The following is a 129167-nucleotide window of genomic DNA, read 5'->3' as shown; positions in this document are numbered from 1 at the left end:
GGGAGTGGAGGTACCCCTCTCAAAGCCAGATAGCTAAAGGGGATTGGGGGTACCCCTCTCAAAGCCAGATAGCTAAAGGGGAGTGGAGGTACCCCTCTCTCAAACGGCATTGGAAGGTACCCCTTTCAAACGGCATTGGAAGGTGCCCCTCTCAAACGGCATTTTGGTCATGTCAGATAGACACATTTTGGGATAGTTTTATTATAATATAGACGTTTGATGAAAACAAAAAGTTTACTTTTATATTAATTTTTATTTTTCTTTCAAAATGATTAATTTTCATTTCAATTTCATTTCTTGAAAATATTACATACAGTATTAAAAAACTTTGATCCACAAACTAAAATATGAGATGACAACAAATCAAAAGCTCGTTCTAATGTTATAATTAATAATAATTACAGTATCCGGTATGAAATTCATTTTTTTAAATCATTTTGATCATGCTCCAATTGCGTCAGAAGCTTATGCAAATTGCCGTTTTATCAGCGACATCACACTACCTCATAAATATTCATAAGTCATATTAACGATATTATTTATTGCTTTATGAATATTTATGATGCAATGCAATCACATTGTTAAATTTTATCTCGCAGGTTTTGCATGAAATCCTTAATATTGAACGTTAAAGAACAGATTTTCAAATCAAATATTCGTATTGTATTATCATGTGTTGATATATGTATATATATCATACGCTATGGGAAAGCTAGAAAAAGGGTTAGAATAATGGCAAAAGATTGACACATTGTTTGATGTTGGTGATCCAAAAGGTCCCTAGCATAGGTCTAGAGTATATATGTATATATCTATGGTATATCTTATATTTTATAAATGAACAGGTATAATGAAACTTGAAATCGGTCACTGATATATTGGAAATTATTTGACGAGGAAATCTGGGAGAATGAGAAAAACCCAATCGAGATTCGAACCCGGAATCTACTGTATGATATGCTTCTACCATTATCATGTCTGTTTAATATTTCTGTTGTATATTAAAACGTTGAAATATGTTATGTAATATATATCTTATTATTAAATACCCGTTTAAAGCCCCATGTATGTTTGGTTCAGCATTGTACCATAGATTTATTTGATAATGATATGATAAACTATTAATTAATTCATTCATTCAGGTCGTATGTGTATATTTGTACATTATAGAACCATTATTAAGGGGACACATTCGGGACCCAAAAAAGTGTCCCTTTAATAGGAGTGTCCCCTAAATAGAGTTATCCTTGGTGTGAAAACATAGTATTGTCAAGAGAAATGTCTCAAATGATAATTGTATGTGTGGTGTTTTTTCGTCCTCTTTTGATCCCCAATACTATCGATATGCATCTTTTCCGATATTCCGTCCGTCATCCATCGTCTTCATGTCGTCTCACCACCCCCTCCCCCCCCCCCTCCCCCCTCCCCCCCCTCCCCCTTGTATCTTTTTATAGTTAGGCCTAAACCATTATCAAAAAATATTAACCAATGTGAATAATGGTTTAAGAACGATTGGTCGTTATGTACAACAATTATGCAATTATTTAGCAAAGCTTTTGTGGGTAATCATGATACTGTACACATTGTTTATTGCTGCCTACTAAACGTGTACATTGAAAATAACTAAAATGCAGATACTGCAGTAACTGCAGTAAAATAACGTTGACATGATCCATAATGTCCACTAAAAGTGGTTTTATATTATTCCTGGATGACCTGATAATATAGAAGGCCTATATTATTGATTTACTATTATGTACAATGAAAGCTAATGTCATTTTTTTTATTATGTCGATATGTACCAAAACGTAAACCAAATTAAATATTATAAATACATTCAACTTTAAGTATGGATTTTTTTTCCTGCACTATTAACATTCTGGACAGCAACTTGACCTACCGTCATGCTTCATTGCTTGTCAGATCCGAAAGTTCGTTGTTTATCTTCACAACATTGGCCTAGGAAGACCTAAGCTAAGTTTACGGCGTTCGCTCTCTGCGGGTGAAATCAATTATTGCAGGCGACGATTGTACACTGCATAGTCCGTGGAAGGTATTTTGTTATCCAATGACATACTTTTCTTTGGGGTACATTGTTTAAGCAAATTCATAAGAATGCAAAAATTTTTTTCGTACCAATTGCCCTTTTCGTACGTACACCAGGGTTATGGTTGCCTAAACATACTCAGTTGTTCGACAGCGATCCGTATACAGACACAAGTTAATCCTGTTTCCCATTAGAGACGCAACACAAGGACGTAAGTTTGGTTTCCACTAGGACGTAACGCAAGGACGTGTTAACCAATGACAAGCGACAGTTCGAATAATTCATCGCTTGTGATTGGTCAACTACCTTACGTTGCGTCACGTCTTTGTGTTGCGTCGCTAGTGGGAACCACGCTTTAGATACAACGCGACGCAAGCGAGTTGACCAGTCACAAGCGACAGTTCGGATGATTACGTCCTTGCGTTGCGTCTAGTGGGAACCAAGCATTAGTATAGAAACAGAGAAGGGATTAGTGCCGTGGCTGAACATTATATATCCCTAAATATGCAACTTCAACATGATGCCAAAAGAGACAGTAGGCCTATGTTATATTACTGCCATTCAGACGGATCGAAATACATAAATACATAAATAGTTATTATTTGATTACATTGGAAAGGTACTTAAAGCTTGGTTCCCACTAGAACGCAACGCAAGGACGTAGCCGCAACGCAAGCGAATTGATCAATCCAAGCGATGGATTATTCGAACCGTTCCTTGTGATTGGTCAATTCGCTTGCGTTACGGCTTACGTCCTTGCGTTGCGTTCTAGTGGGAACTAAGCTTAAGTTGCGTGGAGAAGACTGCAGTGTGGAATTGTTCTAATTGTCGAATGTTATAAGACCCATTTTGAACTGTCGGTCATTTCATCAGACCCATACGTTCGGAAGATTAATACGTTTTCGTTAGATTCCCCCTTGAGAATAATAATATTGGATATTGTAATTTATAATGGCAATTCATTATGTTGAACATGTCCGTTCATAGCTATGTAATTTGAATTTGGTGAACCGGAAATGTATGGTTAAGCCCCAGAACACCTAACCGTAATCAAACACGCGTGAATACGAACTGTGTTTTTTTTTCTTATATACTTGATTCGAATCCCCCTGCCCCCACCACTAATACTGAATCGGCTTCCGGTCACCTACTTTCTCTCGTGTCGTCCAGGTGATGTAATGTTCACAGCGACAATAACAATAGAACCACCGTATTCTTATTGTGATTACCTTGCAAATCGGTCAAAGGTTATTATTGTAATTTGAATAATATGTACAACAGGTGATGAGTTGATACAACAGTACCTGTAGCTTATTAAGAGTGTTTATGTCTTTGAATGGATTTTTACTTCAGGTAAGTGACTTTCTGTTGTTTGTAGGGCATATTTACATTGACTAGTGCCAATAAACTAGTTAGATATGATTAGGGCCTAATACTAAACCGGTGGAATGTTATGTAAGCCTAAGAACGCACATGTTGGCTATATCCACTGGCTTAGCCAGTGGCGTAAAGCATGGGTCAAATGCCTCTGGGTTAGCACCACTAAGGGGCCCTCCAACGCTGGGTAGTTGCATTGGGGCTGATTATCTCGCTTGGCCTGCTCGCGTTATTACATAATGGTAAAACAACTGGTATTCCTTTAACATGTTTCATAAATAGCTGTTGTTCTCAATATTAAAAATATATTTTCACACCCTTGATTGTTTCACATCAGTGTCTCCTTTGATTAGAAATAATTAAGCTCCCTGGTAAAGTTATCTTCTCATAATCTGGAATGTTAATCATTCAATATGTTTTGTGAATAGGCTCTAATAATTGTTGCAAATTAATTCATATCGTACGAATGTTGATGAAGTAATTAAATTATACAGAAACGGAATATGGCAACCCGAACACCTTTTTTGTGTAAAATTATCACTTAGGTTGTACGATGACGTAGGCTATTTAGAAGGAGATTCATCAGTTATCATTCATCCAGTGTGCTATTTATTTGGGTTTTTTTCAGAATAAATTATATAGGCCTACCCACCAACTTTTTTGAACATTTTCATTTCTGGGGAGTCACCAGTTATGGTAACATTAAATTGAACTATCTAGTTTTGCCAAATTTTAAAAGACTTATTGGGGTTTTTTTACACAATTTAAATTTTTGTAGATTATATTCAACCAAATGTTCTATCTGAAATTCCTGTAGCTGTCCTGTAAAGTTAAACAAGCCCGTGACAACAACTTGGAAGGTATCCTTCCACGTTTTCAGTCGCGTGCAAACGCGACTCTATAGCTCACTATGTCGGTCGGTTGCTTGGTTGGTCGGTCGGTCGGTCGGTAGTCGGTCGGTCAACACTAACTAAAATGTGCGCATGCGACTGCGTTTTGTTAAAATGTAGTAACTTTTCCAATATCCGTGCGCAACTCAGCCTAGTTATACAGGATTAGGCCTACTTTTCTACTTTAACTACCATAGGGCCAACTATGTTTTGGCAATGTCTGTAACATAGACAATACTATTGTTATAACTATCCAATATGATAATATCCAGATATCTTTTTGTACCGTTTACTTTTACACTGTAGGCCTATTATTAGCATGTTGCATTCACAACATGCTGGTAGCAACTACAGTAACCCTTTACGAATGCATTTTATTTTACAATGTCAACAGGTAAACAAATATGCATTGTTTTTGTAAATACATAGCTATAGCTTTAGAAAGAAATCCTCTAAAATATTTTGATATCATATCAACGATTTTGTCCAATCAGATTTTCTTATTTATATTGTTGATATATAGTGTGCAAACTTGGGACTTACTTATTAGGCATGTGGACATATTAACAGTACATACAACAAAAACTTATTAACAGTACAGTTACACAACAAAAACTTTTGTAATATCATTAACAAAACGACTTGTCCAAACCAAACTGTGTGTCTAATGAAGAATGTTGTTGAACAAGCAAGAGAACAGTTGATTTAAAGTAGATTTAATTGTAATAAAAGGCTAGAAGGCGACAGTAAAATGGACTACGTAAGGTTGATCAACTCACAGCATGTACAATTCAAATGTCATTGGTAATCACATTTTTAAATTGGTTAAAAATTGACACCCAGTGTAATTTTGTTAACATTTCGTCTCATCGAGTATTCGATTCGTTCAAGGGCAATCAATGTATAGCTATTAATTTGGGATGAAAGTATGTATATATTAGAAATGTTTTAAAATTTCTAAACAAGCAACTAATTAATATTATGAATCGCCTTGACACGTTGAAACATCGGCTTCGGCTACCGTCTGATCACCGAAGTTAAGCACTATTGAATTTTACGGCAGCACCCCCTGCATCTAGTATCTGCCTCAGACCTATTTATTTCTACCCGCTTATTCATTACGTCATTCATTAATTACTCACGCATAACGGAGTGTAACTAGCGCCATCACATAAGTAATTTGAAAAGTTACGGTGAACAGAAATGTTGCCTGTGCCAATAAAACTGGCTTCAATACCTTTTTTTCAAATAATGTTATAATTACAGACAGACTATGGTTCATGTCTATTAGTATCGTCTGCTAAATTCGTTGATTATTATGCAGTACTGCTCTCAACGTTTGAAAGCGTTAAGTAGCCAATGCCCTACTATAATTGACATTAGCAACGGGTCATGTGTTCTGAAATCGATTAAAGTGACGTAATACGAGAGTTAACGATCTGTAAATTGCCCGATAATTCGTGTTGTGTTTTGATAATGACAGCGTGTGATGACAAGTTCTGTAAAAATAAGTATACTCTAGATCAATGATCACTAACGTATTATGAGCCTCAAACGAATAATTTAACGTTGGTCAAACACAAGTGCTGCATGGTCAGAATAATGATTAAATTCAACATTTAAAAATGAATAATCCTAGAAATAATAAAGTAATTTCTATCATCCAACTTTCCATTTCTGATGCTGTTCGTGTCTGTATTGATATCGAATCTTAGTATTTCATCACCGGGTCACCTAAAACTTATTTCCTTTCCTTTAATTTTTTTAATTTTTATTTTCACCTTTCTTCTTCTTCTTATTTTGCTTCTTTTTTTTTTTTTTACTTTTCTTCTTTACCTTTTCTTTTTTTACATTTTCTTATGTTGATATAAAGTTTTCGGTACCTCATGTACATTACTTTTTATATTCATTTCGCCCGTATAATAATTTTATTTTTTTCTTATTTCCTTTCCTTTCTTATTTTTTTATTATATTTCTTAGTTTTCTTTTCTTTTGTTTATTTTTCTTCTTTTTCTCACCTTTGTTTATTTGTTTCTTCATGTGGAATTCTTTTTATTAGCCCTAGTCTCTTTTCCCATTATTTTCTTTTTTTCCCCTTATGATCATTATTTTTTTTCTTTTTTTTTCTTTTTTATCCTGTTTTTCCTTCATATTCAATTCTTTTTCTAATAAGTAGTTTCTTTTTTCTTTATTTTTCGGGTTTTTTGTTTATTATTATTTCACTATCAACGTTGTTTCTTTCATTAAATATCTATTGTATTCAGTCCTATTTTTCCAATTCGGTATTTTACTAAAGTTACCTTTTTTTACTATAGTAATAAAGTTTGTCGAAAGATTCTGGTTACACATTATCCATTTTATAAACACAATTGTATCCTTGTAATAAAGTAATATTAAAGTACACAAAGTATAGAAAAGATTATGAAACAGTCGTAAATTCACGATAACATTTTTTTAAATACAAATGGTCAATACAAACAAAACATAGCATAACAGTAAACTGAGCATTAAAGCTATTAGAAATAATAGCAATAAATGTAAAATACACGTGTGAAGGTAAAAACCATTACTGTGATAAACTTTTCCGGATATACCAATCGGATATTTAATAAGTTGTATTGCTTCCCGAGGAAGTAATAGATAAACATTCCATTTAATATGGTTACAATTAATATTAGATGTCGTATTCAATTAACTTTGACAGTATTGAAAGTAATCAAGATGAAATCTTCTTCCAGTAAAAAAACATTTTGGACAATATAGGAATAAACAAAACGTTCGTTCCTTTTCTGCTTTATTGTCCGATCTTTGAATTGTTTCTTTCTTCATAAAACTGCTGTAGTAGAAGGATAGATAGAAATGGAGCTATATATGCGAACGGATTTTTGTAAAAAGTAAACTTACTTTTTGGTATTGTGCTAACTTCTGGAAATCGGCATTGTTCACTTCTGGAATTCGGAAATTACTCCATCATTTAAGGTACAATCCTGTTGACACATTATCTAGGTGGGCCAATAAAAATAACTAAACGATTTTTAAATGTTAAAAATTACTAGAAAATGAAACAACTAAAAACAGATGAAAGTTTGTTTTTCTTTTCTTCCTTGTTTCTTTTGTTCTTTTAGCTCTTTCATTTACATTTTCATTTCTTGTTATTTTTCTTTTCCTTTTTTTTTAAATTCATTTTGATTTGATTTTCCTTTTACTTTTTTCACTAATTTCTTATATTACATTTTCTATTCTTCATACTTTTTCTTTATTCTCTATGTTCTTTTTTGTTCTAATAATTATATTTATAGTCATACTTTGTGCTTTCTTTTCTTTTCTTCAATTTAAAGATTCTGAAAATGGTTCATTGTTTTTGTATAAATTGCAATCGCTTCAGTCTTTTTTGCCTTTAACAGATGCAAATGCCAACGGGCGTGACCCATGAATCGGTTAAAGGATAAACATAATCCCAATCCCTATCAATCATCACCTTGTTATGTAACATTGATCAACCTATCTATTATATATTTCGTTTATTATACAATATTCTGACCCATTACCATTGCGTGACTGTGCTTCTGCTCGATTACTTATCATCACTATTATCTATATTAATGATGAACAGTAATTTACACATTTTTCTTCAGGGAATAGGCAAAATAAAATGCCACTATTTTAACGGCGACTGATAAATTCCATATTTCATTTATCGTCTAACTTTGGTGATGTTGGTTTTTCAACTTTTGTTCCTAATTTTTAATTCATAAACCAGTGAAGATCCAAGGTTTTATTTTCTTTTTTTTATATTTATATTTTATTTATTCCAGTATTTCATAAAACAATAACTAGATTCATAAACCAGTAAAGATCCCAAGTTTCAAATTCATAAACCAGTAAAGGTCGCATGTTTTAGATTCATAAACCAGTAAAGGTCCCATGTTTTAGATTCATAAACCAGTAAAGGTCCCAAGTTTCAGATGTTTTATTATTATTCATAAACCAGTAATGGTCGCATGTTTTAGATTCATAAACCAGTAAAGGTCCCATGTTTTAGATTCATAAACCAGTAAAGATCCCTCTTTTACTGGTTCTTATCTATACCACAACATCTACTCTCAACTATATATATATATATTTCTCTAGTATCATAGGAATGTTTGGTAATACAAGATCACACACGTGTTTCACATGTGATACAAATGAGATGCTGTATTACCAAATATGTCGATGATACTGAGCAGAAATGTTAGTAACAAGAATCGAGTATTCTTTACAGCCCCTTAATATGAAGAAAACAAATATCAAACGTTAAATCCTTTCCCGCTTCGGATTTTTTGTGTGATTCTTTTGTTTATTTCAAAATAAATGCGTAATAATTTCCCTGCTCTTAATTGAAGATAAACTGTTTTTCTATGTTTGTCTATTGAATTTTATACAAATATGTTATCGGAGTTACCGTGCAAATTATAGCAACAACCAACCAGAAATCAGACAGTTTTTGTTAGAAAACATGTTTTTGGTGGCTACCGTACCGAGGCCTGTATTCTGAATGGTGTACAGAGGTGTTCATGTTACAATTTTTTTAATGTGAAATAATTCAAAATATTTAATTTATAATATTCATTTTTTGTTATTATTATATTAAAAATTGCGTTATTTTATAATTAAAATGTGTTATTAAAAAAAATCATTACTAATTATTAGCGCAAACTACAAAAACAATATCCAAGACAAAGTGATTTTGTGCGCTGTAAAATTATGTTTTGTGGAAATACGAGCATTTGATAGAATAGCGACGATATAGACATATTATTCAAACATAGTATACTATATAACACGTTTCCGATATGTATAATTAACTATAGGCCTATAAAATAGTTAATAACGTTGATATGCATATGCTTGTCACGTGTAGACTAGAGAACGTTAAGTATTATGGTTCATAGAGAAATATAAAAAAAATTGATCGATCGGTAGAATATAAAAGATTGATGATATATGCATTTACTGTATTATTGAAGACCTATGGCACACATTATTCCGATGGGTATTTAATAATATTACTCTTGTGAAATCATTTTGTTTTACAGCTCTGCCTGGAGCACTGTAATCCATTATTATTGTAAGAGAATTTTATTTTCTTGGATGTCGTTAACTTGTAAGTCTTCAGACAGTGATCAAGTCAGCGATATGCTGGTCCGGAGGGGTTAAAGTAAATTATTATGTAAGTAGTTAGTGTAATGACATACATATTGATTTCACTTGATGGCCATCCTGTATATGTGATGTGAAGATGTAAACAATATACATTAAATAAGAGAAGAATTATTATTAACTGGATACAGTTCCGGATGCTATCAATTTGCTATTAAAAAGTAGAGTAGGGTCGTCGCTATAGATGTGCTTCATAAAAGCAATAAAAAGTACATTGTTAATGTAGTTAACGGTTTAAAAAGTGTGTGTTAAATTATAATATATCATTTCCTCGAGTGTGACGACAAGCGTGTTGTTATATTCGCGCGGTCCAGATGCGATTCTTCTTTTGGTTGGTGCATTGTGCTCATGACGTACATGGAGATGAAGGAGTGGATTGGAGTGGAGTACACGAGATCCCGCGGTTGCCCAATGCAGCTTTATATGGCCTACTTTTTGAAATTTGATTTAGGCTAACCATTTACTGTAGTGGAGAGTACGGGAGGAAGCCGTATTTTCATGATAGCCACCACACGTTCTGATCATGTGATATACTACCTTAATCTACTATTCTAAAGTAACCAATAAAGACATTATTTATGCATGCTAAATGGCAAGAGATCAAATGCTGAATTTCAGCGGTGCATGCGCTCTGGGATTACAAAAATACAGCAAATATTAGGTTCGTGCATATAAATTATTATGATGACACAGTTCACAGACAAATTAGGGATTCGCCGTTCTTTGATGTATTGCGGATTACGTATAAAGATGTAAATACCTTGATAAATTGAACGTAAACTCGTTATGTTTACAAATCATCATCAACTAAATTATTCATTAATATTCAAAATTTGAAAACTCAGCATATGTGCGTTTGTTGTTGTTTATATTATTTTGATATATCACTAGAAAGTGCAAGTGCAAACAGTGTATAGCATAACGTAGTTTTGATTACGATGGCCCTACAATGTCTATATTAGAACGCTTCTCATTTTGATGACAATGTCCCAGACTAGATGCAGGGTACAATCGTCGCCTGCTGCAATAAATAATTTCCCCTGCAGAGACAGCGAAAAATTGCCTAGGTCGTCTTAGGCCAATGTTTTGTAGTCAAACAATGAACTAAACTTGCTGGCCGAGTGTGAAAAGCTGCTACGCAGCAATATGTACTACTTTTGTAGTATTGTAGTGTATTTTCATAATATTGTTATTATTTAAGTTACTATCTAACTAATTTTAAAGGGATTTTTTAAGCGGTGCTTTATTCTTCAAGTAGGCCACACATTAAAATAATAGATATATTCCTTCAAAAGACTGCTGGGTACAAAAATAATGTAATTTTTCAAAGAGGGACTCGACATTTTCAATTTTTTCTCTTACGTTGTAGGTCTATATGTGTTTTTAGCTTGTCATATTTTGACAACATTGGTTTTTGGTCGGGATCCTATAATATATATAATCCTATTGAATATTAGTATTAATACAAATTAAACAAAGGGGGATTGAAGATATAACATAAGTAAAGTTTGTAATCAAACATTGTTGAGGACAAATTTATTTATTTTTTTACGAGAAATATATTCCAATATTACTCACGCTTACTATTGATGTTAAGTTGCAGGTAGTACAGGGGATTTGTCAAAGAATTTTCCGAACGTAGGCCTACCTATCACAAAATGCCGAAACAGAATGATTAAGACTAATGACATAAGCTATGTTTAATAATGTCATTTCTTGAAAATTTCGGAAAATACAAAGAGATAATTATCATAGGTTAATCGACAGTTATGTTTTGTATTAGGGCCAAATGTCAATGTACTTATTATTGAATAACTAGGCTATTTCTCCAAACAATTTTTAGATAGATTTTAAGCGAAATAGGCCTATCAGTATTTTTAAAACATCAACACAGAAAACAGGAATTTAAATTCGCAAAGCAATATAAGAATAAGCTTATATCAAAAGATCAAAAGATGGTTTTACTTTTAAAAATTGCATGTGGATTCTGTTCTATTTTTAATACCTTTATACCAAAATTATCACACCTAACAACTTACGAATGAAGTACTGACGTCACAATGATATTTAAACTTCATGGTCAATTTCCGAATAAAATGAAAAAATAGAGTCAGTCTTGTGAAATGAGCCATTACACTATAATATACTTCAACTGATTATGTTAACTTTTTAAAATAGATGTAATTACCTTTGGCTATACAAACATATTAAATATGCTTTTAAAATAAAACAATCTTACTATAAAATTCATTCATTCATTCAAGGTAAAAAAATTCACTAAAACTTTATCTCCACCTTCCAACAAACTCTAATTAATCTAAAACTGGTACTAAAAATATGCCAATTATTAAAATTAGATTTTTGATTTGATTTAATTGAGTATTCTTTATTTTTTACACAAAATTCATAAAAATATATATTTTAAAAAAAAGAAAATAAAGTAGGCACTACAATAAAGTGTGAAAAACAGGATAACCACAAGCAATCTGTGGAACCCTTAACTTAAAATATAAATTTACAAAAACATTACAAAAATGTTTTTATGTAGTAAATTATAACTTAAGGATAATACAGCGTACTATAATATATGTATACATCAGAGGCACAGCGGAAATGTAATTAATTAATTTGAAACGATTAAGATACAAGATGATGAATATGTGATATATGTCTAAGTTAGACATATTTTACAAATGTTGTTTTCAAATTTGGAACCAAAAAATTGTTCCGAGTAAAAAATGAAACCTAATACAGTAATACAGAAAAACAAGCCCATTGCAACTTTGTTTTTCCACCACTCCGCGGCCCTCCACCCAACTGTGATAATGGTAGAGTCTATTATGGTGGCTTTTATCCGATACTCCACGCACCCACGGTTAAAGGCACCCAACAATGGGCCATTGTCCTTGCCATACAATGTTCATTATTGGGTGGCTTTTCAACCATCATGTTTTGTTTTGTGTACAGTTTATGAATCATAAATGCTGAGGAGTGGCAATTTTGATTATCGATTTGATTATAAAAGGCCACGTTTTTTTAAACACGAATCATTTTTCGAAATGGAGTTTATTAAGAGTAACAAGGGAGGTCGCAAATTAAGCTATAACGGTTATCTTTACACCAAACGCAAGTCGAACAAAACTTCAATGATTTGGGAGTGTTCTTCTCGTAGGAAGTTTGCTTGTGGTGGTGTGCTACGTACGGACATTGGCATGACCGAAGTGAAATATGTATCCGAACATAACCACGCGGTTGACACCATGAAGGTAAAGATAGAGAAAATAAGGCATGATATCATGGAGAGAGCAAAGACTTCCAGAGCAACTCCAGCCCAGATAGTTAAGGACGAGATGTTAAGGCAACCAGCTAGTGTTCGAGTCATGCTATCAAATGTAGAGAGTCTGAAAAGAAATATCAGAAAGACAAGAAGCAGGAATCGCACTGAGCCTTCTCTGGTAGTTTCTGTCGTCAAAGACGATTGAATAATGGAGGTATAAATACCTCCATGATTGAATGAACTATGGCTGCTGATGAGGATGACCCGTTGGTAGGGCCTAACATATGACGTGGATAACCAGTAGCAATGAAGCTACATTCACCACCACACGGACATATCGAGTTCCAAGATTTGACAATGAGAGAAAAAGTGGTGTTTCTACTATGTAGACAACAAGGAAATTACAATTGTGATGTAGAGTTCTTACTTATTCTGGGTGTCTCTGTGATCTCAATTTCACAACATCTTCATTTTGTACTGGATTGTATCAAAGTTAATATTATAGATATAATATTATTACTTGCACTTACAGTGTTCATTTTATGATTTAGATTTTGTTTAATTCACAAAAAAATGATACCAAACAGATATATGTATACGAAATAATATAATGGAAGAAACAATAATAAGAGAAACAAATTGATAAGCAATTTTCTGGCTGTTTTACTTTATCGTTTTGATTTAACTTTTCCCTTTTTTTTTGTATCTCCATTTAGATCCAGCCACTGATACCCACAACATTGTCATTTTTCAGTAATTTGCCTTTGGATGAATTTAAAAAAAAGTGTGTGTTATCTGATATGATGAATATTATAATGATTTTAATAATAAACAGAAAGTGGCAATGCTAGGAACAATTTTGATTCAAACATCAAAGAAAGATATATAGGCTTACGTATGGAAAATAAACAGTATGTGTATAAATGAATGTTGTATAATTATGTAGCCTAATCATTAATTATACTGTAATACTAAAGAGAGTTGTAATGTCGAAAACACTTTTGATTAAAACATGATGATAAAGATATTGCATATCTGAAGGAAATTAAAATTAAAGGGAAATCAGACAACCCACTCTACAAACAATGGACCCTACCAAGTTGGTAGGGTGGGGATGGTTAACCACGATGACGTCACGAATTTATTCGGGTTGGGTATATTGGTTTTTGTATGTGATCGCAAACATGTGTAAATTAAAAACCATGTTTAAAATAAAATAACAGCAAGCACAGGTTGAAAAACCTAATGTAGTATAGGTAAATCAGAACACATTTACCTTTTTATTACCTGAAAATTTAAATAGTGTTTTTTTTTTCAATTGGGTTTTGGTAAAATCTGTCTACACCCAAATTGTCACCGTTTTGGGATCCAGTCAAATACAAAGATTACTCAAAATACTATATGGCAGATTAGAATAGGTTGCTAGTCAGGTCACCCCATCGCAAAGTCGCCCCATACAAAGTCGCCCCTCACAAAGTCGCCCAACGCAAAGTCACCCCATTGTCGGAGACTTTGCGATGAGTCGACGTTGTGAGGGGCGACTTTGTATGGGGCGACTTTGCGATGGGGTGACCTGACTAGCAACCTATTCTAATCTGCCATATAGTATTTTGAGTAATCTTTTTGGTTTAAAATGTAACTTGCTCGTTTGAAATTATGAATATGTTATTAAATTATCGATTTTACCCTTGGGTAAATAGCGCCCCAAACGGTTTGTTATGATTCGACACCCATTTCAGTTTTAGATCTTCTAACTATTTTCGATTGTTTTTGTATACCTTTCCAATTATGATACATCTAATGCAATTTAATTATGTTGAAAATCCACTTTCCCTTATTCATTATATACCTTTTGAAAGAGATTTAGTAGTGATATAAACATAGGAAATGTACATTATTAAACGAAGATTTATGTAGTTTAACTATGTTATTTGTAAAAACAAAGTGCAGTATTTTGAATTTAACACAGTATAATTGGAAGATAATGCAAGTATTTTTAGTTTCCCTAAATGATTTTACTTATGGTATTATCTGGGAAAATTCGTATTATTAATTTGCTTTCAATGATTAAACTGAAATGTTAGAAGATGAGCTAAAAAGACAAAATACAAGATGTTTAAAATAGAGGCTACACAATTTCTATTGCTCAACTAGAAAAAAGAACCCCGAAATTAATGGAATAGTCCTAATGTTAAAAAGGTAATGCACAAAAAAATATTCTAGTTCATTATACACCAAGATACAACAATATTATATTAATCAAATCGTCACACATAACATCTTATTTATAATAATTATAGTGTTGTTTCTAATATAATTTTTTTGAATTACACGGAAGTTATTTTACGAAGTTACGAAGTCTTGAATGCAGTATAAAAATGCTGTATATGGAAGCTGTAAGAAAATTATTACAGTAACTGTATTTAGTTTACTGTTTAAGCTTCAACCTGTTTACGCTATAACCTGTATATGCTTCGACTTGTTTACTCTTTATCCTGTTTACTCTTTAACCTGTTTACTATTTTACCTGTTTAAATACTCTTTGACATGTTTGCACTTTAACCTGTTTACTCTTTAACCTGTTAACTCTTTAACCTGTTTACTCTTTAACCTGTTTAATCATTAACCTGTTTACACTTTAGCTTGTTTACTCTTTAACCTGTTTACTCTTTAACCTGATTACTCTTTAACCTGACTAATCTTTAACCTGATTACTCTTTAACCTGATTACTCTTTAACCTGTTTACTCTTTAACCTGTTTACACTTTAGCTTGTTTACTCTTTAACCTGTTTACTCTTTAACCTGTTTAATCATTAACCTGTTTACACTTTAGCTTGTTTACTCTTTAACCTGTTTACTCTTTAACCTGTTTACTCTTTAACCTGATTACTCTTTAACCTGTTTACTCTTTAACCTGTTTACACTTTAACCTGTTTACACTTTAGCTTGTTTACTCTTTAACATGTTTACTCTTTAACCTGTTTAATCATTAACCTGATTACTCTTTAACCTGTTTACTCTTTAACCTGTTTACACTTTAACCTGTTTACACTTTAGCTTGTTTACTCTTTAACCCGTTTACTCTTTAATCTGTTTAATCATTAACCTGTTTACACTTTAGCTTGTTTACTCTTTAACCTGTTTACTCTTTAACCTGATTACTCTTTAACCTGTTTACTCTTTAACCGGTTTACTCTTTATTCTGTTTACGCTTTAACCTGTTTACACTTTAGCTTGTTTACTCTTTAACCGGTTTACTCTTGAACCTGTTTAATCATTAACCTTAATTAATCATTACTCTTTAACTTGTTTACTCTTTATCCTGTTTACACTTTAACCTGTTTACACTTTATCCTGTGTACTCTTTATCCTGTTTACTCTTTAACCTGCTTACCTTTTAACCTGTTTACTCTTAATTAGCTTGTTTTGAGTAATCATACACACTGAATTTTAATGAATGCCTCATAAATTTCTACAAAAATAAAAGATTATATTATTGCGGTGAAAAACTGAAGTTACTTCAAACTCCAGTATAATCTGATATGATCCCTAAATGTGTTGAATTTTAACATGTTTTACTAATGCCGTGTTTTGACATTCATGATTATATGTGTATGGTATTAATTTATTTGAATTATATTGCAGTAATGTTATGCGGAAAATAAACTGGGTTGCCAGTAGTCGTAAGCGATATAGTTTATCTAATAAAATATATTCATGTTTTATGAGAGAGAAATGATATCTTGAAATCTGACGAAGTTAATGTTGATTCATACTTGTTTTTTTTGCAAGAATTTAGTGCGCATTACAAATAATTTAGGTCGAAGCTAGGTTAAATCACAGAGGATGCGCATTATATCATCTTATATTATAATTAATTTTTATATTTATATGTGATAATTATTTTATAACGCACAATCATATTACATTTATTTCACTTCAATAAATACTTAATTAGGTCTATTTCACTTAAGTGGTAGGCTTATTAAAGGCATATTCATTTAGAAAGGATACCATTATAATTAATTGTTTCCCTTTTCCTATAATGTGATTAGAGTGAATACGGCCACAGCAAATCCAGAAAGTTTTTGTCACTGTGGTTTGGAACAAAAGTCGTATGAAGATCCGGATGTAGTCAGGGCTCCAGACGGAGTATTAGTAGGCCTAAAAGATAAATATTTTTGCACACATGGCGTTTCATACGTGTATTCCTTGAGTTTGGATTCAGACAAAAATCAAAAATCAAAACGAAAACATGTGTTTAATAACATAAAAAAGACAATAAATACAGACTTGGAGCAAGTCTAACCCGGATGGTAATCGAGCCTTTGACGTTTTTCACCTTCTATCAAAGTTTTCAAATCCCAATTTAAAACCCCATCTTTTTAGTTCATTGTAATTCATTCAATTTTATTTTAAACGCTTTGAACAATATGCTGATTCTTAAACGGGTTATATAAATTCGACAATATAAAAATAATAAATAACAACTAACAAAAATGTTATAGTGACTATACTGCTGAAATTCCACTGCTTGTTATTAAATACAAAAAAAGATGAAATAGATTTAATGATTTTAAAAGAAATAATAATTATGATTTTATGACTATACTTATACTAAAATAATTAGGCCTATACCAATAATAAATTCAGTATAGTAATGTGAAATTGTATACTGGAGCAATATTGGTATGTCTACAGTTGCATTTTCATGATTAGAAATGTGTTTGCTACCGCCAACGGTGAAAACAATAAGGAACTTCATCCACCAGTACAGTAACTGTAGGCCGTATCATTCAATCAATATTCCGGTCCAAGCTTCCACAATTTTCATTAATCCTTTTTAGAGTGTAGCATAAAAGATAACTAAATCAATAAATCAACTCTCCAAAAAAAAAATTAATAAAATAAAATAAAAACATTTTTCAACCGACTGAAAAGAGACGACCTGAAAACCGTAGTTTTTCCCAAAGTTTGTTAGAAGTGTAAACCAGTTGACACACTTTGGCAAACTCTCTACATTAACACACTTTAATGGACTACAAACTCGATAAGGTTTGCTAATGTAGACATCTGTAGACATAAGGTTTTTGGTGGTCCAAACTAAGTGTTTTCAAAAAAGGAAAAAAAGTTGAAAATGTCTCTACGTTGTGCTACAACCGTCTTCAATATGTTGGTTGTGCTGCAACCGTCTTAGATGTTGTTGTGCTACAAACGTCTTCAATATGTTGGTTGTGCTGCAAACGTCTTAGATGTTGTTGTGCTGCAACCGTCTTAGATGTTGTTGTGCTGCAACCGTCTTAGATGTTGTTGTGCTGCAGCCGTCTTAGATGTTGTTGTGCTGCAACCATCTTGATGTTGTGCAGCAACCTTCTTAGATGTTGTTGCCTCAACCGCCTTAGATGTTGTGTAGCGGCCGTCTTAGATGTTGTTTAGCTGCAACCGTCTTGATGTTGTGCAGCAACCTCCTTGATGTTGTGTAGCAAACTTATTAGATGTTGTGCAGCAACTTCTTAGATGTTGTGCAGCAACTTCTTAGATGTTGTTGCCTGAACCGCCTTAGATGTTGTGTAGCATTCGTCTTAGATGTTGTTTAGCTGCAACCGTCTTGATGTTGCTGAGCTGCAAACGTCTTAGGTGTTGTTTTGCTGCAACCGTCTTCAGGAATAAGCCAAATGACTACTTTACTAGTTAGAAAAAACGTATTATAAAGAAACCTAAGAATAGCTTTATAAAATTTCTAAATTGACTTTTCAAAATCATTTATTGCAATTTATTGTAAAGCTCTGTCTGCAGTATCAAACTAGCTTGACAATAAAACAAGTTCGATGTTACCAAATATGGTAGTGATATGCTTAATTATGGTAGTGATATAACGTCACCCGTGTCCATATATGGGAAAATCACATTTTTTGTTCACATAACGTTTGATAGTGTAGACAGAGCTTTAGACATCACCAGTTATTGTGAGGACAAGATTATTTATCATGTGAATGCCTCTTTAACGCACAACAATGTCGTGGAAATCATGGATTAAGTTTATGACACTTCTTTGTAATGTAATCCCATTCAATGTCAGACCGTCAACATTAATCTTGTATGGTTGAAAGTTAATAATAGTGTTGCTATTTACATGCTTAAAGATTATCCTTTCTTCCCCTTTAATAAAGATCTGTCTACACTATCAAACTAGTTTTACAAAAAAAAAGTGTGTGACAAATATGAAAGTGACATGACATCATCGTGTCCATACGTGGGTACATTTTTTGTCACATAAAGTTTGAGTGTGTGAGTTTTGAATACTTTTTCCACGAGCGAAATCTCTAGGCATAGGCCTAATTCAAAAGTACACACACGTGGAACAGTTGGCATGGGGTTTAATTCAGTGAATATTCTCAAGAAACCTTAAGCTAACCTAAAACAATTGTTTAAAGAGTAATGCTATAATAACTTGACTATGTCTATTTAAATAATAGTTCCATTTCTATACGTTCTAAGCCTGATATTTAATGACATTTTAAGCATGAATGTAATCAGAATAGGCCGAGTTCCTCACATTATTATCTCACAAGATAACACATGGACTCGGACTAGGCCTACTTGTTATAATTGTTTGGCCACTCTTCGTTTAACAGAACTAAACGTAGACCATCAACAAAACTTTTCTCTTCTGAAATATTACTAAGTGTGTGTTCCCTTCAACTTTGCTAGGCCAAAGTGTATGCCGCATATTATATATTTTTTCTCTCTCTGAACAAAATCTATCTCTACTCACAATGCTCAATATTCAATTGACTCAAACTTTATAAAAATGTTTATTCCAGTTTTTTAAAGCAAAAAAAGACTACTGTGTGTATGTGTTTGGATTAAATGCATTAGCATAATGCCCTGTTTGCAAGTTATGTGATGGTAGCTGGCATCTTGCCATGGTTAAACTAAATGCTTATTAGGCCTATAGGTGACTGAGACCTGTTAGGCCTATGTGACGGAGAAATAACGTCATGTTTTATAGCTTGTATTTACTGTATATCAGGGAGTACAAGCTTCATGGATAAATAGAAATCAAGGATGTGGGAAAAGTCTTGTAAGACCTGCGCCAACAAATAAAATATTTTTAGAATGCACAAATACAGCATTATAATATATTAAAGCATGTGGAGCAACATTTATCAATTCCATCATTAAAACACAGCATTTAGAATGTTTTATAAATCTAATTTTAAGCATGTGTTTTGTCATTTTAATTTTCAGTTGTGTTCCAAAAAAGATACACATTTATGAAGTGAGCTTCAATATTTAATATTTGTATGAAAAAAAAACATATATTTATAATATATAAGTACATATTATATATATAAACATCATATATTTGCATAATAGAAAAATATATATTTGTATAATATAGAAATACCCGCACTCTCGATCGATATTGAATATTCCATACTTAATTAAAGTTCGACCAATAACAAGGCTTAAAGCTATGTTGTATGACCTCCAATTTTTTAGACGTGTAAATTATCATTTTGGCTTATTATTGCAGTGTTTTTAAAGAATGGTATACTATGGACATAGCTTTGGAGTTAATTTTTATTAAAGAAACCAATATTGGATATAAATAGAGAGATAGGGAATATTTCAGCTGCGGCATATTATAATTGCTGATCGTCGTACAATTCTCTGTACATAATTAAGACCGATCTCAGCACACACAGATCATAAACTGAAAACCAAGCGATCATGGCGTCAAAACGACCAACATTTCGCAGTATTAGCGAGGTCGTATATTTAGTTTGCAGAGGAAAATAAGGTTGGAATTTTTACCGTAAGACTGCAACAGACATCCTCTTTATTATGGATGTCTGAAACTGTGAATTTATTTTTGTTTAAGCCCGTTTGTTTATAATAAAGGTTGTCGATTGTGGAAACAAGTATCTGAGCTTGGCACCGCGATAGCGATCAAACAGCTGGAGGAAGATAAGCACCGTACCCTCGATCGAACCGCTACATTTCAGGCCTGGATTTTACTTTCGTTTTTAGCAAATAAGGAATATAGATAATCATGGCGGCGGCATGGCTGCCGTTTGCGAGGGCTGCGGCAATAGGGTGGGTGCCGATTGCAAACACCCCAATGCCAGATATCCCCAGAAGAACCTCAGAAGGAAATATGAACTCTCGTGTCATTATAAACATTAGTGGACGAATGTTTGAGACATGGAGATACAGTCTTGAAAAGTATCCGGACACATTACTCGGGAGTAACGAAAAAGAATTCTTTTACGACGAAGAAAAGGATGAATATTTCTTTGATCGTGACCCAGAGTTTTTTCGTCACATACTAACATTTTACCGTACTGGACACATGCATTTTCCCCGTTCTGAATGTATTAGCGCGTTTGATGAAGAGCTATCATTTTTTGGAATACTCCCTGAAATTATTGGTGATTGTTGTTACGAAGATTATCGGGATAGAAAAAGAGATAATAGCGATCGAGTAGCGGACGAGAAATCATCGGAAGTTGAAGATACAGTTTTGCCATCTACATTCAGGGGGAAAGTTTTCAGAGCATTTGAAAATCCTCAATCTAGTACGATGGCGCTTGTCATTTATTACGTGACTGGATTTTTCATTGCCGTCTCTGTGATAGCAAACGTTACTGAAACGGTTCATTGCGATCCATTTCCAGGAAAAACATCTGCTGTGCCTTGTGGAGAAAGATACGAAAAAGGATTTTTTATTCTTGATACAGCATGTGTAATGATATTTACAATGGAATATTTAGCCCGATTATGGGCCGCAGATGATCGGTGCAAATTTATGCGGAGTGTTATGTCCGTTATAGACGTAGTCGCAATTCTTCCTTACTACGTTGGACTTTTCGTTACCGGTGATGAACTGACTGGTATGTTCGTTACACTTAGAGTTTTCCGAGTATTTAGAATTTTCAAATTTTCCCGGCATTCACAAGGCCTACGAATCTTGGGATACACGCTGAAAAGTTGTGCGAGTGAACTGGGATTTTTACTCTTCTCGTTGACTATGGCGATTATCATCTTTGCGACAATAATGTACTACGCGGAAAAAAGTGATACCAATACCGTGTTTATAAGTATCCCAGCAGCATTTTGGTATACTATAGTGACCATGACAACCCTTGGGTAAGTTAACATGTTAAACGTTGAAAATCAAAATGTTACATGTCGTTTTTATTTATTACAATCATTTATATGTTCTCGTATACTTCATTGTTGGTTTTCCTCTCTTTGTGTTCCATAGCAGTTTAGTATAAAATATAGATTTTCCCTTCGTAAAGCTCATTAAAAATTAATGTGCATTATTGTGAACAGAGCGTTCATAAGTCGGTATAGTCCATTTCTTTATATAGGTATATGCTTGTACAAATTGTACAGGTATGTGCAGTATATGCACTAAAAATTAATTTGTTTGGTTGTGCTCTGTGCATACTTTGGCGAAGTTTGCTGTCCCGAATGACCATTAAATGTTGCAGGCAAAATAGACATGACATTACCGGTATTACTGTCTCAGGTCAGTTAGAGGATGTTTGCAACATTGATCACTGTACAGTAAAATAAGGAACAAGCCATTTGGTTTTCTGAAAATGGGTTTCTGTTAAAGCAATTGTACTATTGTGTTAAATTAAGTGTACCTTGAGACCATGTTGTCAGATAGAGTACAGGGGGAAATAGTGAATTCACAATGACTTGCATATACGTGTATTGTTAACGCCTGAGTAAAGCATAATTTTGTGGGTAAAAAATAAGTAAAGAAACAAACATTTCAATTGACATACAGTAAGTGAGTTGTACACTGCATGTTGGTTTTATGTTGGTTCAACAGGGTTTGTCTGTATATTTTTTGAGAGTTTTGCAGAGTTTATCAGTTATTTTAAACCAAAAAAAGGATGTTTTACCCCACCAATAAGTAGAATAACTACACACACTTCAATTTTTTAAATTGACATACAAGTGAGTCGTATACTACAGTACATGATTCAATAACTTTTATGTTGGGTTTATGGAGGTTTGTTATATTTTATTGGGAGGGTCACATGGTATATTGATTATTTTTAACCAAAAAATGATGTTTTAACCCAAAATAAATAGAAACTATTTCTAATATAATAATATTTGTTGACATACAGTAAGAAGACTATAGTTACAGTACATCAGTGGCAATACTATATTTACATTTTGATAACAAACAAAATAATTTGACATTTCTCAAGAGTTGCTATCTGATAACTCAAGTACAATTATTTATTGGCAGTAAGTTTATCTAATTGATTTAAACGAGGTTTAAATATGTACATTGATGCTATTCAAATCTTCTCTGATATATAAAATCCCCTTTAAAAATGTTGAACCTCCCTTTTGTTTTCTTTCATTGTTCACGTTTTATAAGCTATTTCAGGTATACAGTATGTATGGCTCAATCCTTTGTTAAACTTTATTATTTATGTATTTAAACCACACAATACATGTACTTTACTTGTCTATTTCACTGGTAATTGTTAATGTTTTCAGAAAAGAGCTGGTTTTTAGTGAAAAGAAATAATATTGTATTTGTTTTGTTTAAAATGGTTTTTAATTCTTAATGACCTTTGACATGTACTATAGAGGTGCCTGGAAATTCCTTCATGAAATCTGTCCTGGTTACTGACATTTACCTGATGGTAGCACATACAGTAATATACCTTCTACCCAACAGAACTATGCAACAGTGTAGAGTAGCCTACCATACATGCTGAAAATATCTCTCAATTGAAGTTTTTTGTATTGTGTAGTCATTTTTGACTAGTTTTAATCTCCCCTAAGGGCCTCTTCATGTTGAGTACAGCCAACAAATGGCACTAATTCTGAGATGGCCCAATACACTGGGGTAACCTCATACTTAAATGAACAAATGACTGAGTTTAACTGAATTTATAAGACACATAAGCCAGTTTCATTTGTACACCGTACCTTCAGTAGTTGTAAGGCCTTCCAAGAAGACCTTTTGTACTATACCACCAGAAATATTTTCAAAGAGGGCTTTGAACCTGGCTATACTGTATGCTGATTTGTTAGCTATGGCTTCGTCACTCCAGCCTTGGTGCTCAGTCACTCAACTTAACTATTTCTCAAATTATACTGTTATGTTTGGAAACATACAGTGCTGATTGTTAAATGCTTTTAAAAATTATCCTTGGTAATTTCTAAATTATAATCTTAAAATCTTGTGAACTAATGTTCTAAGATATTTTTAATGAGTTTCTGGCGTCATTATAAGACCAAATTAACAGCATGCTTTGGCAAGTGTGTACAGTATATGGTTAATGTCAAGACGTATTCCATCCTTGATTTTAATTACTTTGGAGAACATCTACAGCTTGCTAAAATGCTAATGTTGTTATGCGTTTAATGTTTATGTCATGACAACACATACTGTAGGGAAACAAGAACATTCTGAATTTTATTATTCATAAATTGTGGTTTTCTAATAAAAAAAAGTACACAGTGTTTTATAATTCGATACATTGATTCTGAATATTATGCTTTTTTTAAATACATACAGTATATAATTTGATACACAGTATGAATTACATGAGGTGTACAGTATCTCAGTAATTTTCTGTAGTACTGTCACAGTCCCCATTTATGTTTACAGTACATAGATTTTCCTGTACTGTAATTATTTACTAGGGTAAGTTGGTTCCCATCAAATTTAGTGATAACTGTATCCATTAAAACCCAACTTTAGATATTTGGTGATAACTAATAATGGATGTACCGTAATTGTGCCCAATGGAGGTGGTTGGAGGCAACCTACCTTCAAAGTTTTTCACTAATTCTCAAGCTTTTTTACCCATCCAAATTTCATCCAAGCTGAAGCGATACACAATACCTTTATTTCCCTCACCATTCCTTAATTTGTTGACACTATTGTGTACTATACACTTGATTGTCTTAGAACATAGCTATTCCTTATTAGTACAGTTGCTAATAGGCAAAAACCTCATTATTCCAAAGGAAATGTTTACTGTGATAATTGAATTACTCTACAGTATGTACATTACTGTAGGAATACACCACATTGAGAATATCTTTAATGGACAGTATTAAGGCAGCATAGTTCAATATGAAATTTAGTAAATGATACTTTAGAATCTCTCTTTAAAGCCCTTTTTGTAAAAGATCTATCTATTTCGTGCCTAGCTTACCTGGATAAACCAACAATAGCCCTTTCTCCCGAAGAGCGAGATAAACTTGAAAAGTACAAATTGACGTACAGTAATATGGAAATGGAATGTCTATTGGATAATGTTTTTATTGTACTTTCAATGAGCCATTTCAGTGGTGAAAGTTGGAATAATTCTTTGCATCTGCCAAAAAGTGGTCAGGTTGAAACCAACCATACTGAAGATTAAAACCGATTAATGGTATTTTAGGGTCAGCTTATAGTTTAAATGTAGGCCCCCTATCATATTTATCATGGGTTTTTAGACTTATCATAACCTGGAATAGACTACAGTAACCTATACTGCTCCAGGCTCACAGACAGTAGGCCATAGATAATGATTTGGCCAATGTAGTCTCTCTGAACAATTTTGTTATTGTAGTGAACCACATAAGCAATACAGTGTAATATACAGTATGACATTTATATTAACAAGCTTCAGGATATACACTGCTTTATACACACAGTAAGCTATGCACACTTGAATATAATGATACTTTAATATGTTAATTGCATTGATGACGTATGTCTGTGCTGTCAGATAGCTCTTCACAAGTGTCTGTAATCAGTGGCTTTACAACCCACATCATTAGAATGTTTTAGAGACTCCTTGAAAGCATTTAAAGAATTGACTCAAGAACTGGTTGCATGTTCAATCTCTTGCAGTACTTTATTGTTAATAGGTTTATGGTCAAATTAGAGAAGAGTACTGTCAAACGTGAAATTATGATATTAATAATCTTTATTTTGAAAAGTGTTGAGTCTAAAGTACTGGTTCGCATGTTCAATCTCTTGCAGTACTTTATTGTTAATAGGTTTATGGTCAAATTAGAGAGAAGTACTGTCAAATGTGAAATGATGATATTGATAATCTTTGTTTTGGAAACTTGTTAGTGTTGAGTCTAAAGTACTGGTTCGCATGTTCAATCTCTTGCAGTTACTTTATTGTTAATAGGTTTATGGTCAAATTAGAGAAGAGTACTGTCAAACGTGAAATTATGATATTAATAATCTTTATTTTGAAAACTTGTTAGTGTTGAGTCTAAAGTACTGGTTTGCATGTTCAATCTCTTGCAGTAATAGGTTTATTATAGAGAAGTACAGTACAGTCAAATGTGAAATGATGATGATTATCAATTCGTTAATTTGAAATGGAAGTTTGTTCTCAAACAGCATGTTCTTCCACGAGGCCGTATGAAAGAAATAAGATCCTTATTATTTAAATATTAGAAATTTCCTAAAAAAAGGTGTTCTACCCATATTTATCTAAGACTGGGAGGGCAGAGCGCAAATGGTTTGCACTGCATCAACCTTTCTAAAAAAATAAGCTTTAATATAATACAAATAACCAAAATTTGTACTATTTGTACAATTCATGTATTTGAAAAGACATGGTTGTGTTATTCAAACAATATTAAAGCTATTCAATGATTATTGTATACCAACAAATGTATGATGTCAAGGTTGGAAATACAAGGTCACTAAATTATATTTCTCAATTCAAGGTAAAACAAGCTAATTATGTTTTGAGTTTCTGATAATTATGTTTATTAAGTACTGTCAAATTATATGTTCATTTATTACTGGTAAGAAGTTCACTGCCAATTATTGAGAATTCAACCTTGGTAGTTTACAATTGTGCTGATGTAATAAACGCATGGTTGTGAGTTGAAAGTTCAAAGACATGGGCTTTGAATATTTACTTTATTCTGAAGGTGAGTGAGGTACAGTTAGTCCTTGGACTTATGGAGACTAATTTGTGCCTCGCTTACCCGGATAAACCGATAACAGTCTATTCTCCTCTAAAAACAACCCTTTCCATAAATGGTACAGTCTCGAATTGCCTTACTATAATTTACCAATTTTAATACTAGCAAACGATTTTATAATGTATTATAGTTTAGCATTCCAAATTCATTCATACATGCTGAAAAACAGCCTCTCCACAATTTAAAAAGTGGATTTTGTAAGAGTTGATATGTACAGGTACGGTTGGATGAATTTAAGAGCTATTGTCACTGGCACTTTTATGTGGAAACTCTAGGCTTTCAGTAGTAACTACTGTGTAAATAGAACTGTTCAGAAGCTGTTTACAGTAGGCCTACAGTACCTGTAGGCTGTGTACAATAGACTTCATTCAATGTTTGTTTTTAAACACACCTTAAATTTCTACCATACCTATAAAGGCATACTGTAAGAGCATCACACCCATGATGTAACTAGAGGAAACATGCTATTGCAGACCTACCTTACCCATTTAAATGTTAGGGCGGTGACATGTTTTGTTTTTAATTAGGCTAATCTCATGTACAGTACCTTTATTGATTTCAGATCTGAATTTAGTAATTATGTAGCGCAACAAAATATGAATTTAATACTATGATTTTCAAAATGAATATGGATGGTTTTTTTTGCTATCTCTTTCTGTAACAGAACAGTAGAATGATAATATTACAGTATATTATATTTGATATTTGTGGACTATACCATTTGTGAAGTAGGGTGTTTTGTTGGTATATCCACACTGTATACAACTATAAGTTTGTGTCACTCTAACCATCCATTTGATCTTCTTAATTTTGTCCTAAATACAACATACAAGTTATTTGACTTGATTCTGAATTCTGAAGCAGTCGTCTGCTTTTACTAGGAATGCTTCAATTATACATTAATAATACACTTGGGAATTAATCCTCAACGATGAACGATTGAAGAAAAATTGATAAATGTCTTGAACAATTCATTAACTGACCAACAGACGTTCTGAAAGTGGTAGTCGTCGCAAATATGTGTCGAAAGTTTAATAATCATCGGAAATTACTTGCTCCCTGTTTTCTCGTAAATATGACTTAATATAGGACGACTAACGTTATGTTAATTGTTATTCAATACCTGTACCATATTGTTTATTATCTTTTGGTAAATATGACAGTGAAAATCTTGATATCCATCCCTTGTTTATGTGTCAGGAAAGTTTAGTAATTCTAAATGTGTTTTAAATGGTAAAAAGGGTAAATTTGTACATCAAGAAAAGTCTGGTTTTGAGAGAGTTCCCGGTTTTTAGAAAAGCCTTTATTGGGAGAATTTACTGTATTTTTAAGTAGAATATGTTGAAATGTCAATTCAATCCATTTTTTTAGTCTATTACGTGCCTAGCTTACCTGGATAAACCGGTTTGTGTATTCAAAGCCATTGTTAATCAAATCTTTTGTGAATAATTGTAATTATGAGACAACTTTCAGTGTTCTGGAACAGTTTTAAGCTGTGACGTTAATCTTTCAGAAGATCTAATCAACATTTGTGTTTTTTATACTGATCTTGGCTAGACTGTTGCTATATTTAAAAAAGTGTGACGTTTTTATCAGATATTATAGGTTAAATAACGCTTAACATAGTTTACATGACTTTTGCTTTCACGCATTAAATTTGTAAAAAAAATGTTATCTACTATTCTGTTGAAATCGATTGTCTGTACTGTATCTCCACATATCTGTCCAGATTGTAGGCAAAAATAGTACAGTATCACATGTGGTATTATGTTAAGGCTATGCTAGACTTGATAAAGGTGTCACATGTTACATATGTGACACTGTATTGCACAATTTGCCTACATGTTACTAGATTAATTATAGATACTGTACCAGTACCAATGTCAGTTATCTCTACAATAGATGACTAGATAAGTTCTCTGAAACATGTCCTTTGTTTTGTTGCTATCTATTAGGTATACATGTAAATACGCTACTGTTACTGCAGTAGAATCTTTTATTACTGTAATAAAGTTTTTTCCATTTATAAACTTTTAAACAATATTTAGTAACTTCCAAGCTAATTATCTGTAGTAAAATTTGCGTCTGGCAATAAATAAAATAAAATGAATTCTCTGAAATCTGTAAAGATAATTATGTTTGGAAAAAAAGTTAAAATAGAATCAAATTACATACTTAATTGAGAAGAGTAACATGTGATTATTCATAGTTACTGTACCTGTCGCTTTATGGTAATTTTTCTACCAGAAAATGAATATTAATCGCTATATAATTTGATGATATTTTCCAAGAAATAATTTTGTTTCAAAAGTAATAATTGATCAGATGTTTGCACTACTCTGATGTATTTGTACTGTATGCTATTAATATATTTGAGAACACAAATTTGTTGTAGGAAAAACTTTACAATAGTACCTACACTGGATTGTAATGGGTTTTCAGGTAAAAACTTAAGAGTGAGTGACTGGAGAAAAAAACGTTAATATCAAGAGGTAATTGTACAGTAGGTGTTGTGTTGAAATTAAGTTTTTTTGGAAGTGAGTGTAGAGCTGTTATGGGTTTATCAGGGTATGAGAAGAAGTGCCACACTTACCTGGATAAATCGACAATAGTCTGAGCTCTCCATAGGGAAGCCTTAGATACGTCGTAGCATCTCATCATCAAAAATAAAAATGATGGCGATTGGGACATTCCCACATGAGCGCGTGGTTGTGGACTATCCATTATGATATAGAGGTGTTGTAGGAACTTTAACTTTTCATATATATCTAGGCTCTCCTTCTTGAGAGCACTGGCAATTGTCGGTTTATCTAGGTAAGCTGCACCCATAGACTACTAACTATTGGTTTGTGTAATTTTTTTTTTGGGATGAAAAACATCATTTTTATATGATGTATGCATTTAGAAATTTACAATTGGAATAAAAAACTTGGTAAAGCATTAATAGGTTTTGTTAAACCTTTAAATGAACAGCATCTTCTAAAGATTTGGTTTGAAATTTCTAAAATTCATTTTAATAGTATTTCAAACCAGATAAATATCAGCAACCAACCATTATTATTATTATTAGTAATGGGTTTAATTAATGCTTGAAATCCAACGTTTACAATGTGTCTGTTAATCGCAATGTATGTTTGTTGTTCATATTGAAAAGGTCATGACTAGCGTTTGTCTGAATATTGACCATTTGAACGCGATCATTAACATGAATTATTGGAGAGGCTAATTAAGCTGATGCGTTGCTTCATTCCCAATGAGGTAAAAATAGCATCAAACATTGTATTTTTGAAAGAAAAATGATTAAGTACTTATAACACTACATAAATAGTATTCTGAAATGAGTCTAATGATATTAGCTATTTGTACAATAGGTAGCACGCACAGGGAGCATATCATTATAATATTTAACATTACAATGTCTGTACACCTGCATGGCTACAGTAAGTACTGTACACACTCTTTGTGAATTTTAACAAGAAATGTAAGATGGAAGAAAAATTTAGAATATAAAATAAGGAATATTATGTTTAAAAAATAAATGAACACAAACCAGATGTAAAACTAAAAGATCAAAATATAATTGGACATCTCCTTTTCAGGAGATATCCACTATTAGAGGAGGGGCAATACAGTTATCTTTCCCAATACAGGACACACTTGGGCTGGGCTAATATGTCTGGTTTTATAGAAAGTCTGGGATTTAGAATGTGTTTTTAACCAGTAAGAAAGAATTTAGGACTTCTGGAAAATCTGGTTTTGGGAGAGTTTTCCATGTATTTCCAGTAAGGATTTTGGATATGTCCCCCTACCACACCTCTTGGGCAATCCAGGTTTAAAGCTAGGCCCAAAACTAGACTATTTAAAATAAATAAATTCTTGAATATTCAATTTTTACTAATTTTTGCTTTTTTACAAAAAGAGAATTTTTATTGGAATACCACAACCTGGCAATGGGACAGTCCGCTATGGCCACCCAATCATGGAACATTCCAACGTATCACCATCATCATTTCTTTTCCTACCTGTATAGGCCTACTATATAATTGTGTAGAAATTAAAATCTATTAAAGATTAAAGATTTTGCTTAGGTCAGTTTTTAAAATTACTTATTGTGTTTATAAACGATGTTACAAAATGTCTCGTCTGTCCAAATTTGAAAAAGATAAATATATTCCTCTATTGTATGGAAGCTTCATTTGACATGATTGTAACCTTTCATAACGCCTATATGCCCAATCCAGCCGTCATCTTCAAACTATCGCAATGTCCAATGGTCAGTTAACCCTCACTGAATGTATTCAATTAATTAACGGCAATTCATGGTTCAGTAGAATTATTAATACTTATTGCAAATTTCTTCACATGTAGATTAGTGTATTGTCCTTTTGCTTCAGTGAATATATTGTTCCAGCGCAGCCTAGTGAGCACTCTATTCATGCTTGAGTGATTTTGCCACGCGACACTGTGTACATGTCGCGTTTAATGCGTTTTGCCTACTGTTGGAATGCTGGAACACAGACAGGTATGCCTAGGAAATATTGCCTATTGCTGGAGTCAATTTTTTTTTTCTGAAGCCTAGATCGCACTGGATTTAATTTGGTGAAAGTGACCAAAAAAAGTCCAATTCCGACCACTGCCTGCCCTGTAGAACTTACCATGGTCTCGGTAAAACTAACCATGCATGAACTTCACCATGCGAGTCAGTCGTAGTTTTTAACATCACTGTTAAACCATGGTTAAACTAACTTTGTGAAAGTGCGAACAGTGGTCAAATAGGTAAAGTTACTGTGGTTAAATTTAGCAGTGTGGACAAGGCTTAATTGAACCAAGGCAATCTAACAACACAAAGGGTTTATCTGTAGCTGCGACACTATCAGTTCCACGCTCCCTGAAATAAGAATATTTTGTAGCTAGATTACTGTACATTTTCCTGTTAAAAAGTGTTTTTTACATTTTATAATTTAGGAAAAAAAACACTTACCCTTATGAACATATTTAAGCATCTTAATACCAAATGTTTTACCAAAGGTTACATTTACTGTATATTTCAATCTTTAGTATGTAGTAATATTGGATTGTTTTGACAGGGTCTAATTTATATTTACTTATCCTTACTTTACCCTGTTGTCTACAACAACACAATAAATTAAGTACTGAGAAATAAAGTGAAATATTTAGCAAAATGCTTCTGAAGCATTTTCCTAAAGTGAAACATAAAAAGCAACATGAACAACAAAATATGAATACAAATAAAACTTTGAATATTAAGCTATTTCTAGTTCTGTTATTCATTTTATTATATTCACTTTTGCCACATAAATATTTACAAAAGGATGGGTTTGCTTATAAAGAAGACATTAGAACAGTTTAAATTTTACCAGCAACCTGACTTCCAGACAATAGATTTCTAGTTGACTATTAAAAAAAAAAATTACAGTTTTATCGGGTAAATACATTTTTTAGATCCAATGTTTGCATGGTCAAACAGAAAGATTATTATGTAAAATTTTAAACATTATTTTTTTTGGAAAGAAATATTTAAGATACACCGAATCCAAAATATTATCTTTAATGTAATCTGCGAACCCCACCTTCAAATAGAAGAATCTCAACAACATACGATTATTTCATGAACACTTGCTGTATGTCTGATTACATGAATTATCAAATTGCTTATTAATTATGAAAAACATGCCTTTCATGCCTGTTGAGATGACATTCATCACATTCAAATGTGACAATCTTCAACTGATAATGAAAGCAGATGAATTTTTTAAAATTGTTGAAATATATTTTAGTGCTTTTGAAACATTTTATGCATACATAATATTTTTCAGTTCAAAGCTCATTTTAAAAATGAACCTTAATAGCTTAAAGTCAAAACCAAACATAAATTCTGCAGAAAAATTTGTTGTTAATTTTGGTGAAAAAATATTTTTGATATAGAAACTAGAGTTTCCAAATTTCCTAACATTTTCAGTTTCCCCATTTGTAGTTAGTTGCTTTTAAAACATTTTATGCATACATAATATTTCTCAGTCCGAAGCTCATTTAAAATAAAATTAATACTCTATAGCTTAAAGTCAAAATCAAAAAAAAAAATTTGATTATAAATGTTGTTGAGTTGGTCAGTTTTGTTGAGAAATTAATTTCGTAGGAAATTTGTCATTTTAGTTCCCCCACCCCCCTCCCCAAAAAATGATGATGATCTACCAATATGTCTATTTAATTTACATAACAATTAGACAATGTTTACTGTTACTCCCATGTACTGTATTGTAAATAAGAAAACAAAAGCATTTTTCAGGTCTTTGTTTTAGGAATTAACAGCTTTCATGTCAACTGTAAATAGAGGAAATCAGAAAAAAGTCACCCCTGTAGTAAAAATAGAACAGTCAATCTTTCAACACAAGAAAATATTCTATACATTCTTATCTTGAACATTCATTATTTGTATATAATAAACTTATCAACATTTTCAGATATTCATTACACACATTATAGATATTCTGAACAGATATACATGCATTTAATTATTTCACTGTACATACATGAACATCATTAAAACTATTAATAATAATGATTTATGTTTTTCAAAAGATATGCAAACTTGTCATGTACATATTGAAGTTTTCTTAAATAAATAGCAAAAAAAATGTCCTATTAATCAACAGTGATGTCAACTGCTGATAATTAGTTTGGGACGATATCAAAATCATTCTACTGCAGTTACTGAAGTAATTGTATTTTAGCAGTTTATCCAGTTAATTGAACAGGCATCTCATAAACTTTTACATAGAAACAAACTAAAATCCCAATTTATATTGCTGTAAAAAATGTATAGTTACTGCAGTAACTACAGTGGAGTAGTTTGGACTAGATGGAATTTAATACTTTTTTTTTTAGGATTATACTTTATATCATGTGATGTTTTAAAATTACTAAACATACTTTTATTAGAACTATGGTATCCCTGCAAGCATGTTTAAATACTTATTTTTCACTAATGGAAACGTTGAAACCATAATTTGTTCTGGATTTTATACATTAATTACATGTGATATTTTCAAACCTGTAGATACTGTACATAGTTATATGTAGAGTTTGATATATTATTATATGGCTAATATATGAATACTTATAACTATATTTACATAATTATACTGAATTCCATACATGAATGTGATGTTTAAAATTTTCCGACTTCTTTACATAAAAGGGGTGTTTTAAATTTGCCTTGTATTTTTATAATTGATTTACTGTACTCTCAATTGTTGTTTGAGATTGTCAGTAAGAAATTTAGGTAGTCCCTTTTCAACTTTCTTGCCATTCAAAGGAAAGAACAGCCTAACCAGCCAATTTTTTTGCACGGATTGCGACCCCCTCCCTACTGTATCTTCAATTACAATATTTGTAAATACATTTGTATGTTCATCTGCTGACAGCACTCACTTGCAGTTTGCAATTTCTAGTATTTCTGAGTTCTTCATTGAAACTTTTGGCATTTGATTGTTGATTCGCACAGAACAAAATTATCTATTGTTTTGTCTATTGTTTTCGCTGGATTTATAATTATATATTGGTGGCATTTTAAATTTATATTTACACAATAATTTCTGAGTTCTTAATTAAAATATGAGAGTTTTCTGAAATTAATATAAATACATACAATGTTTATTGCTTTTGATCAAAATTTGGTGCCTTGTTTTTACATTAATGTAGTTGTTTTCGGGCCATTGTTTTGTTTTTTTGCGATACAGTACTTCACTAAAGGTAAAGTACAGTATAACCTTCATTAAAGAGACACATTCACGACTGTACAAATTGGCCACTTAACAGGAGTGTCCCCAAATAGGAACCGTGACCTTACTTTTAAAACATATATTTCTCCTTGTTTGTTTGACATGAAAGCGTCCCCTTAATAGAATGGCCCCTGAATATATGTGTTCCAAAGGGGTGGGGATTCTACGGTGTTAATTACTATACCACAAAACATATAGTATAAACATAATTTACAACAATACACAAGATAAAACGGTCCAAAATAAAAATTAATAATTATGCAATATTATTTATACATAGTTATGTCAGAATATAAGCATATATTTACAACAATACACAAGATAAAATGGTCCAAAACAAAAATTAGTAATTATGCAATATTATAGTTATGTCAGAATATTTATTAGTATTGATAATGTGGTGTTTTAATATTTATACTTGCATGCATATGTTTTTACTGGCTTCGTTGCGATGATTCTCTATATTCGCTATATGCTGGTATCGTATCACAAATTCTCTATTCTAATTATAACAATTGATTCCACAATGTCATGAAAACCTTGATGAAAATACTCGGCACACATCAATATGAGATTGATTTCTTCAGAAAAATGTAAATGGTTAAAGAAAGGAAGTTCATTAATGTTTGTGTTAATGTATGTATATTGTGCTAATTTGTCGTAATATTACGATACGATCAAATACTATGAAACGACCATCGCAAAGGCAACATAAATGTCATTACGGCATTGTTATAAATCTAACAATGTGTTTGTAAGATATATTTTCGAGGTTATTGCTACCGCATATGTAATTCTCGATGCGATCAATATGATCGCCAAGTCTGCTTCTATTCAGCAACCTCTGACTGCAATGACTGGATTGAGTTGATAGAAATGAATATTCATGAGTTACTCAAGCGTAAACTATGCATGAGTTACTCAAGCATAAATAGATCTATACCTTAATGAATATGTTAACCAAGTATGTGTTGGCGTCTTCTGTTGTGACCTCTTATTTGGGGTCATATCTGATTTTAGTTTACATATTTTGATTAATAATATTATTTAAGAAACACTGTACTATTCATGGTGTCATGGTAATTGTGTGCATATTACTATAATGTTGTATTATCTGATTATAATTTTGTTTACTTATGTATGTAATTTGTTTACAAAATATTCATAATAATATTTGTAAAATTTGTATAATATAGCATTTGTTATATTAATGAATGGCATTAGACAATGAAGTACAAGTATATTTTACATTTTAAAAGTACCTGCCCAGAATCACTTAAATTTTACACTTTTCTGATGGCCTTTTTGGCCATTTAAATATGGCCACATTAATATATTGACTTCCAATTTCTTACTTTCTTTCCCAAAAACCATTATTTTACTCCCAAACAAATCATATACTTTTGTATCACAGAGCAGCTAAATAGTTTGTTTTATCAAATTTTCTCTATACTGTACATTAGAAAACATTAAGTTAGTCATTGGTAATTATCTTCAAAATTATCCAAGTGTCGCTGGAATTGGCTTGTTACCTAAGATGGGGTATGTAGCTGTCGTAGCCAAGGATGTGGCATAGTGAGTGGAGTTGACAATGCCACTACCTACAGTGATGTAGCCACAAGAAATAAAGTGGTGTGGTTGTCGCCAGAAAAGGGAACAATCTCTGGTCAAAAACAGGTTGTCAAAGGCCTAAGTTGTCCCAGGCTTAGTTTAAACGCAAAGGTGCAAGACATAAGCCAGCCATTACCCAAAGATACATGATAATATAGAACATGATGTTTATTGTGTTTATGCAGAGTTAATAACATTCAAACTTGTTTTGGCTCAACTTCTTAACTGGTTATCCTTATGTTATGATAAGCATGTTGAAATCCTAACATTGGTCTTAATTACACATATTATGCAACGTATCAACAATTAAAAAAATTTCGCAAAGTAAGTAATGTCAATGTACTTGGTATAAAGTACAAATTACGTCAGAGTAGGGCAAAACATCTGACCAATTACTACTCCACAGTAGTTACAAACAATTACAAGTAACGAATCTTGTATAAATTAGATATTTTTTATTTTTTCAAATTATTTTATGAGGACGGAAGTCTTAATTAACCAAGCCAAACCGGATTTATATTTTCTTATTATGATTTGTTTTCTAATTGTAAAGAATAAATAATGTGTACTATGAAATTATGTTGCTATTCATTAAAAACATCGTCCACAGAACATATTTTTTTTTGTATTTCTGGTTGTAAATGTAAAACAAATGTTACTGTACTGTTAAAAGAGATGGGGATGAGCGGTTAGGAGGCTGTGGGGGTTCTGAGGTGAGCGTACTGTATACCCGTGCATGATGTGCGGTATATTTGTTAGATAGGACTGGCATAAGTGATTAGTGGGAACACTCAAAACTAAAATATTTTAATCTGTGTACATTTGCGTTCCATACTTATCACTCTTGAGCATAAAAAGTGTTTGCCTTTTTCAAGTGGGCGTCTCAATAAATGAATTTCTTAAAAGTAGGACTTACGAATCTGTCAAATTGACTGTAGAAAGTAGGCCTCTGAATATCAGTAGGGGACATAAGATTTATTATACGTTTTTAGTTTCCTAAGAGGAATCTCTCAGATATTGGGTAGTTTATCAGCATGTTAGTTATAATGTTTATGGATTGGTTCTATTTATAGAATGTATTTCACCAAGTAACCCATTCTGAAATATAACGTAGCAGTTCTATCAACACTTTGTATCTCCATTTTTTTTCTTCTGTATTTTTGTACCGAATATGTTGTCAGACTTGTGTTTTTTGTCAGAATATAAGGTCTTAAATGACAAGAGTTTTGATACCAAACTCACAGTGAATTCTTGAGCTCTGTCTACACTATCAACCTTTATGTCACTAAAAGATGTGATTTGTGATCCATATATGGATATGATGATGTCATATCACTACCCTATCTGGGCATATCACTATCATATTTGGGCACAAACTAGTTTGATAGTGTAGACAGAGCTTTAACAATTTCTTCCAAATCTGTGATAAAATCATTTTTGAAATAATTCAAAATTATTAATTATTCAAAACCAGAATTTTATTTAATTACTTATTATATTCAATTGGAATCTGTGAATTTGTACAATTCGTTAATGCATTGACAAGCATGGACAATTGAAAACACTTCTTCACTGTAAAATTATGTTTTGTGGAGATTTTATTTTTAAAATAGTTCGAAAATTTTGACTCAATTTTTGGTGAGAAAGCGTTGCTTGCTTGATTCAATATTTCGGAATTTTAATATAATTGATAATGATTTAAAATTTAAAAAAATAAATAAAACTAGACATGAAACTCGTCACTTTGACGAGTTAGTTATCCGCACCACGACAAACGCCACGTGCACGTCATACGTTGGAATATTGCACACAGATAAAGATTATGGCATTATGACAAGAACTGAAGAATATGACATGCTGTTAGTGCTGAATTTTGTGTCATATAGTATATACATGCAAACAGTATAAGCTGTATACATATTACATACAGTGTAGAATAGGTGAAATTACGGGACCCGCCATTTATTCCAATTTTTAACATGGCGACGGTATCAAAATGAAACACTTAGATAGCAATTTCAGAAGGAAATTATCTCAGGAACAACATATTAACGTGTAGAAGAAATTTGAATACGTAAAATATAGATGCGCACCCTTTTAAATGTGATGAACTATTACGCAAAATATGAAAATACGACTTTTTTTATCCAACTGGCCATATGATGACGTCACAACATCCGATTGGCAAAATGTTTACATGAATTCGTATCTACAATCCAATAGCTTCCAGAAAACGTTTTAATCGTGATTATCACATTTTATTCTTACGAGCTATTACAGATTAAAATTTACTGTAAAGATGAAATTAATGACCCACGTAATTAAAATTTTTAGGCATGATGACGTCATAAAAATTAAAATATTTTTATCTCATGCTAAAGAAAGTTGATTGACCTACACAATATATAAATGTAGGAGAAAAAGGAATACAGATAAGCGCGATGCGCTCCATTGAATGTGATGAGCAATAACGAAAGAGACAAAAATCCTATATTTTACATTCGTGTGGCCATACGATGACGTCACAATGTTTTTTTAGCCTTATTGATGCATGATCCGATATCTACAACTCATCAACTTCTAGATTTTGTAATAAAAATAAACGGTTAACGGTTTACTTTAGAAACTATGACTGTTTAAAAAAAGACATAATTTTGACGATTTTTTAAGCTTTTTCATAAAAAACGCGCACGAATTGTCTAATTCAACGTGTTCGTATGGCGTTATTTAAACTGGAAAAGGTCTAAATTGTTTTCAAAATCACTGGGAAAGGCTTGAAAAATATAATTCAAGAGAAAAAAATATGTTTTTAACGCTATGTGCGCACCGCGCGCATAAAAAATTGCGCGCCCGTGGGAATTTTTGACATGCTCAAAATGACAAGAAACGCGTAAAAAGTTGATTAGAAATTAATTTTGCGCATTTTGAAATTTTAAATGCGTGTGCGCGCGTAACTTCTTGTCAAACATGCCATTTTTAATCCGTAGAAAGTTTGCCCCTGATATGACTTAAATTTTGTCAAAGTGTCAATACTAAATGACTTTTGGTTTTTAATCTATGATCAATCATTGAAATTCATAAAATTGCGCATAAGTCACGTTGCGCAACTATGACGTCATTCAAAAATAGGAGGTGCACAACTTCACGTAAATGCCCATATGTTGTCAAAGTTATGAAATGTTATGTTTACACATTTTAGAGGAACACGACTCACAAAAAGGAAGGAAGGAAAGAAGAATAATACAGAAAAAAAATATTGATCTCATACAATTACAAGGAGTTATCCGCTTGGTATACCAAGCGGATAACTAAAAATGAAAAAAAAAATGATATAAAGTAAAGAAGAAACAGACATTAATAAACAAAAAAGTTGATTGTTAAAAGTAGGTAAGAATCACAAATATTATAATACAAACGTTCCAACATCTTGTAATGTGTATTTAGTTTTGAGTTGAAAAATGAAAACGCATTATTGTTTTTTTTATTCCAGTACAATTACAGAAAAGAATTGTAAGTAATGTACCATAAAAGAATTTTCTTGGAAGGAGACATACTTTTGTAAACATTTTGGATTGAATCTGAGACTGCAATTATACGGATAATTGCCTAGTCATAACTCATTTCGTGTACTTTCATTTTTTGCTGTATATATATATATATATATTTTTGATATATAGAAAACGGCTGATTTCAAGTCATCAGATTCATGTTTTGTTGATGTTGCAAATTCATTTTCTTTAGACTTTAATTGCGATCTGTTTTTACAGTGATTTATCTGGTGTAAAGTTTTAGCTGTCATACTTCAGTTTCTTCTTCATCAATGTTTTCGAAATTTCAACAACAAAACATTCCTTATTTATTTTTTATAACATACTTGAGTGTATCCTGATCATTTGATTGGTTACTTTCGATTTATTGCCATTCAATATATAATATACAAATAATGAATGTTTATGAGTGCAATGGTACAAATAAATGAAAGATGAACTATTTTCGTGTGGTTAAGTCCATTTATTATTTGTATGCATGCAATATAACTGACTCTGAATGACACATGATACAAAATTAACCAATCAAATGGCTAAGATATACTTATGTATAATTTACCATTAAATATTATACAAATAATGAATGTTTATTAGTGCAATGTTACAAAAAGAAAGAAAAGTATGAAAATTTTTTTTCAGGAGGTGAAACCCATTCATTATTTGTATATCATGCAATATAACTAACTCTCTATGACACATGATGCAAAAGTAACCAATCAAATGGCAAGGATATACTCATGTGTGTTATTATTTGAAATATTGAATCGTTTGAGGATGGCACGTACAGTATTTCATTGCTTGCAATCTGTATACTTTAATACGTAGAAACAAAACATAAGGTTATGAACCTACTATTACAAATATGCATAGAAATGTGGTCTTAAAAAAAATATGTGGTTTAGAATTCCAGAAAATACAGTTTGAGTTTGAATTGATTATGTAAACTATTGTATATAATATTATGCGAAAAAAATTGGCTTTGAGCCAATTTATGATTCTTCGCATTTTATTTGAATATATTTTAAAAATCTGATTTTGTTTTTCTGTTAATCGTATTGTTCTTATCAAATATTATTAGAAATTTAAAATCGGAAAGCTCTCCTCCTATAGTCTTATCTTACGTTCATGAATAATGTATTTTCATACTTCACCTAGTTTATACTTACACTGGTTTCATCATTTTCCATATAAATATTTATAGTTTAACATCTAAAATATTTTATTTCATTAAAATTATGTTGAAATTCACACATTTGCACCCTTAAACTTTTGAAGTAATCTGTTGTGGTTGAGTAAATTTATTATATGAACCCAATAAATATAGACCCATATATAGAACTACAACTTTGTACAAACTGTCTTCTACTCCGTGCCAATTTACCTGGATAAACCAACATAGGCCTTTTCCTTTGTGAGAATGAATGAATGATTGCCTCTCCAATATAGTGGTATCATCTCCACATATGCATACCTCACCATGTTTCGACAAGTAAGATGACATACATGTACATGAAAATGAGAAAGAATTGCATTACTTAGTAAGTTTATTGATATTCCAGGCATCTTAATAAAAATGACATTTTGTTTAAGTGTTCAAAGTGTTAGAGATTGGATTATTCTGAAAACATCATTTAATTTTTATTTCTGTTTTCTACAAATTGGAGGTAAATTTATTCACGTCTTGCATTCAGATATCAATTTGTTCACCTTTATATTCAGCATGTCATTTTGTAACGATGAAAAAAGACAATTATTGATGGCAAGGAAATAATTATATGTACAGTGAGATGTAGAGTAATATATCTACATCTTATCAATCTCTATCTACCCTATTTGGAAAAAAAATGCAGCTTAACGACTTTTGGTACCCCATCTTAAACCACTCATTTCAACTGATTGTATTGTGTTGTTTTCTGTCCCAAGCCAGATCTGTCAAACAGCGCTACTAGTCCATATAGTTTGGCCATTGATTGCCTGTTGTATTTCATTGGTCATAAGAGCATTAATCTCTGCAAGAAGGCCTCTTTGTGGAGTATCTCAAAATGAACAGAAACAAGGCAGCTTAGCGACCTTTTGGTACCCCATCTTAAACCACTCTAAGCCCCTTTTCAACTGATTTTATTGTGTTGTTTTCTGTCCCAAGCCAGATCTGTCAAATAACCCTACTAGTCCATAGAGTTTGGCCATTGATTGCCGATTTATTTCATTGGTCATAAGAGCATTAATCTCTGTAAGAAGGCCTCTTTATGAAGTATCTCAAAATGAACAGAAACAAGGCAGCTTAGCGACCTTTTGGTACCCCATCTTAAACCACTCTAAGCCCCTTTTCTACTGATTATATTGTGTTGTTTTCTGTCCCAAGCCAGCCAAGCTACTCCATAGAGTTTGGTCATTGATTGCCTAAAGACGTACTTCATTGCTTTTTAAAATGATGTTCGATTTCGATCTTTAATGAGTCTGGCTTCGATTTGATTACATTTGTCTCTTCAAATTTTATCTGTGTGTTTACATTAGTTCTTAGTATATTTTGTGCCGATTAAAAAATCCTAAATTTATTGGTTTAATTTAACTTTAATTTACACTGATTTGAAAACAGATATTGATGTATGTGACTTCAGGAATCTCTCTTGCATATAGCCTTGATATTTAAAAATTAACTATATCAAATCTAAAGGTTCGATTTTTCTGAAATGTATTGGTGGTCTAGAGTTAATTTTGTCTTATATACTGTATGCCAAATAATGTTTATATTATATATTAATCGAAAAATAAAATTTATAATATTAAAATAAAATATCTGTATACAATTATTTGTACGTTGAACTAGTAGTTAGATACGTACGTGTTCGACATTATTACTTGTTGTAGACAAGTTTTCATTTGGCAGTGACTGGTTGTTTGTCATTGCTAAGAGTAGCTTTGTTATTGGTAAACCTGGTCTGCGATTTGCCAAAGTTCTTTGACTTTTCAGGTGAAATGAAAATGTTATTCTCAAAAAAGAAAACTATTTAAATAAGAGGGTAGATATCGATGGAAATGTTAATATTACCCAAAATGCAATGCACTCAAACAGTTACATGGTTGTGCTAACTATTGCACAGCAATATTAATTAGTTAAATGGCGTTTCAACACCCAGTTAAATGGCGTTCCAACACCCAGTTAAATGGCGTTCCAACACCCAGTTAAATGGAGTTTCAACACCCAGTTAAATGGCGTTCCAAAACCCAGTTATATGGCGTTCCAACACCCAGTTAAATGGTGTTTCAACAAGCGAGTCGATTAGGTAGTTATGTCGTTCAACCAGTAATTCAAAATTTATCTCCCATTTCTGTGGTTTACACAGGTGTAAAAAAATACTTATAATAGAATAGGCCTATATTGTATTCTATTGTATACTGTGTATTATACAGATATTGCCTGCTTAGAGGTGAAATATAAGATTTGACATCCCAGAGAGAATGATATTATGTTCGAAGGAATATATATATCCTGAAGCGGCTATGTAATATAACTTTTTATACTGTATTTTAAAATAGGCTGTACTGTATATTAAAGATATATTGTCCCCCCTTTTTTCTTTTCTTTTGTATATTCCATTTTGATGTTCCATTATAGTCATTCACTTTTACCAAAAATTGGATCGAAAAAAAAATGATTGACTTAATACCATTATAGAATGTGGTGTTCAATGAATGTTTTACTTTTCAATATCTCGCTCTTTGAGGAGAATAAAGCATATTTGTTGGTCTATCTAGGTAAGCGGCAATCACCATTTCTGGTTTGTGTATTCTCTGTCTTTTGCAATAAGATTAATTTATGTTAATTATTAATTAGTTTGATAATTATACATGTGATATGTCTAGTCCCATTATCAAATTTGCTTAATTTTCTTGTTGCTGATTTGTGCTGGTTGCAGGCATTGTCGGTAGAATTTACAAGTATAAATTATTAATTTGATTAAATTTAACATTTAAATTCTATGTGTGTTTAGATTTTTCAGTCTGCATACATCCATATTATCAATTTACAATTTAAAATTTTAAGTAATTAAAACAAAAATTAATCACAATTGATATTACTGTATATAATAAGAGAAATTTACAATATATAGATATAATTTAATTTATGAATTAATTAAGGATAGCTTTAGGGTGAAATTTCTATTTCGCTTTTGTGTTATAAACCCTTTGCAACACCCTACCTTTTTGGTATATATTTTAGCATTTGGTAATTGTAGGATTATTACTATTATTACAATACAAATTATGTTAATGTTAAAACAAAACAGAAGATAGTTACTGCTCAGTAGACCTTGGGGTAGGCTTATTGTAAGAAATTATTATTCCTACTAATATCATATAATGAGAAAGCTATTTACCATGTCATTTTGAAAATGAGAAGAACATAGCTTGTCAATTATGCGGCGTGTAGTAGTAGCGTTAAGCCCAGGAGACCCGTGCACGCCTTGCGTATTACGTCACAAGCCAGCTGTGTGTTGGTTGTAACACCGGTAGATCCAATCCTTATCGCTCAAATAATTTGTATTAAATTATATAGGTCATTGGATTAGTTGGACCGCTGCAGGGAAAACATTGCCACTGTCTGAGGCTCCCTAGCTTGCAGGCTAAACTAATATTAGTTTAAAGGCATGCTAACAGTTATTGCGAGGGCATCGGCATGTTCAAAGACATGATTTGATTCTTAACAGATAATTTAGTCCATCACTATTTAATTAGTAGTTCAAAGTTATATCGTCCCCCTGAAAAAAAAAAAAAAATTGCATATGCATTTTTAATGTCGCATACTAATTATTCACTTTGACCAAAAATTTGATTGGCTTAGAAATTATTTGCCTGAAAAAACCTACCTGTAATTTAAAGCAAAGAAATATTCAAATTTTCTTTCTTTTTTTCTGGGTAAAATTTAACTATTTTATTTTGTCTTTTTATATAAGTTGAATAATTATTTTTGTTTGTTTTTTCCCTATGGACGTGAATAACTTCATTAAAACTGCAAAATGGCCAAAGTATGGTTTTTAAATCATTATTTTTCATAATTGTTTTATGTTCTATTGCAAATTCCTTTGACTACTCTTCCGTAAGTTACATTTCCATCAACTTTCCCTTCCTTTGTTGCTGTACTTTACAATCAACTTTCCCATTTAAATATGGTTGTACTATCTGAAATAGTAGGAATGAGTGATAAATATTCTCTGAAAAGCAGAAAAACTGCCAAAATAGGGAATTGGACCAAGATGTTTTACTCTCATTACCTCGTTCTTCAGATGGGACATAAAGTAGTTGGCCCCATGTACATATACATGCACTGTCAAAACTTTGGTACACTATTTGAAAAGAACAGGGAATCATCTTCTGGTGTGCTGACCTGGATAGGTGCATAGATAGGGAATAGGTCAATAGAGGTTCAATCCTCAGTTTCTCTTGAGGACGATTATATCTATAAAGTATGTATATACCATAATGCTCTGTTTAAATATAGTAGAAATTATTTAAAATTGTAATTTTTGGGAGTAGTTTTTAGTTAGTGAATGTAATTATGCTGGATTGAGGTGGGCGGAAACACCCACCTTTCCATCTAAAACCAAGCATTCTACCCAACCTACTGTTTACCCACTCAAGACAACCTGAAAAGTGACTTTCACACCTACCCTTAGATTTGTTGTCCCCCAGCTACAAATCTAACATTAATATACATAATCTACAAAACATTATCATATCATAGAAAAGTACTAAGTGTAATATCGTCATATGACACATGTAGTTCTACTATTTTTATCCTCTACAGATTACTTAGAAAATAAAAAATGCAAAACATTGGTAATTAATGTAGAGAAAAACTACTTATTATACAAATTTCAAAGACCAATTATAATATATTTGATCTCTAAGGACGTATAAAACTGATACAATCTCCACTTTACAGCGAAGCATTACTAAAAATAAAAAATAAATTGTAAAAAAAATCATAAATAAATCAACAATAAACCTGCTGTAGATGTGCATATCAAATTTGAATTATATTTAGAAAAATACTATTAAAAATGACTTAACAAGATTTCAGAGAAATATAAAAAAAAACTATTCCACTACAACATCTGCAGCAGCAGTAATATCTTCCTAAACATTATAATATTGAGATTTATTATTTTTTTATGACTAGGAAGTGGTATATGTTGAAGCTGCTATGTAACTTTTGTTGTTTTTCCCAAACTTAGTAGCACTCAATCAGAGGAAAGTCGAATCGTTTAATACCTTCTTGATTCTTTCCAGTTTTATTTTCCACTTCCTTTATATTCCAAGGGCTAAAATATGGAATTATAGATAGGCCTAATTGTTAATGTTAATTGTTTTGTATAGTTAAGTTTAACAGTTTTTGTAAAAACTGAAGAAGTCAGAAAGTGACATCACCATATGAAAGTTATTTAACTGCATTTACTGCAGTAACTACATTTTGTTTACTCTTTAACCAGCAATTTTTGAGCAACCATTTTTGGAGTAATCATACGTCATTGGTTTTTTATGTTAAAGACTGCCTTTAAAACAAAATAATTTAGGTAAACAAATTCAGTATACTGAGTAGTGAGTAGCTGCAGTAGAATAATTTTGACGTGGTCCCTATTAAGAATCAATAACAAAAGAAAAAGACAATAAGGACAATAACTACACAGACCTATTATGGACTCTACCATTGTCTTAATTAAAAATATAATAAGTAATACATTATGAAAACAAGCCAACACATAACATTGTCATACACCCCACAAACTAACAATGGTACAGTCAATAATGGGTAGGTATAATTGTCCTGGTCGTTATTTTCCGATTTCCTTTTAAGAAAACAGTTTTCACAGGAGAGAATTTGGGATTTTGAAGAACATCCTGTTTAACCTCTTTACCAATTATTTAAATTATTTTATATGGATTGTTAGTTAACATAAATATTATATGCAGCAATTATGGTATAATCAATACAAATTATAAACATTCATAATTTCCTTTTATATTGTAATATCCATATTTGAGTATTGTACAAATTTACTGTGTTTCCTTGACCATCTGTGTTTTAGTCGCAGCTGACCGATGTGTTCTATAATTAGAAAGTGGAAAAACCAGCAGTGATTATACTTCATTCTCTGGTCTATGCTGAGTGGACAAAGTGACGCTCAGTTAACCAAGCGCCTGTTGGTGTTCGTAGCGATGTGTCAGAGGGGCAATAATATTGTCCCTGATGGTCAATCTGAAAGGCATATATGGCAACTATTCAACTTTAGGTGTTGGATAGTCATATAGAGAATCAGCATTTGTTTGGTATTAACACTTAGCTTTATTAACAGCTGTTAAGGCCAATGTTGCCTGTGGAGTTTTTTCAAATATCTCGATGGCAAGTTGATAGATCTTGGGTATGGCCTACCTAATTGATGTTTACTATAAAAGATAAAACATTTATTTGTATTTGCCCATTACAGTATTTTTGCTATTGCACACCTCCATACACATGAGGAATCAAAATGACTGGAATTACACAGGGAAGGTTTAAAATGTCGTTTGAAAACCACCGACCCAAAAAAAGAGAAAAGAGAAAGGGATGAGAAGGAGTACAATTCCTAGTGTTCAATAAGTTCACACTTTGTCTACCCAACTTTTCAGAGGTTTAAGGTTAAGAGTATTGTGCTTTTAATGGTTTTATTATACATTAAGATACAAGGTACTTGAATGTACCATGTTTGATAGGGGCGTTTCATTAATTTTTCATTATTCTACTTGTAGAGTTCTTCTTAGATAGAAATAGGCAAATGTTGGTTTATCCAGGTAAGTTAGGCACAGAAATAGTGGCACTCATAGACTAGCAACACTACTTTTTTTTTTATAATTTTAAACTTACTATTCAATTGGTAAGTTTTTCCAAAACATTCAGATTTTTAAAGCTACACCTGCTTTTTTCTGATTGATTAATATGACCTTCCTACTAATTTAAGATGATTAAGATAATAGAAGAATATATATCTTGAATTCCAATTATGACACCTATACATTTCATTAACTGTATTCATTCATATAATGTATACCATGTGGGCTGTGAATGTTGTCAGGTATGTATTATTAACCCAGATATTAATGAAACTTTATATATAGGTGTCTAAAATTTACAGCTAAATTAGCTTCCAAGACATTAGTAGGAGGCATCCAGAATTTACAAACGCAGTGGGAAGGAAAGGCATAATTTAAAAAAACATTTTTCCTAGGCTTCAACAATTCCTTGGCTGCACCCATTGGTGTAGAAATACCAATATGAAGTATTATGTAACTTATTCAGGCACCACATTGCCTGTATTGCAGTGTCTTAACTGTCTTGACGCGAGAACATATTCATTGAATGCAAAAAATTAAGGCTTTTACAGATGTTTCAATGATTCCGATTTCTCCAGAACCCTCTTGAATTTTTATTCAATCTCCCGAATAGAAAATACGTTTGTATCATATGTCGTAATGCTTCTGAAATAAATGGTACGTTGGAACGTTCCCACATGAGGGCGTGGTTGCGGACTAGTCCAATATGAACAGGAGTGTTGTAGAAACCTTTTACTATCGTTTCAAAGTCTTTCCATTTGGAGAGCACAGGCTATTGTCGGTTTATCCAGGTAAGCTAGCATCCATAGAGTACTAACACCACTATTGGTTTGTGTATTAAAGATACACATGTTTTTTAGAAGGTTATTTATTTAATACATAATTTACATCTGACTAGTTGCTAGATTGTGTGACGTACCTCTGGTAAACACTGAAATGCCGTTTGCGTGAGGTATTTTGTGAATTTAAAACACGTAAAATCCAGAAAATATTAACTTCCATCTGCTTTTACCAGAATCATTTTATTGTCATGATATTAAGTAGTCTTTATTAGGTATCATGTTTTGAAATTGTCTCATTGATTGTTTAGGGACTATTTCCTGATCGTATCCATAAAATAATTAATATGAATGAAATTAAAATGAATCATAATTTGGTTTATTAATTTGTTGATTGTTATTACCTACAATCAAATTACATCTATGTAGATTATAATTGTATTCATAAATCCATTTTTGCTAATTAACATCGGTGAGTGACCGACCTTTAGACTCGAGTAGGGAGTCCACTCATGTGCAATTACGCACCATGTTGTATTAACACATAAACCATGTTAGCCTGTTACGCATCAGTGAACATGCAACGCATATAATTAACTTAATTATATTTCTTTTGAAGAGATTGCTCATAGTGATAGGATTTTAAACCTTGGCATCGTAGATGTTTAAACACATTACAATACTATTTCTGTTGTTTATATTACATGGCGTACATTAAAAAAAAGTTGATTTCATTACTCTAAAAAGGCCGCCTTCAACATTTTGTGATGACCAGACCACATGGATAACCTCCTGGATCCTTCAATGGTTCTTATAAAATACATGTATGCATCTCCAGTCATCATAAAGAATAATCTAAAACCATTCCTGTTTTAGGTAGTTGCAGTACTATCAATAATTGCATTATAATCTCTATTAAGGGGACAGCTTTGGGTCCAGCAAAGTGTCCACTTAATAGGTGTCCTTTGAGTAGGTAAGTTGGGGCAGGGTGGGAGTTAGGGTTAGGGAAAGTGTTACAACTTATTGCCTTTTGCTTGTTCACTTCACAGGAAAGTGTCTCTTTAATCAGGGTTTCCCCTGAATAGAAGTGAAACTAAAAGTGTCCTTTAATTTAGTACTATTTTTTGGTAATGTATTTCGATACATTCTGCTAAATTTATTTACAAATTATATTTAAAGACAATAACAGAAACTGAATCTACCAATTGTTAAGGCCTTATGCAAGCATATTGATTAACTTTGTTTGCTCAATTGAAAATAATGCTAGTACTAAGTCTTAGAGGGCGTTGTATCGTAGTATATTGACTGGTTGTGGATATTTATCAAGGCTTGTGAATTGTTGTAGTTCAGTGTTTGCATGACATAGTTTGAACTGAGAACAAAGTCAAGGTCATATTGATTGAATAGTACATTGTACTATATTACAGCATGTACAGTTAACATACAGTGCTGTAGTCATAAGAAATAAAGTGGTAAGGTGGTCGCAAGAAAAGGGAACAATTGTGCTGGCCATAGGGTTGTCTAAGGCCTAGCTGTGAAAAGTGGTGAGCTAGGTTAAAACCTTACAAACCATACTGCTGGCTAAGGCTTTGACAAATCTGCTCGAACTGTACCTTGCTGTACAGTATAGTTTAAATATCTTTAGGCCTTCAGAAAATTATGTGTTTGTGTGATTTTGCCTATGGGAAATTAAACATTAACATATTAGGGATGCATTTGTCATAAAACCTAACGAATATAATATGTCCTTCTGCAAATGATTGTAATTCCAACCTGCACTATCCAATCTAATAGCGCAGGAGTAAAGAGAGAGGGAGTTAGTAAATGGGGAGAGAAGACATGGAAAAATCAATGTGGAAGAGATGTGACAATTTATATTATAAAAAATAAGTTTGGAAGCATTATTCTCTATACCTTCCCTGTTTGAATTCAAAATAAACCTCTAATATATATAGTCAAGACTAAACGAGTTTTCTGAGCTTTTATGTGTGTTGTTTCTGGTCACTATCTTACAAATTGTTTTGTCACTCCATAAACATGCCTTGAACACAATTGTATCTTTCTATGAGTAGTTATTGAGATACAAGACTACCTAAGTCAAAAGTAAAACATTTGCTCCCTTCAAAATCTTCATCCAAAATTACTACTACTTTATTTTCAAAATGATGGAAAAAAATAATATTAAATATATTAAAATTTATGTTTTAGACAAAAGGCCAATACATGTAAGATATATGGCATGTTTCTATAAGAAAAATCAGTGGGTAAACTTTGTTAATAGGTCCACCGTCATCATTAAAACTACTTGTACCAATGGTAAGATTGCAGTCTGTCAAGAAAATGAATATTCATCATTTAATATTAAGTCAATGTCTTAATTTGATATTTTACATTTTTAAAATTTTTTTCTGAGAATTATACACTAAAATTGTATGAAATGTTCATATTAATCGTCTTACATTGGTAGATAGGTAAATATCTTACTTGAGTTTTACTTTCAGACAGCAATATATTTCAAGAAAGCTATTATCTGTCACATTTATCAAACTAATTTTGACACCTATGTTTAAACATATCATTGTGGTTGTATAATTTGATGATAATCTTCTGTCGTGTGGCACTTACAAATGGAAAAGCAATCAAATTTCTCCAGCTTGCTTTTTTTACTTTATCTATGTTTTATGATATTTCAAGTTTTCCTTGAATAATTGAACGATTGTTTAGTATTAAACACATCAATTCACTCGGTCATTTCAGAATTTTAAAGTGTTATGGAACGTCCGCAATTACTACCGATATTCGGTATAAGTTCTTTACCATAGAAATACATACAAATCATGTGTACAATTATGATAAATTGCTGTAAAACAAAACATAAGCATAAACATGAATAAATCAACTACCCCCACACAATGAAAAGCCATGATCTTACATACAGTACATACAGTTTGAAATCGAGTTTGTGTAAAAACATGCCTATTTTAAATCAGTTGGCTCCTTGGAATAAATGGGGACCACCACATTTATTTTTCCAAATATGGGAGTCAATGAATTTTAGAATTCATGTACTATTTGGCCAATAAAATGTTGTGATGTTATCACCGCCTGAATTTAAAAACATGATTTTTATTCCCTTTGCCATAGTTAGTTAGATACAGCGTATCTCGCATCTTTGGTCCATTTTCACCCAAATTCCGATATGTTGTTGAAACAATTTTCTTCCATTTAACCAATCATTATTTTTAGAAATTAAATGTTAAATGAATTATCTTTAATAATGAAGATAATTTTCACATTGACTTTTAATGTTTGTAGTATTCTGTAGTGCGTAGCGTGAGACTGTTATCTGACTGTCATACGTCTTGTTTGTTCTTGTTTCTGCGTAAATTTAAATTCACATTTCGTACAGTAGCAGCTCCAGCTGTCAAACTGATGAAATTACATTCTGGGATGATTTTAATAGAATTGTCAAACATTTCATTTTATTAATGTCAGTATAAATTACCTATATATTAACACTGTTGATTGCCACTTTTGTGGATAAAAAACATACTCTAAGGAATATTGTTATGCCTGCTTTAGGCAGTTTTATTCAAGAGGACTGTAAAAAAAAAAAAAAAACTGTATCATGTGGAAGCTTGTATACTTAGTACGGCTGAAAAAATGGGTATTTGGAAACTCGGACTGGGCATCCTGAAACCCTATAAAAGCACATCTGGGAGAAGAGAGTCTATGAGATGTATTATACAGTAGTCTAGTATACATGCATTTATTTATTTATTTATTTTTTACCATATTTAAAGAGGTATTGCTATGATCCAGCAATTGCTGATCATTAGGGACCCTCAAAGGTTCACAAGACAAACATACACAAGATGCTCTACATAAACAAAGTCTTATTTCAAATCTTTGGGAGTGGAGTTGTAATTTTTGTCCTTAGAAAATTAAATCATGACATGTGACAGGACTTGAACCCAGGACCCTTGGCCAAGCATCATAACCACCAAGCCACAACTCCACTTATCATTTAATAATGGTCAAATCATTCCTCTATGGTAAAGTCAAGCAGCGTTTTTTTTAAAAGAAATATTTCTTGTTATAATATGATATATTCTAAATTTAATGTATTCAAACTGCCAGCATATTTATAAATACTTATATTAAAATCCTTTTCCTTGCATATAGATTTATACTCACTGTAAAATTTCCTACAACTTTTTTTTCAATATAGAAACACACTCTAAAGAATATACTGTTTATTCTAAATATGTATTCATTAGTATATTTAAATTTATATTTCATATTAAAATCCTTTTCGCAGCATATAGGTTTATACTGACTGTTGATGAAAAAAATGTTGATGAATATACGGTCAAAAGGCAATCTCGATAATCTAGATTGTCAATGTGGTCATTTTACAGTCTATAATTAGTGATATCTCTTTTTGCGGTTAAGCTGACACCACGATCAACGCAAATGCTATCGGACTTGGTATACAATATCCTAACACATGACGTAATTCTAGCAACATGATTATGTTTCCCTGAATGTTTGATTTGATCAATAAGAATAACATATGCATATTATGTATATATATATATATGTATAATCACACCTGTGTATTGCCCTGCACTGTAAACGGCTCTTGATCAATTATATGATTATTATTTGAAACAAAAACCATTAAGGTGTTTTTATGCACCTGGCTATTTTAATTATTTTCTATAGATTTGATTAGAGCATCTGTTATTTGATATCTTTTCAAACAATGCTTTTTTTGAAAGCATTTATTTCCAACAAATTGATTTTAAACAATATATTCATACATTGCTGAATTTATTCAACAGTGGAAAAATAATTTGTATTTAAATACTAAGCATGAACATTTGTTTGACACAAATACATAAAATTAAAAAATTTCAATTTTAAAATCTTTTGTCAAAACACAGGAAAGCTTGTGGTAACAATTTTCTGTTGTCGCTTAAAAAAAAAATAATAAGGTTACCAAATATCCAAACTTGTATGGCATATGGTATAAACCATTTATTTATTCAAATTCTCACAGGCACATAGAGAAAAGATAAATATAAAAATGAATAAATGGAATATAAACGGTGATGTGGAAGAGATCAACAAATATTTTTTATATTTTTTTACAAACATGATTTACAGAATTTAGAAAATTCTTATTAAATTGGATGGCATTTGGAACGTTTGCAATAAGTTACCAAAGAAACCAAACTTGAGTTTAGCAATAAAAATTTGTCAAAGTTTGCTAATTGACCAGTTCACAAACTTTGGAAAACTGCAGAAAAATAGTGTACAGAAGTTAGGCCATGCAATGTCTTGACTTGCTGAGATTTGCAAACTCAGCCAATCAGATCAGAGTTTTGTAATGTGATTCTGCAGGTGGCGTTGACAAAATAACAGCCTCCAGTAAACCTAGTATGTTTACTTTTAAAGAACTGCTGCAAACAGTGGAAAACCACAACCAACTGACTAGTAGACTAGGCTTTAAGGAACTTGAAATAATGTGACTTATTAGTGCATATGTCCAGAGAAACCTGAAGCTAAATGGAGCCATTGAGCATATAGTCAATGAATACAATCAATAGATATCAAATAAAGTAATATACATATTTATTACTACTCCATATCTGGCCTTGGGATTGTGTTTCAGTCAATTTGACGAAATTATCGAACAAAATCAATTAGTGAGAGCAAACAAATCTGATTCGACAGCTACCTGTGTGTTGGAAGTAACGTTACGCCACTGTCTGTGTATTTAGCCGATTCTAAGTACTGTGTATATACAAATGGCATTATTCGTCCTGTATCATAGACAAATTATGCGATACAGGGTCCCATGTGTATCACATATACAGCTGTATCATAGGAGCAATATCACAAATGTCACTTAACCTTGATGATACAGAATTCCCATGTTACTCTATTGTTTGTAAGGTAGCCTTGAGAAAAATGTTATATTGGCTTATTCATCAACTAATCTATGTAAATATCTTTTCAAGTTTATGCAAATGTCTTCATGTAAATTTATGCAAAAGTATACAGTATGCAAATGTCTTCAAATTTATAAATGTCTTCAAGTTTATGTAAATGTCTTCAAGTTTATGCAAATAGATTTTAAAGTTTAAAAAATGTTTTTAAGTCTATGAAAATGTCTATTCAGGTTTATGCAAATGTCTCTTCAGATTAATACAAATATCTTTTCAAGTTTATGCAAATATCTTTTCAAGTTTATGCAAATATCTTTTCAAGTTTATGCAAATATCTTTTCAAGCTTATGCAAATGTCTTTAAGCTTATGCAAATCTCTTTTTCAAGTTTATGTAAATGTCTTCAAGCTTATGCAAATGTCTTTTCAAGTTTCTGCAAATGTCTCTTCAGGTTTTATATACAAATGTCTTCAAGTTTATAAAAATGTCTTTTCAAATTTATGCAAATGTTTTTTCAAGTTTATGCAAATGTTTTTTCAAGTTTATAAACATTTATTTTCAAGTTTATGCATATATATTTTCAAGTTTATGCAAATGTATATTTCAAGTTTATGCAAATGTATTGTCAACTTAACAATACTTGATCCAACTTAGTTTTGCATTCAATTCTCTAAAGCTGCTAGAGAAAGATTATATTAAATCAATCAATCAATCAATGTATGGAAAAAAAAAATGTTTGATTTGTATTGATTATAACCCCAAGCTAAACAAGTGTTTAACATTTGTTACTTATTGAATTTTCCATTGTATATGTAATGTATTAATAATTGTATTTATGAAATGCTTATTAGTTATTAGTACAAATGCGGGCTTTGGTTTCATTATAACTACCAAAAAAACAACTATTGTGTTTCTGCTGCGGAGTGCAGTTACCTCGTCGAATCGGTAACTAAATACCTTTGAACTGTTGTGTCAACAGACACAAATCACAGATATTTCATTAATAAATGTAAAAGGCGAAGTTACAAAATCAAATTACGTTTAACTTCTGCAATTTGTATGCTGAACTTCACTCATTTGAAAATATAATTTTGTTTTAAATACGGCGACGCGTTATGGCATGTGGATAGTATGAACATAATAATAAGTTGTATGGATAGCTAAAAACAATAACACTATTACATTTGTTAAGTTACATTTTAAATAAAAAATAATTTCTGTTAGACTTTTTTTTCCATAGATATATGCAATTTCTTTCATATATTGTATAACAATAGTTTATTATAATAGAAAATATTATTTCAATATTAAAATTAAGTTATTGTCAATTTCAAATTTGTTCTTTATATTGATGATTAAATAAATGGTATCTTGGGATATGCGTAGATTCCTCCCAGAAGAATTATATATTTGTTTTATCATAGTTCAATGGTTTGATTAATTTATTCATTTATGCGATCTTTGATTCCGCTATTGTACAGGTACATTTTTCACATAAATAAGTACATGAATTATTCATTTCATGATGTATAGTGTCTCATTGGGCCCTAGGCCCGGATGCTCTTTATATTTTGGAATTTCATGTCCTTTTTTTCAGGAAAAACATTGTTGTTTTCAGTATGTACTTAGCAAATATAAATAATTCAGTTGAATAGAATGGGTGCTGCAGTTGTTTCAAATTTCAAGGTGTAGACCTACTCTTGCAGACAATCAGTTGGTGCCAATCGTAATGGAGCCAGCAGTGGCATAACATAGGAGGAAAAGTCCCCTGGTTTAGCAGTCATAAGGGTTCAATGCTGGGTAGTTGCATCAGGGCTGCTCATGCTCTGGGGACCTTTAAGTTCTGGGACCTGTTGGCTTAGCACTCATAAGGGGCCCTTCAATGCTGGGTAGTTGCATCTGGGCTGCTCATGCTCTGGGGACCTTTAAGTTCTGGGACGTGTTGGCTTAGCACTCATAAGGGATCCTTCAATGCTGGGTAGTTTCTGGGCTGGTCATGCTCTGGGGCCACTTAAGTCCAGGAACCCCTGGTTTAGCACTAACAAAGGACCCTCCAATGCTGGGCAGTTGCATCTGTGCTGATCATGCTCTGGGGCCCTTAAGTCCGGGAACCCCTGGGTTTAGCACTCTTAAGGGGCCTCCATATGCTGGGTAGTTGCATCGGGTCTACTCATGCTATGACCCCTTAAGCCCTGGGGCCCTGGGTTTAGCCAGTGATCAGCGCTTATAGTCGTTACACCACTGTAAAGGTATATTCTTGACATAATGCAGCGATGGACTCAGAATTTAAAAATGGTAAAATGAAGTGCTGAAAGTAATATGTCTTTTGATATGTTTTGCATACACATTTCCAAATTTAGCAGGGCCCCATGCCGACTGGACACCTCCTTGTATTCATGAACCACAGATGTTGTATGGTTATGATTTTCAGCCTAAACCACTTAGTCACTAGACTCACCTTGATTTAAAAATTAATAGCTTGATAGGTGTTGCTGCCACAACCCCTTGACCATTTGTGTCGAATAAATAAATTTTATTTTATTTTCTTATTTTATTTCAACCACATCCAACAGCGAAAAATTACAGGATGCCTTAAAACCCTTAGATATAAATATAGAATAATTTATGAAATATTAATAATAAAATATAACATATTGCTAAATAAAATGTTAGTTAAAAATATTATTTTAAAATAAAATTGATATATCGACCCAATTTCTGGTAGGTTTATGCTGCCAAAAAACACCAGTCCAACAATTAACAGGTTTAATGTTATGTTTGATTGAAAACAAAATTCTGTTAGTAATTAAATGATTAAACACTTACATGATATTCTCATTATACTGTTATTATTGATGATGCATTTATTGTCTTTCTTTGTATTTCATTATTATGAATTATTATCATATTTATGACAAGTATGAACCCGGTTCAATTCATTCCTGATGTATTTATTACCTTGCTGTCAAATTTCTAAGTTAATATGATTAATCAAATAATATATTCATATATAATTTTCGACTTTTGTATATATGGCTTCCATTGTTTCATCTGTATGTATATTCAATCGACTTTCCAGCTCTCTGAAAACCTGCAGACTCTCCCAGACTTTGCTCAAATTATTTTTTAACACATTTAAAATACAGTAAAACCCCTAATTAACGGAACACAGATATTTTTCACATAGTTAAAGAACTTGGTATACTATTAAAAAAAGGAGGGGATCGTCTCCCATTAAGCTGATCTGGGTAGGCGCTGCACTGCTGGCTGCCGTGGGTTCATAGAGGACCTAATCTAAATTTTTTCAGTTTCCGGTTAAGCTTGAGGACATACCTTTTAATTTGTTTAAATAAATCTTAATTTTTATTGTATATTTCGTGCCTAACTTACCTGGATATTCAAAATATAATATTTGTCTTTTTGTTTCTCTTATTAGGTACGGTGATATGGTTCCAACAACGATCTTAGGAAAAATTGTAGGGGGTATGTGTTCACTATGCGGGGTGCTAGTAATAGCTTTACCCGTGCCTGTTATTGTCTCAAACTTCAGCCGAATTTATCACCAAAGCCAGAGAACAGATAAACGAAAAGCACAAAGAGTAAGTAACAATCGTTTTTCAAATCAATCCATAATGTTATCGCTTTTTTTTTAAATGGTACCATTTTTGTGATGCATGTTTTTCTTCAAATTGTTTTTAAAAGGTTTTTTAATTTAAACATTGAAAATGTATGTCTATTTAGCTAAGCATATTTCAGCCCTTTCTCTCCAAATAGACAATTCTTAAACATCATAAACTTTTAATGCAGTTTTGTTGTATTAGGCCCATAGCTAGTATTTTTACGGGGGTTCGTTCTTCCACAAAAGGGCAAAATGTCATCACCACCTAGGCTAGTTAGATCTGTGTACCATTTCTTCCACTGCTGGTCTCTAGTTGAAGAGAACACTTTTTGGCAAAATGGGGGTTCGTTCGTATAATACTGATTATAAAAGCAACATAATTTCTTAATTTAAAATTGCAGATTATTCAGAAAAATTTATGACAATATAATAGTTTTATTCAATTGATATTCAGAATTTTAAGCCTGTGGGATTTGTTTTGATTAACACACTTTAATAAAGAATTTGCATGAAAAAGAAAGTACTGATTGAAATGTAATTCCAATTTTTTGACCCAGTTTTGATGAATAAGTTTGAATAATCTTCCACAAGGAAAATGTATGTAAAGTGTGCAAGTGGCCAAGTGGTTTAAAGACAGTGGAATCGTGATCCAATAGCCATAATATCGGTTTGGATTTGAGGCAATTCGCAACATGGTTCTGGTGGTAGAATTAGTCAGATAAAGACTATATATCAATCTTTAAAGGTCCTGTACGCAAAATGTTTGCATGTAACCTTCATCATTTGAGACTTTTAGGGGTTACCATGGTGTACTAGTTCACACACAGATAGAGCGTCTGAGTTGGGAGCACTGATATGATGTGATCCTTCAGAGGAGTAGAATCATGTAGTTGAAAAGTGTTGTGTGCTACAAATGGATATATATCATAATTATTATTATAAATTCAAACGCATGAAAAATATAGTTACTGCAGTAATTGCAGTAGAATGAGTTTGACATGATCTGTTAAAACTTTTTTGTAGTTTAGTCCTTGTCACAAGGTTAGTTACAGTATGTAGTCCCGAAAATTCTGTTTTACTACCTGCTTCTCTCTCTTTCATATACTCTCTTTAAAGTCACTCCATCCTCCCCACCCACTTTCCACACCTGACCTCTGTGACCTTTTATTTTAACCATCCTCGCCAGGGTTTTCTCCTGTACTTCCACACACTAAATGCATCAGCTTTAATCTCTACAATACTTTTTTCCCAAGTTATATATAAGATTGTATTATCATTGCTTGGTTTTCCAGTTCATTTAAATAATTTAATATAGCCTGTATTGTTTATAGTGAAAAAGTGAATCAAGTGATGCAGAAATTATTGTATATTAATAATTAAATTATAAGCTAACTAATTCACATTATTGCAAAATTAATGTAATCATAATGCGATATTGTTTATATATAGAAATAGAGACGTGTTTGATGAACTTTTATTTGTTTTATTATCACATAGATGAGGACATTAAAATATAAGCCCAAAATGTTTAGCAATAGCCACTGTAGCGTGATTTATCACCGTTTATGGAATGGAGCCTACGTTTTAACAGTTTTCAGTTCAATGGTAGATTTCAGATGTTGTCTCAGATTTTTTATTTTGTCTTTAAAAGTCATAAGAAGAGGATCGCAACACAAAATGTATATTTTTCATACATTTCGGTTATTATAAACTTACTATCCATCTTAATAAAGTTTAACTTTATTTATTTATTTATTTTTTTTGACTGATGAGGGTGAGGGTGATCCGTCCAGCAATTGCTGATCATTAGGGACCTTTCACAAGACAAACATATACACAAGATGTAGATGCATAAACAAAGTCTTATTACAAGTCTTGTGGAGTGGAGTTGTAATTTTGTCCTTTTTCTGTTCCAATCTACCTCAGTTTTAAAAATTCTCCATATTGTTCATTTGGAGGTAGAGTTATAGACATTAGCCTACAACATTGGTCTTTATTTAAGTAAGAAACGTTTTTTTTTTATAGACTATGAATTTTTTTTTATTTGACCAGAATAAAATAAGCAACATTAACAATTCAGAATATTTGTTTTTGAAGTAATTTTATTATTTTTACCTAGATTGTTCAAAACCTGCTAGAATTTTTTTTCAAAATAAATAAATAAAGGTTGAATTTTAATTTAAAAAAAACATAGGTAGTTTTTTAATTAGTTTTGTTATGCATGCTACTGTAGCTATTCAATAAATGATAATTCAATAAATAAATTTAAAATACTATTTTTGAGACGTGATTATTAAATTTAAATTCGATTAAATGAAGTATAAGAAATAATACAATATAATTAACAACTGTAGTTAGCTAATTTTCAAACAAAATAATAAAAGATACTAGTGTAGTTTTATTATGCATGTACTGTAGCTACATTCAATAAATGATATTTCAAATTCTGTTAAAATACCATTTTTGACACATGATTATTAAATTTAAATTTGATTAAATGAAGTATAAGAAATAATACAATATAATTATCAACTGTGGAATAGCTAATTTTCAAACAAAATAATAAAAGATACTAGTGTAGTTTTATTATGCATGTACTGTAGCTACATTCAATAAATGATATTTCAAATTCTGTTAAAATACCATTTTTGACACATGATTATTAAATTTAAATTTGATTAAATGAAGTATAAGAAATAATACAATATAATTATCAACTGTGGAATAGCTAATTTTCAAACAAAATAATAAAAGATACTTCAATTAGTTTCATATGCGCTGCAATGCCATTAAATTAAAATGATGTCATTTCAAATTCTGTTAAATACCATTTAAACCCAATTTTCAGAAGTGGTTGTTAATTTACAACTGTGTATCTGAACGTGAATGTTAATCATTAAAGGTCACAATAGGAACAACTAGATCAATCAATTGACTATGCTAATAAGAAGAGCCAACCAATATATAATATTGATTTAGCATACGTTTACATATTAATATTATGATATGAAGTTTAAATGAAGTATTTAGTAATAAAGTAAAAGAAATCAAATAGATAATACATAATCTGTTGTGGCAGATTCCTTCCTGTTCAGATAAATGTAAATGTCTATAATTTGTTTATGGACAGTATTTTCAACAATATTTTTAACATTAGCCTATTTACACTATTTTAACATTTGGCGTATTAACAATATTTCAACATTGGCCTATAGCGTTTTTTTGTAGTTGTATTGTCTTTATTCCAAGCAAAGGGATTTTTATTAATCTTATCTTTTGATCTTTAAGCAATTTTTATAGTAATTTTAAGTTTAATGATTTATACAGTAATTATTACTGTATCATAGGCCTTAATGTGTTTTTTCTTCGTTTAACTTTGTTTTATGTGAATTATCATTTTCATTTGTAAGCTCTTCATTTCAACTATGAGTTGTATTTTGAGTCTTTTTATACCGATTAAATAAAAAAAAATAAAAATAAAAATAAATTTTTCATTTTCACCAATTTTTGTTTGTATTTGGACCATTAACATTTTGTTTATTTGCGCTATATCTATTATTATTATTATTATTTTGAATGTTGAATTTGTCCGAGAGTTTTTCGGTAAACTCAAGTGTGCCAAGGAAATAGATGGTGCTACAATGAAACATTCATTTCAATATCGAACACAAATAATATTAAAAATTTCAAAGGAAAATAAAACTGACTGGGAGAGGAGCTCAAATATGTTGGACACTTAAAATAAATAAACCAAAAATAAAGATGAAAAAAAGAAAGAAATTTCATCGTAAAAATAAAGTTTAACTATTCCCAAACTAGAGAGTGCTGATTACACTACAGAGTTCAACAGCAAGGCGGAGATATAGAATTTGATAAAATTGGACAAAATTTAGTATAAAATATCATCGTCATCAAAAAACGCTAAATTTTTAAAAGTATTAAACAACATCTTTTTACAAATTATTTATTGTTCGCTTGTCTAAGTTTTAATCTGTTTTTTTGTAAGATAAGATGGTTAGATGTTTTCACTTGAGTGACTGTTTTTTTCATGCTTCCTAAATTATCTTAATTTTTTGGGGTTTTTTAAAAGGATATTTCATGGACATTTGCATTTGGCATTTATATACAACTATTTTTAGTATTTGTCCCTGACAATCATTGTATTTATATGTTTTTATAGTTATTTTTATATTAGAAAATGTTTTTTTTTTCCATTATGGTAAATACAATTAGATGACAGGTGTTTTAAATGTTAAACTAAATTTGTCTTAATTTTTATAGTTTCAATAATTATAGTCATAAAATCATAAATTACTAAAGTAATATTTAAAAAAAAATCAAAAAAATAATTATTGTGGTTTAGTAATCAAGTATATAGCAATAACCTCGTAATGGTACAACTTAGTTGTTAATATTCTTGCAGACTAATCAAATGTCCCGGAAACATATAGATAAAAAGTGGAAGTTCCTTTTATTTTATCTCTAAAAAGCCTCTAGAAAAAGTGAAGATTAATTTTCCTAAATGATTCTGGCTGTATAAATTTAAATGATAAACCAAAGATTTCTAAAATATAAAGGAAAGATATCGTAGAAGATGGAAATTTTGGAAACATCCATGGGAAAAATGGAAATTCCTTTTATCATATCCATAGAAATAATTATGGCTGTATAAATATAAATATTATGATTAGTGTACTAAAATGAAAAGTAAAGATATTTGGAGAAAAAAAATGGAAATTAATCAAATGTCATGGAGATAAAAAAAGTAGACATTTTGTTTATCATATCTTTAAAAAGCTTCTGGAGAAAGCAAAGATTATTGTATAAATTTAAATGATGAACTGATTTTATTGCAAATTTTATTTTACAAATTAATGCACATATTGCATAACCTTAATAGATAGGTTTGCTATCCGCCTGTAAATTATATTATTAAGCTTAAAACAAATTAGTTAATAGTTTGTAGGAGGTATTAAACCCAAATAATGGGTTACAATTGCACAAACAAACCCATTAGGTGTTTTCAGATTACCTTTTTTTTTCTTTTTGTTAAATGAGCGGACATAAATATGTAAAGATGAGATTTGTAATCCACACTCCAACTTGTTGACTTTGCTTATAGTGTTCAATCAGGGACGTACCATGAAATCCGAGGGGTTGAAACGGAAGCACTTGATGATACGAAATAATCATGCATTTGTTATAAATCTTTTTTTTTTCCATTTTTAAAAGGGCACATCCTTTAAAGGGGAAGTGGTACTGCACCTATGGACATGCTCCCTTTGTACACCCTATTCTTTTGTAGTTATAAGATGATGCTTCTACAGAATGTTTCAACATTGGTGTTGATAAACATTATATTTAAGTTAATTCATGCAGGATGTATTTAAAATAAGAAAAATACTACTGAAATATTTATCCATAGTGGAAATATCTTTTTTACATCATTAGTTTCCTTTGGTATTGTACAGTATCTATCCTAGGCAAATTCTGTGACACATTGTATTACATTAGAGGCACATAGTACATATCACACACTATAACCGTAACATAATACAGGCACCACATGTGATACATATGTGACACATTACAGAGAATCCGGTTGTTGGTTCTAGTCCTATGGAATACTGTATGCTACAACATTTCAGACTAATTTTTCAAACGTCAAACTACAATATTTTTAGTTTAGTGCATAGATTGCTCCACTTGCTTTACATAAGATTTTTAATTATAGTTTGGATTTTATGTGTTACATGTGTTCGTTGTGTAAGCCATTGTAAAATTATACATGAAAGTGAAAGTTACAGTTTAGCTTTAATTAGATGTTTATTGTCAACATTTTAATGAATGCGTGGGCTGTACTATATATGTATAGCATTTGTTTAATGTCGAAGGCCTTTCCTTTACTGTTTTTAAATGTAAGGTTTTTTTTTTCTGTGGAATAGAATTCTGTCTCGGATATGTACTCATTATTTGATCAACTGTTCATCCTGAGGTCTAAGCATTTATCAGTCTTTTGTGCCAGTGAATTTATATATAAACTATCTTTGTGTCAACTTTGTTTACACTTTATAGATAAATTTTAATTAAAGATTGTCATCTATGAATTAATTTTGTTTATCACTTCATACATCAATTGTAAAGCTGTACTTTGTAGTGCCCTTGGTCTACTGATTCTACAGATATTGAATATAGAAATACACAATTTAATATCAAGTGTTAAGCACACATAATAATTTAATATCTAAGTACAGTAACTTAATTTCAAGGTTTAGTTTACATAAATATTAGTCGATAGAATAAAAGATATTATGAATAAATTCCTAGTTTTACTGTATACAGTAGAGGAGGTACCTAGTTAGTTTCATCAACAGTTCTATGGTTTCTTGTACCAATTATTTCTTACTTACCTGGGTAGGTTACCTAGGCCAATAAACAAGCCTTGAAAAGGCTTCTTTTTATGAAGCTGTCCTGTTAATAAGAAGTTGACAAGTTTTTAAAGAAGCTGACCAGTTTATTCAAAGATTGCCTTTTGAAGAAGCTGACCAGTTTATAAGAAGCTGACCAGTTTTAAGATGCAGACCAGTTTATAAGAAGCTGAACACCTGTTTATAAGCAGCTGACCAGTTTATAAGAAGCTGACCTGTTATAAGAAGCTGACCTGTTTATAAGCAGCTGACCAGTTTATAAAAAGCTGACCTGTTTTAAAGAATTAATAATGGAGTTTGCATCAGTTCTGTCAACCACACTCTTGGCACACAGTCCAATACGACTTTGTTCTTCTTTCTGATACTAAACCTGGATGGTCTTTTTCTACTGGTTCCTCCATAATTTCAATTATAATCTGATAAAATAAGAGGCATCATTATCATCATCAATTAAACCTCTCTTCTTGTGTCTCTTGTCTCTGTGTCTGGCAGGATGATTTGTATTGTGTCATTTTCAATTTGTTTTTAAAATTGTTTGATTCATGTAGATTTTGGTCTTCCTCTTGGTCTTCCCCTAATTGCATATAGTATTTATTTGTTTTTACCCATTCGTGGGCGGATCCAGGGGTAGCACTTAGGCATGCATGCCATCCTTTTGAAGGTGAAATTATGAACTTCCTATTTTGTATATCAATTTTGACAGACTATTAATATTATATGTTGGCACTCTCCCGTTTGTAAAGCATGGGTTCGATCCATGCCATCTCAGAATTTTGTCAATTCTAAAGTTATATTATTCCTTATTATTTATTAGCTTTTTAAATTCAAGTATATACCTCTTTGAACAGTTTTTCTTATTGTTATTGTATTGACTTTTTCCATTAAGATTTTCTTGTACATTGTGATACAGTGGATGTTATATTCATTTCTATGGAATAAATTAGTTAAGAAGTATATTTAATTTATACAACATACTTTTTGAGACTGATAAGAATTACAGTTATATTTTGTTGAAAGGCTAACAAAATGTATACAATATTTTGTCCACATGTTGTGTAACGACACAACATTTTTATTACGATTTAACTTGATATTTTGACTATAGATTAAATTTTGAAAAAAGGCAATATTGGATTACCTGCAGATATTCATGTTTCATAAATTCTTACATTTTATAGACATCAATTGAATATATACATATACATTTATGTTGTTCATGTACATTATATTTCCTTTCTGAACTTTATATAAATTTATAATCTCTAGGGATCATGTCAAAACTATTATAATGTAGTTACTGCAGTAACTACATTTTGTACTGCAATAAAGTATGATTTTATTTTTTTTTTCAATGTGGACATTTATGAGATAGTCACTGCAATAAACAATGTGTGTGTGAGTGTGAGTAGTAAAAATATTGGTATTTAAATAATTGCATTAAATAGGTAAATATTAAGAGTTAAATAAAATGTAGTAAATCATGAAATCTCTTTAAAATAGTGTTTTAATAATATCTACTCCAATTTTAAATTTCTGTTTCAAATAATAGCAACATCAAATTATAAGTAGGACTGAGATTAATATATTATAATAATAACAATGATTGCATAACATTTAAAAAAAATGATTTCTCTCTTTGTCTTGATATATAACACACTTTCGAAATATTAAATTTAACTTCAAATATATGTCTTTAATTCCTGACATAAAATACAAGTTTTAATACGAAAATGATGTACTAGAAAATTAATGCATCAAGTATTTTATACGTTTTTGTTGCCAGAATATGTTTTCAGTATTAAAATTAAATATTGTTGAAAGCTGATTAGATTATAAAGCTGACATGACCTGTTTATAAGGAGCTGACCAGTTTATAAGAAGCTGGCCAGTTTATAAGAAGTTGACTAGTTTATAAGAATCTGACCTGTTTAAAAGAATTAATAATGGAGTTTGGAATTATGTTCCACTGTATCCTCAAACCATAAAATAATTTGGATCAGTTCTGTCAACCACACTTTTGATACCAGGCACAAGGTCTAATACGACTGTGTTCTTCTTTCCGTTCCTGGATGGTCTTTTTCTACTGTTTTCTCCATAATTTCAATAAAATAGAATATGACCTGTTAATAAGAAGCTGACCTATTAATAAAAAGCTGACCAGTTTATAAAAAGCTATATTTATTTTTAAAATATAGCTTTAGTGAGTGTTATAAGTGTCTGGAAGCACAGTTTTAGCACTAGTTGTTATAATACATATGAAACAATATTATATAGTATAATAAAAAGCATGTTTGAAATATATTACTAAATATGAACTAAAGTGCCTCAGTGCTTATCTAAGAAACATGTTTAACTGCATTTAAAAACACACTATGCTATTCAAAATAACATTCAATAATTAAGTCAGTACTAAACCAAACACTGGAAAAGTTTGAGGAAAGATAAAGCCAGTGAAGCAAATGAAAAGATTCAATGATATTTTTTTTTGTGTGGTATTTGGTTTGAGTGTTGTGTAAGAAGGCGAACAATTCTTCTTAGTACATTTGTAGAAGATTGATCATATCATATTTTAACTTTTATTTTGTTTTTGGTTGGAAGACTAAGTCCTAATTTCTGTTGTATGTTGTGTTATGTGTTACTCATATTTTGAACATATTGCTTGGTGAAATGTCTGTTGTCTGTTTTGGGTTGACCAACTATCATAGGTGTTTAGTCACCTGTTAGATCTTTCCTTATCTTTTATATTTGTTTGTTTTGTGTTTAAATGAAAATTTGTCATGAATAAATATTGTCATGATCATGAACTAACATTTAATTTTCTATATTTCAATTCAAAATTTATTTTCTCTCTACTGGTTTGTGAGCTTAATTGACTCTTTAGAAATCCAAGATGTTTTTTTGAACAAATAAGTGGAATGAAATTTGATCGATTAAAGGAGCTGGAGCTTGGTGGTGTAGTGGAGCTGTAACTTGGTGGTTTATCATGCTTGCCTTCCAATCCAAAGATCCAGGGTTCAATCCTCACCTAGTGCCAGATTGCACGATTCTTTCAACTCCACTCCCTAACCCTCAAATGAGACTTAGTTTGAAAACATGATAAATTATATAATAAAATAGTGTATCCATCCTGTAATTGGCGAGTCACTTGCTGTTGAATGCCTATGGAGTAACAAAATAAAAGTTGTATAAACTTTTTATAGAAAAGATATAATCACAGATACTTATTGTTCATTTATTTTAAATTCTATTTGTTTTCTTTTCTTCAACCCTCCAGCATCTTAAGGTATGTTTACTGTCTTAAATGTTCAATATTCCTTTTTTTTCTGCTTGCTTTTGTCATTGTTGGTTTCCATTACGATAAATTTATAATTGAAAAGTTCAGACATTCAGTAAGATTAAAATTAAACTAAAAAGTGATTGACTAAATGCCCCTCTGAAATTAGTCCATATTTTTAAAGTAGTTCTGAATATAAAGCACCTCTCTTTAAGTTTCTCTTTTAAATATATGATAGTCAAATAAGTGCTTATTTCTATTGAAAAATTAGTACTGATTTTTGAATAAGTGATGCTCTCAAATAAGTGCCACTTTTAGATGCTATTAAATAAGTAATGCTTTTTAGTATGTGTCACACTCAGATTAGTGATGGTATTGACCAAATAATGCTATATCTCAAATAAGTGTTTAGTCTTTAGAAAGAGCTACACTTAGATTAGTGATGCTATTGAATAAGTGATGCTTTTTAATATGTGATGCTCTCAAATAAGTGATGCTTTTTCATATAGTGCTACTCATAGATTAGTTATGCATAGTCAAGAAACAATGCTATATGAATATGTGATCTCTCAAATAAGTTCTTTAAACAAAAATTATGGCCAATCAGATTAGTAATGCTATTGAAGAAATAATGGTTTCAAATAACTCTCAGACTAGTGATTGAATAAGTGATGCTATCAAGTAAGTGATGCTAGTATCAAATAAGTGCTTCTTTTTAATAAACGCAACTGTCAGTGGTACTATTGAATAAGTTATGTTGCTATTTTAGAATGTACCTCTCTATAGATTATGTCTTTATTTTGCGTAAGCACCACTCTTGGCTTAAAGCTTCTTTTAAATAAGTGCTTTTTTGAGTAAGTTTGGAACTTATTGCTTGTTATATTATGTTTCTTCTGAATAAGCACAACTCGCAGCTTAGTGCTTCTGGTCTTTAAATTTCTTTGGAGTAAGTGTCACTCTCTCAGCTTAGTCCTAGTTTAAGTTAGTTTCTTAAATTAAGTGCTTCTTTTGAATAAGTGCCCTCTCAGCTTAGTGTTTCTTTTAAGTATAGCATCTCTAAAGAAAGTACCACTATTAACAGATTTGACCTTCTTGGTAAATATCTCTTTGTATAGGCAGTTAATAAATACTATTTGTAATAAATGAGATCATACCTTAGTATTACAATATTAAATAGTATAAGAGAATTTAAAATAATATTTACTAGTTTAAATGAGATAGATTTATAGACTAGTTTAATAAGATAGTTAATTTATTATTATTTAAATATGATAATTAATTATTGACTAGTTTTAAATAAGACTCTTATATAAGAATATATATTTGTTTATAATAAGTTATTTAATTGTTATATTAGATAGTTTTTATATCAAATATTATATTTCTCCATGGTAATTAGATAATTTAAAATATAATAATTGACTAGTTTAAATAGATAGTTAATTTATTGACTAGTTTTAAATAAGATAGTTAATTTATTGACTAGTTTACAAGATAGTAGTTAATGTATATAAGATAGTTAATTTATTGACTAGTGAGTTTATATTAGTTTATGAAACATGATTAAATAATGATATAAAAAGTTTTTTTTAATGAATATTTAATCACTGTTTTCATATTTTATACATAGCATATATTTTTTTTCTTTTTGCAAGGGATGTGTGTTTTGATTGTTTGTCGTGTGTGTTTTTAACATGTACATGTTTTTTGTGTAATTTTTTCTATTATGTAGTAGATTTATTTTAGCTGTTAATTTAATCAAATTGATACATAAAATCTAATTTTTTTTCCTTAAATTTTTAATTTAATATAATTTGAACTAAACTTTTTCAAATTTACTATTTAGTATTTTAGTTTTTAAACTATTATTTTGTAATTTTTTTGTTGTTTGTTTATTTTTGTTTGTTATTGTACATAACCATACTGCAGGTGATCACATGTGAAACATACAGTATGTTACAATGTATTGTATAATTCTCTTATGATACTGGATGTACAGTACCATACAGTATGTGGAGATAGAGTATTTACGTATATCTCAAAACTGCATAAAATAATTCCAAGTCATTACTCTGTTTATGCATCGCTGCCTCTGAAACATTTGTGAACATATTAATATACAGAATTGATGAAGAAGATATGCTATTCTTAGTAGTACCGCTATAGTTTAATTTAGCATAGCATTGGGAAATTATAGTTACGAGTTTCTTTAATACAGTAGTTTGAGAAACTAGAATGTTTATTATTCTGGTAATGTATGGACATTTCTTTTATTTTCTAAATTGATTGTGTTACCACACTGTATTTATTATCAACTTTAACAACATCTATTTCTTGCCCAGCTTACCTGGATAAACAGACAATAGACCTTGCTCTCCTAAGCAATGATATAAATAGATAAATCTTTGAATATCCCTCTATAGTAATGAACTATTCTATTCAACCATGTCATGCATTTATATTTGTTGCCAGCTTACCTGGATAAACTGACAATAGCTTTTGATCTGCTGAGCAATGATACAAATAGATCAATCTTCTTTGAATATCCCTCTATAATAGTGGCCTAATCCAACAACAGTGTCATGCATTTCGGTTCCTCTAGTTGTCCTCATCATTCACATTTCAGCTAAATAACCTTAGAATTACTCAATGTCAATCTTTAAGTAAATCACACTTTATGGAAAATCTTATTTACAGTATATATTACTGACTTAATTGTTAAATACAATTCTTTAAGGGAAATATCTCACCTGATTTAATCAATTGATCTTGTATCATAATCTTGGTAAAATTAAATAAAAATGGAAAACCTTAATTGATGATGTTTCGATTGTGAAATTGAAGAAATTTCAATGAATATTATTTGTCAAAAACAATTTTTCTACAAAAGCCTGAAGCCATGCAGCTTAGATTTCTACATTGTCCTACATATCATTTTAATTGTGTATTTAATTAATTCCCCCTCTTAACCTGGATATAATAATAATAATAATTTATTTATGCCTTGGGCTTATATTAAATGGATTTTTAATATTTTGAAAATAAATATTAAATCAATAATAACAAAGTATTGTCTATTTATACAATAATCAGACATATCAGTATAGATTTCTTATACATTTCTTTATGGTGCCTATATGCTATGGTGCATATTACAATCAGGCATGCAGCGCCTAGGACTGCCACAATCCTTGTGAGTTTATGCACTTTATAGAAATCATGATCTTATAATAATTATTAATCCATTCCCACCTAAAAGTACAACTCCAGATTTTGCCGATACTGTACCTATAAAGAGAGAGTTTGTGCTAATGTTTGTTATACACATTTTTCTACTGAACACATCCATACGCATATCAAAATGACCGCATTGGACTGGGAATGTGTAAATGTAGTTTAAACTTGATCTGCCTTCTATAGATCAATATCGATCAAAATGGGGTCTAACTGGAGAGATTCCCACTCTTGGGCGGGTAGTTCTTCCAGTGTAAAGTAGTGGAAAATCTGACCTTTATAGTTTTTGTGGAGGTGTAAAAATTGAGGAGTTTTTCCTTGAATTTCAAGGATAAGATGTATTTAAATTTAATGAATATATAGTTAAATTTTACTTTAATTTCTACTGGCAGGAATTAACTGTCAGAATAACCTTCATTTTCTTACTGCAGTATCACTTCTGTTTACTGCAATTACATACACCCCAAAAGAACTTGTTAAACAATTGAATATAATAGTATAATGTAATTACTACAGTAACTGCAGTAACGTATGTACATGTTGGTCCCTATGGAGCTAAAAGTTACAAGAAACAGAAAGATTTTCAGTGAATGGCCATCATCATCATAATAAAAAGTTGCAATAAAGCCATTCTTGTAAAAGAGAAATGAACGTGCTTTTCTCAATTTACTTCTAGGTAAAAAAACTCCACTGCAAACATATGTCTGTAAATTACAACGATTTATCACTAATTGTCATCTGTCTTGTTCGAAAGCAGGATAATTATCAGTATCACAGTGCATATTAATCTACAGGAATTTGTTTAAATGTATTAACATAGAAATCCTGATGACAACAGAAGCCAAAGTAACTTCATTTGAGAGTAAATTTATCATATCCAATTCAATTTTCTCGATTGATTCCCCCGGGTCTTGATTTTATACAGTTTGATTCCAGTTCTCTGTAACACGCTAGTTTGTTTTATGATAACATGAACGAAGTATTGAATTACTTTAATGGAATCGAGTTGTTAATTCACGAGTCTAAATTCCGCAGATTTATTGAGCGTTTGTTTGAAAGTAGCTTCAGTCTACTTTAATGTGTGCAAGAATATTATATAACCAGTTGCTTTTTCCAATTTCGAGTTTTTTTTTTAAGAGATGTGGTCTATAATTTTTAGGTTTTTAGGTCATAATGTTGTCACCTGCTAATAAAATGTGTAATGTGAACCTTTATGTTTCATATTAGCCTATGTAGTCCAGTCCCTTTGTAGAATTTGTTGTTCCTGCTTACCCGGATAAACTGACATTAGCCTATTTCTCTTTGAGGAAAATGCTCAAATATGTAAAAAGAAAATCAGTCTTTGGGAAATCAACAGTGTTTTGTAGATCTATTTAGCTAGAGCTTCCACAAAGAACTTTTCTGATCAGTGCTATGAAAGTAATTTAGTATTTTGAAAAGTAAGTTCCTTTTGTTTGGAGAAGAGTTTGGTTTTTTTGATGCCATGGATCTGACATCTTAACAGATATCAGGATATGTTCAACAAAACTCCCAAAGACTTTGTTTGTGTACACTATCTTGGTTGTTTGTCCTGCGAATTGGATTGCTATCACTCTGGAAGACGAGTTCACTTGGCAATCCTTGATATACATACTAGGACTTTTGCTGGTAGTATACCTTAATATATTATATTATTGTCATATGTATTGTTATGAAAAACAATTGGTACAAGGCACTCGTTAATGCTTTTAATAGATAGATATTTTTTTTGGGCAGGTTATTTAAGTTTAGAATAAGATATTTACCAATAACTTTTAATGATAATATAATTTATTCACAAGTCTAATTTGCATAGACCAGAAGCTTTTAGTGGAGAATCACCAGAATGCACATTCTATCTACCGTAATCCATCATAATCCTTATCAATATATGTTAATTAATACAGATTATTCAGCAGTTGTTTTTAATACCTATATCAGATCAATTGAATTGGCAATCAGAAATTGAATTATACTATGGATTAATGAATTAGTTATCACATAAAAGCAATCCATTTAACATGACCAGATTTTAATATATATGAAAGACCCTGCAAAGATAGTCTTTATAATTGATTGTATACTATATGTGTTTTTTTGTGGATTCAATATTTAATTATTGATTTTTCTAGTTAATGTGATATTTGCCCTGTGTGCCATTTCTTGGTAACAATATTTATTCTGTTTACGATCATACTTTCATTATTCATTAATTTAGATAGGCAATGATAGGAAGCGCCATATGATTGTTAATAAATTTTGACGGCAGTGGTAATGATTTGCATATGGATTTCATTGCTAGAGACTTAGTTATACCTGGATTTCATGCATAGATTACTTGGATAAACTGACATTGGCCTTTTCCCCTAGGAGGGATGAACTTAACTTTAAAATGATACACATCCTGAGAACCCCTCTAAAGAGAGTTGTATCATCCATGAGCCACTGTTTGTGTAGTCTATTACGTGATTAGCTTACCTGGATGAACCGCATAGGCCTTTTCCCCATCAAGGGGAGAACATAACTAAAAAGTAAACATTTCTTCCTGAACTCCCCTCCAAGACAGTGGTATCGCCATGAGCCACGCCCTCATGTGGATGGCAGTACTTTTTATTGGGACCTCCATGTGTGTTTGTGGTGAATTTGAGAATTGTTTTTGTTGTGCATGTTTTTGATAATATAAATCAATATTGACGGGGCATATCCAGTAGAGATACTCATTAAAACATTCATTTGCATGTGGATGACATACACATATCTCCATAGAACAGATTGGATGCTGATTTCTGGCATAGACTATTTCTCCATTTTCCTTGAAATCTTCCACTTGTTTTTCAGAGAGTTTTGCCGCTTTATAAATTCATAATTATTAATACATTGCAGTAAATAATGGATTTTTTTCTGATAGAAATTTATAAATGAAGTATTTATGGCAATATTTCTTGAAATGATGCACTTTGTTTAGATGACTTTTATGATCATTATTGTGAATGATACCAATGGTGAAGAAAATGCATTTGAAATTAAATCCTTAAAAATACTGATGTTGCACATTACCAGTAATTGTTGGATGATTTTTTATATTATGATTTATACAGTTGTCTTTGATATCAGTTTGATTCTAAACAGCTAAATTTTGCAAAGAAGTTAAAAGCTATTCATCAATTTTGTAGAATACAGAATGTAATATAGAAAGTAAATCAGTGTTAAAAAGAAATGCTTTATAAGGCTTTTAAAAACGTAAAAACTTTTACATAATAAGCGAACATGATCATTCATCAACTTTTGTTTGATAGCATTTAGGGTTTAAAGTGATTAATTTAGAACTAAGTTGAGATCAGAGATCGCGGCCTAGCAGCAATTAAGGTCTAAGCAACTTGGCTAAACTTTTATTGAGCTATGATTATAGATGTTTATGAAGGCATGGTGAGATATGGTGTGAGCATGCCACACGTTTTGTAACCTTCTTGCTGTGTCCTTCTTTCTGATGATTGATTTCACATAATGATATTTTCTTGCTTGCTCTCTATTTTGATATAAATTCAAATAATGAAAGGGAAAATAATACTGTATCTATATATAATAATGATAAGTAGTAAATGTGATATGTCGTTTAATATTTTAAAAGAAATACCATAAATTTGATGAAAGATTAAGGGTTGGTAGTCCCGATAAGTTGTATTTATCATCATCTTCATTTTCGTCGTCATCGTCATTTTCATCATCCTTTTCCTTTCACTGTACAGAACCATATTTTAAGTAGTTGCAAATGTGGCCTAGTTGTCACATAAAGCAAGACAATCTAACAGCAGGACACTGAGCTTGCCTTGCCAAGATAGGAACTTGGTAGGAACTCGTAACATTCCTTTGATCTTATGTCTGGCTATGGAAAATACCAACAGTACTTTACTGTACTGTATGCAGCCACAGATAAACCTTTTGATCTCCGGAGCTCAGCATCCTCTTTTTATATTGCCTTGCATAAAGCAACTTTATCTCCTATAAACTAAACTATGTTCATCCATTGTTCAGGACAGGGTCTGAAATTGACCAGTACATCGGAATAACCCACTCTTGCAAAAGATACACTGGTTTCTTAAAAGTCTAGATATGTAATTTGGACCCACAGTTTTAAGTTCATATCCAAGATCTGGTCGAGGAGAGACTTGAAAGTCTAAGTTTATTTTGTGCATGCTTACCTGGATAAACTGACATTATCCTGCCTCCACTTCATGGGAAAGGGCTAATGTTGGTTTATCCAGGTAAGTGGCACTCATGTAGACTATCAACATCATGTCCAGTTTGTGTATTTTATGGCTATTGATCGCAGCGCCCTTGACATAACCTTGAAATCTATCTGAATATATAATTATAAATATTATAAATATTAAACTTTTAAATAAATCATACTTTGTATTTTTCAGACGGCAAGGTTAGCAAGAATAAAACTGGCAAAGAATGCAAGTGGTACCGCATTTGTAGCCCGTAAGAAGGAAGCTGAACGACTTGCCCAGGTAAGACCAACATAATAATTTTATTTGAGACCTTTTAATTACATTTGTTTTATCCTAGTTTTGGTTTATTTCATGTCTATATTGCTTTCCGATAATAGTCTGAATTCTCATAGAGGAGCGAAAATAAACTAAAGAGTAGGGGATCGTCTCCCGGTGTGCTGATTCTGGAAGGCACTGCACTGCTTGCTGCTGTGGATCCATAGAGGCCCTATACCGAACTTCCTTAGTTTCTTGTTAAGCATTAGCATGATAAAATACCTTTACTATACCAACCTAATAATAATATCGACCTTTTAACAACACTACGTAGCTACTGAGTCTAATTGTCATTTCGAGTATGGTCACATGTTTATTGAGCTGCATATTTCCATGGAACATTGTGGAAATACTGTAAAAGGTTGCTAAAAGCATTTGAAAAAAGGAGATAACGTCCAGCCTGTTGCCTGTTGGGATTGGGCTGTAAGAATTCTGTGTTCGTATACATTTCATGATCGGTTGCAGGACATATCTCAAACTCGGTAAAGCCTGTTGAGTTGCGGTGAGTTGCATTGAATTGATCAGATTCAACATCATAACCTAAAAATGTGTAAATATTAGTGGTCCGGCTTGATCATCGTTGCCATTATTTATTTTCAACTTTAATGATTTGAAAATTCAATGCAACTCAACGTAGCTCAAAGTCGACTGGAAACAGGCTTAATAAATTACTCCTATTGTTATTAATGACATTACTGGTTATGTTTCTCTAATGCAATTGTAACTTTTAATGAGAAAATGTTTACATTACTATCAACATTAATGTAATTTATACATAGCATTAAGATGTGATGTAATGTGAAAGGATCTCCCTTGAGGCATATTGCAGACATTCTTTCTTGAACTTCTTTTGTCTCGGGAGAAAGGTAGATATTGTACGATGCATGTTGTGTATTTGATAGAAATAACTTTTGTTGTCTGTGAATTTCAGAGCCTGCCAAATGTTAATACTTTTAAAACTATAATTCCAAGTATGTAATGCTAAGATTCTTTGGTTTTAACACCATTTCTCAAATATTGATACTCTTAATCTTATCACTATGAAATTCTCTGACAAAAGCTCTGCTCTAATTTAGTGTCTATGCTCAAACACAATAGTAACACATTTAATTCTAAAATGCTATAAACAAATGCTTAGGCAAAGAAGTATATAAGTGTTCTTAGACAAAGGCTCCAAATTATTGTCTATGCATAGGCACAATAGTTTTCTGAGACAAATGCTCCAAATTAATGTCTATGCTCAGACACAATAATGAAACATTTAATTCTGAGATGAATGCTCATAAATTAGTGTCTATGATCAGGCACAATATTGTTCTGAGATGAATGCTCCAAATTATTGTCTATGCTTAAGTCCCATAGAGTTCTGAGACGAATTCTCCAAATTAGTGTCTATGTTCAAACACAATAGATAACCATATAATTCTCAGATGAACACTGTAATTTAATCTGTATGCTCGGACACAATAGTGAAACATCTAGTTCTTAATAGGGTTGGACTTGGAGGTTAAAACATATCTTTCCCCTTGATCATTCATAGGACGATTTCCCCTAAATAGGGGTATCCCCTGAATGGGAAATTCCAAAAGTATTTATTCCCAGTAACTTTGTAAATGCGAAATTCAAGTTTGCACCATTTGTTTGACTGTACACTATATTTTTATAGTAAAAATGAGATAAAAATTAATATCTTGTAATAAAATTTTGTGAAGAAAGGTCAAAAGAAATAATTTCCCTGTCTCCTAATAAGATCATTATAAAACTTAATAACTTGAGTCATGTGTTTCAAGACCTAAACAAATCATCCAAACACCCAAATCATATCATATACCATATCCTCTGGTATAATCCCACTTCCCAAAATGACTGGTAAGCATTTGTTGTAATAACTCATCTGAACTGGCTAGAGAGAGGCTTACATCGAGACAAAAAGTCAATACTGGGACTATACCCGGGGATATGCCTATTTGTTAAAGCAGACATAAAGTAGAGGGTGGGATTATTAGATCCGAAGTGGGATTATACCCGAGAATATATGGTAATAGATTATTGGTAATATTGGTATAAATATTTCCAACACCTTTAAAAAGGTGTTGTCTTCACCAATCAAAACACAAATAAAATACTTCCCTTAAAATATTCCACTATAATTAAATATACATTTAAAAGGTTTTTCTTAAGTTGTTAATTTATATAGATATTTGCCTGCTTAGAGGTGAATTATAACATTTGACATCCCTATTATATTTTTCTCAAGTGACTATATTACCTCATCCCGAAGTGGATATCAAATGTTGTATTTCAATGATATTAAAGTTATTAGCGAAATATTACCCTGACTGGGTTGGCTAAGCCTGCCTAGTTAGGATTTTATATAGATAATGACTGGGAAATGAAAATTACACAAAAATGACAAATATTAATAAAGTCCTTAGGATCCATAATGTTTACAATCTTTTAAGCAGTATTCATGTGATGCCATTTTGTTTATATAATTCAGTAGGAGGAGATAGTTACTTAATTAGCCCTCAGTAGCATTTCTTGTCATCAACCTCAGTGCTTAGTGCATGTAAGATTATTATTTGGTTTTTACTTGATCTTGGAAATGGTTCTATGATGGTACGTTGATGCCGAAATGTCTGTTTTTGTCTCTTATCTCATGCATTTTGTATAGAAATAATATAATAATCTCATCTCATCTCATCTCATAGCCTATTTCACCCACTGCTGTGTGAAGGCCTCCTCCAGCTGTTTCCATTTAGTTCTGTTCCTTGCCGATCTTTCCCATGTTGCCGTTTCCATGAACGTTGTTATGTCGTCATGCCATCTTCTTTTTTGCTGTCCTCTTCTTCTTCTCCCTGTCCTCGGCTGCCATTCATTCAATCTCTTCGTCCATCTGTTGTCGTCTCTTCTGGCTATGTGTCCTGCCCATCTCCATTTCAGTTCTTTGATCTTTACCATGATGTCTTTGACTTTTGTTCTTTTCCGTATCTCACTATGCTTTACTCTGTCTCGTATTGATAGATTACCATTTTTCTTTCCATCGCTCTTTGTGTTGTTATCAATTTTTGTTCCATCTCTTTCGTTGTTGCCCATGTCTCTGCCCCATAAACTATAGTTGTTAGAACACATTGATTGTACAATTGTATAATAATACACTTTATTTAATTGTGGTTACACTTGTTCACCTCGATCATGTTGTTCAACAAGACCGTACTATTATAATAAAAAACATATAATAATTAAAAACATACAATAAGAATATAATTACACCAAAAGTGGAAAATAAAATACTTTTCACACATTTTACAATACATCCTATAAATAGTTTTTATTTCAACGAAATAACGAAAGTGTAAAAAAAATCATCAACAATTATCCCAAAAAAGTACAAAGCTCCCAAGATTAAACAACATTTAAAAAAATATTCCTAAATATATATTGGTATTATTCATTAACTAAAACTGTTTATATGTTGAAATCAGTTTATTGCCTTATAGGGATAATATTGAATCATTCTGTCCCCTTTTTTTCCTCTTTAACAACATTGCAATGTTTATGATAATCTTTAGCCATGCACATTAATCACAGCTCACATTATGTTCAACAGTATCTTCTCATCTACTTAAATTTGACGTGCCTTGTTACGACATTACCAACTGTTGTCAATCTTATTCCGTAAATGTATAGTACTCAATGTTGTCAAGTACTCAGGCTTTTCTTCTCAAGCAGAGGCCTAGCAGGGTGGCTAAAGGATGATATTTCTGCTACAGATCTACTTATAGTTTTCTTAAATTTAACAAAAACCAAGCGATCATATTTTAGTTCCCAGTGTTTTTAGCGGACTCTGACTTTTCTTCTCAACCAAGGGCCTAGCAGGGTGGCTAAAGGATGATATTTCTGCTACAGATCTACTTATAGTTTTCTTAAATTTAACAAAAACCAAGCGATCATATTTTAGTTCCCAGTTTTTTTTAGCGGACTCTGACTTTTCTTCTCAACCAAGGGCCTAGCAGGGTGGCTAAAGGATGATATTTCTGCTACAGATCTACTTATAGTTTTCTTAAATTTAACAAAAAACAAGCGATCAACTTTAGTTCTCAATGTTTGTAGTGCACTCTGGCTTTTCTTCTCAACCAGGGGCCTAGATTAGTTAAAGGATGATCTGATGATTCTGGGGATCTACTACCTATAGTCTTCTATAACCAGAATTAACAGAACCATATAATATTATCTTCTATTCCCAATACACTGTAGTATAGTTCTCAATGCTATCAAAGCTTTTCTTCTCAACCAGGGGCCTAGAAGGTTGACTATTAAACAGACAATCTGATGTTTCAGCTATGAACCCACCTATAGTTTTTGTAAATTAAATAACAAATAATCATATATTTTCTTTCCACTTTTTAATCTTAAAAATTTCCATATATGTTATAATATTGTTTTTCACTATTGCATTTGACATGTCTGAATGTTTTAAACAATCACATCAGTTTTATTTCTCTTTATATTAGTATTTTTCTAATAAATTGGATATTTAGAGATTTGTAACAGAAAATTGGGTCTAATGGCTTATGTAAAATATACAATTTTTAACTTTTGAACTTTTAATGATGTAGAACTTGTATGAGGAATATTATTAATTTTGAATTTCTATCTCACTTTTTTTTCATTTGAAATTCAATTTAACAAACCTTAAATGAGAACCAACCCAGAAGAAACTTGTCTAATTTGGCCTTTTAACATGGTTACAGACAATAACACGTACAAGTAAGATATGAAGCATGAACAAATTAAATGTTTAATATTTAAGTAAAGGATATTTCTTTATTAAATTCTTTCTTAAATTGAACAAAATGTTTGATTTCTTTAATATAAGTAGGAAGCTTAAACATTAAAGGTCAAACATTTAAAATGTTTTCGCAGCACACTTATCATCACTATTGGTAAACACTAACTAATTATTACACAAGTAATACATAATAAAGGATCTATTCATTGACAAAAAAATTGCTTTATAATTATACATTTCATGTTCTTTCACTGAAGAAGATTTAGCTGGTAATAAACATATCATAGATTCTCTCCCACAGTGGTGTGATCTTTTCCTTTTGAATTACACATAATTTCATCATCATTGCATTTTTATTGCCTAAAACATTCTCCTGAATTTATTCAAAGGTGTAATATTAGACTGTGAATTTTCAAAGAAATATTATAAAAAAAAAGTATAACTGATATTAAGGAAACATACGGTAATATATATATATATATTTAAAACATTTATATGTAATAGAGGTGTCCTTTTGATTTCACAAAAAACGTGTTCCCTGGATAGAGGTGTAATAATTGAACTCACACTTATTCAGCAATATATAGTTGTGTAATTGTTACATGTAATATTGCAGAGAAAAGTTTATTTTAATTTTCATAAACAAAAAAACAGCATTTAATAGACATTCATTCATCAAGTGTTTCTATATTGATCATAACTATTTCATTTTTTTAACTGTAAATATTTTCACACTTAAACCATCAACAAATTAAGGGACCATTTATACCACTTTGTTGTTTTTTTTTTTGTGCAATTGTTTAGCAATGTTTTATTCTTTTCTATACTGCTTCATTTGTTGAATGAATTCCTCTGAGGAGAAAGACTGCTGAACTTTCTTTAGTTCCTGCATAATTCTCAACTTGTAAAGACCTGTTTGAAAGTTACTTGATGACAGACTCTGGAAAAGACTGTTGGGTTTTCTTTTGTTCCTGTATAATTCTCAATCAGAGACCTGTTTTGAAAGTTACACTTTGCTGTTATGATGCCAATTATAATATGATTCCATGGATCTGAACATACCCCTAGTTTTCAAATAATTCTTATGTGTGCAGCCTAACACGTTCCTGTTGGAATTCCCTTGATTATCTTTCATCTGAGAAGAACCAATTGAAAGCAATGGTAAAACACTTCAATTTCCTGTCAAATTTCTTCAGCTCAACTTATCAAAAGATATCAACCTTATTTTGAATGTCAATTTTGTTTACATTGTACACCTTTTACATGATTTAGGTAGGAGTTTTGAGGACCACATTGTTGATACATGCCTAAATATTTGGATAGATGACTTGTTTTATCTAAGGACTATGTATATTGATTGACATTTGTAAAAGTTGATAGGAGGCTATTAAAACTCCAGTGTATTGAGAGTTATAAATAACTGACACAATGCAATGGACTCAAAAATACAGTATATATGAAAAAGTATAACATGCTTAACTATAATCCCACCCCTTTATTTATGACTAAATTCTAACATAAGACTATGGTAAATCTATTTTTATAATCCAAGTATAATCCCATTACCTATTTTTTTGCCAAATTTTGATTCAAACCTGCAAAGTTCTGCTTGACATGTAGACCATTGGGGAGGCTTTCATAGTATGGTTCAAATTTGATTGGATAATGACCCAATGCGCCGAGAGTATTCCATCTTATGTTATCATTTGCATTCGTTAACAGGTGGTTGTCACAGTTTAATTAACATGAATTTTGTAATATTAATATTGATTATATATTAAGTTAAAGTATGTTGGGTTTATGTAAACATTTTCCAAATGGTGTATGCCCCAGAGTGCACACAAATGAAGATGTTTACAGCAGTAGTCCAGGCTAAGTCATCAATTCTCTTTACTCAATTGTATTCAATATGTTTATGATACATATTAAAAAGTGAACTCTATGCCCCAGGACTATACTGTATTTAATAAGTTTGGTGAATAGGAAATATTAAACCAAAGTTTGTTTTGCTACTACAAGCTGTGTACATACAGTGATTATTTAGCCTTTTGTACTACAGGCTGGCATCAGGTGACATTATGTGCCTGTTGGGCATGAGCCTGTTGCAAACACATATCAAGCCTGTAGCCAGGATTTTTACAGGGGGGTTCTTTTTTCAACAAAAAGGGGAAAGAGCAAGTGTAAGCAACTGAAGAAAAGATAGATTTAGGCCTAGTCTAGTAGATGGAAATAATTCGTCTGTTGACTACTGCTCATATGTATAGGATTCTGTACAAAACAGTATCATAATAGTTAGGCCTTATATTTACTAGCACTTTCGCTGATGTGGGAGTGGGGTTTAACCCTACACAACCCTATGGCCACGGGCTTGATTATTAAGAGGAAAATAAATATATTGTTTATTATAAATTTATTTTAGTTAAGATCATAGAACTGCTGACTCTTGAAGTTTTAGTAATCTAGTTTACTTTTAACAGTCCCTGATCAATTCATATCTGTATATGGTTTGTTGGTCAAATAAATAGATGAAAAATGAAAGATATTTTTTTAACATTGAGGCCAACCTCTATAACAATTAACTAATTGTATTCTTTGGAGTTTTTCCATTTCAGATTTGGAGCCAAGTAGGTTAAAACAAATTATACTCTACTCTAATACTCTATGTTTATTTTTATTTTTTTAGTAATGTGTTTTGTTTGTGGGTCCCTGCGAGTTTTTAACTTCTAGAAGGGATCCATGATAATAATGACTTCCAATTACTGCTTTATCTATGTTCACTTTAATATCTTTTTTCTATTTTATACATGTTCATTCATTATTATCTGCATAAACGTAATCTGCATCTGAATCTAAAATATTAATATAAAAGTTTCAGTCAGTGATTTATTGGTCTGCTAATCAAGCAGAAGGTTCCAGGTTCGAATCTCGATTGGGACATCTTTTTCTCAGTCTCAGATTTCTATTCCTCATCTTTACAGCATTCAGTGTTTACCATTCCTGAGCTTCTACAGGATTATCTAAATATGCAAAGCTCATTATCTTTTATTCCAACTTTGATATGTGACATTTTCTGAAACATTTTTCGTTTTAATTTCTGTGTAGAAATATTTTTATCGAATAACTATGCAAATCAAATTCTCTTTCTTTTTGTTTTGTAGAATTTGTTGATGAGAATGTTCAAAATGTTTAGATCTATAAGATTCTGTTATAATGTTAATTTCTATCTAATCATAATTATTTAATGGTGCTTCTTTCACAAACAGTGTGTTCTAGTATGATGCTATATAACAGAATAAAATGCAAAATTAAATCTAAAAAAACCCACATCAAAATATTTATTTTTTAAAAATTTTAATACAAAACAATAATGAAATCAATACATTTAAAGGAGTTATACAAAAAAACATGACGCCATATAAAAGAATAAAATGATAATTAAACTTTAAAAAAACCCCACAACATCAAAATAATTTTTTTAAACATTTAAATATAAAACAATAATGGAATTAATACATTTACAGGAGTTTACAAATTTATTTCATCAAAAATATATAGCAAATATTGTTTACAATTATTAATATACAAATAATGAATGTTTATAAGTTGGATGGTGAGAATATTTCATGAGTTAAAAGATTGACTGCTCTATAAAATGAGGTGGGACCAGGTTAAATAGAATAGTCAATCTTTCATCAAATAAAATAATCTCCATTCAATGAATACAAAAGACATTCATTAATTGTTGTATAAAATACCTACTGTTCTAAAATAAGTTTAATTCATCGTAAATCATTGACATAGGCTAGGCCGGGAAGCTAGGCCAGGAAGCTAGTCCGGGAAGCTACGCCATTCAAAAAGCAGTGCTCCAACTTTGGACAGGCAGGGGAGACTATTGAAATACTCTAACGTTCTACGTACAGTATATGACTATATAATGTCTGTAAAATTAAGGGTTGCATTCTATAAATTGTTTTTTGACACCTGACTTGAAGGGATCTAGACCATGTGTTGTCATCCTGCCAAATCTATACATTACTTCAATTCTCTAATTTGAATTAAGTAAATGATGTAATTGTTTTTTCTGCCATTAGCTTAATTTCTTTTTCCTTGATTCAATTTATCGGCTTAGTATGTCCTAGCCAAATATTTGCCAACTGCATCTAGAATATCATGCAGAGAGAATCAAGTAACTAATAATGACTTGCGTAGTAGAGGTATTACAATCTCAGCGTGCAAGGAGACAAGGTGAGAGCAGGCAACGAGCTGGTTAAATCAGCTTATTGTCGGCTCTTCAGTGGCCTAGTATTCTACCTATCGTGGCCTAGGCATTTGTAACGTTAGCATCTGTTGTGTTGCTGCATGGCTAAAGGTTAACAGAACTCGTTAGGCAAAGATAGGGGTTGACAGGTGACCAATAAAAATACTTTTGTCAAATATGATAACTATTATGTACTATTACAAAAAAACATTTCTGTCATCGTTTGACAGGTAAAAATGTGAGGTTGTCGTTCAGGTTTTTGTATAGCTTTTAAATAATTTTGGTTTGTGATTGAAATATAATTTCATTTTGTTTTCAATTTAGGTTTTGAGTTACGATGTTTTCCTTGAATGTTAGACTTTAAACCAGTTACGATTTTCTAAAATTTGCTAAGTAATAACTAACTAACTTACTAATCGATAAAAAAGTAAATTTTTTTTTCTGCGGTTTACAATTTACGATCGTTTAGGTGTTTTCACACTGCCATTTTCTCGGCTATTGACAACTTTCTTTTTCTGCTGCCAAGAAATTGGAGGTGATTTATTCACATAGTTTGCAGCGGAACCATGAGAATTTCGGACCTCTGGTTCATTGCGAAATCATCTGATATGGTTCACACTTTAAAAAAAATCTTGCTAGCAGATAATATACAGTCAGGTTTTATATCACCACCAGCCTCGTGGTCAAATTTGTCCCTTTTCTGCTGCCAAACAATTGAGGTTAATTTATTTAGAATTGGCAGCAGAATTTTGGACGCCTAGTTCATTGCATAATCATCTGATATGGTTCACACTTTTTTTTAAAATTTGCTAGCAGATCATCTCACACGGCCAGGTTTTACATCACCACCGGCCTCATGGTCAAATTTGTCCCATTCCTGCTTCCAAACAATTGGGGTTAATTTATTCACACAGTTATTAATCGGCTATTTTGGCAGCAGAATATTTGGACCTCTGTTTCATTGCAAAATCATCTGATATGTTTCACACCTTTTTTTTTTTATCTTGTTAATACATCACATTGCACAGCCAGGTTTTATATCACCACAGGCCTCATGGTCAAATTAACTGTCAGTATCTTCACATGTAATGAAATCATAATTAGACAAGTGTAAGGTTACTATGATTGATAATAGAGCTTTTTAATTGGTTGAAAATGCATGCAACATTTTAAAATTTTCCCAATTAAGGCAGGGGCACTGTTTACTGTACCTAAAGAGCCAACAGTATCTACATGGTTCGAGGCTGACTCGCTCATAGTTCTCTTGAGACGAGTAGGGGTTATCCCGGTGTACTAGTACACACACAGCCACTCCTCATAACTTGGCCCTCTGGGAGAACAGTCGTTGGCTGAAGAGGCAACCCGGTATAAAGAATAAGTAATACTAAAAACAATAAAATGTAAGAATATAAATTTAAAAAATGAATGTATCAAAACTCTCGAAAGTAGGTGCACAAAAATATATTTTCTATGAATTGAGTGTGGCAGGTTTTATTGTTACTATTACCATACTGTGCCCGGCAATTAGAATAGCTTTTGTTTCATGTTTATTTTAACCTTCTCTCAAAGTTGCCTTTGACAGCCTTAAGTACCTTTAACCGATAATACCCCAGACATCTGATAGCACGACGTCAGATGACGACAGTCAGTGAATATTACTGTGTATGTGTATTCATAGCCTGGCAAGGTGAATATTTTTATTATAGTGATTGACTTCCCACTTGATAGTGTACTGCAAGTATTTATGATCTCGTCAAATACACAACTAGCCATTCTTGCATTGACGTCATCTATTCATATACCCTGTCATATCAAACAAGGAATTCTAATTACTGATCTTTCGTGATTATCCTCTCGACACCAAACAACCTAATGTTGGCACTATCTGGTTATAAAAATCGTTTGTTTACATGGCAATGTTTAGGATACAATGGTTTGAATGAAATATCATTCAATAAATATAAATATAATAGACTTGATAAAGAATAATAATAACAATGTATTAATTTATATTGTGCAAATTCTCTCATGTTCAAATGACACTCGCATATTATTACCCCATTTTTTGATCAAACACATATGAAAACATACTTCCATAGTATTGCAGCTAGTAATCAGCATAGTTTGTATATTTATGACCTCTTACCAGGTACCCATTTGTACACGTGGGAGAGAGGCAAATGTAAAAGTGTCTAAGGATACAAGCAATGTGACGAGCATTGGACTTAAACTCCTGATCTTGCGATCAGAGATAAAAAAATCCAACGCACTGCACCACACACTCAATTTCTGTAGTAAATATACAGCGATACGTGCATATTTCTGGGTATACACGGAATGATTCTCCGAATTGTATTTTTTTGTAGTGACTTGGCGGCCTTTGCTCACTGTTACGGTCGTGGAAAACCCAGATGAAGGGCTTTTTATTTTCGTGCGTTGTGTGATTCCATACATCCATAATTGGACCGTATCCATGGATGGTCTGTAGTACTCCTGCTACACAAATCTAGTAACATTACCGCAGCTATTTCTCAACATTTAACATGTAAACAATATATTAAACAAACATTATACATAGAGCATTATATACTTAAATTTAAAAGAATGCTCGTGGGCATAATCACTGTTGGAACCTTTCTATGAGCAGGTGTCAACCAATATAAGCCGTGCCATATGCTTCTAACATTTGTTGTTATGTTCCACCCACATTAGTCTCCTGTCCAGATTTTAAGTTAAAAACCTATGCTTCTAACATTTGTTGTTATGTTCCACCCACATTAGTCTCCTGTCCAGATTTTAAGTTAAAAACCTATGCTTCTAACATTTGTTTTTATGTTCAACACACATTAGTCTCCTGTCCAGATTTTAAGTTAAAAATCTATGCTTCTAAAATTTGTTTTTGGAGGGCAGATCCATCCATGCCAACATATAATAATTATAGTCTGTCAATAATAGATATAAAGAATGTCATTCATAATGTCATTTTAGCTGTCAAATGGAGGGAGGGTGCAACCTAAGATCTATCCCTGGGATCCACCCCCTAGTTTTTAAATTCAAGTTGCATTCTTTTATTTCACCCACATTAGTCTCCTATTCAGATTTTTATAGGTAAAAATATATATTTTAATATGAAACTTATAACGTTACCTTAATTAAAGATTTTTTGTCAGCCTAGTAAAATTAATGAATTATTTATCGCAGTAAAATATTTGCATAATCAAACTTTATTAAGAACATGTTTTGATTATGAGAGGGATTAGCATGGCTTTTTAAAGGGAAAGGGTAGCCTACTTAAACCACAGAGTTATTTTATATTTCTATGATTTTAACCTTTGACTTCCCCAAAACATTACATCTACTTTAATAATTACATCCTACACAAAAATAAAATAGAATCGATGATGTTTAGACAATAATGAGATGCAATATATTTGATTTGTGTGTGGCCGTTTCGGTTCTTGCCGGGACGCATATGGCTTCTTAAAGGCGCCTACGAATCAATACAACGTAGACATCCGGATGAAATACCAATTGTATGATGACTCTAAGGTGAAGTTACAATGCAGTAACTAGATCAGGCGTTCATTGCGTTTAAAACTCTGGAGATTTCTACATATAAAAACAAACTACCTGGCTTCAATTGAAGTTGAAAGAATTGGAGATGTTTTGTTTTTTTTACTTTTTAAATTTTTGTTTACGTTATCAGCAGATTCAGTTAATTAAATGTAACATTAATGCATGCAGTTATAATTTACATATCCAGCTAAAATTTTCTTAGGAAAACTCATTATTTGCATCTATAGATCTTTATTTGTCAATTATTATCATGTTCGTTTAATTTAATATACTAAATCAATATCATTGATATCAAATATCAAATTGGGGATCATGTCAAAAGTATCCTAATGCAGTTTAACTACATATTTTTATAGCAATAAAAGTATGATTTTATTTGTACATTTATGAGACAGTCTAATTGGATTAAACAGATAAGTAGTATAAATAAAATGTAGTTACTTCAGTAATTGCAGTAAAATTCTATTCTAATGCAGTAACTACATATTTTTACAGCAATAAGCATATGATTTTATTTTGTTTCAAAGCGAACATTTATGAGACAGTGACTAATTGGATTAAACAGATAAGGGTAAATAATATGTAGTTACTGCAGTAACTGCAGTAAAATTCTATTCTAATGCAGTAAGTACATACTTTTACTGCAATACAGTAACTACGTATTTTTACTGCAATACAAAGTATGATTTTATTTTGTTTCAATGTGAACATTTAAGAGACAGTCACTAATCGGTTTAAAAAGGTATAAAATGTAGTTAACAGCAGTAAAATAATTTTGATTTTTGCTTTTTTTTTTAGCTAGAGTGACATGTTTTTGACAAATGAGGATTTTTAGAAGTTCTTTATCAAGCAGGAAAGGATTTTAAAATTAAGTGTAGCCTAATTGTGATCTTTGCCATTTATAATCAACGTGTTGTGTTTAAAGTTGAAAAGTATTACACAAATCCTGGTGAACCTACTCTGTAAATGTCTGTTTAATAATCTTGATATGTCCCTCACTGACTTTAAATCATTCTTTCAAACCATTTTTTACGTGACGTTTACCTTGTGTTAACTTCAAGCAGTGTTGTAGCCACAAGAAATAAAGTGGTGCAGAACAATCTCTGCTCAGGCCACAGGGTTGTGCCAAAGGCATTTGTAAAAAAATGGTCAGTTTGGGACCGTACCAACCACCATACTGGTGGCTAAAGCCCTGACAAGTAAATGGATCCTACAATCATGGGTGAGGGAAAGGGACGGGAAGTGGAATTCTCATCCCCAACCTTGCTTGTTTGTTCGTAAAGTATAAACTTAATGTTACTGCCTAAATATGTTGTTATTTCACAAGAGGAAAAAAAACCATGTAATTCCAGATGTCTCTCAAGCCTGCAGCTGATTGTTTGTGTTTTTTTCACAATTGTGTACAAATTTAGTTATCACTTTTACTGCTAGTTAGAAAATGGCAATGAATTTTCGTTGTAATACTCAAAACACCCCTGTTACACAAACTTTTTTTTCAGTTGATGATTTAGCGAAGGTCTACATTCAATAAATGTTGGGAGATGCCATGATTCAAACTGCTTAAAAAATTACAAAAATTCTGTTAAATTTTGCATTTCAGAATGGTTGCTTATATATTGTCTTAGAAGAATAAAAATTGGAAAAGGAATAAAATGTCAATTTTTGTAGAAATATTCACAGAAAAGTGTATATACTCGAAAAAATAAATTGTTCTATTTATTGCAATAAATTACTGCTATTTCAAAACAAAACAACGGTAATATTTAATTTCATAAATAATTAATATTTCTGCAGTAATAATGCTACAGTAATATGCAAAGTTTCCCAAATATTCAGTCAAATTGATATATATTCATATGGAAGTAAGAGGTCTTGAACCGTGTTCATACCATTAATAACAGTGTATGTGACAGTGAGCATTTAACACCTTTAATTGAGGCTCCGGTGAACAAACGAAGCAGAAATCAATCGGTTATAGATTTTTGGCAATGTACGAATAATTTTCCCCCCTTTTTTCAGAAGTGTTGAGTAATACATACATATACTGCATTTTTTCTTCCAATTAGTGACCTGGTTTGGTTACTAACCAGAAGCATTAAAATAATTAGGTACAGTTAGGTTACCCTTTGCACAAATACCTTGGTTTTGTGACGGATAGAGGAAAAATGTATTGGAAACACATCAAACTCATCTCCAAGTAGCCCACTCAGATTCGTTGTTTTCATCGCTTTCCCTTTTAAAAATATATGATATAAATAATGTTTTCTTCCAATTAGCGACCTGGTTTGGTTACTAATTAGAAGCATTAACATAATTAGGTCTATTTAGGTTACCCTCATTTCAGTTCAATAAACATTTATTTTAAAATAGTCATTTTCTCATTACAAACAATATTATAACATAAATAAACAATAATCAACAATTTATATAAGACCATTTTAGGGATCAAAATTAAAACTCTATGATATAAATTGCCTTCAACAATGTATTTGTGTTTACTCTTAGATAAATTCCCTAATCCCCACTCAATTTCAACCCTTGTTCAAATTCAATTTCAATTATCATAGCCATAACACAAGAAAAAAAAATATATTACATATTCAATTAACACACTATCTTTCCAACATAACATACAATTTTCAGGGCCAAAATATTGGAACAACTTACCGAAATACATAACCGATCACTATCAATAAAACATTTCTCAGTTAAACTCAAAAGGCATCTATTATCCACATACAATCACTGAATCCTATAATATTAATTCAAATTTCATTGATATTTTCAATCGGTTTCATTTATATACTTTGTTTTTTTTGTTGATAAATTTGTTTATTTGCTTATTTTTTATTTTAGCCCTTCACAAGTTTAACTTTTTGGGTTTCGCCACTCTTGTACATATAAAAAGGAAAGAGAAACAAATGTTTTTTTAAATGAAATGAAAGGATGTCCGTGCCTATAGGCATCAATAATTATACAGTTAGTTTGCCTATAGCTAAAAGTGGTCTATATTAATTAAAGTAATGTTTTCACTTAAATCTAATATGTATATATATATTTGTTTTTTCACAGAGTGGTTGTTCACAAGAAGAAATACAGAATAAAATTAGTTCATATGAAACACAACATCATCATTTGTTGGCGTGTCTAGAAAATGCTACGGTAAGTCCATTTTTTTGATTCTTCAAACTTTTAATTATTTCTTTTAAAATTATTTCTGTTCATCAAACAACTAGCAAAAGAATTTACAAATGAAGACTTTTAATACACTTTCAAATTTGAGTTGAGTGGCCAATCAGTTAAAGTTGGTTTCACATTGAGGCCATATTGAGTCCGGCGCCCTGAGAAAAATATCGTCTAAAATGGGTTTAGAGGTAAAGCATTAGGATCACACCAAAATCGTAAGTTTCAAATTTGTAACTGATCCATGCTGAAAAGAACAGTGATTATGAGTTACCTCACTTGACAGATAACTGAATTCATGCTCAATGTGAAAGCATGCTCAACGCTTTTTGTCAAGGTGCCAGACCGAATCCGGGTGCGTTGTTAAAGCAGCTTAAGACAGGGGCGTCTCAGCCATAAAACCATGTGTAGCCATGTAGGCTTGAGTAGTTCAGGTGGATTTTCTCTTTAAGAAACTTTACTACTTTGAAGTTTATATTATAAAGAATGAATTGCAAAAAAAATACACAAAGAAGATAGGTGAGGTGGGGATGTTTTTATACAGAACAGAAATTAAACAACATGCGGCATTTTGAAATACTAGTGACGATAAAAGACCTGATATTGATAAATTTGTTCCAGCATTTGTCTTTATTCAGTATGAATATAAAACATCTTTACACGTGGCCTTACTAAATGTAAAAAAATATCTTGATAGGCATTATTTAACCTCTTGATAATATTCTTGACATTTTCACAAAATGAGATGTATGTAACTACTGTAACATGAGCCGTGGAAATATTTCAAAATTTGGGTCACTTTTGATGGTGCGTACCAACAAGCATAAGAAGTTCTTCATTTCGAGAAAGAAAATGTCAGTTTTTATGTGAAAGTTGTGAACCGACACGGTGAGTATGACGGTCACGTAATTAGCTCAGACTGTGATGGATGTCTGATGCTGAAATTCCTAGGTGTCGCTTCCCAGGGGAGATGCATGTTATTAGGTGGTATGAATGAAAGCGTTAATTGGTTGCAAAATCAATAAAATGAATAGTGATAATCGGGAGTCTGGATAGGAACAAACGGGGTTGTTACTCATGTTTCGCAAATGAATAGCTTCACGTTGAACGAGACACTTGTGCGTAGTGATAAATTATTTCAAACCTTACACGAATAATCACCTTAATGTATATTGTCACATGATATCAAATCATAATATGTTGCTTTTTTAATCTATTCAAACGTGGATTGAGTCTATATTGTACGTTGTGGTTGATGAGTTGGGATACGATTTAGTTAGTTAGTTAGTTAGTAAGTAAACATTGATCGTGATAAAGCAATTTTCACATCGCGCTTGGATTCGGTCCAGCGCCCTGAGGAAAATATCGCGAGCATTCACTTCCATTGTCAAGCTCACGCATTCATGCTCACTGTCGATTGGTCAAAAAAAAAAATCATACTATTTCAGCCACTAAATGGCTTCTTGATCCATCGCACTGAATTTGGAGTCCTAATTAGGTACATATCAAAATTGTACATAGTTGGTGTGAACGATCCTATGCTTTACCCTCAACCCATTTTCCACGATATTTTTCTGAGGGCGCCGAACCAAATCCTGGCGCGATGTGAAAGCTTAAGCCAGATATTGTGTTTGTACTGCAATGATACAGAAACTGGTTGTATTGTTACAGTTCCAATATGAAACCAAGTGTGCCTGTGTATGCATTGTTGTGGGGACGCTACTGCACTGTCGCAACTACTGAGAATACTTTTAGGGCTAGGTTCAGGTCACGGCAGTGCTAATAATTGGTTTAAATCTGAACTTAATCCTTAAGAGAATCTTAGTAGGTGCGAAAGTGCAGTAGGGCCATTGTGGGGTAGAATGACTTAGATGGGGAATATGATATAAGTGCATTCACATTTAACAGTGATTATAAATTTGGGAAAATTTGTTTTTTTTAAATCATGCGTTCATAAAAATGTCAGCATATGATTATTCGAATATGTAGTACATTCTATCATACACAAGTGCTTAAATATGTACATATTGTTGTTTAAATGGTTTGCATTTTAAATTGGTCCATACTTCTTTTTTTATTGTTCCATTCACTTTCCTCGTTTTATGTTGAAATTACCGAAGTACATATTCTAAATTAGGTTGACATTTTGTAAATACCCATGCTCTATTACAAGCTTCTTAAGACAATTGGCTGTGTCTGTGCCGCGACCGCTTTAGGCTTCGTTGAGTCTCAAATTAGCGGGCATTGGAAGAGTGCAGGTGTGACGTTGTACAGTAAGCGTACATACTCATGTTCATTGAAGCGTGTAAGCATATGGTCTAAATATATGTCAACATCAATAAGGCTCATTATAGACATTGATTCTGTGACAATGATGAGAACCTTGAGTTCAGTCAGTGTATTCAATAAAGATCTATATTTTATTTGATTAGGTCAATAGATATAATACGAATTGCCAAATTTCTAGCCATATATATGCCTTTTGCATTATTTATTTTATTTCTTTAAAGATGTATTGTCCTGAAAAAAAAAATTATTTTATTTATTTTTTCTTTAAAGGTGTATTGTCCTGAAAACAAAATTGTTCTTAATTTTTTTTTTAATATGTCATTTTCATTTCACATAATGGTTATTCACATTAACCAAAATTGGATCGAAGACACATTTATTTACCTGAAAAAACTTTAATTTAAAGAAAAAAATATTCAAATTGGATGCCAGCCAATGGGTTTTTAGTTCGATTTAACCATTTATTTTGTCATTTTATAAGTTAAAACATTTATTTTCGTTTTTTTTATATAGAAGTGAAATAATTTATTAAAACTACATAACCTATTGAAAGTCTCATTTAATTAATCTTCTTTTTTTTGTTTTTTTGGTGGGGGGGGGGGGGGGGGGGAGAAATACATCTTTAAACCTATTACAAATACAAATGTACTGATTTCTAAAGTGGTTCAGTGAATACAACATATAAAATATAAAAATATTAAAAAGGAAAATGAGATATAAACTATTTACAATCTTAAAGGAAATACTATATATGCTAGCCTATTTTTACTCTAAAAATATTCGCCCCATTCAATAAATAAGACGAATTCATTTTTGGTTTTATGATCATAATGCATTTAATTTTAATATACAACTCCATTAAATTAGATTACAAATTGTTTTGGAAGATAGATTCAGTTCACATTTATTTTATAGACACAGTTAAAATCTTAATTACCTAACAAACCTTTTTTATTTATCAATTTGCAAATTTGCTGTACACAAAAAAAAAAAGGACTATTAAGCAATCGTTAAATAGTATGTACTATTGCATGACATGTGACCCACAATTGTCCATTCAAATGACAGGATTTATTTTGGAGTTATATAAAAACTATTATTGGGTTGTTCCTATTATTAAATATATGGAAATGGCAAGCAGATTTCAATTTGGGTATGAGAATCATGCTTTTAAATAATGCCTTTTCAACGTTTATGTTTTAAAGAAAATAATAATAAATATTTATAATTAACAGTATTATTTCTATCTTTAACACTAGGGTAATTCATTATAAACTATAGAGGGCAGCATTCAATGTATGTATGTTAATTAACTACAATCCTGTCCCTATACAGGATCAATCAAGCTATTCTAAAATTTGTTATATACTCTAGCTTATCTTTTCACTGAATGATCAATCTTACTTTTAGTATATTTTGGCATGTATTCCTTGTCAAGAAAAGAAGAAATTCACAATAGGGCTTCTTCTTTCTAATTATAATAAATTTACATTATTGAGTTTACAGAAAATTGATTATTAAAAAAAAAAGAGAAATCTAAACAATTTTAAAATAAAATTAAAGAGCTATAGAATATTCTTTTTCCTTTCTTGGTCCTTTTAACAAGTTATTATTATATAATAAATAAAACTCTAAATTGCCCAGTGAATACATTTATTCATAACAGGTGAAGATGAGAAAATCTGTGTGAATGAGAAATCTTAGATTCGAACCAGGAATCTTCACAATATGGTTCAAATTCGATTGGATGTTATATCATACATTTGAGATATTTGCCAGACGTAATTATAACGTAAACCATAACGTACATCAACCTGTTCTGGTTTATGTGCTGTGGAGTCCGAGTATTTTTTTTCCCTTTTGTGGCTTGAAACCACAACTTTTATTCAACTTCATCAATTTCATTTTCACATGATTATCTTATCTTATCATTATTTTCTTTTTTCTACTTTTCTCTATATATGATTAAAATGAATTCAAAAATAATTTGTTTTGGAGTAGGCCTATTAAAGTGGAAACTAAATTAATATACTGAGTTTCAGAAAATTAATAATTTAAAAAAAGAATGGGAACCATAAGCCTAAAACTTATTTTAAATTTTTTTTAAAGTAAATAGCGCTATAGGATATTCTTGCTTTATAAGGTTTAAAATAAGAATATTCTTGGTCCCTTTGACATGTTTATATAATAAATAAAATATTTTTATTCTATCTTGAGCTTCTGTCCGTGATCGTGTGACAATAATATACACAGCAATAAATAAAGGTGTCATCATGTTATAATCATCAACGCTTTATTCAGAAATACCATTATTTTGTCTTATATCTGTTTTTGATTACTTTTATATCCACTATCACACTATGAACATTTTATCATATTTACCGTCAGGGATTGGTTGAAAGAGCACCACATGATTAATATTATAAATATTATATAAAAAAGTATTTACTATTTACTGTAAAATGACGTCAATGCAATATTAACCTGTAGAATGAGTCGCCTAAAACGTGTGTACTAAACTTGAGAGCCACCTTTTTATATGCCCTCGAAGAGTAAAATGTTCGCCCCAGTCAGTGACCTTCTAAAAGGAAGTCAAATTAAGACTGCTTTACTCCATGGTGTAATTACTATTTTTTTAAATAGAAAACCGTTTTTTGTCAGTAGTAAAAGAGGGAAAAACATAGAAACCAATTTTTTAAACCGCTTTTTTTAATGATTGAGAATGCAATCAAAGTGTATTTCAAACAGTTTTTTTTAAATGGGAAAACTGTCCTTTTTTCAGTAGTGCCATTTCCAGTGCCAGAGGAAAAAAGGAGTTTTCTGAAAATCGTTTTCAAACTCTGAAAACAGTTCAGGTTGATAAACTTTACTTTGTCAGTTGTGTTATTGGCACGCATTTGACTGGTTTCCGGATGAAAACAGAGAGAGTAAATTACAAAAATAAATTAAGAATTCGTTGTGGTTTCTTTCAATACAAAGTAAAAAACCTCTCTTAAATCACAGATTCAATGCCCTGATGCCTTAGTAACCATGGTTACAACAAGATATTTTTAATTACTAGCGTCATGGTAACTTTATTTCTTTATGTTACCCGCATTTGACACATCTGATTGAAAAGAATTCAATTTTGCTTATTGTTAGAAATGTAATCATAACCAGATTAGTACAAGCATCAATTTTTCAATACCCTGTACATTTTAATTCTTACTGGAAAAAAAGCTATTAAGAATGAATGTTTGTGAGTGGAATGGGGAGAAAGATTGACTATTCAACCATGATTCAACTTACAGTCCATCTTTCAATGAATACAAATATTATCTCTATTGCATGATTACACATCAGTCATTATTTGTTTTATAACGCCTTCAAATGTGAATGTTGATAGATAGACCCTATGCAACGGCACTATCATATCATATCATATCATTTATTTTGCCAATATATAGTACAGTACAAAGTAAGACACAAAAAAAACATTACAAATGTAAATCAATGAAGCCAGATTACCTAAAAGTTATAAATAAAAATAACCGTCGAGAGAAGCAGAATTCACAGAGCCTCGTGTTGCATAACTTAATTGTCAGGGATGGATCTAATGCATAGCATGTAATATAATGTAACCAGCAATCAAATGTATGAGCATTATAAAACATTGTATTAATAACATATCTGTGGTGCAGAATGACAAATAGAAAGAAGCAGCATAAAATAATTTTAGTAGCCTACTTACAAAATTGCTTCATTGTTTTACAACCCAAGGGGCTACCTTTGGGCGATTTGTATATAATTATTGTAATTACGAACAGAATGAAATAGTCCGTAGTATTGTATATATTGTAAATTGGTAGTTTATTATAACATGTTGATGGGCTTAGCTCGTTTCACAAAGATTTACACAATGTTTTTCAATTTATCTTTGTTGCAATTTTTGGTGTGGTATGTAATCAATGACATTTAGAAAACTATAGACCTCAATTAAAATTGGTTCATTTATGTAGCCTGAACTATTTTAATGATGAACAAAAGCAACTCCAGATATTGGAGAAGGGGTCTACCTTCAATAATATCCTGGCTCTTAAAAAAAACATTTTGAGTAGGCCTAGAAAAGTATTGTTTTCCAAATTGTTGTGTGTTGTGTGGTGGACTCATTCATCATATCGAGATGGACAATTACATCAATGCAAAAGGACTTCCATTTTGTGTTGTTTTTTTTTTGTAAACAAAATAATTTTTATTGCATTTAATATTGAGTTTTCAATTTCAGCATTGGTCAAGTCCAGCAATATTTACTGCACCAATTATGCCATTACTGCAGTAGAATATATATTAAATCAAAGGACAACAAATTGCAGCAACAAATTTTGTTTCTGTTTTTCATTTTTGTGATAATAACTTATTATGTTTATGTAAAACTGTATATTTTTTCAAAATTGTGAGTTTTCAGTTTTGTAAGTTATAGCTTAACCTGACATTTTTATTCAATGAATAATATACAGTATGCGTTGTTTATAGTATTTTCACTGATTATGCAAATTACACCCTTATTTGCATACTACTCAGTTTGCAATTTGACATATTGTTCCATTTTCTGTATAAATAATTATATTAAAATTAATAGTCTCATCGACTTTTGACAGTAATTATGAATAAGAAAATGAAATCATATTATGTTTTAATCAATGTAATTTCTTCTTTAAATTAAATTAAATTTATATCATGATGAAATAAGTATGTTTGTTCTTTCAAAAAAGTATATTACGAAGGTTGTATGAATCAACTTCATCGGTACTCCATTTTGTTTTTTATCTCTTCTTAAAAGTGATTTTGTTTCGTTCCTAGCTTACCTGGATAAACAGACAATAGTCCTTTCTCCAAAGGGAATTTAGGTTGACCCCTATCGGATAATGGTGTCATCTTCATCTGTTACTCTATTTTCTTTAGTATCTCTTCTCAAAGTGATTTTGTTTCAATGGACCTTTTAAAAGACCAGTCAATATCGTGCCTAGCTTTTTTTTTTTCTTCCTATGCCAGCCTTTAGCATTTCATATAATTTTTAGATACTTATTTTAACATGGCTAGTAGTTAAACAAATTGGCTTCAGATCCGGATATATGTACCAACATTAAGAAAATTACAACATTTGCACTTAAAAAAAATCATTGTCTATCGAATACATCTTCTAAGGGTCATTTGTTCTAGAGCACGGTACAGTGTAGAGTGAAACTATATTGATGCAAACAAACCAACTAAACGTGTTACTTTTTACAAGGTGAAATGGAATGATTGAGTTTTACATTTTTTAAAGGGGAAGAGATAAAAACTGTCCAGTAATAACTTGTTGAGATTAAGCATAAGAATTACATTTATGGCAATCTGGATTCAAATTTAGACTCTTTACACATCAATGTAATTTACGGGCAAATACTGTGATTAAAAAAAATGGTTGACATATAACAAAAGAATTACATACCTGTGAAAAAACCTAATTTTAGCAACAGCTTATATGTTCCTTTGGTTGATAAATTAAAAACTAAAATCACTTTTCAATGTGACAGCCCACCGTTCTTTTAAACCATGGTTTAAATGATGGGGTTAAAAAATATAAAACAAAATGTAGTTTACTAATTTTTATGTATGGGTGTATAAACCATTAGAGTTGATCATATTCATTAAGTGATGTGTCCAAATATGGTAGTGATATGCCCAAATATGGTAATGATATGACATCATCATGGGCACATCACATTTTTTTTGTCACATAAAGTTTGATAGTGTAGACAGAGCTTTAGTTATGTTAATTCTTATAGTGTTAAACTCTCTGATAATGTAATGTGACAAAAAAATTACAAAAGTGAATTTAATATCCAACATACTTTTTTAAATGTTTTCAATATATAAATAATAATGTATCAAATTTGTGCTATTGTTAACTAATACTTAATAAGTTCACAGTTAATAATCACTGTAAACAACATTAGCATTAGTATCACTTTATATCACATGACAGAAAACCTCTTTATAGTCATAATGATACGCATTTCTAACTGGACAGTCGTGACTAAGTCAATCCGGACCAGCATATGGCGTAATAGGTTTGACCTGAAAAGCGTTTGACCCTTACAAAATTATGCATAATAAGAGTAATTGAGATAGTTTGAAATAATAATTTATATATCTATCATTGAATTTCTGTCTGGTGTACCAGTATCTGTACATAACAATAAAAATAGAAAATGAATAATGAGGGTAAGTATGTGTGACCTATTTTGCGTTGTACATATATTTTTTCTCCATGAAATACAGTTACATAAGATATATTATTCTAGTTTGATCATGTTACACATCTTCATTAATTATTTGGGTTTTCTATATTATTACAAGAGGGACAGTACCCTAAAACCTTGAAAAGTTGCCCAATTTCAAGATAGTATGGGCTTCTTTTCAAGATAGTATGGGCTTCTTTTCAAGATAGTATGGGCTTCTTTTCAAGATAGTATGAGCTTCTTTTTAAGACTGTATTTGAATGTCAAATGGATAGAAATATATGTTTGTTGGCTGTACATACTCTTCCTACCGAACACATCGATACACATGAAGTATATCGAAATGACTGCATTGTATTGGACAGTTTTTTTTTATGACATTTGAATATTTCCGCCATCTTGGGTCAAACATAGCGGCCAAAATTGCACTTAAATTTCCCCACCTGGTCCATTTGTTTGTTATTTTTTGCATATAAACCATAAACTCCCACGAAACCCAGATTTCTTCCAAGATTCCACAGTCTTTTTCCAGACATTTTGGTCTTACTTGATTATAGTATCAATGTTCAAGTTTATCTAATCAATGGATGTATGTGTTTACAGTATATCAACACATGGTTGATCTGTAACGTGCCGGACCGATTTTGGCGTGGAAACAGCCACCAAAATTGGTCCGGCCTTTAAAATGGTTTATTTATTCTTAAAAATGTCATATGAAGTCTGAATAAAAATCTAAATGATTGATGTAAACTATGCTTAAAGTAAATATACTAAGTATTACCATACAAACGAAAGCGGATTTTGGCCTTTCACTCTTGGCACGTGCACATACAATATTTTTATAATACAATATTACTTTAAAGTGATTACAATATAATTTCAATTAATTTACAAAAGTTGTTCATGTAATTCCAACTGATCTCTATCGTTAAATGATTATTATTGTTTTTTTTTTCAGAATCGTGAATTTGTAGAAACAGAATATACGTACAATGGCATTCCGTTTGCACGTACGTTGACGCCTCAACATGATACACCACATTCGCTGTCAAATAGTCCAACAGATAATACTACACAAGAATTCCAAGGAAATACGATATGTTGCAATCGTTCAGGTAAACGTTACATGCAAGCAAACACGGAAGACGGCACGGAACTGAACGAAATCCATATCCGGCAGCCGAACAGGACAAGAGCGGATCTGAACACAAACAATCCGAGGGGTAATTGTACACCAATGGTGACAACGACAATTGTGACTCTAAGCACGCCAACATCCCCGTTAGATTCAGACTCTATCCATTCCCGTCACTCTGCGTATTCTACGCATTCAGCACATAGTTCAAACTCGGAGGGCGATGCATATGATAACAGCTGTATTATGCGAGTTTCGGCCTTATAGCAGCTGTTTATAAGTAACCTGATTTATGCAAAGTGGACTCAAGTCACGTAACATTATGCTTGCCAATTAAACTTCCATGCCTTTCGTACATAGATTTTCACCCTCAGTTTCGCCAGTGGTAAGACGAGATAGAGATACTGCCCCCAGGCATTAGGCACGTGACAATTACGCGTGTTGTTTATTTGTGAGCGTGAAAAGTTGTTCTTCCATTTAATTGTGTGTTCATTTCGATTCGTGGTATTCAAAAGGCAAACATTCTGAACAAAGCTCGTACATCTTGATAGCGCAACCGTTATAGTGTAGTGTGTTTCTACACAAAGTTATTAACAAGAAATATTAACAGGAAGATACAGTCAGATGGGCTCAACCAACAAGCTCAAAATATGTCATTTTTTTCAATTGTGTTTTAACAATATTATAATAATGCGTTTTTCTTTCTTTTTTTAATGGTTTTTTTATGCTTTTGCTGTTTTGTATGTCCAAACTTGCTTTCAAATAACTATTAGTCGATGTAGAATTAAAAAAATCTTTTTTTTAATGTGAATCATAGTTTTAAAAATACAATTGCAAGTAAAAAAGTTTTCTGTAGTTGTAATAACAAGATAAAAAATTACTTGTATCTCTATAAAAATATATGTTCAATTGGTACACGTGTATATCAAATTCTGATTGGTTGAAATTAAATCGCATAATTACAGTTTTCCACTAGTTAAATCACGCGTTACATCGCGATAACAATTGAATACTGGACCAGTTAACTACTTTATTGCAACTTGTAACTTTTCTATTTATTTTTTTTTCTGTATTTATTGAACATTCTTCGTCGGATGATGGTGTACGCGTTCTATCTTTGGTTACCCGTGAACGAACTTTGCAATATGTTTACGTGCAAAAGTTATATATTGTCTATCTTATATTTGACATTTTTTTATCTATATATATATATATATTTAACGTATATTTTATTATTTCTATTTATGTGTGTACATATACAAATATATTATATAATTTTCTATATACTATAATATATTGTATATGTATACAACTCGTTCATCTTTCACACTGTTCAGTACAAAAAAACTTATTTGTTGTTAATTTATTATTTTATTCTTAATTGTGTACTTGTCCTTTAGCATGCAAGTCTCGACATTGGGGTTAATATAACATTTATAAAGTGTGTTTGAAATGGGGTTTTTGATTTATATTTTACATTCGTCTTATAAATATAAAGCAAACTAAGTCATTTTATATTGTACATAAAATAGGGTTAAGTCTATAGCTGTTGCCAATATGGGTATTTGTTTATGATAGTAAGATATTAGCAATTTTGTTTTTTCATTCATTAGCGTAGTATATACAAGTCTGCTGCGTGTGTGTACATTTAGCTTTGCTACTAAACTCGCATGAATGATTTTCTATCTGTATGATTTAGTTTCAGTTTTTGCATTTTGTAAAAAAAAAAAGGAAATTCAATGAAAATACATTCTCTTCAAATAGTATGTAGAATCGATGGTGTTGGGTGGGGGAGATTTATTATTTATTTTTAAGAATGAATGAAAAGCCATGACAATTATATTAAATAAATATTTATATTTTATATTCTACCAAATATGGTCTCTATGCATTTATGGCTATTGCAACATTAACTGAGAAAATTCCTAAGTGATTATGTCAAAATCATTCTACTGCATTTACCGCAGTAACTACATAATTTTATTTCAATATGATATAAGGTTGTTCAAACAAACTTTAAAAATGTATTGTCTCTCTGAAAAAATAATTATTTTAAAATTTTTTTGTTGAACATGCCATTTTAATTTCACATAATAATTATCCACTCTGACCAAAATTAGATCGAAAAAAAAAAATTATTTACCTGAAAAAAACTGTAATTTAAAGCAAAAAATAGTCAAATTGACTGCCAGCCAATGGAATTGGTTGAATTTAACCATTTATTTTGTCATTTTATAAAGGAAAACATAATTTTTTTCTATTTTTTTTTCTACGGAAGTGATTAACTTCATTAATACTACAAAATAACCTATTCAAAGTCTGATTTAATTAATCTTAATTGTTCATGTTTTTGGGGGACAATACATCTTTAAATAAATAGTGTGTGTATGATTAGAAAACACTTGCTAAATAATTTCATAACCTGGTTTAATGAGTAAACAAATTGTAGTTACTGCAGTAACTGCAGCAACTGCAGTAGAATAATGTTGACATGGTACCTACTAGGGCTTTATTCAATACTCATGTTAACATTCTTGTTGAAAAGCTACTGTATATCATTATAATATCATATTAAATGTGGCTTAGCTAAATTTACTTACATGAAGCAGTCATATGTATAGATATTATATTATTGACTAATCTATTAATATATGATAATCATATTTTTACCCAAATGTTAAATTATACCTATTGATACTACAAAAATTGTAAATAAATCTGCATATGTTGTATATTATGATAAATAATTAACATAATTTGTATAGTTTTACATTCATAAATGGCAAAAAAAAAATTGTATTTTACATATTTTCCGAAAGGATTTCTTCGAGCTGATAAAGTCAACATTTGTATATACTGTAGGTTATTCTCAAAGAAACACTGTTTATCATATCCGCCATATCATATTCCACATGACCACACTAAAATCCTTAGAAATTACTAACCAAAAATAACTGAAGACTAGATTGCACTTAAATTTGAATTTGGTTAAATTTAAATGCATTCCAATATTATGATCTTCAACTTTTGCAATGTTTAATATAATAAAAGATATAATATAATAGTAATAATGATGATAATAATTATATTTAAAGCATTTTCTGTTTTTTTTTTCCTTTCTCCTATCTAACCATTTTGATACAAGTTCATATGTTGCTTTTCAGATTGTGTTATTGGTCTTATATTCTTTATTAAACTATCTTTTGTACTGTAAATAACTCTATGGACATAGAAAATAATATGTAAAGAAGAATATTAATATAATGATAGGATAATATTTGTAGGAGATTAGTGTAGAATTAGTCGCTTGTTTGAGTTTTTGTTAATGCAATTATTTTTAATTTAATGATATTCATCCAATTCTGTGGGCTGTGGATAGATTTAATCAGTAATGTGTTTGTTTTTGTGTTGTTTATTTTGTAGGTGAGAATTCATGCAGCACTATATATTTCAAATTTAACAAGATCATTCAAACAACAGACAATCTACGCAGCACTTTAACATCATTCAAACAAAAGACATAATAATATTTGCATAATATTGTAGACCACTTGTTGATCTCCCCAACACCAGCGATTCTCATAACTTAACTATCTCAATCCATCTGGGAATCTCTGTTCAGTCCATAGATAATCTATACATTATTTGCATAATATTTTAGACCACCTGTTGATCTCTCCAACACATGCTCATAACTCATCACTATCAACCTGCAAAACTCTGTTCATTTGCATATTTAAATAAAGTATATATAATCAGGGAATCTTATTTTAACATTGATATTCAGATATGGGTATTTCATCATCTAGATATTACCATAACCTTAGAAACGTCCACCTTGTAATTTGCATATTTCAGGTAGTTCATTTAAAGTACTAAACTTTATCTCTTCATTCTTTTCATATTTTTGTTTAAATATTGTTATCAATCAATTCATTTTTCTTACTGACTAAAATAGTTTTAAATGAGAATTATCGTCTGCAGTTTCCAATGTATAAGTGTGTCCAAAGTTAATTTCTTTCCAAAAATATTTGTTTTTATCATTATCATTATGGATTAGTTTTTAATACACCTACAGAATGAAATGTGAAAATAAAAGGCCATGGCTAACAGATTTTTTTCTACATAAAACAAATGAAATTAGAAATATTTTCATTCTAGGACTATATAGAATAACTAATTTGTACTGCTTTGAAGAAAGTAATGTTTTAAAAAAATCTAATTTGATGACGTAGTGATCAATAAGAATAACAAAATTGGAAACGATTTTATTGTTTTGTACTGATCAAGGTATCATTTGATCATATTTGCAAAACTCTTATTTTCATCGAAGAATTTCCACATTCTATTTTCTTTTGTTTTCTTGAGGAAACATGAACATGTATCTCTGTATCAACATTTTTTATCGTGAACATGAACAGACCTTTATTTCTGTAATATTTTTTAAAAATCACTAAAAGATAATTGTACAAATAGAACGTGGACATACGAGAGAAAAAACCTTAAGTAATTATTTTATTCTTTGAATAATTATTTTGCTTTTAAACATATGGAAATTCTGTTGCTGAATATAGCTGGAGGTAGTTTAAAATATTGTATATTCCAATTACTAATTAATTTCATTTCCAATATCATTTCCATAAAATTATCAGTTGATATTGATTAATTACAAATAAATTAGTTAAATAATGATTTTATAATTACGTAAGTGAACAAATTAATATTTATTTAGAGGGTAGTGCTTGGTTCGCCCTTTTAAAATAGAGATTTAAAATTAAGAGATTTGTAATTGTGGGATCTTTTGATAGCTTAACAAATATATATTCCTGAAGATGTAGGCCAATTGTCTCTCAAAAACCTAAACAAACCAGAAAAAAACCTAAACATATTTTGCAAAGACAAAAAAAAAATCACAATTTTTGCCCTTTTTTCAGGTAAATAATGTTTTTCGATCCAATTTTTGGTCAAATTGAATATTATGTGACATTAAAATGACATATTCAACAAAAAAATTGTTAAAATTATTTTTTCAGGGGACGATATGTCTTTAAAAAATCCTTATCAATTTTACTCTTTTACATATGGTATTGATACGTCACCTATATAAACCTTTACGAGTCTTAGTAGAGTATGATCGAAAGATTAGATCTTTCTATTATCTTCTTGAGTTACTCGAGAATGAGTACAGCCAATTAGACTTGCATTTACACTGATCATCTCATTGTTTACTCTTATTGTCGTGACCGCTATCGTTATGTTAGTTTTTTGTATGGATGGATTACCGGTGCGAACTCAATCACTGGATGGACGTGGATAAATGTTATGGATGTTAATTAAAAGAAGTCCATCGGTCAAGTTGTTGTCAGTAGAAAAATTGACAAGTACATGTTTAGCTTAGTTACCATTCAGTTATTTATAGCATTTATTTTTTATTCGTGGCCGATGTACAACATACAGGAATGGGAATAGGTGAAAATATAAACATATTTAAATTACTATTATAAACTTTGGTCGAAGTCTAGCCTGGGAGTTAAAGCCCATGTATAAGACTACACTGTTGTCCTATGCTAAAAAAAAGAAAACTTTCTTTTTGAAGGAATGGTAATACCAATGTGGCATAAAAGCTATGAGCGCTCACTGGCTAAACCCAAGGATACCGGAGCTTACGACCGTCTCTAAGAAATGGCCCTTAGGAAATGACAGATATTCAAATATTTAAAAAAAAGGCTGTAAAAAGGCCAAGGTGTTGGAGAGCCAATTAGGGTCCTTAAGCTTCAGGCCTCTGTGTTACATCACTGATAGTAATATCAAAGTCAGCTCAATTCACTATGAACACTCTCATCTACAAAATATTTTTAATGTGAACACATACATACAGAAAACAACCCTAATTCATTCATGTTTCAGTGTATATCCATGGCTTTAACTAACACTGTACTACATTATTTTAATGATCTAATAATTTATCTTCAATATGTTTCTCATTTCATTCATGTTTTTTAGTTTCTTTGAATTTTAAATTCAAAATCTTTTTGTAACAGATTTGGATGATATATCATTAAATTAATTGTAAATTAAAAAATATAGTTTTTGTTGTAGTTAGAATTTGAAAATAAAAATATAAAAAATGTATGAATAAAAAATTCAACTTTGTTCATTTTGAACTGAGTGTATACTCCAACTTGCATAATATTTGCATAACATTTGCATAATAGCTCTGGCTCAGTAGTAAACAATTCTCAATATCACAGTTGATAGTTGATACATTATTTAATGGCCGTTGATGTGAGTTATATTCTTTTTATTCTTCTACCCCTATATCGATAAATGCTTTGGTCTACCTGTGTAAATAATAACAAGTTTTTTATGTATAAAGGTCTAAGAGCCATATTGGTTGTGTAAAGAATATAAAAAAAAGAATATTATGTAAAAATTTATGCATTTTATCTTTTGGGGGTACTTTGATTCTGGTTATCCATTTCTTTTAACCCACTAATATTAACCATTTGTATACTGCTATGTTCTATAAGTTATACCTATGCCATATATGTACATGCCATATGTCATATGTAAACATATGCCATATATGTTCCATCTATCATGATGCTGTATATCTATTACATATGTCCTGTGTCTACTGTGTATCATACATCCATGCCATATATATATGCCATATATGTCATATGTCACCTATGTAAACATATGCCATATATGTCATATGTCACCTATGTAAACATATGCCATATAATGTATCTTTATAATACATCTACGCCATATATATGCCATATGTTGTATGTAAACATATGCCATATATGTGCCATCTATCATGATGTATATATATTACATATGGCATTTATCTGTATCATACATCCATACCATATATATGCCATATATGTACATGCCATAATGTCACCTATGTAAAAATATGTCATATATGTCATATATCACCTATGTAAACATATGCCATATATGTATCTATATCATACATCTATGCCATATGTCATATGTAAATATGCCATATATGTACCATCTATCATGATGCTGTATACATATGGCATTTATCTGTATCATACATCCATGCCATATATGTACATGCCATATGTCACATATGTGAACATATGCCTTATATGTGCCATATGTCACCTATGTAAACATATTTCATATATGTGCCATCTATCATGATGCTGTATATATATTACATATGGCATTTATCTGTATCATACATCCATGCCATATATGTACATGCCATATGTCACCTATGTAAACATATGCCTTATATGTGCCATATGTCACCTATGTAAACATATGCCATATATGTGCCATCTATCATGATGCTGTATATATTACAAATGTCATTTATCTGTATCATACATCCATGCCATATATGTACATGCCATATGTCACTTATGTAAACATGCCATATATGTTTCATCATCTATCATAATGATGTATATATCTTACATATGGAATGTATCTATATCATACACCCATGCCATATCTATATGCCATATATGCACATGCCATATGTCATTATATGGTCATATATCATGTAGACATATGCCATGCCTAAAATGTCATAAACCTATATCATTATTTGTATGCAATGACATGTACTTCAGTACATGTCTATGCTGTATATTTTCATATACTGTAGCTATGCATATTATGTATATACAGTATGTGTAAAGGTATGGCATATAAATTACATAATATCTATCATACTCTTATTGTATGAAGGTTGTTTATATACATCTTTGATGATGATGATATACAGCAGACATGTTTATACTAAAGTAGGCATCATATTGTTATACAACTTGCATACGATAGGCGTATCATGCACAATGCAGTATACATAGCGTGTTAAGGCTAGACTATTTACCCAGGTAAACTAGTTTCATGGAAACAGTTGGACATATTGCTAAGTTACCCGGTTAAATCACTACGCCTGAACGGGCACATAGTTAATATATATGTATACAATATGAATGGTAGTTTTGTTTTCAGGTTTTCATTGTTTTTAGCTACTTAAAATGTTGTTTTTTTCAGAACATGATATCACATAAACATTTGGGTTTTATTGACATTATTGAATACATAGAAGTGACTATTCAACGTGTTTTTATAGTGTTTTTGTTAATTTAATATAATATGTTACATTTATTATCATTTTTCATAAAACTACATGCACATCACGTAATAAATTAATCACCTAATATTTGCACTACGCGGCAACAATACGCAATAGAATGTGAACAAGTTTGCGCTTGCGCATGTTCACATCGTGACGATGACGTCTTTTGTGTGGAAGTCGAAAAGTCGTCATGCGTATAATTGTCATTATACCCGATAAACTTGCTGTATCATGACTACCAACAATAAACATCATGCAGTATCTCGTCTTTTGACAGCAACTGTAATCCTATGTGAGATATTGTATATCCTCTTGTTGACATGATACCGTAAAATATCCAAGTCTTTGTCATTTATAATTAACATAATCACTGACGTCATAATCTCATCTCGTCAGCTATCTTTTTAATTCACAATAACAGTTTATCATTATGAATATAAATATCACTGCCATACTATTTATAATAGCTAATTTGTATAATACCATCACCGTGTTATTTTCCTCGTCATACCTATACAATGGTGATGTTGAGAAAACTTGAAAGATGCGACTACCCTTCTCTAGATTACCATATGTTGCGGAGGTCCGGCGGAATTTGGGACTCGGGAATATCGGATATCAACTTTCCCATCGGCGCTTCTATCTTCTCAGAAATCGTTGTTCCAGTTTAGGCTGCACTAGCAAACATTAACATAATCATTTTTTTATAATTAGTTTGCTCAATCTTGCTAGTGACTTTTGCACAGTTGTTTCCACTCGATACGGTACCCAAAGCTGTATCTTCACATACTATCTATTTCCGAGGTATCATAGAAATATTTTGGTAATACAGCATCTCATTCACACATGTGATGTTATATTACCAAATATTCCTACTGTATCATACCTCAGAAATAGATACAGTACCGATAATCGACTGTGTTTTTTTTTACAGTTTCCCGAAGTTTGTCATGAGCAAACTTTGGACACCTTTTCTAGACAAACTCGGAGTTTGTTGGAATTTGTAAATAACATTAATTGTTCTCAGACTAGACTTAACGCACATTATAACAGACATTTTTAACAGTTTTTAACAGTACTAATAAACGATTCGAACAACAGCCTTCACTAATTTTAAACACATTGCACCTGTTTTTCATGTATTGCACATTCCCATAAATATTTCAAACCTAAGCAATTTTATCAAACATAAATTTACATTTGAACGTTTTGATGTTAGTTGAAGACATAAAACACGATGGTAAGTATGAGTATTATTGACCTGTTAATAAGTGTCCTTTATCCTAGCTCATTTATTATAGATACTGTAATTCTGTTTATTATGAAACGGAATAATACTGAAAGAGAAAGAAGAGTATAAAAGGTTTTGTAGTTTTTTTCCTTAGGTTTTTTTTTATAGAAATACAAAATACCAAACACTTTAGTTTCTACACTGCAAACGAAAACACTATAATGTTTTATTTTATAAACGTTCATTTTAGCATATAATCTGTTTATTAAGCTTGGTTCCCACTAGCGACGCGCAAAGTAACGCAACCTACGCAACGTAAGAAAATGCTCTTCTGATAATTGTGTTTGCCTCCACCTGCGTGAAATCAAACCTGCGATATTTCCAGCACCATTGCGTCGTCGATTCCCACTTGTGATTACGCGATACAGCACTTTGCGTCGATACAACGCTGCGTTGCGTCGCTAGTGAGAACCACGCTTTATGGAACAGAAGAATGCAGTAACAAGAAATCATATTATTTAAGCGGTTTTGGTATTTATTTTTTTGGTCGAAATAATATTGCCTAACACTTGTATTATATTTATTTTTATATAAACTTGTTCTTTATTCTAGCACATTTATTGCATTTTTAATGCTGTTTATGGAAGAACAGAATAATGTAGTAAGAGAATGAATGTTTATTTTAAATTATCTTAGGTTTTTGTAAGCCTTTTACGTTTTCCAAACTATTTACCTTGCCAAACGCATATTGATTAAATGTAAAACAAAATCATAATCTTTTCATTTCAATTCTACGTTTTACTGTAATCATCTAATTTTAATGTTCTTGCTCATTGACTTCGTTCAACGTCACTTTTGCACATTCTCTGTTTTTGTATGTTTGATAAATTGCAAATATGTAACTTCTTAATTTTAAAAATCATTTTTATTTTATAGGCCTATATTTCATATCTTATACTATTTTATACGGTAATTTGTGTTCGAAACAAATCAAAGTTATGTTTCGGTGATGGTATGAAGTTGTTGAGTTGCTCTGAATAGGCCTACCCACGATAGGTCTGCAAGAAGATCGTGTGTTGGAAAAATGCTAACAAGAAAAAGGTATGGTTGGTCTTGTACTTTGTAGCTCTTCTCATTTTATCTATTTGATATGGTCCAAAATAAACATCATTAAACCCACTTTTAAATGATTATTATTATTTATTATATTATTAACATTCGTATTATTTTTTTAATTAATTGCTATTAATTTGTTTTAACAGACTGAAAAAAAAAGATCTTAACTGGAATTTCCTCCCGGAATGAACAAAAAAAGGTATGGTTGGTCTGGTAATTTGCAGCTCTTCTTTTTATTTAGTTAATATGGTAAAAAATTTACATCATTAAACCATCTTTTAAATGATTATTATATTTATTATTATTACTACCATTCGCATTATTTTTGCTATTTGTTTTAACGGATTGAAAAAAAAAAGTTTTTAACTGGAATTTCCTCCCGGGGCTTATTCCAAGAAAATGAACACAGAATGAATAAAAAAAAAAAAAGGTATGGCTGGTCTGGTAATTTGCAGCTCTTCTTTTAGTTAATATGATAACAAATTAACATTATTAAACCATCTTTTAAATGATTATTATTATTTATTATATTATCAACATTCGTATTATTTTTTTGCTATTTGTTTTAACGGATTGAAAAAAAAAGTTTTTAACTGGAATTTCCTCCCGGGACTTATTCCAAGAAAATGAACACAGAATGAATACAAAAAAAAAAAGTATGGCTGGTCTGGTAATTTGCAGCTCTTCTTTTAGTTAATATGGTAACAAATTAACATTATTAAACCATCTTTTAAATGATTATTATTATTTATTATATTATCAACATTCGTATTATTTTTTGCTATTTGTTTTAACGGATTGAAACAAAAAAGTGTTGAACTAGCTTATTCCAAGATAATGAGCACAGTTGTAGCACACATTGGTGTTCTCTGTCTTAATTTTCCACTGTGATATTTATGATTAGGTTTTTAATATAACTAGTATCTGAACGTTATTTGTTTCACTGGAGAATATAATAACATGTGCAAACCGTATTGAAACATTCCACGTGCTTAAAGCTTACACATTGATATCAATAGGCGGCGCACTATTTCCGTTTGATTTCAAGTATGCGAAGATGACGTCATTGTGTATGAATATAAAGTGCTATTGTTTTTATTCAATTTTTAAAAATACAAATATATTTTTTAATCCAATTTTCAAAATGATGATGATCAAAGTGATGAACTGATTTCTTTCGAAATTAAAGCTGATGATGATGATGACGTCATTGTGTATTATAAATTAAGCGTCTGTATCTACTTGAATGGTGATTAAAATGTTGTTTTTTATTTACAGGCGTCCTTCAAATTAGTGTGAGGATGACGTATATAATTTATTTTTATAAATCTTTTTAATTAAATTGTTAATGATTAGATTATTTTTTAATACAGGCGTCCTCTCAGGTGGAGTTTCTTGTTCACAACGGCCATTCAATCTACATAATTCAGAACGTTTTTCCATCAAGCGTAACAACTTTGATTGTCGATTTTCTCAGGTGAGATAACGTAATTGTAAGAGTATTGGTAGGCCTACATCCTGATCATTGATTCAAAATTAGTGAAAGCCTAGTCACTGACAATTTACCAAACCAAATTATAAATGAATACGTAATACGAGGCCTAGTTCGATGATGTATCGCGTCGTGATTGGTCAAATTACTTACGGCGCTTGCGTTGCGTATAAAGTGGAAAAAAAGATTCTCGACGTGAATGTAAATTTGGATTATAGATATATTGAACTGAAAAATATTTATTTTGGCGGCCCGTATTGACATCTGAAGATATTACTAAAAATAGTTTGCCGAAAGTAGGGCATTTTCGAGATTGTTGACGACATAAGTAAAGAGAAAGCCCTACAGGCACGTAGAACCCATTTTGGGAAAATGGCAGAATTGCAATTTCCTACAAACGAAATGACGAGTGAAGCCAGAGAGAGGTCACAGGGGAAGGTGACAACATAATACGCCAACGGTCTCCAGCCTCAGGACCCGCGTGACGTCAATGATTACTATTCCCAATAACGTATAAACTTGTCTGCTGGTAACCTTCGGCCGAAAGCACTTTAGCTCGGTAAATCAATGGACCATCTCGTTTATGTCAAGTTAAACCATTTATGAGAATACGAGTATTGTGTAAACATGCGCAAACATTACGTTTGTAATTACAGCAGAGATACTATGATTATCCCAATTGTGAACATTTATTATGTTTAATTAACCTTTGGTTTTTAACCAATTGGGAGCATCTTAAGCTTGGTTCCCACAAGCGACAGTTCGAATAATCCATCGTTTGTGATTGGTCAAACCACTTACGTTGTGTTACGTGTTGTGTCTCTAGCGGAAACCATGGAGGAAATATGCGGAAACCAAACATTGGCATTTGAAAAGTAGTATTCTCCCGCTTCCTTCCAAATCGTTAATTTTGAAATCTTGTGTTGTGACGTCAATGAGCAGAAAGGTTACTGCATAGTAGGTAACCGGTTCCTTATCCTACGACCTTGACATACAGACGGACAGACAAACAGACAGACGCTCTTTAATCAACTATGAAAGGAAGCACATTGACTTCGTACGGTTAAATTAAAAGGTCGTTTATTTTGGTTCGAGATGATTTGCTTCTTTTCTTGAAAAGCATAATTATTACGGTTGGTTTAGAAATACAATTGGGAATTCATAGAATAATTAGTTAATAAAGGCATGAATCGCAATTTATCTGTCGTTTGTGCTATAGCATTGAGAGACACGGGTTGGTGCGCGTAAACATAGTCGTATCAATACCTATTGGAATAAGTTGAATATTGATAAAGTTATATCGTTGAAATCAATTGCATAATATAGCCTATAAGTGTGTATTTGATTAAAGAACAGACTTACAGAATATATAGCTATTAAAGAATAACTAACGTACTCTGCACCGCTACATTACCGAGTTTGTATGTTTCAATCGTAAAGCAGCCATTTTGCATTTTCTAACTAATTAATTGAAACATTGTGTAATTGAAATTGCTCGTCTGGGAGGCTTGATGTCTAAGTCATTTATTAAGAATATAAGTTATGTATAACAAAGAGCTGCACCAGGTAGACGTACGATAGATCAAACCAATTGTTTAGTTTTTATTTAAAGTGGATAACACGTGGAAATGGTAAGATAAAAAATAAAACTGAAACGTTTATACATTTATTTTCCCCAAAAAACATGAAAAATGAAGATTTATAAAAAAAAGATTTTTAATAGACCATTTCGCAGTTTTGATAATCACGTTCGTAGAAAAGAAAAACTAAACAAATAATGCTTTCACTTATAAAAAGTAAAAGATTACATTTAACCAAAAACCCATATACTTCCAATCAATTTTTTCAGGTAAATATTTTTTGTTTCGATCTAATTGAATAACAAAAAAAAGAAAATAACAAAAATATGTTTTTCCAATTGTATTTAAAAGTCAGTTTATTTTCTGTAGTACAACAATCGATAGTGAACTAGGTTTCTTTTAGAAGAAGTAATACATTGTCATTTGTCCAAAATCGTCATCCACTAAAATCATCGATATCTATTGTATTTCTTGACCAAACAAAAAAAAAATGTTTAAACGCGTATGTTTGTGATAGGCCTACAGAATCGACGAAATTTGGTCCGACGATTTTGACAACATTTGCCAAACCAAAATCGAACGCATTCGTCGCAAAGCTTCCTAAAGCTTAATTCCAATTAGGGACGTAACGCAAGTACGTACACTTAACGCAAACGAATTGACCAATAACAGGTACCAGTTGGAATAATCTATGGCCGGTGATTGGTCAAATCATTTGATTATAGGTATTGGCGTTATACTTCATTTGTGGATTCATAACTTGTATTAATAACTTAACAGCTAAATTTGAACCAAGAATTACATAGGGAACAGTATTAATTCATGCATATGCACATACTATTGTTTTAGATTTATAATCTATGAAAACATAATACTCTACTGTGCAAATTAAAACTGTGGCACATTAAACTCGGTTACCAGCAACTTTAATAATTCCACCTTCGTTGTATCTATTGAATTGATTTTAGAATAATGGAGACATTAGGCTATAGACAACACTGATTTGATTTGGAAAATGAGGAAAAAAATAATTACGGACAGAAAAATACATAAAGATTTTCTAGCAGGACAGCCCAAACAGCTTATTTTCATAATATTCTTAAGCTTGGTTTAAACATGCAAGTAATTATACCAATCACAGCGCGATAGATCATCGAAACTCTCGATTGTGATTGGCTAAACTCGCTTGCGTTGTGTCTATCTACATCGTTTCGTTTGTTTTTAATATTGTAAATAAGCGAAAAAATAAACGCTGTAAGAGTAATATATTTACTTTATTATAGTATGTCATGCCCCCATTTTTACGATTATAATTTTTCATTTTCAGGTTGTCCCTAAATAAAATACTGTCTCGTTTTGTTGAAACGAGAAATTGAGGTTCCTGTGTATTAATTTACATACTATGTTTTACAGGTGTAGAAATCTGGTCATGTACAGTTTATCGTATGAATAGCACGTGTATGCAAATACAAAAATAATCGCAGCCAGTTTGTGCTAGCTTAAGCTTGGTTCCCACTAGCGACGCAACGTAACGCAATCTACGCAACGTAAGAAAATTCCCTTCCCATAATTGTGTTTGCCCCCACCTGCGTGAAATCAAACCTGCGATGTTTGCAGCACTATTGCCACTTGTGATTATGCAATACTTTGCGTCGATACGTCGCTGCGTTGCGTTCTAGTGGGAACCACGCTTTAATCATAGACGAGGACTGAACGTTCCTATTGTGCACAACACTCTATTATATTGTTGTTACGTGTAAATAACAGAAATATCGTTCGGTTAGTATAATTTTCAGAAAGTAATTAATTGACAATATCGTATTTAATAATATTTTTAATCAAATAAAGTGATATCGGATTATTAGTCTGTAAACGATTGCTAGCGTTACGTAATTACATAAGGCTGCTTCGTTGTATGTCCCAGTATAATATACGATTCTCAAACGCAGTAAAATCGTACGATTGGATGGACAGATCTTTAGAATAAATGAATATAACTTATCGGTAGGCCTACTGCATCCATAAACACCGCATTAAACTACATTCACAATCGTTACAATGCATCCTGTAAAAACAAATATAAAAATATTTTAATTTACGCTAAATACAGCGCATTTATATGACATTATTACTGTACATTATTATTCAGTTACACATGTGACGATGTATTACGAAACAATCTACGATACTGGTTAAATTGCAGATACAGTGACGAGGATCGGCTCTAAAATAATATAGGCCTATCGGGTTCAAGGTTATCATTGCCAATGTAACTATGTTTTACGACATGTAAAGGAATGATTATTTCTATGTGCTATTAGACATTCAACCGGGCGCCATTCATTACAGACACACGGGACTAAAGCAAATCAATTAAACATAATGTGATGAACGTAATAACTCAAAGCACTGTCAACCTAATTAGATGATGCGTATTCATGTATCAAATGTAACCAAGCATCACCAATTTCGTTTCTTAAGCATGGTTCCCATTAGAACGCAACGCAGCGACGTATTGACGCAAAGTGATGTATTGCGTAATCACGAGTGGGAACCGACGACGCAACAGTACTGCACAAATCGCAGGTTTGATTTCATGCAGGCGGGGGCAAACACAATTATTGGAAGGGCATTTTCTTACGTTGCGTAGGTTGCGTTACGTTGCGTCGCTAGTGGGAACCAAGTTTTAAGCTCTGTCTACACAATCAAACTTTATATGACAAATGTGATGTGCCCATAATATGGAAATAATGATATCACTGGCATGTTTAAGCACATCACTACTATATCTGGGCACATCGCACTTTTTTGTCAAACTAGTTTGATAGTGTAGACAGAGCTTAAAAATGTAATTACTGAATCATAACATGCATATCCATTGCCTACCAAAGATACGCTGTAGATTTAGTAGAACGCAACTATCAAGTATAGTACTAAAACAAGTTGTTTTGTTAAAGTTCATAGTAATATATGTTATTTGTCCATCATACAATAATAGAAAACTAGTCCAGGAAAAGACCGATACCGAATAAGACTGGCCAGAAGAACAATCTGGAGAAGAATGAACGAATTTAGGAAGACCATGGAAGAGTTAAACTCTTCTCTGGGAAGACGCAATGGAGAAACAGAAGAAATGCCAACTGGGAAAAAGTTAAGTTGTACAATAAAGATGGAACGACAGGAGGAATACACGAAGTGAAGAAATACGAGATGAATGGAAAGAACTGGACAAGAGTTAAAGAATTAAATAGAGATAGAACAACGACGGGAGGACAATTGGTGATGAATACACGAAGTGAAGAAAGGAAACGAGATGAATGGCAAGAACTGGACAAGAGTTAAAGAACTAAACAGAGATAGAACAACGACGGGCGGACAATTGGTGACGAATACAGGAAGTGAAGAAATGAAACGAGATGAATGGAAAGAACTGGACAAGAGTTAAAGAACTAAACAGAGATAGAACAACGACGGGCGGACAATTGGTGACGAATACAGGAAGTGAAGAAATGAAACGAGATGAATGGCAACAACTGGACAAGAGTTGAAGAACTATACAGAGATAGAACAGGAGGACAATTGGTTGATGAATACACGAAGTGACGAAATGAAACGAGATGAATGGCAAGAACTGGACAAGAGTTAAAGAACTAAACAGAGATAGAACAACGACGGGAGGACAATTGGTGATGAATACACGAAGTGACGAAATGAAACGAGATGAATGGCAACAACTGGACAAGAGTTAAAGAACTAAATAGAGATAGAACAACGACGGGAGGACAATTGGTGATGAATACACGAAGTGAAGAAATGAAACGAGATGAATGGCAACAACTGGACAAGAGTTGAAGAACTATACAGAGATAGAACAGGAGGACAATTGGTTGATGAATACACGAAGTGACGAAATGAAACGAGATGAATGGCAAGAACTGGACAAGAGTTAAAGAACTAAATAGAGATAGAACAACGACGGGAGGACAATTGGTGATGAATACACGAAGTGAAGAAAGGAAACGAGATGAATGGCAAGAACTGGACAAGAGTTAAAGAACTAAATAGAGATAGAACAACGACGGGAGGACAATTGGTGATGAATACACGAAGTGAAGAAATGATACGAGATGAATGGCAAGAACTGGACAAGAGTTAAAGAACTAAATAGAGCAACAGGACAATTGGTGAAGAGAAGAGAGGAAATGAATGGAAGGAGGAAGATTGAAGAAATGAAACGAGATGAATGGAAGGAGGAAGATTGGTGATGAAATAATAAACACAAAAGAAAAACAAGATTTGTGAAAGTCGGCTTGCCACATGCTTTGCGCTCACCACCTTCGATATCTACATCTAGATTCAATATAAAATTACTGTTTTTGTGAGGCTGGTCTTGATCACTTCAACCCACTCTTCTTGTTATTAGTATTACCGATATCTTAGGATGTTTCCAGTTATGGTAAGACCTTATATTTCTTGCTTATCGTTTATTCTTTTTTGCTTTAATCTAGATAATAATCACTATGCTTTATATTTATAAAACCAGTGATGTTTATCTTCCAGTTTTTAAGTTCTTTGGCGTGGACGATGATTGGGAATGGAAAATAGAAAATAGAATACAGTAAGAAGACTAAGAAGGAAGAAAGCTATAAACATACAGTAGTAGGCCTATACATTAACACCTCTTTACTCAGGTAAGCCATATGTTATCATTGAACAAATATACATTAAAACACAATATATGATTCATAAACCTTTTACCCTTTAGTTAAAATTTTAAAACCTAGGCTGACAAAATACATAACAAAAACCTATGGCTATTCTACTGACATTTGGGGATACATTATGTTAAGTAGGCATCGTGCCATTTCGGCAAACCACAACAAATGGAGCGTGCTTATGCCTTTTAAACGGCATTATAATCCAGAAATGAGTTAATAACTTCCGCACTCATTTGCCGACGTGCCGTTACCACGGACTATGTTCGCACAAAATCATTGTGTTGTTTAAAAAGCGTTAAGAAATCTGACGGTTGGTGGCCGGCTAATAACAAACAGCCATGAACCTTTAGCAGACATACACGTTTTTCGCGCCCTTTTAAGTCGCATCGTATACTGTCCACGCTGCATATATTTTGTACGCATTGTGAAGTTTCGTTTCAATTCAGTGCGCTTATGACGTACTAACCTCTGGCACGTAAAACCCAAACATATATTTACGAGCCGGATGTACAGATAACGAAGTAATAAAAACAAATTGGCCTACTCAATAAAACATTTATGTTGGTTATTATTATAATTAAATTTCTTTTATTTCGGAAACATTTAATCAATATCTAATAACTTACAAACAGAAAAAGAAAAAAAAACAAATTCGCATCAGTTAGATTATAATATATTACTCCAGAATTAACCTAACTGCAGCGCTAATTTATTTCTAACAAACGCACCTGTACTTTGTGGAATCTTTCGTAACTTGTAATTATTAAAAAATGTCTATGCTGAGTGTCCATGAACAGAAACAGAAATAATTAATTGTTGATTGTCTACGAAACTTCTCGAATGAGCTGGTTTAAATTATTATTTATCTTATATACCTGAATGACTTTACATCCAAATGGACAAATTTAAGCCTCGGACACCAGAAAAAAATCGGTAAATTGACAATAATCAGACTCAAACTTACGCAATATAAATATGTCAAACGCTAACCTATAGTATTTAGTAATACTTCCAATTTCTAAGCTAATTATATAAATAAATGTTATACGCTATCTGTTTTTAGAATTTATGAATGAATCTGCATTTTTAAAAAAACGTAATTGACTGGAACCAGGAAAGTCACTCTTCCTTGACTGAAACTCACGAATATCATTCACTGGGTCAATGAACCATTGCATTGAATCTAATCTAGTTAGTTCGTCAAACGATGATTTCTGCAACAGAACACAGCAGCATTGCTATTACATGAATCGAATTGTTTTGAACAATATATATTGAGAATCTGAAAGATAAAAACCTCCTACATGGGCTAACCTTGTTGCTTGCAAACTCCGAGTTTTTCAAGAAAAAAAGTTTGCTACAGTTACTAGTGTAGACTAGTTGATAAACAGTAAACTGTAGATAACAAGTTTGCAGAAGTTTAACAAAGAAAACGTTAGTTGGAAAAACTCGTGCAAACTCTGAAAATGTTGGTAAAGTTTGCTACTACTAGGCCCAAGAGTCGCACCTTGGACTGGGGCTACTTTTTTGTTTTGACTGAAATCAGAGTCAATGACAGCCGGATGTACTCAATAATGAGGACGGTTACATGACGCGGCATACAAATAAGTAAACAACAGTATGCGATCTAATAGAACAGTCTCTTGCGTCGATGATATAGGCTCAGATATTGTGACATAGAGTGGCGAATCTTCGTTTGGAAGATTTTCTCTCGCAGATGTTCTGATCACTTCTTCACATTTAATTTGTTCTGGATGATGAGTATTGCATACTCATATCTTGTTCGTTCGCTTAGGAACAATCTCCCTTTTACTATTAAATTACAAAATAGTAAAAAAAAAAACTTATTAGGGCCTACATTGTACAAGTTTGTTAGATCTTTGTCATTTCTTTGTTATTGTATTTATATCAAATGTAAATCAACCAACCAAATTTCATTTGTACCTTGTTGTAGAAAATGACAATAAATACTATCGTATCAATAATATACAAAATAATATAATTTATTATTACCTAGTTTTACATCCTTAACTTAATATTACTTGTTACTTTAATTGGTGGATTGGCCCATCCTAAGACCAATACTTCTTTTGTTTGGTTTTTAACAACATATCACCACACATTCACACCACTCACATTCCTGAGTATTTAAAGAGATAGTACTATATACAATGGCCAATAAATTAATTACTTTATATATTTTGGGTGTGTATTTTATCAAATAGATTTCTCAGTGCGAAAGCTTCCTCTGCCATGTCTTCATCTGATCTCCATTTTCCACCTTCCTTGTCTACATGCAGTTTATTATTATGCCGTTCAATCTGAAAAGATTGAAATATTGAAAAAATATTTTAATTTAAAGCAAAAACGGTGGGGAAAAAAACAAAAAAGTGAGGCTATATAAACAATAGAGTTCTGAAAGTAGTGCATTGGTGTGGGTAAATAGGTATAATGCGCCAGTTTACAGAAAACCATTTAGGCCTAACCACATACAAATCTAAAAAAGATCTATCATTCATTCATCTTTTTATTTCGGAATACCATGATGATATAATATATCCATAGCAAAAGAGAGAAAAAAAAAATCTTAATCTACCCATTCTACTTTATTAGTTGATTTTTTTTAACTTAAAAGGATACTTTTCTAAGATAGCAATATCCTTAAATAAACGACGCAATTTCGGTAATTACATCACTCACAAACCTAATAAAGTAATAACAACATCCTTATGATATGATTGGTGCAAATTACACCACCTACGGATAAAACTGTAAAATGCACACGCTATCACATTTTTTACGTTTACCACTAACAAGTGGAAGACATCACGACCATACCAGGATATTTCACAACTCTAATTAGAACAGAAAAACATTGATAATCATTGTAATGAATCTGTGAAAAGGTCAGGCTATTGTTGTTAATAAGCAACATAAAGTTGAACTCTAAATGCACGACTGCATTGCAATGGGTTTCTGGAAACTATGGCCATTATGATTGTTTTCAAGGTTTTCAAGGGTAGATACAGGTTAAAATATTTACATTATTTGTTATTACAAAATATAAATGCACACATTTGTAAAAAAAAATATTTTTCAACAACGGTTAAGAAGAATGAGCAGTGTGAATAAGTGTACAGGACTTTTCTGTACTGTTATAAGAAAACAATTTTATAGTAACAATATATTAACCAAAAGAATGGTACTTCTGCAAAAAAAATGCAAAGAAGCTGATTTCAATGGATTTTTTTGGGGTGTGACCTCCTTTTAAAATGCTAAAAATTGTATCTTAGCAACAAAATATGGTATATGGTTGAGCTTGGTGTCAAAATGCCCACAATTATGCCAGGAATTAAACAAAAATTAAATTGGACCCTTATGAACATATCTTGATACCGGGTAACTATAAAAAATTTGTATTAAAATAAATATTATAGGTAGATACCTACAGAAATAATTACATAAAAGGTGAATTTCCTATATTTTAACCCTATGAAAATGGTTTGGTTTATATACTTTTGTGTGCCCTAAATTTAAATAAATAAATGAAAATAGTCAAATGGCACTTTTGAGGAAAAATGGACTTATATATGTTCTGTTTAAACATTTGTCGGAAAAAGGTTTTCTTATAATAATCAACAACATAGATTTTAAACCCGGAGCTATCCTTTAAGCTTTTTCCAAGAAACTTTCAATTCTTTGCTTAAATAACTATTTGTTTAATCTTTTATTCATAATTGATAATTATTTCTTTGTAAATATAATAACCAACCAAAAAATATACTTTCCTTTGAATGCAAAAGAGTAATTTCAAACAATAATTTGATAAAACAGTTACAGTTGTAATTAGTGATGTAATTTAAAGCATGGTTGCTTTGTAATATGTTTTCTAGAACTAAGGTTATGCACTCTCTCCAAGGTTTCTATGGAATTACAAAACCATTCATTTTTTACATTGACACGTACAAAGAGCTACAATGAACAGAAAAAACGAACTATACATTTTTCTTAGCTTCGCAGCTACTTGTTTATTTAAAATATACACTTTTTCACAGCCGTGAGAAGCAGAATAAAAGGTATGAAATAGTCCGTATTAGTTTGACTCAAGTTAACTAAATTTTTATTTTTTATGTCAAATGTATGTGTATATATTGAGAATAATTTGATTATACCAAGTTCCCCAATCCGTCAGACTACAGTAAAACCTACCTGTGCTTCTACCTACAAATTCCAAGATATTTTGGTTCAAATCCTGTGAAATACCATATTTGTTTTTCTGTCAATCGTTATCATTAGGAAAGATTTTGTTAAATAAGAAATTTATTATTGATTAATATTGAACATTTTTATTGATCGCTATTGATTATGTATAACTGGAAAATGCTGTTTGATCGCTTTTGTATATAATATATACTTACTATTTTGATCATTGTTAAAATATCTAAATAATATAAAACATAATTCCCAAATTCACATTGAAAATATTCAATCACTTTTTTTAATAAATGTTTTCCATTAAGTAATAATAAACCAGTTTAATTTTGTGAAGAAACAAAATTAATCTGACCCAAAAACAACTACTTTGTGATTAGATAGATTACATTCGATGATCTGTAAACAAAAATTCAAGGCTATTACTGCTGTGTCTTGTCTTAAAAAACAAATTGTTACATAGAACCATGAAGGGGGAAAAAATATATCACTAAGAATCTACCTAAAGAATAATCTAAATTTTGTGTATTTTATATGAATCACACTAGTCAATGGTAAGTCCAGACAGTAGGTCTCCAATAGTAAAGTTGTTAGTAATAAAAGAAGAGAAAAACTGAGAGAAAATCTCCTTTTCCATTTCATTGTGAAAATAATCAGATTTAAACATAGGCATATAAACCAGACAATTTAAAGTTTGAAGCATTATTAGAGTGATTTTTCCACTATTTTTAATTTAGTTTAATGCTTAGTGAGCAAGTAACGAACCAATGAGTACTAGAGATGAAGCAATCAAGCACTGCCTGAATGAACTGGAATAAAAGAAATAGAAACAGGAGGCATAGGCTGGTAAAAAGAGGGTGGAGACTAGAGTAAGAATAGAAAACAATTAAGGTAGCCTACTTGGTAGATATAAACAACTTAGGAACGGAGAAATAAATACTAAAATACATATATAATTAGAATTAGTAAAGATGGATTGCTATACAATGATTTTATCAGGACGGCACGTAATGCCTAAAGAGTTATATTTGGACCTACCAGAAATTACATAAATACGAAAGAGATGGATACGTTTGCAGGACACTGCAAAGATGCGAATAAAAGAGTAGTGTTTGAGATGATCACCTGGAGACCAACTCAGGTGAAAAAGTCAAAGTTGACATGTTGTGGATTTGCTGAAAGAGCAAACAGACATATGCAGGATAGGAAGAATGGAGGTCCAAATTTGAAGTCTGTCAGAAGATTGCGTCACCTATAGAAAAAGCTTGTGCTTACTGTTTTAATACTAGGCATAATATACTATTATTTAGTTGGCTATCAAGGAACAGCATAAAATGTAGGGCATACATTATGAAATGTGGCACACAATATTGATGTAATAGTTAAGGTCGTCAGCTTTTAATAGTTTCGACACCTTCAAGAATTCTCATTCAGAAAACATGCCACCAAGAAAATTAGAAATTTACATAAAACACACAGCATACTACAGTTGATAGAATACTGTGGACTTTTCTAATTAATAATACAAAATAATAAGTAAACTAATTTAGAAATATGATTTGTGGAGTGTTATACACATCTGTAGTTTATATTACATATAATCTTCATTTAAACTTTTCACCTTGATTTAATGGAATAATCCGGGTCACTGACCAAAGGTTAAATACGTGTAGTAAATGATTAGTTTCAAAATAATTAGCTAATGCTTTTAATGAATAATGCTTTTAGAGAATATATATTTTTAATTTTTTATTTTCTTGTACATACTACAACTTACTCTATAAAGTAAGTTTTACCAGGGAAGAGTTTTAACTCTAATTTAAAAATTAGTTTACCTCTTCCCTGGTTTTACTGATCTAAAAGATGCTTTAGTACGGGCTACTTTAACAGCTCCATTTAAATCAAACCAGATTATGTGTGCTGCATCTTCACATATGGAATAATTTGTTCAGGATCATAGAAAAAGTTTGTAATACAATGTCCCATGTATCACATGTGGCACCTGTATTATGTTACGCTTAGGTTAGGCATATGATTCAGGTGTCACATGTAATACTACGTGACACTGTAAACAGAATTTACCTAGATGCTAGAGTAATTGTACAATTATAAATGTTAAAAAAGGAAAAAGCTGTTGTTTATAAAAAAAAAATCATTGCATAGTGTAAAAGCTCAGTGAAAGCATTTGCACATGTGCATTAACCACTTCTTAAACTCTGATATTGATAGGAAATATCAATAGAGGGCAGCAAATACAAAATTTTACCTCTGAATAAACATCGTCATTCCTTTCAAAATCCCCAGCTTTTCTTGGTAAAATATGAACATGCACATGCTGAAGGAAAGAATAGTGGGAAATTAACAATACAGCACAACAGACCATCGATAGAGTGCACTTTATTAAGTACCTGTAAACTTTTTTGAAGAAAGATTCTCAATTCTATTTACAGTTTTTATAATCATCCCTAGCTTCAGGATGTACTTATTCCATACAATGATAATGTTATTTTATCAAAGTAAACAAAAGTTTGTTTGCTTTAAATTGGTTGTCAATTTTTTAATGTCTTCATGTATTGATTGGTACATACCTGAACGGTTTGACCTGCCTCTTCTCCATCCTGTATCGTAAAAAAAACTAAATTTGTTGGAGATACTTATTTCTTCACTTTTTTTCTTTTACTTTTTCTACTTTCAAATAGATTTTTCAATAAAATTAAAATGTCGTGATTGGAAACAAAAGAGGTGTACCTGCATAGCCATGGTGAAGGAGGAACTGCGATGGTAAGTTTGAATTTCTGTTGAAACAAGTTGCACTACTTTGAAAAGGTCACTGACCTCATCAACTGTCATATCCTTAAATCGCTGCACCACTCTGATTGGTGACACAAGGACATCTGACAGAAATATCGTAAAAGAAAATTCCCCTTTTGATAAGAAAAGACAATACACACAACATAATGAATCAATTCTGAACATTTTCTTCTTTTGAATACAATAATTACTACTATAACTACCGTTGGGTGTTTTAAGATTTGCTATTTAACCAGTCATTTGAAATTTGTCCTGTTTCTGCTTGCATGGAATTGGGATAATAATAATTCATGGTTATTTGCAGAATAATTTATAAATTGATTTATGCCACTAAAGGATACGCCCTGGTAGTACGGGCTTCTTATTTACAAACGCAATTGACAACTTGGAGCGAATAAAAACTTGTGATGTTTTTAAGACAAACCGACCAAATGAATAGCATGTTGATGATGCCGCAGCCATCGTCTAAAAAAGTAAATTCGTAGAAATAATAAAATATAAATTACAATATGATTTTTATATAGGTAAAACTAATACTAGACTGAACAATATTAATTACTCCTGCGGGCCCGCCTGTCTACGACAAAGATGGATAGGTGGTTTGCAATATTGCAACCTAGTTAGAATAGATTGTAGGCCTAGATAATTTATAATTGAAGGTGAATGCTGCCAAACAGTCAGACCTAGCTTATAGATTATTACTACACTGTAACAGTAGTACTGTAGGCCTAGTCTTTTATTCATTATTGAATTTAGCATTATTAATATTATTATTACATATTTTAATTGAAAAAGAAATGTTGTCAGTATACATATTTTTAAAGTTTTAAAGTAGTTAATATAATAGATTCACCATACTGTTAGTGTTAGGCCTAGCTAAAATAAAAGGCCTGGTCAGGACAGGAGTGACAGACCTCTATCTAGGCTATCTTTGATCTTGGATAGTATGGGTAGCTAGACTAGAGGGCATACTCTCTCTAGAAGGCTCTAGCCTAGTAGTAGCCTATCCAACTACTAGAGTAAAGGACGAGGCCTACTAAGCTAGCTAGGCCCTACATAAAGGCTAACACTACAGAGCCTTCTGGGCCTAGCTAACGTTAGTCTATAATAAGTTGGCATAGAAAGAAGTACTCTAGCTCGGCCTGGCCGTAACAAAACAACACCAACATAGTACTAATCATACCTAAACGTTGACAAGCAGAAACAATGTTATTAATTTATTAATGTTGAAAACTAAAACACTATTCAGTAAATTCTCAAACGGCACATGTGTTTGTTTACATTCTCGTCGTCAATATTTCACGTTTTAGAATAGCGCCTCCTATAGATACCTAAAATCACAAAAGTTCAGATTTGTGTTATGCGCATGCGCAGACAGTTTATCCGCATTGCAAATAGTTAAACAGAAAAAATAAATAAATATAGTACTTTACTATTATTTAAACGGACTGAAACCAATGATACGCCCGTTATGTACACGTGACTGATAAAATCTTTATTTTCTGTATGAGGAACACACTGACTATTCGTGTCATTGAAGTCAGTATGACAATAATTATTAACAATAGGCCTCTGTAGGATACTCAATATAGTCTACATACAAATAATATGTAGGCTTATTGTATTTCTCTGTAATTGTTTGAATTGTAAATAATATGAACAATACATCTTATTCATTGTTCATGCTCTCAGAATGTTGTGATCCAATTGGCCCTTCTTCTCTTAATTCTGGTAACATTGATTATAGAGAAATAAAACGCCTTTCTTTAATAATTCACACAAATCAAATACTAGGAAGCGGTTGATTTATCGGATGCACTCGGTGGAATATTTCAATTCGTGTTTCCGACAGATAATTAATGCGTAGTTATTTTACAGAATAGAAATGTTAAAGATTCTTCAGATGAATCGAATTTCGAACTGTAGGCCTAGTAGGCTAGGTTTAGTACGGACAATAATTTCAGCCGTGCGCTTCCCAAAATGTAGGCCCTAGACATCTAGCTATCTATGTACGATCACATTAAGCAATTACTAAATGATCACTATACACTTTGCAGGCTAATGTTCTCATAAAATTCCAATTATTGCTTCTAATTCTCTCAAATTAGGTGCACCACCGCCGGAACCGACACATTGGTGTGTTTATGGATTCTGTGGTCACAATGCTAACTCCGATTCTTCTTGACTTTTGGAAATAATAACTTTTAATTATTAATAATGTACTGTTCGTTGACAATCTCAAAATGATTTCTCTACGCATGCTGCATCGAAGTTGCCGAATATGATCATTATTGTCATAAGTGCAATTCTATTAGTTTATTTTGTTTGTGGATTGTGTAAAATTGTTGAAATTATTACAACCCGGAAAAAAGATCGAACCAATACAGCTACAGGTAGGAATCCATATTACATTTTGTAAACTAGTACCAAGTAGGCCTACGTTTAGAGTGCCCATGAAAACATCATTAACTAAAGTATCAGCATAGACAATAAAGGTGGGTTACTCCCACGAAAGACAACAAAAAAAGTCAGCATATAATTATAGCCTAGTCATAGACTGTAGAAAAAATTCAGATAATGTCCATGCCTGATCCCAGGGGCACATACATTCTATAGATTTTGTTAGGCCTAGAAATGCAAACTAGAATTTAATTCGTTATTATTTTTAATGAGCATCTTGACCTAAACAATAATCAGGTCTATTGAATTCTAGATAGTGCATGGAAATGTTTCCATAACATAGAGTATAGGCAAGTTTAACGTTGAGAACTTGCAATCATAACTTGCGATGTTTGACCTTTTTTTCTCAGAATATCAAGTCCGAAGTATTTCTTCACATATTAATTCAAGGTTGGATATTGACACTTTTTTGACTTTGCAAAATGATTTCC

The 129167-nt window shown here is 31.4% G+C and overlaps 2 protein-coding genes and 1 long non-coding RNA gene across 5 annotated transcripts; 1 reads left to right on the top strand and 2 right to left on the bottom strand.

Annotated features, from left to right (window-relative positions):
- The first annotated feature begins 20498 nt into the window (after nucleotides 1-20498).
- On the top strand, nucleotides 20499-103091 carry LOC144856442 (potassium voltage-gated channel protein Shal-like). The gene is made up of 5 exons (XM_078714455.1): nucleotides 20499-21950; nucleotides 57800-57962; nucleotides 75361-75450; nucleotides 91185-91274; nucleotides 100806-103091. The coding sequence occupies exons 1-5, from the start codon at nucleotides 20854-20856 to the stop codon at nucleotides 101247-101249; spliced, it is 1884 nt and encodes a 627-aa protein (XP_078570581.1). The 5' UTR covers nucleotides 20499-20853; the 3' UTR covers nucleotides 101250-103091.
- A 4459-nt stretch (nucleotides 103092-107550) lies between these two features.
- LOC144856497 (uncharacterized) lies at nucleotides 107551-107952 on the bottom strand. The gene is made up of 3 exons (XR_013614928.1): nucleotides 107896-107952; nucleotides 107633-107707; nucleotides 107551-107577 (listed from the first exon to the last, which is right to left on the bottom strand). It is a non-coding gene; the product is annotated as an uncharacterized LOC144856497 (long non-coding RNA).
- Nucleotides 107953-119894: 11942 nt separating this feature from the next.
- Nucleotides 119895-127575, bottom strand: LOC144856483 (bis(5'-adenosyl)-triphosphatase-like). Of its 3 annotated transcripts, none has more exons than XM_078714498.1 (7): nucleotides 127460-127575; nucleotides 126618-126741; nucleotides 126214-126359; nucleotides 126054-126083; nucleotides 125732-125800; nucleotides 121445-121574; nucleotides 119895-120027 (listed from the first exon to the last, which is right to left on the bottom strand). In XM_078714498.1, exons 2-6 carry the CDS (start codon nucleotides 126736-126738, stop codon nucleotides 121446-121448), a joined length of 495 nt encoding a protein of 164 aa, XP_078570624.1. In that variant the 5' UTR covers nucleotides 126739-126741; nucleotides 127460-127575; the 3' UTR covers nucleotides 119895-120027; nucleotide 121445. The 3 variants fall into 3 exon arrangements, with proteins under 3 accessions (XP_078570624.1, XP_078570625.1, XP_078570623.1); XM_078714499.1 differs by lacking the exon at nucleotides 119895-120027 and adding an exon at nucleotides 120857-121065; XM_078714497.1 differs by lacking the exon at nucleotides 119895-120027 and having other exon boundaries at nucleotides 121241-121574.
- Between the last annotated feature and the right edge of the window lie 1592 nt (nucleotides 127576-129167).

This window comes from Antedon bifida, chromosome 11 (genome assembly GCF_963402885.1).
Source record: "Antedon bifida chromosome 11, ecAntBifi1.1, whole genome shotgun sequence".
Classification (NCBI taxonomy): domain Eukaryota; kingdom Metazoa; phylum Echinodermata; class Crinoidea; order Comatulida; family Antedonidae; genus Antedon; species Antedon bifida.
Note: the sequence above shows the minus strand (reverse complement) of the source record. Positions and strands in the feature narration are given on the sequence as shown.

Excerpts from the sequence above, each read along its gene's own strand:
- LOC144856442 (XM_078714455.1), top strand. The coding sequence starts at position 20,854 with ATGGCGGCGGCATGGCTGCCGTTTGCGAGGGCTGCGGCAATAGGGTGG. Across the intron at positions 21,951-57,799 it reads GTGACCATGACAACCCTTGG|GTACGGTGATATGGTTCCAA; the intron begins GTAAGTTAACAT and ends TTCTCTTATTAG. Across the intron at positions 57,963-75,360 it reads ATAAACGAAAAGCACAAAGA|ACGGCAAGGTTAGCAAGAAT; the intron begins GTAAGTAACAAT and ends TGTATTTTTCAG.
- LOC144856483 (XM_078714498.1), bottom strand. The coding sequence starts at position 126,738 with ATGGCTGCGGCATCATCAACATGCTATTCATTTGGTCGGTTTGTCTTA. Across the intron at positions 126,360-126,617 it reads GAAGCCCGTACTACCAGGGC|ATGTCCTTGTGTCACCAATC; the intron begins GTATCCTTTAGT and ends TATTTCTGTCAG. Across the intron at positions 125,801-126,053 it reads AGGCAGGTCAAACCGTTCAG|CATGTGCATGTTCATATTTT; the intron begins GTATGTACCAAT and ends TCTTTCCTTCAG.